The 142,778-nt window shown below is 44.8% G+C and overlaps 6 protein-coding genes and 1 pseudogene across 15 annotated transcripts in view; 3 read left to right on the top strand and 4 right to left on the bottom strand.

Annotated features, from left to right (window-relative positions):
- Positions 1-11,386, bottom strand: part of SIAE (sialic acid acetylesterase) — a 34,018-nt gene extending 22,632 nt beyond the window's left edge. The window contains exons 1-2 of one of the 3 annotated variants that reach the window (XM_027081949.1): positions 11,282-11,386; positions 7,541-7,702 (exon numbers count right to left, since the gene is read on the bottom strand). In XM_027081949.1, coding sequence (XP_026937750.1) covers positions 7,541-7,702; positions 11,282-11,348 — 229 coding nt within the window. In that variant the 5' untranslated portion in view covers positions 11,349-11,386. Of the gene's footprint in view, positions 1-4,879; positions 5,147-5,188; positions 5,279-7,540; positions 7,703-11,281 lie in introns of those variants that run through there. The other 2 variants (XM_027081950.1, XM_027081951.1) reach the window with 2 other exon arrangements.
- A 103-nt stretch (positions 11,387-11,489) lies between these two features.
- Positions 11,490-22,013, top strand: SPA17 (sperm autoantigenic protein 17). 2 transcript variants are annotated; one of them, XM_027081946.1, is made up of 5 exons: positions 11,490-11,618; positions 12,684-12,864; positions 16,457-16,527; positions 18,309-18,383; positions 21,701-22,013. In XM_027081946.1, exons 2-5 carry the CDS (start codon positions 12,711-12,713, stop codon positions 21,842-21,844), a joined length of 444 nt encoding a protein of 147 aa, XP_026937747.1. In that variant the 5' UTR covers positions 11,490-11,618; positions 12,684-12,710; the 3' UTR covers positions 21,845-22,013. The 2 variants fall into 2 exon arrangements, with proteins under 2 accessions (XP_026937747.1, XP_026937748.1); XM_027081947.1 differs by lacking the exon at positions 11,490-11,618 and adding an exon at positions 11,677-12,122.
- A 40,022-nt stretch (positions 22,014-62,035) lies between these two features.
- On the top strand, positions 62,036-69,197 carry NRGN (neurogranin). The gene is made up of 4 exons (XM_027081945.1): positions 62,036-62,185; positions 67,534-67,760; positions 67,984-68,001; positions 68,408-69,197. The coding sequence occupies exons 1-2, from the start codon at positions 62,171-62,173 to the stop codon at positions 67,753-67,755; spliced, it is 237 nt and encodes a 78-aa protein (XP_026937746.1). The 5' UTR covers positions 62,036-62,170; the 3' UTR covers positions 67,756-67,760; positions 67,984-68,001; positions 68,408-69,197.
- A 265-nt stretch (positions 69,198-69,462) lies between these two features.
- On the bottom strand, positions 69,463-74,938 carry VSIG2 (V-set and immunoglobulin domain containing 2). The gene is made up of 7 exons (XM_027081943.1): positions 74,216-74,938; positions 73,685-73,848; positions 72,893-73,100; positions 71,954-72,112; positions 70,863-70,982; positions 70,607-70,751; positions 69,463-69,652 (listed from the first exon to the last, which is right to left on the bottom strand). The coding sequence occupies exons 1-7, from the start codon at positions 74,622-74,624 to the stop codon at positions 69,520-69,522; spliced, it is 1,338 nt and encodes a 445-aa protein (XP_026937744.1). The 5' UTR covers positions 74,625-74,938; the 3' UTR covers positions 69,463-69,519.
- Positions 74,939-75,389: 451 nt separating this feature from the next.
- On the bottom strand, positions 75,390-83,638 carry ESAM (endothelial cell adhesion molecule). The gene is made up of 7 exons (XM_027081944.1): positions 83,426-83,638; positions 79,828-80,024; positions 78,565-78,766; positions 78,242-78,397; positions 76,868-76,990; positions 76,457-76,583; positions 75,390-76,236 (listed from the first exon to the last, which is right to left on the bottom strand). Exons 1-7 carry the CDS (start codon positions 83,493-83,495, stop codon positions 75,921-75,923), a joined length of 1,191 nt encoding a protein of 396 aa, XP_026937745.1. The 5' UTR covers positions 83,496-83,638; the 3' UTR covers positions 75,390-75,920.
- A 4,008-nt stretch (positions 83,639-87,646) lies between these two features.
- On the bottom strand, positions 87,647-117,346 carry MSANTD2 (Myb/SANT DNA binding domain containing 2). 7 transcript variants are annotated; one of them, XR_003427782.1, is made up of 5 exons: positions 115,492-117,346; positions 97,445-97,534; positions 93,446-93,701; positions 91,788-91,848; positions 87,647-89,176 (listed from the first exon to the last, which is right to left on the bottom strand). XR_003427782.1 is itself a non-coding variant. In XM_027081939.1 (5 exons), the coding sequence occupies exons 3-5, from the start codon at positions 93,519-93,521 to the stop codon at positions 88,324-88,326; spliced, it is 990 nt and encodes a 329-aa protein (XP_026937740.1). In that variant the 5' UTR covers positions 93,522-93,701; positions 97,445-97,534; positions 115,492-116,025; the 3' UTR covers positions 87,647-88,323. The 7 variants fall into 7 exon arrangements, 6 of the variants coding, with proteins under 6 accessions (XP_026937740.1, XP_026937741.1, XP_026937739.1 ...); XM_027081939.1 differs by having other exon boundaries at positions 115,492-116,025; XM_027081940.1 differs by lacking the exon at positions 115,492-117,346 and adding an exon at positions 101,435-103,338 and having other exon boundaries at positions 93,446-93,545.
- Positions 117,347-122,490: 5,144 nt separating this feature from the next.
- On the top strand, positions 122,491-123,705 carry LOC113606981 (40S ribosomal protein S6 pseudogene; annotated as a pseudogene).
- The last annotated feature ends 19,073 nt before the right edge of the window (positions 123,706-142,778 follow it).

Here is a 142,778-nt window from a genome sequence, read left to right as displayed (position 1 = left end):
ATTAATACCACCAGTGGTTCTGGGCTCTCCTATCAACAGTTAAACAGGTGACACATAAAGAAGTAGTAGGAGGCACATAAATTAATCTCTCTTTGAAGAAGATACTGAGACTTGCCCAATTAATTATTTTCACAGAGTTATCCACCAGACTTAAGGTTTTTGAATGCAGTTTGGGAGATGAAAAGCTATCCAAGACCCTATTTCAGAAATTCATAGCATATTCCTTAGGAACCACCCCCCTACCACCTTCCCACCTCTCACCCACGCACACCACCACCGCTGCCAACATCATACTCGGAAACTTAAGAAAAATATCTTCCAAGTGGCAAAATTATGCCTAGGAGAACCAAACAACAGGAACAAAGTTGAAGAAACGAGAGGGAGAAAATAGACAAAATAGAGAGATGATTGTTTTAAAATAAATATTCTTGGACTTCCCTGGTGGCACAGTGGTTAAGAATCTGCCTGCCAATGCAGGAAACACGGGTTTGAGCCATGGTATGGGAAGATACCACATGCCACGGAGCAACTAAACCTGTGCGCCACAACTACTGAGCCTGCGCTCTAGAGCCTGTGAGCCACAACTGCTGAGCCCATGAGCCACAACTACTGAAGCCCACGTGCCTAGAGGCCGTGCTCCACAACAAGAAGCCACCACAATGAGAAGCCCGCACACCACAACGAAGAGTAGCCTCCGCTTGCCACAACTAGAGAAAGCCCACGTGCAGCAACGAAGACCCAACGCAGCCAAAAATAAATAAATAAAATAAATAAATTTTTAAGAAAAGAAATTTATTAAAAAAATAAATATTCTTGGCATAATGCTGAAGAATATGGACTGATTTATAATTTGTGTCCATCGGATCAATGTAAATTCAAAGGGAAAAAATCGCAAGAGCTGGAAACGAGGCATCCTAAGGTTATTACACCAACCAGAAAAAATTAATTATAAAAAAACTAGCCAAGTGCCTACTTGTGCCAGACACTGTGCTAAGTTCCTCTTAATCAGTAAGAGCTAAGAAGAGAAGTCCAGCCTCACGGCAGGAGATTGGTAAAGGCTCAAACCATAAAGGATTGCTCAGAGTCCTGTGGGAAACATCCAAAACCCTCAGGCATCAGTGAAAGGGCACAGGTCGCTCCTCTCAGAAGCACAGCTGACTGAGCCTGCTACTCCGATCCCTGCGAGGTCAATTAAGCCCAGGACTAAATGTTCGCTATTGCTTTTAACACCACCCATAGTCACAGACATCAACATATTAAATGCAGAATTCACCTAAAGCAGAAAAATCACTGTTTTGGAAACAGTGGGCAGCTAGTACAGATTGTGTCGCACAGGTGTGATGTGCTCCGTATGGCTCTCTCGTCTGAGCAGGCAGACTCTCCAATCTGTCCCAACCACAGCCTTGCCAATGTCTTTCCAGACTTCTTGCACTGACGTTGTTTACTGGAGCTCTGTCCTCCTGCCACCAACATTACTCATTTGTGATGATGAGGTCAATCCCTAGAAAACCCAGGACAGGACTATTTTTGAGCCTTCTACTACTGTGCAAGCTATTCCTAGTCACTGCTGTTAATTAGGTATTTACATTTAGTCTCCATCCAGGCAATATGGCTGGTGTGGAAAAGCGCCTTCACCAGAGCTTCCGAAAAGCTTTGCTGCCCAGCAAGAAAAAGACAAAGAAGGAGGGAGGGATGTTGGGGCAAAACAGGGCAACACCATCCTACACCCGGAGGATGAGCTCCCTCTAGAGCCTAAAGCATCTGAAGAGAGCTAGGCATGGAGATCTGAGCCTTGTTCCCCAGGACTGCTCCCCCGCAGGAAACTGCTCCACTTCCACCAAGACTTCCTTCTGTTCTAGTCCTCGAGTTCCTTTAGTTTCTAGCTCTTTTCCTCTCCCACTTCATAAGAGAAAAACTCTGACACGAGAATGAGTGTTAAGTAAAGTTAACTGCCACGCAAGGCAGGGGAAACCAGCTCCACTACAGAGGGGTTATTAATGGTCAAAGTAACTCAGAAATAATTTGTTTAAAACAATGTGGATTTACTGCCATGTAAGTATCAATATATACAAAGGAGAGCGGCCCTTGTGAAGACTGTTTCTTAGACTCAAGGCAAGGGTGGGACGTTTCACAAGGAGAATTATTTAGGCCTTGGTCTGTCCGTTAAGGACCGGCTGGTGAAAGTGGAGCTGACCACAGGCCAGTGACGTCCAGTTATAGATTTCAGAAACTGTGTTGACCCACCAAGTCCATTAGGTTGAGTCCAAGCAATAAAATTGAGTGACGGGACTTCCCTGGTGGCACAGTGGTTAAGCATCCGCCTGCCCATGCAGGGGACACGGGTTTGAGCCCTGGTCCAGGAAGATCCCACATGCCGCGGAGCAACTAAGCCCGTGTGCCACAACTTCTGAGCCTGCGCTCTAGAGCCCGCAAGCCACAACTACTGAGCCTGCGTGCTACAACTACTGAAGCACGTGCGCCTACAGCCCATGCTCCACAACAAGAGAAGCCACCGTAATGAGAAGCCTGTGTACCGCAACAAAGAGTAGCCCCCGCTCACCACAACTAGAGAAAGCCTGCGAGCAGCAACAAAGACCCGATGCAGCCAAACATAGATAAATAAATAGATAAATATTTTTTAAAAACTGAGTGACAAACCACAGAGTTAAAGGTCACCATCCAGCTGGCTTCTGCTGAGCTGGATGGGCTTTTTGAGCAACACCTGCTCTGGTTCCTTCCTCTGGGCCCCAATCACTTGCTATCTTGTGACATCTCTTACCGATCCGGGCTCAGGTTTCTGTAAATGCTCATTTTTGTTGCATTCAAACCTCTGCTTCCTCCCGTTCTTTCTTCTTCTATCTAGAAAGATTCATGCCCTTCCTTCATTGTACAGCCACTGAGAGCGTTTACCAGGTGCCGGGCACTCCATCAAGTAAATGGCAGAGAGTAAACCCCAGTCCTCCTGGGTTATACTGACAAGAAAGCCACGCAGGCTGACTGGGGCTTTGTGTTTTCCTGCCCAATGGTTAGTGTATCTGGTGGCCTATTTCTCACTGTCCTTCTTCTCTTCCTCTTCCAGCCAAGAGCATAAGTTAAGAACTCTCTCCATGTTCTCTCCATCTCCCTGACCAACCCCACCTCAAAATGGAATAAACAATCAAAGACAAAAAATTAAAAGAATTTGTCTAGAGACATGATTAGTCATGAAGTACATCTTGCTATATTTTCTCTGCTATTCACATCAGATGTTAATTGTTTTTCAGGTTATTGTGCCAAATCTCAGAAACCAAGAAGAGAAAAAGGAAAATTATCCCACAACCTTTCCCTTCCCAAGAGAGAAAACCTAGAGCTGGAAGCGGCCCTGATCACCTCTTCCCCCACAGAAGCCTGGTACTTCACCAGCTGCAAACGGGTCCACTCGTTTGTGGAAGTGACCTGGAGATAAAGAAGGCCTTACTGCCCAAACCGCCCCTGCCTGACCTGTATTATTCTGTAAAAAGTTCATCTCCACCACCACCAAATATCAATGTAAAAAAAAAAAAGCTTAACTATTTTTCTATCAATAAAACTGTTGATGCAAGTTACTTAAACTATAGCTTGCTATGGCAGACACACCCTAAGGGGACCCCCAGTGAGTCACACTCTTGTATAGTCCCTCTGCTCAAGTGCAGGCAGAATATATGATTTGCTTCCAATCAACAGAAAATGGCAAACGGGATAAGATGCCATTCTCATGATTAAGTTACATTACATGGAAAAGATGAAGGGGTCTTGCAGATATAATTAAAATCCCTAATCAGTTGACTTTAAATTAATCCAAAGGGAGATTATCCTGGGCGGGCCTGACCTAAATAAGGTGAGCCTTTAAATAGGGTCTAGCGGTCAGAGATTTGAAGAAGCAGAAATGCTGCCATGAATTCTACAGGCACAAGGAAATGAATCTGCCAGCAACCTAAGGGTGCTTGGAAGCGAATCATTCCTTAGTCGAGCCTCTGGATGAGAATGTAGCCCAGCCAACACCTTGATTTCAGCCTTCTGAAACTCTGAGTAGAGAACCCAGATAAATGATGGTCAGGCTTCAGATCTACAGAAATTGTGAGATAGTAAAAGTGTGTTTGTTTTAAGCGCCTATGTTTGTGGTAACTTATTATATGGCGCAGAAAACTAGCACGCACGCTAACACTGCAACCAGGAGATTTTAAATTTTCTAAGAGGTTTAGGCCTTTTGTATTTTCTATTTACCTCAATCATGACAAATTCAGGCAGATACGCCTTCAGTTTATCACCTACATGTGCATCCCCATGTGTGTCAAAGTGAGAGGATATAGACTATTTGCCCCAATTTTACTCCTTGTGTCTGAGAGAATCATCATGCATCACTTGACAACCCGGCTTGAACAGGCCCAGAACCTGACCATATTCCAAGTCATCCCTCAGGTTTTAATTTTCCCAATGCTTAAGTGTCAGTCTGCTGGACAAAAACCTTTACGTTGTTAAATTCCACTTTGCTGTGGGCACCTAGGGGATTATAGGTAATAAGTTAAATATTAACAGAGATAGAGAGTCTGGCTGAAAATCCCAGAGTCATCATCAAAACTTAAATAGAAGTCAACCCTTCAATATGCCCTACAGTATCTCCTTTGAGAAACATTTTCTGCACTGCCCTGTGAAATTTCTTACATGTCTATCTCTTTTATTCCAAATAACATTTTATCCATTTTTCTTCATGGGCAAGACAGAGCACGCTGTCCACTGAAGTAGGTTTGTGGATCTGTATAAACCACAGTACCTTTCTTCTCTCCCAAGCCAGTGTGGAGAGCCTAACAAATAGATCTACCCACCACCCCACCAATAACAATCTCTTTTCCTGTAAAATTACCTCAAGAGTCCACGAATCACTTGGCTCCCTTAAGTTGCTGCTGGATATTTTAACTCCAAACGAAGCATCACTTTGCAGTGAAGCAACTGAAGCATTACTTGAACCTAAATTGCTAAATGTGAAAGGACAGCATGAGACAGTGAGTTCCTGGAGGGTGGGCACATTCTTCTTTGTATTTTCTAGGGTTGCTAGCTCAGTGTTTTATACATAATAAGCCTTCGGTTGATGTTTATAGAATTGAACTCAAAATAAGTGAGCAGGTTCACTATCACCGTAAAGGAGAAGAGGGGCTCATCCCCTAATTATTACCTTTTATTCCTTCTCGTCACCACCTACCCTCTTGTCTCGTCTCTGGACACTCCAAATATTGGCCCTGCAACAGCCATGAAAGGGAAAAAACTAAAAATAATGCATAAGAATATTTTTTAAAACTGAAATGCTATGTATTATGTGTTTTCTCTATTTCTACGACACTGTACAGTCTCTGTCTCCTAAATATTTACTGGTAATGCTATTTTTTAGCACTAAGGAAAAGAAATCCTATTTATTGTTTTTAAACAATTACATCAATTCTTTAGATCTCTAAATCGATGTCTTTTTACTGAGAGCACCACTATCTGTACTCCGTACTGCTCATTTCTGAGATGGACACAACACAAAAAGAAAGCACTGCTAGTCTCCTGAATTCTTCATTTTCGGTGTATCCTACAAGTCACCAATAGCATTTAAATCTAACAGAGAACAACTTCTCAATCAGCTTAAGCTTCCCCTTCAGGTCTCTGAATTTCACCCAATAAGCTTCTTACCTTAAAAAGACTTAAAACCCAAGAACTAGAAGCACTTACCTTGCATCTATGCCTGGTACTTAGTATTTCTTAATGTTTGCTGAATGGAAATGAATTATTAAAAGTCTGCACCAGCATCTGGATCGCTCTGGATTGGATATCAGTCCCGTATATTGACAAAACGAATCAGGTAATCCTTGTTTTCAGGGGCCAATAAAATTTCCACAAGCTTCGCTGTCACATATATATTCAAGTCCCTATCAAACCACCAGCCTCCACCTTAACTCCACCCCCCCAGAGAAGCCTCCTCACCTGACTCTCACCTCAACATCCCATAGCTCCCTAGTTACCTCTAACTAAGATACAACCAGGTCTCCACTTGACCCAGCCCTGAACACACCTTCCTGCATCCAGTAACTCTGAGCTCCTCCCCACGTTATCTTATACATCTTTCTCTCTCTCTCTCTCTCTCTCTCTCTCTTTTTTTTTTTTACATCTTTATCTCTTCTAGACACAGACTCCTTTTAGGACGTCTCTGCTCCTGAAGCCTGCTAACTGCTAATTCTCACCTATTTGAGAATTAGCCACTATTTGGGGTCAAGCCTTCAATGTCTATTGCCTAAATATCATAACAGCCTGCTAACAGGTCCCACCACCTCTAGTCTCATGCATCTCCAGTCCTTCTTCCACAGTGGTGCCAGAGTAATCTTTCTAAAACACAGATTGGACTGTGTTATTTTGCTGCTTAAAATCCATCTATCCAAAGTACGGTGCACGCTCCATAGCAACGACAAACTAGCCTCCCTACATTTCCAACCTTATCTCCTGCCATCCACCACCGGTCACACACCCCAGTGGTCCAGAAAAACCAACCTGCCTGTCATTCCTCCAGTGACCCAGGCTCACTCACGCCTCCATGCCTTTGCCCAGGCTATTCCCTCTACCTGGCTTGCCCTGCTCACCTTTCAAAATAAGCCTTAGGCTAAGTTAATTTTCCCTATTAAGCACTCCCATAGGACTCTATACTTCCCAATTGTGGCACTTACTACACTTAACTGTAATTGCTTCTTATTTTTCTGTCTCTCCTCAAATCCATAAGCTTCATTAGGGGAGAGACCACATCTGTTTTGCTCATCACTGCATAACCAGTGCCTGGCATGGTATCTGGCACTTAGTAGGCACTCAGTAAATATTTGAGTGACTGACTAAATATAATAATAATAATAGTAACAAAAATAACAACAGCTAACACTTCTTCAGTACTTATTGTGTGCCAGGCACTGTTCTAAGTACGTTAGATATGTTAATTCATTTAACCCTCACAATAATCCTAAATATTATTATTATCACTGCTATACAAATAAAGAAATTATGACACAGAGATGTTAAATTACATGTTCAAGGTTATATAGCCATTAAGCGACAGAGTCAGGGTCTGAATGGGGATGGTGAATTCCAGAGCCTACGTTCTTAACCCCTCCTCAATACTACCTCTCTTTTATATATGATTCAGTTCAAATGTCACCTTCAGTGGAAACCTTCCCTTACCATCCAATCTGAGTTAGATGTTTCTCTTCTGTATCCCATGATACCCCATATCCACCTCCAGCAGAGCACCTATCACACTGCACTACATGGCTTGGTGTCTATTCCCATTATTCCATGAGCTCCTTGAGGACAGGGACTTTGACTTGGTCTTATTTTTCTTTGTATCCTCAGTGCACATGGTAAATACTCAAAGAACTTTTATGGATGGACCGATGGATGGATCGACAGATGGATGGATAACCTGAGCTGGACTATTAGGATTCATTTTCAGATCATCCAGCAGGTGGCAGAAGAAGACAAAAGCTGAGCGGAGGATGGCCTGTCTTACCTTTCACAGTGGTCACTTTCTTCATGATGGTTTCCTGATCTTGGCACAGAGTCACTGTCACTGTGGCTCGGGATACTCCATAGCCCCAAATCACTGCCCCTGCAGGCTCCTTCTGCAGCACCATGTAATTATCGATGTAGGAAGCAAAGCGAAAACCAACATCTAAAAAATTTAGCAAACACTTAGGAGAGCATCGTTGGAGAGATTCATCACCAGATTGAATCTGGTTAAATGGCAAGGAACATACAGTCTTAATACATAAGAATTTGAAGATAACCAGTCCTTTTAATTTTCTAAAGTGAGAGCTTATTCCTCCTAATTAGCTAAGCAACATAACAAGAACAGTTTCCAGCAATATGCATCACAGTACAAGATGACCAATAAGGAAAACTCAAAAAGCCTGGGGCAACCCATTTACCACAAGCCTCCTCCCCTTCAAAGCTCTTCATCTTCCTTTGCTCTCAGGCTTGGCCCAAACACTTGACTCTCTCCCCCCAAAATCACCAAAATGCTCTTTTTATGCACCTCACAGACGGTATTTATGAGAAAAATAAACCACTTCCTTTCCCTACTTCCCATTACCACTCCCACTCCTCATAGCTGGGAATAAAGAAGGCTGCCTCTCTTCAACACAGCCTTTTCTAAACTTCTCCTCTCTCTTTATCTCCCCCTTTCCATCCTCTCAGTGTCAATTTCCCTCAATAATTCTCCTTATAGTGTTTTTTGACAACCCACTGAAAATTCTAAATAAACATTTATGAATATCTGCAACAAGTCTGCTTCCTTCTAAGGTAAATTCAGATAAATTAAGATGCAAAAAATAAGGTCAGTGAGAGACAGAAGGTCAAAGTGTCTGAACAAAAGGTCTTTTGTTGCAATTCGCCCATTTCACAAGCTAAATTATACAAAAAGAGAATGAGCACTTTAAACTGTGGATTCTATTCTAGACAGTCACTAACAAGACTGAATAAGAATTCACTTTAACGATATCATTCCTATTTTTAACATCCAGCCTATATCGAAGTATTTTATTAATAACAAGCATCTATCCAAATTATCTCAGTGGGTTCCTCATCAAAACTTCATAAGGGGGAAAAGAAACTTTTTTAAGTTACATCCCAATTTGTCTGAACAAAACAGACAAAACTCCCTAGAAGAAAATAATTAACAAAATTAAGATTTTTTTAAAGGGTTTTAAACAAAAATGATTGGCAGGAAAGAGAATCAGAACTAACAAAGTTGACATTTTCCCCCCTGGAAGCTACAATGATGACAGCCCCTTAGGCTATACTTAACAGGGCAGCACAGCTAATGGGGTCTCCTACACAGACTTGGTGGCCTATTTTTCCTGCACTTCGAATAACAACCCAGTCCCTAGACATCCTCAGCTCTCTCTTAGGAGTTTGTTCCATCATAAAACCTACATGACAATCAAAGATCATCCGGAAGACCCACTGGGCTGGAGATGCACAGCTACCAGGAGCAAAACGCTCTAAGAAGAGACTACAACAGCCCAGAATTGCATAAGCACGTTGGAGGGAAGGGAAGAGGCGCATGTGTGGGAAGGCCTTGTCTTGGGTAAGTGTTTTATATGGAACAAAACCTGAAAACCAAAGGCCTAAGAGCTGAGCAGAAAGAGGATGGGGTGGGGAAGGGATTGAAGAAAACTGGCTGCCGCAGGCATGAACCCAGGCGAATAAGGGGCTCTGGAGGTGTGCAGCCACCTTCTCAAATGTTGGGGAAAATACTTTTCCCAGTCAGTCTGTTTTCGACAACACACATTCACCGAACCTCTTTGTGCATGGCTCTATTCTGAGTTAAAGAATTTTAGAGGTGGAAAGAATTTTTTACACCCTGGGGTATAATCACGTTATTTACTGATCAACAGACTGAGACCCAAGTAGATTAGGTAATTTTTTAAAATAGCTTGTGCATTAATTCATTCAACAAACACTTAAAGATGCCTACTGTGTGCCAGGCACGATTTTAAGCATTGAGGATGTAACAGTGAAAGAAAGAAAAAAAAAGCAGGCAAAAATCCTTGCCAGCAGGGAGCTTACATTCTACTGGGAAGAGTAACTGTGTAACAAAGAGTAACTTCTTTGGCCTCAAATCACATAGGTAGTTTAAGACAGGACAAGAAATCAAGCCACCTGATTCCAAAGTCACTGCAATTTCCACTCTGCCACAGTTAGATACTGGTGGTAAATCACAGACAAGTCATATTCCCTGTTCTTATAAAGCTCACATTCCAAGCTGATAAGAATAGACAGTGGAATATTACCAAGGAATTGAGCAATGGACAAAACAGGAGAACAAGAAAGGAGGTGGGACTGGTAATTGTTTTTGTCAAATAAAAGACACAACATTTGATTTTTTTTTTTTTAGGTCTTCAATGTTTCCTTTGGGTGTTGGAGTAGAAAAACAGGAATTAGTGTTCTGGGAAGTTAAAAGTAGACTGACAAAATTAGGACAGTGGTTACCTCTGGTGAGGAACTGGTGGATGCACTAGGGAGGAATATCCATGGAGTCTCAATAAAACTGGGAACGTTCTAGTTCTTAAGCTGGGTGAAGCGCCTCGGGGTGTTCATTTTATCATTGCTACATACATGTTTGCACATTTCAACTATTACGTGATAAACATGAGCACAGGGGGAATGATTTGAAGGAAAGAAGTCAGGATATGCAACCAAATAAGGGAAGAAAATTTAGAGCATTAACAAATTAGAAAATAAAGTCATTGTTAATGAAGGTGATGTAACAATATGACCCAAAGGCAAAGGTAAAATAGTGATGTTAAAGTTAACAGCCTTTAACAGAAAAATTAATAGAATAAGGGCCCTATTCTCCTCTTTCCCTTCTCCCCACCTCATATACTGGACTCAAAGGTCACTGAGTGGGGATGAGTCAGGAAATGATATAAACTGCTGCTAGTTTTCACTTTTGTTAAACCCTGAAAAACCACTTAAGGGCTGCGGTTTGTCTGCATCTGGGTACTTTGCAGGTTCTTAGGTAGTGCAGTCATTTTTCTGCACTCTGTTCTCCCACCTCAACTTTCATTTCTTTTCTGTGACCCAGCATCCAGTCTGGGGTATTCAAATGACACGATATGACCTGGACAATGGTCAAAGTGAGTCATCCTCCTCCCCAATGCCATGCATATTATCCCACCAGCAGTGTCTGCGAGCTGCAGCAGGAATCAAAGCTGAGTCTTACATACTCTGAGCTAGTGAGGGGGTTGTATGCCTTAGCCCTAATCACCACTTAAACTAGGAAAATTTAATTCCCCCAAGCAACCCAGCCTGAAGCAAACCCTCCCCAGGGGCACCACTGAGGGGGCTGCACTTAAATGTTTTGGATGACTCAGTCACCAGTTTCCAAATATTATCTAACTAGCTTCGCCCCCTCCCCTTCGAGTTCCCCTGCAATTATTCAGACACTGAGGGCCTCGGTCTGGGCACATTTGGGCCTCCCCTCCTTAGATAACCCAACTCTCCCGCTGCCCCACATGCTGCAACATAGGGGCGGTGGAAGGGAGTGGAGGAAGCGGGCAGGCCGGGGCTCCTGCCCAGCGGACACCCGCAACAGAGGCCCGGGTGGTGGAACCCGGCTCCTACCCGGAGTTCCTTCCCGGAGCTAGAGAGAAGGGCGCGGGGGGCGGTCCTGCGGAGGACGCGGTTATCTCGGAGCCCGCGCAGGCTGACGGACGGGCAGGGGTCGGGCCGAGCCCGGCCGCCTCACCTGCACTTGCGTCGGCCCGCAGGAGTAACGGCAGCACGAGCCCAAACACAAATCCCGGCGCGACCATGTTTGTGAGAAGCCCTCACCACAGCGAAGGTCTCAGGGCGGGGACGCCATCGGGGGCGGGGCCGTGGGGCGGGGCCTGATCAGGGCGGAAAAGGCCTGACTCCGCCCTTCCCAGGCCGTTCAGTCCGCGAAGCTGTCCGCGGCTTCCGGGAGGGCCCGTGCCTCTCCTCGGCCGCCGTAGTTGAATGGAAAAAACAAAACAAAACACGGTTTCCCGGCAACGAGAAAACACAACCTGAACCATCAGCTCCAGCTCTGAGAGACCTGAGAGGTGAGGCGGTTTACCCCGTTTCCTTTCCGAAATCGAGACCTCGCCTTTTCCCTTCGCCTCTCGTATTCTCTCAGGATCCCCGCCGCATTCTGGGAAGCCTAGGGCAGACTGGGAGCCAAGCAGCGAGTCCGAAATCCCAGATCCTCGCCGTGCCGCCCCCGACTAGACCAGTGTTCCCCCTCCGACCGCCCTCCACTCCCCACGTTAGTTCAGAGTCTTTTCCTTTTCACAACCCTAGAATGACTCAATGCCTCATTTCCTGTTCCCTCAAAATAAGAAGGAAAAACTCTATAGATTCGGCCTCATTAAACCGACTAGTCCCCCACCTAGACCCCTACCACGGCTTCCGGCCTTATTCGGCATTGATACTCTCACAAACAGGCCAGGTCCCTGAGTGTTGTTTGCAGACTCAGTAGCCCATCCCGCTGCTTAGCAGCTATCCTTATCTGACCCTTGTATTCCAAGACAGGAAGAGAAGACCGGGTCGAGACAAAACCAGAAAATGTAAGCATCCCCAAACTTTGCAGGCTGGAACTGCAAAATCATGACTTTGCCCCAGCCGCTCTGTCCCCACTGCCCCTTCCAGAGTATATAGATGCTTCAACGAGGCATTGTAGGTCATGCTTCAGAAGTGGAAGCTAAGGGAACGACTAAGTGTGAAACTTAATTCACTCGACAAATTAATTTCTATAACAAGGACTAGGTTTTTTTTCCTCTGTTTTTTTAATTTTAGACCTTAAACAGGGTCTTTTCGGCAATTTAAGATGAATTTTTAACAATCATTCTCTCTAAATTCCTGTGGGATAGGAAAAATTACCATTTTAAAGACAAAGAGGGAGGAAATTATTTTTAAAAAATAATTTCGCCTATTAAATATTTTTAATATTCTAATAATGGAAAAATTCAAAACTCTTTGGAAGAAATGGATGGACTTGGGCTGTGTTGGGGAAAAAAAGGACTGAAGTCCAGAAATTTGGAGTCTCAGAAGTAATTTGTTGTCATAGTTGTGATTATATAAGTAAAATCAGACAAATTTAAAGACAGTACTCTTTAATGAATCTCTAGGTACAATAGGCAGTTCCTCCCAAGGAGATGTCGATTCCATTCTCCAACACCCACTACCGAATTCCACAAGGATTTGGGAATCTTCTTGAAGGGCTCACACGCGAGATTCTGAGGGAGCAACCGGACAATATACCAGCTTTTGCAGCAGCATATTTTGAGAATCTTCTAGAGAAAAGAGAGAGTAAGCTTTTTTAAAATCGGCATTTTTTAAAAAATAAGAGACGAAGCATTTGATTATGGTGAGACCTGCTTAAGACCATTCCTATTCCACAGAAAGCCTTTATGGGGCAGGTATCTTCAACTAACAGTTCTTGCTATTTGAAACAGCATGTGCCTTTTTGACAGGCTCTCTTAAATCACATTATTTCACATTATTGAAGATTACTGTTTATCACTCAGACCCTCTTCTTTGTATTTCTCATGGACACGTGGGGTGGAAGAGGAGCTCAGGAGAGCACCCACTCTAGCTGTCTGTTTTCCAACATGCTGTTCCTATGCCTCCCAGGCAGTTGACTGTCTATTCTTCTTGGGAGGAGAGTTTATGGTTTTCTTTACATTTTGACTCTTTTTACTTGAAAGTATTATTAAGTGTTGTAAAAAAATAATTCTGTACTCCTTAGATTCAATAAGTTGGTATTCACAGGGGTATATGAAACTGTTCCTCAATAAAGGCACAGAGAAAAACTGCTTTGAAAAGTGAACTTCCAGCTTGGGAAGGTAATTTATATTCTTTTTCTATATTTCCAAGGTTCCATCCTGTCCAGAGACTAAGATTCCTGCCAACTGTGACTCTTTGGTTGAGAGCTAAAGCAGAGTTTCTTCACTTCCATAAATAAAATTTCCAAATTCCCAGCTTTGACGGTTCATGACAATCAAGACCTGACCCACTGGTCAAAATGAGAATTATTACAGCTATAAGTTTCTATTAAAAACCCTGACTAGAACAACCATTTTGTTTAAGCTGTCATCATTACTTTTGATTACAGTATTCCAACAGAGTAGTAAAGATGACTAGAAATAGTCACAAGCAAATAAACATTCCATTTTTAATCATTTTACAATTTATTGTTACTTGAGGAAAGAACCCGAATATTCATCATAGAGGATTTTTTGAATAAACTTGAGTACATCTACACTACTGATTAATGTATAGCTGTAAACAAACAAACAAAAATGGAACGAGGAAGAGCTCTATGATGTTATGCAGTGACCCTCAGGATATATTAAGTGATAAAAGTAAGGTGGAAAAAAATGTATTTAGTATGCTACCAATTATCTAACAAAGAGGTGTTGATATGAATACATAACCATTCATTTATATTTTTTAAATGGAAGAATAAATCTTTAAAAAATTAACATTTACCTCTAAAAAAAAAAAAGCAAAAAAACATTTACCTCTAGCAGGAGAAGGAACAGAGAGCAGAGGGAACAGGACAGAAGCTAGACTTGTCTGAATACATCTTAAATTCAAAATCATATATGTTTCACATAGTTATAAAATAGAATTAAATTTTTTAATTGTTAAGCAATTTCTAAATTTAGAAGCAAAGTGAAACAAATGAACCTAACTAGTATTAAATGGGTAACATAACCACACAAAAAAGAATTATTTCAAGAGACTTTATAACACAGTACTTTGTGCATTCCTGGTGGATACAGCCTAAAAATAAAATGAAGTTTTTAAAAAAAATCTTAAATTGTTTTCAGTTATCACTGAAAATAATAATATTTAATAATATTATAGTGCAGTTATTCTGTAATTTTTATATATTGTAGAACATAGCAAATAAGTAACTGTCCTACTGTTATTAGGAATAGGATTTTTAGTGTAAGAAAAATGACATACAAATATAAAAATGAAAGAAGTTGATAAAATCCCATAATTCTAAATTTGAATTGAAAAATATCATCAGACTTCATGATATATTTTCTCTTTGAAAAGTGAAAGTATTATTTTCTAGCTCTCTATATTTTTTAAAGGCCTCAAAACAATGACCAACCCAGTCCCAGTGAGCACCTAGTCCCTAGACTTTGGCCTCCAACTACCATCTTCCAGGAACCAGAGCTTCTTGGAGAACTAACCAATCCCATAAACTGGGCAGGAAATATGCAAGATGAGCCTCAACACCTTGCCATTCCAGAAAATAAGAAAACTATCAAAGATTATGAGTTGTTTCCAAAGGACTCAGGAACATCTGAGCACCTGAATAAGCCCCTACTGGCCAATTTTGGACAATTAGAGCATCAATAAGATTAATAAATGCAGTGGATTGAAATTCGTTCAATTTGTTAAATATTGATTAATTCATAATTATTTACTAAAAAAGAAAATCAAGAAAACTCGTTGAGAGAATCCTAAGGAACCAACTGATTAATCTGAAAACTGGTAAATAAAGGAAAAGAATCAAACCTTTAACCTACCTTTTATGTAAGAACTGTATTTCAGGGTAACCAAACAGGGAAAGTATTTTTTATTGAGTACTCCAGAAATAAAGAAGTAATGATCAAATTAGAATATTGCCATTTTGCAACCCTAAAGAAATGATCTAAGCAGTCATCATCAATGGGCCCATAAAAATTGTATAAAGAGAAACAACCAGATATTATATATCTCCTGGCAGAATTATACCGCGCTACTTATGAAGTATTCTTGAAAAAAAAAATTCAAACCTGAATCAGATAAGACCTATAGATCTAACTAGCAATCTACAGGAAATTCAAAGGCAGAGGAACTTGGTAAAAAATCATAACGGGAATGAAATCAGATATCTAAACTGTGGAAAACTCCAAAGGAAAAATGACTCAATTTCCTCAACAAATAAATTGCAAGGAAAAAAATGTGGGGTGGGAGGTAGGGAGGTTTCAATTATAAGAGATTTAAAAGACATAACAAAAGGCTCTGTGTGCCCATTGTTTGGGTCCTGATTTGAACAAATCAGCAGTAAAAAAATAAATAAACAAAAATATATTAGACAATGGGAGAAATTTGGATAGTTGATGATATTAAGGAATTATTGTTAGTAGTTTTAAGTGTGATAATGGTATTGTGGCTTTACATCTTAGAGATGCATACTGAAGCAAGTATTTGTAGATAAGATAGTAGGATGCCTGGGATTGGCTTGAAAATAATCAGAAGAAAGGGCAGGAAAGTGAGTGAAGTTACAAATAAAATAAGATCAATCATGAGATTATAATTGCTGAATCTGAGTAATGTGCTCATGGAAATTTGTTATTATCCTCTCTACTTTCTAAATCTGAAATTCTTCATAATGAAAAGTTAAAGAAAAATTCTGTTTAAATACTTCTATGTCAACTGACTACATAATATGCCTAATTTTTAAAAAACTTCTCCCATCTTTCACTTTTCCAAACTTCCTTACTATTTAACATTTATTTTTGTTACATTTCCCCCCATGTTTGCTAATACATAATGTTTCCATAATTATATAACGATAAATTTCTATACTTATATTTAAGTATTAGCATTTGTTCTCTGTCTCTCCCATTTTACTGTAAACTCTGAAAGCAGCAATTAGATTTTTTAACTGCCTTTCTAAATATCCTCAAGCGTTCATCTAATGTTTAATTCATCATCATATATTTAATAATCACTGGTTATATCTACAGCAGTAGGCTGTGTACAGCGTCAATAAAATTTTCAACTGGCAGTAAAGGACCTATAATTTGAAAAAGAAAACATTTTATGTTACTAGTCTACATTTACTTTAATGAACTCAAAGTAAGTCTGAAATTATTATATTTTTGTTATTTAGAAACCAACTTTGATCCAGCAGAATGGGCGACTAAGGTAGATGACCGCTTCTATAACAACCATGCATTCAAGGTATGGTCCCGTGAAGCTATTGGATTTGGTTAATTCTTCTTCCTGTCTCCAATACAGAGATTATTGGGATCTCCCAAAATCATGAATATTGTGAGAGGCATCACAAATATCTTATGAAACCTTTTTGATTGTGCTGTTCTTTCTGGCAAGAAATTCTTTTCTAAGGTTTCTGCATCGTGTACAGTACTTAGGTTAAATTTAAAGATGATCAACAGGAAGCACGTACTTGAAAGTGAAAGAATAATTACTTTCATTTGTTGTTCCAATGTTATTGAGTATCACAGTGCTTATCAATAGCAGATACCCAATAAATATTGGTTGAATTAATGAATGATATTTCATAAAATAAAACGCTGTTTGTCCAATTATTTCATTATCATTGACGTCTTACAAAAGACTGATTAGAATTAAAGATGGTAATGGTATAGAGTCTTCTCTATTAAGCCAATCTGTTCAGAGAGTCTATCTTCTCTTTAGCAGCATTCTCAGAACCAGTCTTTCTCAACCAAGACGCCTCAAAATAATTAAGCCCTAAGCCAAAGGCATCCATTGCACGTAAGGAATCAATGTCTCTTCTTTGTATCTAGAATGATTCTATTTATGTACCATCCTTTGGGAAATTGAGAAAAATAATCACTTCAAGATTCTGTGTTCTATGATCCCAATGAGGAACACCGGTTGAGAAAGGCTGTGTATGATCCAGCGTCATTGCCTCCAACTGGCAACTTGGTGGAAATTCAATCTCTGGCTCTACCCCAGCTAGAGGTTAAATTTTAACAAGATCCACACAGTAACTTGTAGGTACATTAAAATCTGAGAAGCAGTACTCTAGGCAAGTATGATAATAATTAGCTGCGAAGCAGCAGCAGATATTAGAATTAAAAGGAGTTAACAAAGGTCAAATGTTGATGGTGTTGCACAGTAGATTTGGGGGATTTCCTGAGGAAATCCCCCTGTCACTTATTCCATGAATTCAAAAGTGAAGTTCCATCCATCTGTGCCTGCCAGATATGAGGGTGTTCTGTTTATTTCCATTTAAGTAGATTCTCTGTGTTCATGTTTTATTGAAATCAAAGGAATGATGTTGAAAAATGTTAAATCTTATTCACATAGCAATTTTAGAGTGGTTTTTCTTCTTTTGAATTCTAAAGGCTTTATTTGATTAGCTTATATGTGCTTAAATTTATGTTTTATGAATTAAAGAAGCTCTTCCCATAAGGTTTTGAATTAACCATGCTTCTATTCTGGAGTAATATTTCAGTAACCATGTCAAAATAAATGGAGCTGGTTTCCATTTTTTTCTATTTAAATCCTTCCCTACAGCAAAACTTACTTCTTTGACTCAGTTTTTAATCTACAAACATCATTAAAAAGTCAACTTGACCTCATACTATGGAATACAATAGCATTTATTTCATTCCTGTTTGAGAAACTATTGGCACCTCTTTTTTATTCCTTGTTCAGGATTCATTACAGCATCATATCAACTTTTAGTTTAAGACAATGGTTTGTTTTTAATATAAAACAATATTATACACATTCCAAAAACAAAAGATCAAACTTTTTTTAACCAATTCCTTGGTCTTTAATATTTGTTTATGCATATTCCCTTGAGAGTTTTCTTTTATCCCTTTTCCCAACCTACTTTCCTTGTTAAAAAATATGTGTTTAATTCCCACCACTTATCAATAACTTAAAGTAATATTTAATTACCTTTAAGCAGTTTGATCCAAGACTTTACTGTTTTGGAAATATTGTCTATTTGGCCCTCTCCCCTCTAGGAGCAAGAACCACTGGAGAAATGTGAGCCTGAAAAGGAAAAGTCTCAGACATCTATGGAAGAGGTGACAGCCTTAGTAAGTTATATTTTCCATGTACTATTGGATTCCTACAAAGAATGACATCCCTCAATTTAAAATTATCCTCCAAATATGAATCCAGTCTGTTATCCATATTGCTAAAATCATGATTTTGCTTTTTAGATAACTAGCACCAGTGATATACTAACTGGTGGATCAATTTTAGCCGTGCCTCTTATAAAGGAAAACTCATTGTTCCCCTTAAAAATAAAATCTTATTTTCCAAGATTATGGAAGAAGATTATGGATGGGAAAATCTCCCTAAGGGGAAGAACAGACAAAAATCACAGCCTCAGTCTTTTTTTTAAAATTTTTTATTGAGGCATAGTTGCTTTACAATGTTGTGTTAGTTTCTGCTGTACAGCGAAGTGAATCAGCTATGCGTATACATATATCCCCTCTTTTTTGGATTTCCATCCCATTTAGGTCACCACAGAGCACTGAGTAGAGTTCCCTGTGCTATACAGCAGGTTCTCATTAGTTATCTAGTTTATACACAGTGGTACATATATGTCAATCCCAATCTCTGAATTCATCCCACCCCTTCCCCCCACTGGTGTCCATACATTTGTTCTCCACGTCTGTGTCTCTATTTCTGCTTTGCAAATAGGTTCATCTGTACCATTTTTCTTGATTCCACACATATGTGTTAATATACAGTATTGGTTTTTCTCTTTCTGTCTTACTTCACTCTGTATGACAGTCTCTAGGTACGTCCACGTCTCTACAAATGACCCAATTTTGTTCCTTTTTATGACTGAGCAATATTCCATTGTATATATGTACCACATCTTCTTTATCCATTCATCTGTTGATGGACATTTAGGTTGCTTCCATGACCTGGCTATTGTAAATAGCGCTGCAGTGAACATTGGGGGTGCATGTGTCTTTTTGAATTATGGTTTTCTCAGGGTATACAGCCTCAGTCTTCATCCTTCAGATTCACCTTCCACTTCAGGAACTTTTCACTAACTGATGCTGTCATCACCACACAGTGGTAAAGGTTCAGACATAACAAAAGGAAGCTCATGGGGAATTGCATACAGCCAAATAAAATGGCTTTACACAATGAGTCCTACTCATCTTCCATGCATTTCGCTCTACAAAAATGACTTCCTGCCTGACAGCCTACATTCAAGCAACAATGGGTTAGGCTCGGTCCACTCTCAAAGATGCCTGTATTCAGTGGTGTGCTAAAGCCAGCTCTTAAGAGACAGTCATGCACATATGTACACAACCCCGTGTTCAATAATATCACTTTGATAGCTTGAAATCAGCCACAGTGGGAGTATTAAGATCATGATAAATACTACAAATCAGGACCAATTTTTTTTTCTGGAGAGCTAGTTGTTAAACGTTTACCAGCATGTCACTGCCTATATGCTTCATAGTCCAGATTCAAGAGGACCAAGCCTAGTGAGAAAGAAGAACTCACAGTCTACAGTGTTGAAGGCCAAACTTCTGAGTTTCTTTTCATGTATTAATGTCCCAGTTAGTTACCCAATAATTGACACCCAAAATGGGCAATCCCCCTCCAGGAATACCTTACTTCCTACCCAGTGGGTCATAAGTTTACCTTATAACCTTTGTAAGTCATCTCAGAATTATATCAGTGCAACTCAGTCAGCCTGACATTAGCATAAGATGCAGTGGGAGGTCAGGAAAGAAGGAAGGTAGTGTCATTTCCTTACATCTTTAATAGGTGCCCTTACACAGGTTTTTATGACTTTGAATTGAGAGCCCATTGATTTCCAACTTCAGCATAATTCATTTGCCCACATTAGGGCATCATCTCAGAGGATTTTATACCAATCTGTTTGCATATTAAAGTTTAAGAGCTAGGGGCTTCCCTGGTGGCACAGTGGTTGAGAGTCCACCTGCCGATGCAGGGGACGCGGGTTCATGCCCCGGTCCGGGCAGATCCCACATGCCGCGGAGTGGCTGGGCCCGTGAGCCATGGCCACTGAGCCTGCACGTCCGGAGCCTATGCTCTGCAACGGGAGAGGCCACAACAGTGAGAGGCCCGCGTACCGCAAAAAATAAATAAGTAAATAAAAATAAAGTTTAAGAGATAGATTTGCCTCTTTGCCATGGGGGGAGGGGGTGATTGAACAACCCAAAGGTCCATTAGTAGGAGAATGAGTAAATAAATCAAAGTATATCAGTACAATGGACTACAATGGTATCATAAAAAAAAAATAGGAATGGGCAGGATTATATACTGAATAACATAAAAAAAGGGAAAAAGGGAACCAAGATACATTGTTACATGGGAAAAGTAGCTGCGGAACATTGTGATTAGCATGATCTCATTTTTTTAATAAAAAGGCAAATATATACCCATATGAATACATTTGTATATAGAGAAATTTTAGAAGGATATATATACTCAATCCATAATGATGGGTTACCTTTTAGGTATAGGATTTGGGAAGATGGAGAAAATTTCACTACCAGTGGTATTTAAGTTTTTAAATGTATATGTATCACTTTTTTAATTTAAAAAATATATTAAAAGCTATATATCTATTGACCTGTACACTTAAGATCTGTGCATTTCACTCTCTGTAAATTATACCTAATTTTTTTTTAAAAAGGAAGCTGTGTACAAAAATTCAACCAACCATGTTAAAACTGATTTTATTGGACTAAATGGATTCCTCTTTGGCATTTCACTTTAAATGTATGATTTTATTTGGCTAATCATTGAGAAATTAAAAATAATCCATTTTGTGTAATCATGATTATTTTGAAACAGCACATTTACTATTCTTCTTGGCTTTTTTTTTTTTTTTTTTTTTTTTGCGGTACGCAGGCCTCTCACTGTTGTGGCCTCTCCCGTTGCGGAGCACAGGCTCCGGACGCTCAGGCTCAGCGGCCATGGCTCATGGGCCCAGCCGCTCCGCGGTATGTGGGATCTGCCCGGACCGGGGCACGAACCCGTGTACCCTGCATCGGCAGGCGGACTCTCAACCACTGCGCCACCAGGGAAGCCCCTTCTTGGCATTTTTACCCTGCTTCAAGGATTCTCACTTATTTTCCCCCAAAAAATGTTGAATAGGAGCTGTTTTGCGGGGAAGAAGTTGGCAATGATCTTTTATTGCAGAGACATATCAAAGAGTGACAAAACAAGATGTCTGATATTTTGGCATTCACCATTTGGTACATATACAACGTGATGATATATAAAATTCCTTCAGGAAGCAACCCATCTCAATTGTTACATCCCTAAGTTGATTAAGTTTATACACTTATTTTTATAGCATCAAAATATGAGATGCTTAAGAAGTCTCTTACTTTTTCTCCTCTCTGAGAATGAATCTTCTGAAAAAGACAAGGACATGGAGGAAAATGCTGCTATCAAAATCCAAGCAGCCTTCCGGGGACACTTAGCCAGAGAGAAGGTAAAGAAAATGAAATCGAGTGATCTTCAAGGAAAAACAGAGGAAAACGAGTGAGGAGGCTGGCTTTACACCCCAGAAAACACGAAAAAATCCAAATCCATCAACCTTGTTGTGACTGTCTTATTTTTCTTAATAAGTGAGATTTGAGGTAGTGAAATAACATTTGTTGCTGTTGTGAAAATCTGTCGCGAGCATGTGTTTAATAAACATGCCATTGAACCCATGCCTCTTGAAGACTTCTCTGAGATCATGAGTCTTATTTATACTTCTCCCAGGTCTATGTCTAGAGACCCTTGGATTTAGAGTTACAAAGCTGGAGTATCTGAGTTTTCAGAGATCTCAGAGGCTGTGTGATTCAACCATTATCTAATGAATAACTCCTCTCTATCACATCCCTGAAAAATAGTCCTTTGGCTCCTCTTTCACTCCCAGTAGTAGAGAATTCCACTGCTTTTCAAAGATAGTCCATTTAATTTTTGAATAACTCAAATTATTAGAAGATAAGTTGAGTCAAAAATCTGTCTCCCTGTAAGTTTCACCCATTGGTTTTCATTTGTCATGTATGCAATCTTTTATTGAAAAAAAATGTATTGCACACAATTCATGTGCTGGGATTTAGTAGTAAATATCTGCTCTTACACTCATGCAGCTGTTGACAGTTTTTTTTTTTTTTTATTGTCTTGCTCTCCAGAACCACACAGAATAAGACTAATGCATAACATTTGCAAAAAACAAAAGTTATCATAACATCATAAATGCTCTCTTCTTTAGCTAAAACTTCCCAAGTTTCTTTAATGTGTAAATGATAATACCTATTTCACAAACTCAGGAGCCTATGCCTTTTTTTTTTTTTTTTCAATGAACCATTCAAGCTACTGGTGCCTTATTTTTAGAAAGTTCAGTTTTCCCTTTTTGAGGCTTCCCCACCCTAGAATATCCAAGAAACTGCAGGGTTCATGTCTTAGACCAAAAGATGCAGTTCCCTTCCCAAAACAAAATGGAGAGAAAGTGGAGTCTTAACATTTAATTAATGTTGTTGCCGTCTACGAGCAGCAGACTGAGGTAATGTCCTGGCTGGTTAATATTCCTGTCTGCACCACAATGGATGTCCCAGGCTTTGGTTCTAGGGTGAGACCTCTCTTAGTTCATAGTCACACAGCCATTATTCCCCAAAGCTCAATAACATGCTTGGGCGGCTCAGACTTGAAGAGCTTCTAAAACCAGCCGTATGTTATGCACCTCAACTGCATACACTGAGATCCTTGTCTTAAGCTCAGACATTATCTTTTTGCAAAGCAGAAAGGTACCCCATTTGAGTTACCCGATTGCCCTTTCCTATCAGAGCCTTTATTAGGCTCTACAACAGAAGTTCACCCAAGTGATCTTCTCCACCCAAATACAGACGACTTATGCCAATGATTTCCAGGTTGTGACATTCATCCTCTGATCTCCACTCACCTCCAGGCAGCCATCCCTCTTCCAAGGTCTTACTGCCAGTAGAGAGCTATGTGCTAGCTAAACACAAGTCTCTAATACCCAATGGACCCCTTCCACCCATCCTTAACCCCCTTCTCCCAGGCTTAGAGAGAAAAAATTTAACTGTCTTCCAGGATTCCAGCTCTTCATTCCCTCATTCCATTCAAAGCACCTATTCCAATCCAACCACTTTCCACCCCAAACAAATTCATCCTGCTTGGGAGATTATCAAGGGGACTCCAAATTAGGCAAAGACTTGACTTGCCTGTCCTGGAGAGAAGACCAGAAGAGAAAAAGTTTTTTCCCAGTGAATATATAGCAGGGCAAAAAAAGGTACCAGTTAACTTTTTCAATAATTCTAATATACATGTGAAGTGATTAAAACTGTGCCTTCCATATAGTCAGTATACAAACACACACACACACACAAAAATCTAGGGATGGTGATATTTTTGGTGGAGGAGGAAAAGAAAGAGGAGAAGGTAGAAGAGGAATGGGTGTGGTGTGTTAGGACCATACATATGAATTAATACTTTATTTGCATGTGTCTGATTTTCCTCTTATCTCTCTGGCTGCTTCTTCTCAATCTCCTTTGCTGCTAATCCTTCAACTCCTCAACCACCAAATACTAAAATGCCCCGAGGCTCAGTCCTTGGACCCGTTTTCAGGTGATCATACATACCTGTGAATCTCATCCAGTCTCGGCTTTAAAAGCCACCTGCATACCAATCACTCCCAGATGTGCACCTGCATATATTGGACCTTTCTCCACTCCAGCTCCAAACTTGTATAATCAACTGCCTACCGCATATCCCTATTTGGATGTTTATATGCAACTCAAACAACATGTCCAGTAGCATGTTTGTGCTCCTGATAATACCCCTCAAATCTTCAGTTCTCTCAGTTTTTCCCATCTCTGAAAAATGGCCATTCCAGTCTTCTGCTTGCTCAAGCCAAAAACCTAGAATTCATCCCCAACTCATCTCCTTCTCTCACACCCCGTTTACAATCTATCAGCAAAACCTGTGGACTCAGTCGCTAAAATATACCCAGAATCTGACCACTTCTGTTGTTACCACCCTGGTCCTTGTTCCCATCAGCTCTCTCATGAATTACTGCAGTTACCTCTATATTGGTCATTGCCACACTAATGCTGCACAACCCATTCCAAATTCAGTGATCTAAAACAATTATTTTTTCTCATGGACCTGTAGATCCATGTAGACTTTAGCTGAGCTGCGCTGGACTTCAAGCTTGAGAGTAGATTCAGGTCTGCTCTAAGCTAAGGGTTTGTGGGTTCGCTGGGGAAGGTTTGCTTCAAGCTGTGAGCCCAAGAGTCAATTGCAGTCCCTTTGCTTCATGTGTCCTATTCAGAGCCCACGCTGAAAATGCTACCCGGGGCATGCTCTTTTCATGGTGGTCACAGAAGCACGAGCGGGAAAAGCCAACATAGGAGAATATTTCAAGCTTTTGCTCCTAACACTTCCACTAACATCCCATTGACCAAACAAAATCATGTGACCGAGCCCAAAGTCAAGAGGTGAGGAAATACACTGCTTACCATGCAACCGTGGCAAAGGCCTCGTGTATGCATAGTACTACTATGAAGAGGTAGTGAAGAGTTGTGAGGAACCACTAACTCAATCTACCACAGTCTGCACTCTTGGTTATAAATATTCACGTCCTTTTGACATGCACAATACATTCATTCCTATCCCACGGCCCCTAAAAGACCCATCAAATCCTTGAAGTCCAGGATCCACATCAGGTCCTGATATGGCTCTTCTTGATGTAGAGACCTGTGAATTAAAAGAGCAAGTGTGTTGGGAATTCTCTGGCAGTCCAGTGGTTTCACTGCCGAGGGCGTGGGTTCGATCTCTGGTCAGGAAATGAAGATCCTACAAGCTGTGTGGCGTGGCCAGAAAAAGAAAAAAAAGCAAGTGTCTTCTCGTACGCCCAACATACCACAACTAATGGACAGGGATAACATAACCACTAAAAAGTACTCTCATTTATAAAGGAGAATAATGGAAGCAAATAGCAGTCACTGGTCCAAACCAATTATAAAATCCCACTGAGCAAAGGTCCTCAGGTTCCTCTATTTGGGGAGGGGAGATAATGTTTCATGATTAAGCGCTGGTTCTGCTCCCTAAGAATGACTGTCCAGTCTAGTCTCCATAGCTCTTATTTCTACAATCTAGGCAATCATTCTTTTTCTGTCATCTTCCATACATCTTTCCTTGGAAAGGGCATTGGAAAATTACCCTTTTGGGTGGATGTGTCTCAACCTGATTCCTGTCTGTAGAAAACCGAGAGTACAAAGATGTTTACATCTTGCACACCCTCAGCCTCTTTTAGTTGTTGGCAATGCTTTGCCAATAAACTTTTCCAAGAAACTTTGTGGGTTTTCTGTGTGTTTGACTCTAGTCAGCTCCATGTGTCAAAAGCTGCACTCACAATTTCTTTATAGATATGCTTCCCTCTCTCTCTAGATTTAATTCTATTGAGGAGTGAAGAATTGGAACCAATATTTCAATAAACTACAGCCTCGTAGCTGTCATAACTGATCTCCCCGCCTCCATTCTTTTCCCCTTTCAACACAGAGGCCAGAATGTCCTGTTATAATTTATGTCATATCATGTGACTGCTCTTCCTAAAACCCCCAGTGGTTTCTCATCTCACTCCGAGTCAAAGCTAAAGTCTTGATAACGGTCTACAGAGTTCTATGCAGATCTTGCCTCCCATTACCTCTCTAACCACTTTTCCTTACCTTTTTAATCTTTCTCCTTGTTTCTGAACACCATTCCATCCAACCTGTTTACTGCCTGTTTCCTGCTGCTGGAACGTATGCTCTTGGAGGATAGGGATTTGCTACTTTGTTCACAGCCTTTTTAACATGCAGCCAGAAAGGGTGAGTTATTTCTGGTGGCTTAAACAGAAGTGGGAGAAGTCCTAACAAATATCCCTCTGTCAAACTATCTCTGATTCGGTTATACATCCATCCCTGAATGGATCATTGAGGTCTGGGGAAAAGAATATGCTAATTGGAGTACACCGATCACCATCAGATCCCGCCCCTGGGGTAAGGGGTCACCTGGGTGAAAGTCAAGGCAATTTGAAGTTCCTTGAGGGAAACAGAGTAATGTCAGGAGGAAGGGGTAATGGATGCCGGGCAGCAAACAACAAATACCATCACAGTACTTTAATCCACATGGCTTCTCACTACACTGTGCCATTTATTAAATTTTTTGTCAAAACCAAAGGCTAGGGAAGCACTGAGAAAAAAGGAAATAGTTAAAGCAGTGAAGGAGGGGTTAACAAACACAGGCATGTGGAGATTTAAGTCGCCTGCCATAGAAATTGCAATGCGAACGGTGTTCCTTGGAGCTGTGCAATGCAAACAGGGGAATCTCCCAAAAGAAAGAGCTTTGGAGTCTAGGAGAATCTGAAAATCGTGTGAGAGAGAAAACACGGAAACCGTTTTCAAAATACATGCAAAATGTTGCTCTGTGAGCAGCCATGTGTGAGAGTTCGTGAACGTGAATTTTTCATAAAACGTTCGTATGAACACTGTACCTAGAGGATAGCAACCTTCTATCAAGATCATCAATCAGTCCTCTTTAATAAGTATAAGTCCAGTATAATCTGGAGGGACGTGCTCTCTGTTGCACTGTGTACGGAGCTCGATCCGTGTCTCTGTGAGTGAGAGGTGAGGCCCAGATAAGAATCTGATTGTTGCTGTCATTCCGCCTCTAAACATATATCATTCACTTCTTTTTTAAATCAGAGTAGATTTACTTTAACAAAATATGTTTACCTTTTCATACATTTATTCTAGTCCAGAACACTTTATTTTAATTAAAAAAAAATTATTATTATTATTTTTTTTTTTGGCCCTGCCATGCGGCAGGTCGGATCTTAGTTCCCTGACCAGGGATCGAACCCATGACCCCTGCGGTGGAAGCACGGAATCTTAACCACTGGACCATCAAGGAAGTCCCCATAACACTTTATTTTAAAATAATCTTCATCTTAAAGTACTGCATTTAAAAAAATATTTTAGAACATGGGTCAATGTCAAAATTTTCTAATTAAGCAAACATTTATTTCAATGTTTAATAATTTTCCATACTTAATAATATCATTCACTTTTGTTGTTGTTCTAAAGCAAACGAAACACTGACTTCCCTAATTTCTCAATAAAATTAACCCAGTAGTTCCTCTCTGTACCTCAAAACAACTTGAGTTTGAGTTTCCTAACATTTGAAAACATTTCAGCAGGTACCATATTTTCTTCAACTGCGGGTTTTTTCCTATGAAATTCTTCCCATGATCTTATTTCATGGGAAGGAGGGGAGATTATACAGGAGCCAGGTACTAATTTCCCACATGCAGCTCTCTCGGCCTGAGGATATTTCTAAAGTGCAGGTTGCAAACATAGGACTAGCACTTCGGCTCTTCATTTTTAGTCCTCTTTTCCCTCTCCCATCTATCTCTAAGGAGCGTATAATGACGACCCATTTTGTATCAATTTATGATGTTAATAAACCCATTTCCAATCTGAAGTGCTTTAGACACATAGAGCTACTGGGATCGACAGTTATTTATGCCTGTGAGGCTCTCAGAAGAGACTGAACATGCAAGATACAATATTTCACAATGTGGAACTATTTTCGTGAATGGAATGTAACCAGTCTCTGTTGTGTAGAGCAAAAACGCAAACCCCTGCCAGGTGATGATGTCACTGTGACTAAAATCTCAAGAGCCACCACACTCATTACCAAACACCGTGGCAGAGGATGGTCAACACTCCAAGACCAAGAAATCACCAGAGGAACTATATAAACACACTACCCCAAGGGGGTCAGATATAATGGAGAAGGTGTGAACATTGGCCATCATTCTCTCCCTGAAGACACCTGTCTCAGAGGCTTCTGACCAAGAACCAAGGCATTTTATTCCAGTGAAATTATATTACTACGAAGGAGGGCTCAGTTTGATAAACCAGGCATTAAACCGATTTTGGAAGCTATCAGAAAAACCTGTTTTTGAAACAGTAGAAAGCATGCTTGGCTGGAGACCTAACATGCGATTGGTAGAGAAACATGATCACTACAGTGCAATCCTGACGATGAGTTTAGAGTCACTTGCTTTCAGATTGCTTGGCTAACGTGAGCCTATGGTGTGCTGGCCAGACCTGCCTCCACCCCACCCCACTTCTTCAGGACTGAAGGCCACTTCCTTTCTAAGAATTGCCTTCAGCGTTTGGGAGCCGCCTCAGCCTGGATTGCACCCTCACTGGAGACAGCTTGCATCTAATGACTAGCCACTGCAGTGGTACAAGGACTGGGCCCTTTGCCTCAAACTGAAGCAACCCTGAAGGGCCAGCCCAGCCCATAGGACTGGCTGAGGCTGTGTTGCAACTTTATCACATTTCAACTTGGTTCCCTATCCAGTCCTGCTTCCCTACCATCCCTACAGGCGTTGGTCCTGAATATACTCTCCTATCAATCACTTCTACTCAAACTCGCTAAACTGTTGGTCCAAAAAACCATTCCCAGGGGACCCAACCTATGAGAGGTAAGGTGAAAATCTCTGACATATCTGCACATTTAAAAAGTCTTTTTTTTCTATTTAAAAAAAATTTTTTAACACTAATTGTTTTTAATGGTTTTTTTTTCTTTTTGATGTGGACCATTTATAAAGTCTTTGCTGAATTTGCTACAATATTGCTTCTGTTCTATGTTTTGGTTTTTTGGCCGCGAGGCTTGTGGGATCTTAGGTCTCCCACCAGGGATCGAACCTGTGCCCCCTGCATTGGAAGGCAAAGTCTTAACCACTGGACTGCCAGGGAAGTCCCTAAAAAGTCTTTTCTTCATCTAATGTCATCTGCATAAAAATTCAATGATGGGCATACCTGCTGATCAGGGACTAATCTATAACAGAAGAATATACATTTCTATTTATTCTCTAAATGAATTCTAATTACCAAAATTCCAAATAGTAATACTATGTACTGAATTGCATCCCCTCCAAAATTCATATGTTGAGGCCCTAACCCCCACTGTGATTTATTTGGGGCCTTTGGGAGATAATTATGTTTAGATGAGGTAATGGTGGGGGGTTCCTTATGATGAAATTAAGTGCTCTTGTGGAAAAAAACACCAGATCTCTCTCTCTCTGTCTCTGTCTCTCTCTCTCTGTCTCTCTCCCTCCCTCTCTCCTTCCCTCTCTATAATAATGGAAGAGCTAATGGTGAGAGCTTAGCTTTGATTGACTATCGAATGTTAAAATGGGAAAGAGTAGCAAGGGTCACTTAGCTATCACTTTGGACTTCATATCAGATTTTTCTGGGGTGGCCATTTCTTGACTATCCAGTATCACTTCCACAGTCCCCCTTTCTACTAGTACCTAGATTTTCCCTTTAATTTCTGCCCTTCATCAACACAGACCAAAAGTTGAGCCAGCTCTAGAAATAAATCCAGATCGGCTTAAGCCAATTAGCGCCTTCATCCCTCAGCCGGCTCTCATTATTCCAAGACCAGACATGCGATTTAAGCTTATCTAATTAGGATAGAAGCTCTCAACCAGGGGTGATTTCACCCCCAGGAGACATCTGACAATGCCTGGAGCCATTTGCTTGTCACACTCAGGGTGGGGAGCAGGAATGCTATTCGTATCTAATGGGTAGAGCCCAGGGATGCATCTTACCATCCTCAATGCTCAGGACAGACCCCACCTCCAAAATTAGGCATAAAAATGTCATGTGGCTGCGAGGGAGAACAAGCTTTAGAATAAAGCTGACCCGGTAGGAAGTAGGGCAGAAAGAAAGACATCGTATCTGTTCCTTTAGTGATCATGTCAAGGACCTGCTGAATCAAAGCTGAAGTCCGAGGACTTTCCACTTGTATGAGCCAATTAATCCCCTTTATTTTTAATAGTTTTCAGCTGCAACTGATATGCTTCTAAACTTGTGAGTCCTGTGTAAAAGAATGAGAAGGAGAAATGTAGATATGAAACAAAAAAGGAAAAGAAAGGAAAGGACCCAAGATAGTGACTAAAGAGGGCAGCAGCTACAGCCTGATCTGCAGAGAAAGACAACAAGCTACTGTCCACCAATCAGGTGTTTCTGACCTACCAGTTGGGAGTTACTGGAATTAACAACGTAGAGGATGAAAGAAGTACACAAATCATGAGTCTTTCTTTCCTCAAGGGACCATAGATATTCATCAAGGAGATAAAACATACATCCACAAAAAGAATACAGGAAAGATGGAGAATGAATTTTTAAAACATAACACAAAAAGCACAAACCATAAAGGAAACATCTGATAAACATGATCACATTAAAATTTAAAACTTTCAAATATCAAAAAACACATAAGCAAAGTGAAGAACATAGCACAGAACGAGAGGAGATATTTGTAGTTCAAAATGCATAAAATTAACAAAGATTAGTATCCTGAATATAACTCCTACTTGGTATAAAAACTATGCATGAGAATATGGTAAACACTGAATTCATGATAGTGATTACTGTGGGGGGAATGGAGGGGAGTAGGATTGGAGAAGGGAACCAAAAGGATCTCAGGTGTATACAGTTGTCCCTCGGGATCCTTGGGGCTTGGTTACAGGACTCCCCCATGGATACAGAGTGCCCATTGTGGATGTTTCTCTGTTTTTTTTTAATCTGAAGCAAATAAGGTGATGAATAAAAACAAATAAGACAATTTAATGAAGCTGGGTGATGGAAACATGAATTTTTTAATATTATCCTTTATTCTTATTTGTATGTTTCAAATATGTTTTACCAAAAATGTTTTATGAATTCCTGCAGACCATTAAGAGGAATAAATTAGACAAATAGACAAAAAATAAGAGCAGAAGAGGAAACCCAAGTCGAAGAAGCAAACAGCAAAAACATGTTCGGCCTCCCCAGTAAGGAAAATGTAAATTAAACAATAATGAGATACAATTTCTCATTCATAAATTGGCAAAATTTAAGTCTGACAATACTAAGTGGATGATGTGGAACAGCCGGAACTCACTTATACTGCTCTTGGGAGTGAATGTAAATTGCCACAGTACCTGATAGACTTGTTGACAATAAGCATACCTGTCAGTGTTTAAGAAGGTCAGTATATAATACCTCTCTCTCCCCACCCCAAATTCTGAACCAACTGAGGGAAAGTAAGGAGGAAAACTGGGATCAAAAGATAGTGTTTATTATTTTTTTTGCGTACACGGGCCTCTCACTGTTGTGCCCTCTCCCTTTGCGGAGCACAGGTTCCGGACTGCAGGCTCAGCGGCCATAGCTCACTCGCTCCGCGGCATGTGGGATCTTCCCGGACAGGGGCACGAACCCGTGTCCCCTGCATCAGCAGGCGGACTCTCAACCACTGCGCCACCAGGGAAGCCCAGATAGTGTTTATTTTTTGATGATGGTTATTCTGACTGGTGTGAGGTGAAACCTCATTGTAGTTTTGATTTGCATTTCTCTAATAATTAGTGATGTTGAGCATCTTTTCATGTGTTTGTTGGCCATCTGTATGTCTTCTTTGGAGAAATGTCTATTTAGATCTTCCGCCCAGTTTTTGATTGGGTTGTTTGTTTTTTTGGTATTGAGCTGCGTGAGCTGTTTGTATATTTTGGAGATTAATCCTTTTTCCGTTGCTTCATCTGCAAATATATTCTCCCGTTCTGTGGGTTGTCTTTTCGTCTTGTTTATACAGAGTGAGGTAAGTCAGAAAGAGAAAAACGAATATCGTACATTAATGCACATATGTGGAATCTCAAAAAAAAATGGTATAGACGATCTTATTTACAAAGCAGAAATAGAGACGCAGACATAGAGAACAAATGTATGGATATCAAGGGGGAAAGAGGTGGTGGTGGGTTGTATTGGGAGATTGGGATTGACATACATACACTATTGATACTATGTATAAAATAGATAACTAATGAGAACCTACTGTATAGCACAGGGAACTCTACTCAATGCTCTGTGGTGACCTAACTGGGAAGGCAATCCGAAAGAAGAGGGGATATATGTATACATATAGCTGATTCACTTTGCAGTACAGTTGAAACTAACACAACCTTGTAAAGCAATTATATGCCAATAAAAATTTAAAAAAAAGATAGTGTTTAGAAACAGAATATTTGGATGGGACTATGACTGAATTTGATCAGTAATTAATTCAGCTCAGGAATAGATAGACCATCTCCCACATATGGATACAGTTGCTATTTGGACTTCGTGTCTCCTCATTTAGTGAGAGAGTGAGAATGCTTTTGTGAGAAGGTGGAAGCACAGAGTGGATTTCGTTGTTTTAGGCACGCTCAGGTAGGCTTAGTGGGATGCATACATACCCAAGTACCTGAAAGAATAGATCATACTCGTTACCAAGCTAAGGTCCCTCAGCTTCAAGCCAGCCTTCCGGTTGGCTTCGTGATGCTGGGATTGGGCGCCACACACCACACCTCTCCTTTGCGAGCTGGACCTCCTTTAGGCATTGACAATAGGCCATTAGGGAGACACTCCCAGGCTGGAGGAGGAGGATGGCACGTGCGCATTTCTCTCCACTTCCCGTTGGCTTCCTCTGCCTGTCGGTGTCACATTGCGTCTTCCTCACCCCAGAGCAGTGTCCAGTCCAGAAGCAGCTGAGTCCAGCTTTCCAGCAGCCACACCCGGCCTCAGCCACCGTTGGAGACCCCAGCCCCAGCCAAGCGATGCTGCTCCTCCGAGGTCTGAGTTACAGCTGTGTGAGGCCCTTTCACTATGTTTCCAAGTTCTAATAACTCCAATTTCTTCTCTTTGTTCCTCCAGGCCTAGGGGGGGTAGCTGCTTCCTGCAATTTCTATCTCCATAACAGCTGAGATTCCCCTGTTAGCTTTTTCAGTCACTGTGTTAACAATTTTTACACCTGATTAACAATTCTTTATGTTATACTCTGTCTATTAAGATAACTATAGAGGGTTTTGTTGTCTGATTACATGGTGTCTAATTCAGATGGGAATCAAAATATCAGATTTTTTTTTCACTTAGAAGGGTGGAGTGCAGACTGCTGGATGAAGAGGGAAGACTGAACACATGCATCTAATTCTGTATCCTCCAGAAACCCCATGAAAACAACAGCAAATGGATTTTTTTTTAACATGCAAACATGAAATGAGGCAAAATCAACAAGTTTTGGAAGCTGGAAACTAGATTCAGCTGAACCGAGAAAGCCAAATCCCAAGCCCATGCGAGGAAGGCTGAGAATCAACAGAATTTGCACCGCAGCATTGGCAGGAATAGGCAGTACCAGTTAGTGAAAAGGGGGAGGTGACATAAAAGAAAATGGGGTAAAAGCTGCTTGAACAGCAGTTAGATCCTTAGATTCCTTTTCCCAGTCCATGCCACTGGGAACCTGCGCCCCACACCCTAGCAGAAATCTGGAGGTTTACATTCCGGAGAGAATAGAATAGCCCCTAGACTGAGAGATACAGGCCCACTTGAGGACAGCACCACCATGCCCAAAGAAGAATGTGGCGTGAGCACGTGCCACGGAATCGTGAGTCCAGAGACATCCAGCCCTCTTTCCCATTCATCCCCCAGGGCACAGGTAGAAGGATCCTAACCTTCCAGATGACAGACTGGAAGGCCCTTCTCTGAAAAATCTGACCTAAACATCTGACATTAGGGGTGCTCAACAAACAGCCCATCAACTCACTTTGAAACTCAAAGTCAACAAGAATACCCACATGAGAGTGAGCATGATCCAATCAGTTCTCTGGTTCTTTACTCGTGAATGAAATCGCTCTTGATAGGCCAAGGATTTTGAGACATGAACATTTGGGCAAAGCCTCTAACATAGAAAACAGAGATTTTTTTTTTTTTTTTTAGTTTAAAACAACAGAAATTTCTTCTCTCACAGCTCTGGAGGCTAGAAGTCCAAAATCAAGGTGTTGGCAGGGTTGGTTCCTTCTGGAGGCTCTGAGGGAGAATCTGTTCCATACGGCTCTCCTTCTGGTGGTTGCTGGCAATCCCTGGAATCCTTTGGCTTGTAGACACATTACTCCATCATCACATGGCCTTTTCCCTGTGTCTGTGTCCAAACCTCCCTCTTCTTATAAGGACACCAGTCATTAGATAAGGGTCCACCCTCATCCAGTATGACCTCATCTTTACTTGATTACATCTGCTAAGACCCTATTTCCAAATAAGGTCACATTCACAGAGAGGTTGCTGGGAGAATAAACACCCAGACTTTGTTCTATCTCTCATCTCTAGCCAAATGGTAGAACCCAAGTGGAAGGCAGAAGGCAAGGAAGCCTATGATGGAGACCATACACATCATCCTCTGGGAGCACTGAGCCAGGTGAGGAATGAAGTTGTAAGGGCAAAAGGAAGCTATCTAAAACACTGGATATTTATTTAGTGTCATGAATGTTTGCATGAAAATGAGATTTTTATCAGCTTTTTAAAAAAATAAATTTATTTATTTTATTTATTTACTTTTGGCTGCTTTGTTTCTTTGTTGCTGTGTGCGGCTTTCTCTAGTTGCGGTGATCGGGGGCCACTCTTCGTTGTGGTGCACGGGCTTCTCATTGCAGTGGCTTCTCTTGTTGCAGAGCAGGGACTCTAAGCACACGGGCTTCAGTAGTTGTGGCATGCAGGCTCAGTAGCTGTGGCTCGCGGGCTCTAGAGCGCAGGTTCAGCAGCTGTGGCTCACGAGCTTAGTTGCTCGAAGCATGAGGGATCTTCTTGGACCAGGGCTCAAACCCATGTCCCCTGCATTAGCAGGTGGATTCTTTTTTTTTTTTTTTTTTTTTTTTTTTTTTTTTTGGCAGGTGGTTTTTTAACCACTGCGCCACCAGGGAAGCCCAACAGAGATTTTTAAAGAGTGAATTAAATTAGCTTCATGAGACAGACTATACAGAGAGAAGAAATCTTTTTTAAAAATTTCATTGATATCCTCAGAGAGGAGAGATATTACATTCAATTTTTTAAAAGGATAAACACTCAGGAAATGAAAAGAAGAGCTCTGAGAAATGTCAAAATTGGTAACAGAATTTTAAAACTCAATGGAGTTTGGCAGTTCCTCAAAAAGTTAAACATAGAATTGCCATATGACCCAGCGATTCCACTTCTAGGTGTACACCCAAGAGAATCGAAAACATATGTTCATACAAAATTGGTACATGAATGTTCATAGCAGCATTATTCATAATAGCCAAAATGTGGAAATAACCCAAATGTTCATCAACTGATGAATGGGTAAAAAGGATGTGGTGTATCTATACAGTTGACCTTTGAACAACAGAGGACTGAATTGCAGGGGTTCACTTACACCTGGATTCTTTTTCAATAAATACACAGTCAGCCCTTCATATTTGTGGGGTTTGCATCTTCAGATATGGAGGGTCGACTGTATTCGACACCATTTTATATAAGGGACTTGAACATTTGTGGATTTTGGTGTACACGGGGACTTCTGGAACCAATCCCCCACAGATGGCGAGGGACAAGTGTACAACAGAATATTATTCTGCCGTAAAAAGGAATGAAATATTGTTAAATGCTAGAACATGGTGAACCTTTAAAACACTATGCCAGGACTTCCCTGCTGGTGCAGTGGTTAAGACTCCACCTGCCAATGCAGGGGACACGGGTTCGATCCTTGGTCCGGGAAGATCCCACATGCCGCGGAACAACTAAGCCTGTGAGCCACAACTGCCACAACTACTGAAGGCCGTGCTCCTAGAGCCCGTGCTCCGCAACAAGAGAAGCCATGGCAATGAGAAGCCCGCACACTGCAACAAAGAGTAGCCCCTGCTCGCCACAACTAGAGAAAGCCCACATGCAACAACGAAGACCCAACACAGCCAAAAATAAATAAATAAATAAATTAAAAAAACACAACACTATGCCAAGTGAAAGAAGCCAGACACAAAAGTCCACATATTGTATGATTCCATTTTTATGAAATGTCCAGAATACGTGAATCCATAGAGACAGAAAATAGATTAGTGTTTTCTCGGGATGGGAGTGGAGGGAATTGGGATTAAATGCTAATAGGTACAGAGCTTCTTATGGGGATGTTAGAAATGTTTTGGAATTTAATAGTGATGATGGTTGCACAACATAGTGAATAGACAAAACCACTGAAGTGTATGCTTTAAAGTTGTATGTTATATGAGGCATATCTCAATTGTAAAATGTTATTAAAATAAACCTCAATAGAATTGAAGCGAAAAGTTGAGGATATCTCCCAGAAAGGAGAGTAAAAAGAAAAAGATGGAAAATAGGAGAGAGAAAATTAGAAATGTAGAGAGAGCAAGAAAACAGAATAGGGCAAATTATCAATGAAATAATTCTAGAAACACTTCCAGAACTGACGGACATAGGTTTCCAGATTGAAAGGACCCTATGGGTGTCTAGAACAATGACTGAAGGTAACTCCACTGCATGGCACATGGAGACAATTTGCAAGTATTTGGGACAACAAGAAGATTCTGCTCATTTCGAGAGAGAGAGAAGCAACAGGTCACATTTATAGGATAAGAGATCAGAAGAATTTCAAACCTCTCAATAGCTACACTACATTGGAAATTTCTTCAAACTTCTAGAGGAAATCATTTCAAACCTAGAATCCTATACTCCACCCACCAAACTATCATACGAGTATGAGGGTAAACAAAGCCATTTTCAGGCATACAAAGTATGTTGGATATTTTCCATTGTCCCTTCCAGGCCTTCATCCTGCTTTATGCACTAAGAAAAAATTTTTAATGGCCTGCACCAGTGGGCTCCCTTACCTTCTAGTTTTGGTAATAAGAGATACCAGCAGGAGGTCAGAAGACAGGAGGAAAGTGAAGGGATAAAATTTACTCCCCTTGCTTGGCTTCTATGGGTTGTCTACATCCCTCTATCAAGGGCCACAGCTCTCGTCAAACATTTTCTCCTTCAGCTACTCTCGTTAGGTTCTAGTAACTTCTTCCTCCCCTTGATCCTTTAAGCCTACCATCAGCACCTCTGGGCTTCTGCCCCATCTCTTACTGTTTTTATTTATTCTCATGTATCCGCTAGCGATTGCTACACCAGTGCTGCATTTCCACCACTCCAAAGTCCAATGTCTGAAAGCAACCATTTGTTCTGATAGATCTGCAGGTCAGCTAGAACTTGGGTGACGTAGGCTGGGCTCAGTTGGGCATCTTTACTTCATGCTTTGGTAACTAGAGCAGCTATGCTTCTCACTGGAGGTCTATGGGGTAGAAGGAGAAACTCTGTTCCACATGCCTCTCACCCTCTTTGGACAAGTAGGTATGTTTCTCTCATGGTCGTGGCAGAGCCTCAAAAGAGCAAACAGACACATGTGATTACTCTTAAGGCCTAAGCTTGGAACTGGTGTGGTCTCACTTCTACCCACATGCCATTGGCCAAAAAGTCATATGACTAAGCCCAAAGAAGTGAGACAAGGAAGTTCACTCCACGCATAACAAGAACATGTAAGGATATGGATAAAGGCAGGGTTGAAGAACTGAAGTCAGTTATTCAATCTACCAGCACTATCTTCAGTTTTATAAATAGCCCTTTTATTAAATCCACCTCAATTGCATTATTTGAGTGTGCTATGTGTTGGCTTCCAGGCTCTAGACTAAAGTAAGAATAGCTATCAGAAAGGTCCCAAGAAAACAGTCCCCTAAAATGGGATTCTAATATTCTATTGCTTTCATATTTAAGAAGCACACAGCTAACCTCCTGCCCAAGAGAAAATGGGATACTAGTAATGCATGGCATTCAGTGGCACCGCAGTGACAATTTATCATTAGTGGTTGCAAGGAATGAAGTGCAGGTGGTGGGCAATAGAAACAAAGTGACTGTGGTACTTAGTCACCATGGTGACAATAGTTATTATAAAGACCGTAGAGTCAGCTGGCTGCTTCTGATGGCTCCAAAGAGAGTTAACAGGGAAAAGGACCTATTGAGAGCCTTGAATATCCAACTCAGAGCCAGGTGGAAAATTGGGAATTGTCCTAAAGACTCCTCCTCCTGTAGTCTCTGGACCATATGGATGAGGATATAAGCCTAGAAAATGATTTTAATGTTGCAGAGTTGCAAACCCAATTAAATATTCAAACCCTTCCGTTTAAGTCTCTTACAGTAAGCTGAGGGTACTGATGGGAAAGAAGTGAGACCCTAAGATATGGGATGGAGACATTTGTGCAGACACAGATGAGACTGAGACCTTGAATGCCCAAATCCTCCTCAACCTCTGGGAGCATCCTGCTACCCCATTTCCCAAAGGTTGAATTAAAACATTTCAAGGACCACGCCAAGAAAATTTGATTTTCTCCAGTATCCGCATCCATTATGCTCACTGCTTCCAGCTCCTCAAGGAGGGTTAAACGGCAGCATAGTTCTGATTGTAAAGTACAAGACCTGGGCCTGGAGGAAATAGACTGTTTGCCAAAACAATTGCAGGACTTCATTAACTCACACCAACAGGAGTCTGGGGAACATGTATTTAACTAGATTCTAAGGTTGTTCGATAAAGGAGAACATAACCCAAGGCTTGATTAGCTAAAATCTTCTGAAATGGGTGCGCAGCTGGGAACTGGGATTTCATGTCATGGTTTGAGCACTCGGGAAGAGGCATTAAGGGTCAACTAGGCTGGCCAATCTCGACAGTAGGCTATAGCTAGTAAGATTGAAATGTCAGGACTTCCCTGGCATTCTGTAGATATAGAGGAATCTGTCTGAATGCTAAAGAACATGAAGATGCTAAAAAGGATCTATCATATGCAGCCTGCTCAACCTCCCAGCAGCCATATTCCCTCAAGAGTTCCCAGAGGATATGCTCCATTCTTCAGGGCATTAAGAAATGAGTTGAACTGACCCTAATCCTAAAACCTGAAATCCCACCTTGGTTCACTAGTCAGAGTGTGCTTATGAAAGTCAGGTAACGGACGAAGCTTCCATCCAAACTCAGTGGGACCATGGATCTATTTCATGGTTCCCAGTCTCAGAAAAACATATTTGGAACAGATACAGTTAGTAACAGGAAAAATCTTTGTATTGATTCCCTGACCCACAGAGTGAGGTCTATTATGGACAGAAAGGAGGGCCAAGTAGAAGGCCCTAGAACTGCCCTACCCCAGCCCAGTCCCCCCTGCTGAGCTAGTAACCCAAAAGCAAGCTAGAAACCATCCCAGAAGAATCACAGTTAGTGTCACCATTAAAGACTTGAAAGAGGCAGAGGTGTGATTCCAAACACATCCCCATTTAACTTCCTTTTCTGGCTCTTTCAAAAAACAGATGGTCTTGGAGAATGGCTGTAGATTATCACACACTTAATCAGTGATGCCATTTGCAGCTGATTCTGGATGTGATAACTTTGCTGGAGCAAAACAACAGAGCCCTTGGAAGCTGGTATGTGGATATTAGCCTAACAAATTCTCCCCCACTCCCCATTCCTATCACCAAAGATAATCAGAAGCAATTTGACTTCAGGTGGCAGGGACAACAGTATCCTTCACTGTTAAATCTCCTGCTCTTTGTCATAACATGGTCTGGAGAGACCTTGATTGTCTTGATACCCTAAGAACATCATACTAGTCCATTACATTGGTATCATGATAGAAAGCTCAAGGACTTGCCACATCAGTGACATTCTTAAGGATCTAGTGGTCTAGTTCAGGTCAGGATATACTCTCTAAAGTAAAAGACTGTTGGTTCCATCTATCAACAAAAAAGAGGCACAAGGCTTGGCAAGACTCTTTGGATTTTAGAGGCAACATATACCACGTATGGGTTTGTTGCTCCTACCCGTGCATCAGGAAACTCATAATAAGGCGGTCAGGTCAACGGTGAGTGGGTCAGGTAGTGCATTCTCCATAAGAATTATTTCACACAGGAAAATAACAGGGCAAGGAAAGCTTCTTGGAAGAAGAGGTATGGGATCATATGTTGGAAAGGAAAGATGAGTCCCTTCCAGTCAGGGAAAGCCGCTAAAAGACTCATGCGTTTCCATTCAGCTTTGTTTCAAAAACCCCAGGCTCAGGAAGAAGTATCAGTCTTATTAGAGAGATCACATGAAGCTCAGAGCTTCAGGTCCTATGGTGACACAGTCGGGATTAGGGACCATGGGCTTGCTTCTACCCAGGTCCTTCAACTCCAAACCCCAATGTAATAGTCTTTGCCACCAATGCCATAGCTGACTAAAATGATATTGGGAGGTGATCCAAGATGGGGTAAAAGAATGTGGCACTCCTGGGCAAATCTGCACGGTGTTGTGCTATGGCCACCCTTATCTGCTATATCCAAGGATGATTTTTTTTTAATTGTTTTCATTCTATAACAAACACAGTCCCTTGAAGGACAGGCTCCTTCTTAGGGGCATGGCTGTCCTTGAGGTGGTGTCCCTCTGGGACTCTTGCCTAAGGGTCCCCAAATCCACACTCAGAGGCCAGAGGGAGGGGGAGAGTGGGAAAGGGTACCTTTCCTAGTTTTGCCTTCCCTTTGACTTAGGCGAGGTTGGAAATTAGTGGCACCCTGCACCCATCTCCCCGACAGCTGGGCAAAGGCAGGAGCCAGAGGAGACCAGCGAACGGTCAGTGTGTCATGGGTCTCATTTGTGAGACCAGCAGAAAGGAATCCTGAGCTACAGGCTGGAGTACCTCCCACGCCACCGCGCCTGCCCTGGCCCCCATCTCTCCAGGAGAGAAATTGTATCAGAAGCCAACGTCTGCCAGTCAGGGTCCAGCGGGGACTGAGGAGGCGGGGCCGAGAGCGTAGTGAGGATTTGGCAAAGTTAGCAACCTTGGGAAGGGGGGATGGAGGGAGTGTCATGAAGGCCCAGGCGAGCTGAGCACGATTCTTGCTCTTCCTCCCGAGGAAAAGAAACAGGCTTTCAGCTACCTGCCTGCAGAGAGTCATCTCTCCCCGTTCCCTGACGGCGCTCCCAGCATCTCGCAGTGGGGCCGCCGCCCTGCAGGAGCAAAAGAGCCGGGCGTGGGGACGACCGGGGCGCAAGTGGCTGCAGCGTGTCAGCAGTCGGGCCGCGGGGGGCGGGTAGCGGCGCCCTCGGTGCGGGGAGCTGTTCTGGGGCTGAGAGGCTGCAGGGGGAATTTCAGGCGGCAAAATGATTTGTCTCTCCTCCACCACACTGTTTCAGCGGCGGTGTTTTTATTGTCGTGGTTCAGCCCTCGGCAGCGCCTCGCCTCCCTCCACGGTGCCCAGGGCTCTCCCGCCATCCCCTTCCACAGCCCACCCAGGACCCGGGCCTGCTGCTCGGTCTCCCCTCCGCATCCCCAGCCCGGGAAGTGTGCGGCTAGGGAGGGGACAGGCGCGATGCTAAGGTACTAGCTGTATAAATGAGAATGGCAAACACACGTCCTTTCCATCTGGCAGCACAAAAGAAGAGACTGTTGGGATGCAATTACCCACTAAGGAGAGAGTAAAATATTTGTCAGGTTTAGCAATGAAATTAATATCCCCAGTTACCAGAACCTCGCTAATGAGATGAATGCAGATTGCCTTTCCTGGTTGCAAGAGGAAGAACCGGTCGCATAAAATCCAGAAGGTCCTCTTATCTCAGGAATCTCTGCCACCGACACAGGCATTTTCCTTGTTTGAGGATTCAGGGTAGCAGAGCTGATGTTCCGATCTTTGGTGACGCACACCCTGACATTACAAACTGAGGTTGTGTGTGTAGGACTGTCCATCTGGAGCTGGGCTCCCGGGACTCCAGGGGGCTCTGGACAATCCCCAACCCGCATGACAAGATGGCCAAGGACCCCACGAACCCCCAGCTGCCCAGTCACTGTTCCCAGGTCACCTCTGCAGCCTTCCAGGTCTCCTGCAGCAAGTAGTTGTAGCCCACTCTGGGCCAGACATTTCTGCAATTTCCAACTTTTTTTTTTTTTTCCTCCATGAAATTTGTATATAGCAGAAGCTGGGTTTGCTTTCGGCATAGCATATGCTTCGTATTTATTGGAATAAGTTTTCTAGTTCCTTAGCATTCTGTTCACTGATATTCCGTATGTTAAAAATATCTCTGCTTTTTCCCCTGATACTCAGTAGTAGGCAGCCACAGTTTTCGTCTATAGCTTTTCTGGGTAGAAACCAGAACCTGCTCTTAACAGCCTGGGGGAGTATTCTGTACCTTTGGAGAGGATGACCTGATTTCCTACTCATGAAGAGAAAGACGATTTTCTTACTTTCTACCAGTTTCATGGATAATGATATCAGGCGGCCTGGTTCTAGGGAGCAAAGACCCTTACTTTAGAAAGAAAAAAGCTGAGGCTAAAGACTTGTCTCTCACTTAGGGATTCTGTCCTCTTGCAGGTCTATAATGTGTTCAGTAGAAGAAGCAAAAAAGAAGAGAATCTGAACACTCCTATGAGTCTGCGATTCAAGGCGATTGCAGATAAGCTCAGCGGGTCCACACTTCCCAGGAGGAGTGGGTGATAATCCCCTCAGGGCCTCACATGCTGAGCCCACAGCTATAACAGCCTCTGTGATTTCCCAGAGGTCCAATGGGAGGGTCTTTGTTCCTGCGGATCCTCTAAGAGACACAGGGAGCTACTATCTCAGCAATGGGAAATTGATTTTTATGACAACTCCAGCAACAAGAGGATAATGAATAAGCTGGCACTATCCACATTTGAAAAACAGAAGTTGGAGTTAAAATGGTAGAATCAATATCCAAACTTTGTGTGTGTGTGTGTGTGAGAGAGAGACAGAGAAAGAGAGAGAGAGAGAGAGAGAGAAACAGTCAGAGAGAGAAAAGAGAGAGGAAAAAAACAAAGAGAGAGAGACACAGAGGGACTGAGACAGTGATGTGGGGTGTGAGAGATGTTTACAACTAAGAGGGAAGAGCAAACCCCTCCTTGGAGGAGACCTCAGCTGCATATGCCCCTCATGTGCTGGAAGAGTAGGATGGAGGATGGAGTTGCCAAGGCCAAGGCTGACGATCCACTTTACTGACCCCAACTGCCCATCAGAGATCTCCTGGGAAGACCCGCCCCCTCATAAACCATTTATATGAATCACTGCAGTTTGCTGTCTTGTCTGAGCCAGGAAATTGTCCGGAGCTGGGCTACAGGTCATGGCTTGGTAAACCCACTAGCAGATCATGTCCCCCTGCCTGGACCCCGACCTGTCTTCTCTGGGCCTGGCCTCAAAGAGATTCTGTAAGCAGACCAAATCTATGAACTCCTTATGCTTCAAATATTCTTTTGTAAGCTGTCTATCTTGAATTTAAAATGCCTTTTCTCACATAAACAACACATTGGTTCATTCAGTCAACAATTGTTTATTGAGTACCAGGTGCCGGGGAAATAGTGGTGAAAAACCGACATAGATGTTATGTTCCCAGATCTATCGGTAAAAACCCATTTCATCAATAATAAAGGCAAGTTAATTTGTGTGTGTGGGAGAATTCCGTTCTGAGCTCCATCTCGGGCCACCTGGAAAATAACATTCCCTGCGTTGGCAATAGCAGTCGAAACTCCCACCTGGTCCCTGAGCAACTGCAACCACAAGTAAGAGGTGCAGAAACCACTATCTGTTGAGTGCCTACTGTTATGTCTGGCTGTGTTAGTGCTTCACATACCTCTATGAGATATGACCCTATGAGACAGACACAGTTGCTCTCATTTGACAGATAAAGAATCCAATTCTCAGAAGCTAAGTAAGTTGCTTAAAGTCATACAGTTAGTGACTAAGCTAGAATTTGAGCTCAGGATGCGGACACCAAAGCCCATATTCTTTCTTCTGTTCATCAACTGACTGCCTCAGTTTGGGCTTTGGCCCAGAAGAGTGGGGCAGCTTGGAAAGGTGAGGACTGAGCTTTTGAAAGGGGTGCCCCAGGGTCACGGAGAAGTGAAGTATGCAGATGCATAGGTCATTCCTAGATGATGGTTCTGAATCCAAGTTCTGAGTACACCAGCCATTTCCCCCACATGGCTTGTTGCTCTTGTCCACCCTGTTACCTATCCTGGAACCCTCATGATTGACCATGTACTCAAGTAGCCAAGACTCGGCTAGAACAAAGAACACTTTTCTTGCACTGCGTTTTCTGGGGGAGAGGCTACAGGAGACTTGCAGGAGGAAGCCAGGGCGTGAGTAATAAAGGAGTTGCTATGTAAAAGGAAGCTACACTGTCTAGGACACATGGGCCTCTCCAGGAGCCCGGGAGCCTGGAGTCCAGCGTTCTGTTCCAAGTTCTACCACTCTTGGATCTGACCCCTTGAGCAAGTCACCCCCAACTTCTCCAGTTTCCTCCCATGTCACCTTGAGGCGGTGCTCTTCCTCCCCTTTCCCATTGTGAGACCCCCACGGAATGCCTGTGCATGGTGGCCACCAGGCGCTGGGTGGCACCCAGCCGATGCCTCCCTCATCTTCAGGGGCTCACTTTTCCGTGGCACTCCATGGGGGTTGTGATGCTCATTTTTCTCTCAAATATCTCTAGAGTTATTTGATGTGCCTAAGAGGACTGGATTTCTTATCCAAGGGCCCAGCAAGGTTATCATGGCTTCTAATTGTCTAGCTGTGTGCAGAGGAGGACCAACAGCAGCTTCAACTTAAAGTAGAATGAGTCTCGGCCTGGTTACCTGTTTTCTAGTTCTACCTCTGCCACTAATTAGATCCATGTCCCAGGAAAGTCATTTACCTCTCTGGACCTCAGTCTCTGCATTTGTAACAGGAGGGGATTAAACCAGGTATCTCTAAGAGTCTTTGCAGTTTCCTGATTTTGGTCCCCTTACCTACACATCTGAGGCATCTTCTACTTCCTTTTATTTCATAACCTTAGGAATGGCAAGGCTTGTGGGTTGATTCAAATGGACACATGGAAACATGCCCACAGATCAAGACCTTTCCCAATCACGCACCTAGTTAGACCCCCTAAAGCCAGGTTCTGAGATGCCATTTCAGCCACTGCCGTCAGGCAATATCTTAAATAAACCACGGCTCCTGCTGTCTCCCTACCCTCGCACCATCTCCCCAGTACACGATCCTTTACCTCAGTCCAGTTCATGGAGGGTTTCTTTGCACAGCAGGTGGCTGCCCACCAGACAGCCCCTCTCTGCAGTTAGAGGGGCGAGGCTCTAAGAGGAGATTTGTTCCTCACCCCAGCCACACGCCTCTCAGCCTCGGGACAGTTTTCTCTGCTCCACACGCCCTGCGTGGGCTGGCTCCTGTTGCTAGGAGAACCTGACCATTTGCATTTCCTGCTGTTTTTATTTTAGATTAGCAGCCGCACTGCTGCAGAAACACAAGGTATTTTAAGAAAGACAGAAAAAGGAAGGGCGAGGGAAGGACCTAGCATGGGATCTCCTTCCCAAAGGCCTGCAAAACACTCAGACCAAGGTGACACCCATCCCAGCCCCCAGCCCCACCCTGGCCCCTCGCCTCCTCTCCCTGAACAGCACCATCTCCCAGTCCCAACACCTTCACAAGCACTTTCAAGCTATACAAGAACAAAACACAGTTTCCTTCCAGAAAAAAATTCGAGCCTTGTACTCAACCTAACATACAGAGAGCATAGTTTCCCCATGTTAGAACAAACAAACAAATAGAAACACTTCTAGATTCTCAAAGGAATTCTCCAACCCTGCCAAGACACCCGATCTCCAAAGATTATGTTTTCTCCTCTTTCTTGCCCCTTCTCTCCCAGCCACTGCCCTAAAGATGGGGGCTTGATTTTTCCTTAAGGCTTCACACAAATCAGTGTTACCTTCCCAGATCCCTCTCCCTTCTACTAATCTCTCCCTCCCTGTTCTAAAAATACCTGCATAGTATCACCATTACCTTTGCTTTTGATCGGTAATCTGTTCTTCCGTCTCCCCCACTAGACTATGGACTCCTAGAAGCCAGTGTCCATGCAATTTTTATTTTTTAATCCCCTTATTACCTCTGGAATATTTTGCTCACCACAGAGGCCCATTAACACCTTTTAAAACTGGTTCATCCCCATCAAACATACATTGAGCCCGACCAAGAGTTGTCTACCTTAGCTGATCATGAAACGGGTTCGTGCCCCGGTCCGGTTCGTGCCCCGGTCCGGGAAGATCCCACATGCCGCGGAGCGGCTGGGCCCGTGAGCCATGGCCGCTGGGCCTGCGCGTCCGGAGCCTGTGCTCCGCAACGGGAGAGGCCACAACAGTGAGAGGCCCGCGTACAGCAAAAAAGAAAAAGAAAAAAAAAAAAAAAGATCGCTCAAAATTGCTACCAGTTTCCTGAGGCAGCTGTGGTGGTGAAGTAGAGCCAGAGACACCAGGAACGGTGTCGTGGAGCTGACTTTTGAAGAGGGATTGAAAGTCCACCATGGGATGACCACACTGATCAGATGGAAGAGCCCGTGCAAAGGCACAAAGACCTGAGAGAAATGGAATCGAATCTACCACCCAGGTCCTTCACAAGTGGAATCTTACTCTGGTCCAGTTCACCTCTCTGACACCCACACCCCAAACCTGCCCCCATTTGTGTCTTTCTTAAGAAGTAAAAATGTCTTCTCTCTCCTTGGTCACCTATTCCAGGCTGTGCTGCCAGGAAGAAGATGACGAAGACAGACCCAACAAAGCCGCTCCTCGACACACATCACAAAGTCCCCTCATTCCTCAGTGGAACAAGCACCCATTTATTTAGCCTCCTTTCAAATAACGACCCTTGTCAGAGGCTAAACCTGCCAACCTCACTTGGGAGGACCAGCCTCTGAAGACCTAGTGTGAACTCAGGAGTGGCTGATGGGTTCCCAAGACGAAGTAGGCACTTTGATGCTCGGCCTTTGCCTTCAGTCAGCTTTGCCTGGGCAGTGGGCATGGAAATCGCAGAGAGGTGTAACGTGTCCTCCCTCGAATCTGAGATTCTTGGCCTTTGGGTGAGACAGAGACTGCAGCAGAAATTCTTGATTATCTGTCATTCTCTCTTTTTTCTTATTAATAGAAATGCATTTTATGTGGAGTGGCAACACGCTCATCCGAGAGACCGTATTTCCCTCGAGCCTGTCTTGAGGGTGCGTGTGGACAGGAAGATGGAAGTGGATTTCTGGGGACATTAATAGGGGGACAGAAAACTGGAGTGGAGCTTTTTTTGCCCTCCCCTCCCCATCGCACTGTTCTGCTTCCTTCCTAGAAGACAGATGTTCAGCTAAGGCTCTAGCAGCCATCTTGAACCATGAGGTGGGTACCACAAGCTGAGGATGACCCTGTGGTACACCACACCAGCTCTGAGGGAAATTCATGACTCTCCCCCAAAAGCTGTCTATGTGCACATACATCGTTTTGCAAACAACTTCCAGTTTCCTGAGCCCTGAAATCAATGCATGGACCCCAGGTTGAGAACCCTGCCTTAGAGATGTGGGGAGAGCCAGCTCTACCCCAGCTTCTTAAATCACCATGTTAAAGTGGGGAGAGTCTAGGATTGTCTTGTGACCACATCCTCTGTAACCTGATGGCCCTCTTCTCCCCGCTCCCTCACCTCATTCCTCTTAAAAGTTCTGAAGCTGGGCTGCCCATCTCTCCTCTCCTCACCTCCTCTCCTTCCCTCTCCCCAGCTATTCTCCCTGGGCTGCCAATCCCACTCCAAAGTCACTTTATACCAGGAAGGAAATTAGCATTTGTGTTGGGACGGAAAGTGACACTGCTCAGCTCTCACTGTCATTCTGCTCTTAATTAATATTTAACCTCAGAGAGATTGTGCAGCAGACGGAAGTGGCTGATGGGAGAACAAAGTTGGAGCTGGCTCTCCTTTTCAACACTGCCTCTCCCACTTCCAGCTTCTCTCCCTGTACCTTCAGGCCCTGAAGGACGCAGAGGGCCCAACGGGAAGTGAGGAGGGGTGGCAGAGGAAGCCCCTGAGAGCCCTCGGTTGTACTTTTTGGTTTTGCTCGCTCAACTCTCTTGTCTAGAGAACACTTTTGCAATGAGATGAGAGCAGCTAGAGCTCAGAACCCAATCCCCAGGGCCCAGAGCTAGACCCAGGCCTGGCCTGCCCAGAAGGATAAAGAGACCGGAGGGGGAAAGAAAAGCAATGCAAATGTGCCCCTCCACAGATTATATTTAATGCACTATTTTTAGTTGCCTTCAATCCCTCGGGGCTGTCAGGGCGCATGCAGCCCCACTCCCCCGGGAGAGGAAATGACAGGCATTATTACCCAGCCCAGAACACTGGTGCAGTGCGTGATGGGTGGGGGAGGTGCTGCCTTGCCGGCTCCAAAACTGGGGAACTTACTTTCCAACGGGAAATTGAGGACACCGAGAAAGATCAGGCCACGGACAGAAGGTCCGCAGGACCCCCTCCTCCGTTCCCCGCCAGCCTGCCAGACCGTCCCCAAATCCAGTCCACTGGGCGGGGACCAGGAGTGTGGGAGTCTCCTCCGTCCCCCAAGTGTCTGTAAAGTAGGTTATACAACATCGCTCCTGCCAAATTCTTCCCTCTCTCTAATCTTAGCCCTGCCTTCGGTCTAAGCCCATTTCCCCTTGCTCCGCATGCAGAGGCAAAGGAGGACAGCTGGTCACCACCCCCCAGCAAGAGAGCCCTTCTTTGTCTTGAAGAAGATGATTCAGTTTCCTCTCGGCCTTCTCTTCTCCAACCTGAGTCATTCTGGTTCTTTTAACCTTTCCACACATGTCATGTTTTTTAGCTCATCTCCTTGTCACTCTTCTAACTCTGTTCTGAATATATCCCCAAGTTCCTCCTTGGAACCTCAGCAGATGCTGGGCCTTCGCCAGGGAGCACCTGAGCACCCATCTGAATGGCAGAACTTATCCTGCACCACCTTGGAGAGGTTTTCTAATTGTCTTAGTTGTCCTGCTTCTGCAGGACCAAACTCTCCTTACAGATCACATCCTCTCCCTGTGCATCCTCCCTCACCCTCCTCTACACAAGCTAACTGCAAGGCTTTTAAGTAGTGGTACATGCATTTTCATTGTGTTTAGGTTTAAATGAGATGCAGATATAAAATTTTTCAGCAAAGTAGTTATCATTTACTTTGTAAATTATACAATGGCATCTAAGTGGTAGCTTTTATTATTGTGGTGCCCGCCAGACCTCTGGAGAATGTTTGTTTTCTTAACCATAGCATTGCAAACCATAGCATTATCCTGTATTATATTCATTCATTTGATAAATATTTATTGAGTTCCTATATGTCAGGCACTATGCTAGATGCTGAGATGTCACAATGAAAGACCAGATCCTGGCTCCACAGGCATACACAGCCTAGTGAGGAAGATAAGATGTAAACAATTACTAGGCAGGGTTGTAACTGCTAATAAAGTGCTAGCAGAATATTGAGAAGGGGGAGGCTGACCACAGCTCTTCACTCTGTGATTCTGCCTTGGTAGGGGTTGGTTGGATGCGTTTATGGCTGCCAGCATCCCGTCCTAGGCTTGGACCGGTCTGTGTCGTCCTGGAGTGTTTGTCAGTAATGTGGACAAATACCCATGAAGGGCTGAGCAGAACACTTTCCAAAATGTGGTATATGGGGCTTCCCTGGTGGCGCAGTGGTTGAGAGTCCGCCTGCCGATGCAGGGGACATGGGTTCGTGCCCCGGTCCGGGAAGATCCCACATGCCGCGGAGCGGCTGGGCCCGTGAGCCATGGCCGCTGAGCCTGCGCGTCCGGAGCCTGTGCTCCGCAATGGGAGAGACCACAACAGTGAGAGGCCCGCATAACGCAAAAAAAAAAAAAAATGTGGTATATGGGTACATACAGAGAGATGGTCTCTCTCTCTTTTTTTTTTTTTTCAGTTTGGGCCTAGCTGCAGCCTTCTCACCAACGCGAGGGTAAATCTAATACAGAGAGACTCTGAGGGAAGCACTGCTGAAAATAGCAAGGGAGACAGAGACCTGGCAACACGATTCTAAGCCCCTGGGTCCAGCCATGCCAACCCAGTTAAGTGGCCCAAGAAATTCTTGGTTTTGTTTCAACTAGGAATTCCAGAAGGAAGCAGAAGCCTGACAAGAGCCCTCAACACCAAGACCCTTTTCCTAGAGTGGAGCAGAAGGTGGCTACCTAACGTGCACATTTAGTGTCATTTGTCTCTACTGAGATACAGGGATTGAGGAGAAATTCGTCTAGGCAGCAGAAGTGGCAAGGTAACGGAGGAGCTTTGGGGTTAAACAGACTTGAGTGGAATCCCAACTCTGCTGCCTACCCAGCTGTGTGACTTTGTTCAAGTTATCTAACCTCTCTTTTTCCCCACATGTCCCTTGCTGGTAAAACATGGATAATATTTGCGTCATTGGAGTACTGTGAGCATTATAGGACATAGTGTACTGAGAACGCACATGCATCACTCAGTCAGCCCCGTCCGGAACAACCCCCTTTCTTTCGGGGAACTGCTCTTCCCACACTCTAACCGAATGGTTCTGGAGGGCACTGCCAATCATACAATCCAGCTGGCGACACGGTTGTGCCACAGGCTGGGTTACTTATAATACTTTAATCTTTCTAGCCACAGGGATTGGTGCAGGGATGGGCAGGCGACCCAAGTCAGGTTTATCAGAGACCACTCCTGGGAATTTAAAAAATATTATTAATGAAGCTGCTATTGAAGAAAGACATTTCCTCTTTTTTCCCAAGGCTATAATGGTTTAAGTTCAGTGATACCTACAGCCACAATTCTAGTATTATGGGGATGGCAGCATTAAGCAGAAGGAAGCAGAGGCGAGAGATTAAAAAGGCAAGAAGAGAGTTTTGGTTAAGATTTTGTATTCCTGGGGCTTCCCTGGTGGGGCAGTGGTTGAGAGTCCGCCTGCCGATGCAGGGGACGCAGGTTCGTGCCCCGGTCCGGGAAGATCCCACATGCCGCGGAGCGGCTGGGCCCGTGAGCCATGGCCGCTGGGCCTGCGCGTCCGGAGCCTGTGCTCCGCAACGGGAGAGGCCACAACAGTGAGAGGCCCGCGTACAGCAAAAAAAAAAAAAAAAGATTTTGTATTCCTGGATCTGGTTGTGAAGCTCCTCCTCTGCCCCTGCAGTGCATTGATGCTTATGTTGATGTAAGTCAGGTTTCTATCCCTTACAACCAAGAGACTCTTGATCAATACAATGTGTGATGCCCCTAATGTAAGGCAGATGGCACATAATAAATGCTCACAGTAAACATTTGGCATATTTGAAAGTGCTCCCAGGAAAACGGTTTGAGATCTTTCAGACTTATGAAATTTTTACTTTAGTTTAAGGTAAATTCAGAAGTCCTTGTATATACACATGTGTTTACAACAATACTAATGTCTACTAACAAGTGCCGTCCCAGTGTCCCAGAGATTTCTGCTTATAGGTACAAGCCATTCCCATGTAGTGCTTAAAAGTAATGCCTATTTTAAAGGAGACGAGTGTACTTTACCCAAAGAACTGGTAAGGAATACTTGTCCTAAGGACATCTGATTAACCCTTCAGAATATCAGCACAGATCGACATAGATACACTAATATGTATAAAATAGATAACTAGTAAGAACCTGCTGTATAAAAAAATAAATTAAATTAAATACAATTCAAAACAAAAAAATATCAGCCCAACTAGACTGACAACTGCATGTGGACGTCCTGTCCTCAGGAGTGGTGGGGGAGAGGAGACGTGCCCTGAAGGAGCTCTTAAAGGCTCTACAAACAAGAGATTCGGGATGAATATCTGCTCTGCTTGAATCTGTCTCCTTCCAGTGTTAACCTTGCAGGGTTTTATTTTTAGTAAAAGAGGTGGGAAGTTTCTTCACTGGGTAGTCTGATATGGTTGATCCCAATTTGAAAAAGTTTGTATGTTAATGACTTCTCTCTACCAGGTCTGTCGGGGGGATAAAGACCAGCCTGTCACTGCCAGTTATAAGGAAGTACGGGTCTCCCACCTGTCACTTTTTTAAAAACAATAAGGATCAGCCATCTGACTAGAGAAAAAAATGCCCAGATCCACCCAGTCCTCATCTATCTCTGGGCTCTCTTCTCTGTCTTAAAGGAATTTTCCTTCCTCGCCAGTAAGTCTAAGTATAGCAAGCCCACACACCAGACATGGGACAAGGGTGAGGGGTTGATGTGATAGAAATGCTGAGAGAGGGACTTCCCTGGTGGCGCAGTGGTTAATCTGCCTGGCAATGCAGGGGGCACGTGTTCGATCCCTGGTCCGGGAAGATCCCACATGCTGTGGAGCAACTAAGCCCGTGCACCACAACTACTGAGCCTGTGCTCTAGAGCCCGCAAGCCACAACTACTGAGCCTGTGTGCCACAACTACTGAAGCCCACACACCTAGAGTCCACGCTCCACAACAAGAGAAGCCACCGCAATGAGAAGCCTGTGCACCGCAACGAAGAGTAGGCCCCGCTCGCCGCGACTAGAGAAAACCCCCACGCAGCAACAAAGACCCAATGCAGCCCAAAATAAAAAATAAATAAATAAATTTATTTTTAAAAAAAATAGAGGAAAGAAAGAAATGCTGAGAGAGACCAGGGGACCAAGGCTCTGAGTGTGACTACAGGAACTATAAATGGTCACCCAGAATCCTACAATGGTTCCTCAACTAAGCAGAGCCAATCTAGGACAACCAGTTATGAGGCCAAGCTGCACGAGATCGCATAAACTCATGTCAGAAATGCTAGCTGTTCAAACTTAGAATTTTCAGGGTCTGTCATCAAAGAATCCCTGGAAATAACTTGCACATGCTGCCCCCGTCCTGTCACAATGCTGGGTACATTGATCTGAGGCACTCCAACATCTCTTGTATTATTATGGCATATGAGGGATTCCTTCGTGTAAATCTTACAGAAAGCCTGAATGATGCTGGCTTAAATATATAGGAGGTTGTTTCTTCATGATTTTAGCATTTGAGTTGTTGCCTCTGGTCAAAAGACAGCTGATGCAGCTCTAAACTTCAGGTTTGTATTCAAGGCAGAGAGAAGAGGGACTGGTGGCGCCAGCTGCCTTTGCCTCCTCCTATCTGGAGAGCAAGAGCTTCCCAGAAGATTTCTCAGCAGAAATCTGCTTCTGTCTTATTGGTCATATCTGGGCCGTGTGATCAGCCCTAGCTGCCATAAAAGCTGAGAAAGTGGAAACACGCTTAGACTGATGATGACACATTCTCAGGCCCGGACCCATGACAGGCTCCAACAAAACTGCAGTTCTGTTAGGAAGCAAGTGGGGGGAATGCATGGATGTTGGCTAGGTAACCAACAGTGTCTGCCATGATGGTTTTATTAAGATCTACACATCCTCACACGGTATCCCAAACACGGAACTTTCCCGTTGTTATGATCTGACATATGTTTAGCAAATTATAACATAGCTCAGCTCCACCATCCTGTTCCCAGTAGAACAGAAAGTGCTCTCTCTTCTTTAAGAGCCAAGCTTTAAATTATTAGAGGAATGCAAATCAAAACTGCAGTGAGGTATCACCTCACACCAGTCAGAATGGCCATCATTAAAATGTCCACAAACAATAAATGCTGGAGAGGGTGTGGAGAAAACGGAATCTTTGTACACTGTTGGTGAGAATGTAAATTGGTGCAGCCACGATGGAAAACAGTATGGAGTTTCCTCAAAAAACTGAAAATAGAGCTACCATATGATCTAGCAATCCAACTCCTGGGAATATATCTGGACAAAACTATAATTCAAAAAAATACATGCACCCCTACGTTCATAGCAGCACTATTCACAATAGCCAAGACATGGAAACAACCTAAATGTCCATCGACAGATGACTGGATAAAGAAGATGTGGTACATATATACAATGGAATACTACTCAGCCATAAAAAGAATGAAATAATGCCATTTGCAGCAACATGGATGGACCTAGAGATTATCATACTAAGTGAAGTAAGTCAGAAAGAGAAAGACAAATACCATATGATATCACTTATATGTGGAATTTAAAATTGACACAAATGGACTTATCTATAAAACAGAAGCAGACTCACAAACATAGAGAACAGACTTGTGGTTGCCAAGGGGGAGGGCGGGGGGGGGAGGGATGGATTGGGAGTTTGGGATTAGCAGATGCAAACTAGTATATAGAGGATGGATAAACAACAAGGTCCTACTGTATAGCACAGGGAACTATATTCAATATCCTGTAATAAATCATAATGGAAAAGAATATGAAAAAGAATGTGTGTATACATATATATGTGTGTGTGTGTCTATATATGTGTGTATATATATATCTGAATCACTTTACTGTACATCAGAAACTAACAACATTGTAAATCAACTGTACTTCAATAAAATAAATTTTAAAAAAATGAACCAAGCTTTATACTCTTTCACTTCTGAGGAACATTTGCTATAGGATTGTGCCTACTGTACACAGACTCGGTCTCCCAGGTATGTGTGAACACTGAACACCCGTGGAAAGATTAAATACCTTAAAGCTTCAGGGTCAAAGGGACAGAGTGGCTTTACCTAACATACTTTCTGTCTAAGCAGCAGGAACGTTTCCACTAACAACACAATCCAAAAACAGCTCATGTTCCAGCACTCCCCACCCTCACCCCACTCCAACACACGATCCCACGGCAGGCAAAGCAAAAATAACAAAAGTATATCAACCCAAATAACCATCAGTTCTTACCTCGTTAAATGCAAACACTCCACCCAAGCTGCAGAATAACAAAAGCTTATAGATAATAATCCTTTACTTTCCAGTGCTTCAGTATGAACAAAAAGGAAAAAAAAAAAGTCAAACCGAACAAACATCACTTCCCAAGGTTAGAGCCAGGGTTAATCTGAGTAGAACTTCTCTCATTTTTACACTTTACATAGGACTGAATGACCAAATTCCTGTGTCATGATCCAATCCGAGGGGTGTGTGACATGACTTTCATGGTGGGTGGTGCCCTTGAGGAAGCTTTCTCTTGCAGAAGGCCTGCCACCCAGGCTCTACAACGGCTGAGTTCTAACATCTGTTCACCTGTGTCTTGGCCATATTGGATGACAGTCTGCGAGGACAATTCTGTCAATGTCTCCTTCCTTTTGAAGTCTAGGTAAGAGACCTTTCCATACCAATGGAAATCAAATACTTGAATATTTATGAATAAAATGATAATGGGGGAATCATAAGGAATATAGATAAAATAAGTTTGGTGATGAGCTGAGAATTATCGTACAGCTGGATACAGTGGCGTTCCTTATATACTACTCTATTTGCTTTTGCATGTGTTTAAATTTTTCTACAGTAAAACAAAAATTTTTTTAAAAGTATAAATACAAGGCAATAGTCGCTAGACGCCAAATGAATGACCGCCATGGCGCATGGACCCAGATCAAAACCACCACTCCATCCAAGCTCTCAGAATAGAGAGTGTCAGCGTGGAGAAGCGTGAACCTGGGTTCCTGGCCATATACACACACTCCAAGAGGTGCTCAGCCTGGATGATTCTGAGTCTCTATCTCCTATATAAGAGTTTCTCCCTTCTTCCCTAAGGTAGACAATGGCAGGGGAGAATGGCCTGCCCCTCACATGACACACATTACTGGAAGAATCACGAATTTCTTTTATTTGACTGTCCAGCTGAACCACAAAAGGAGAAAAGGTCTTTAAACAGACTAAGGAATAAGGAAAAATCATACCTCATGTAAGCCTTTTTTATGAAAAAAAAAACAACAATTAAAATAGGCATTTTTCTGGACCAAAATTGAAGTGGTTCTCAGGTTTGTGTGAGAGTTTAAAATATTAGCAAAATGGTTGTATCCTTGTTATAAAAATGATTGTGGGACCTCCCTGGTGGCGCAGTGGTTAATAATCTGCCTGACAGTGCAGGGGACATGGGTTCGAGCCCTGGTCCAGGAAGATCTCACGTGCCGCGGAGCAATGAAGCCTGAGTACCACAACTACTGAGCCTGCGCTCTAGAGCCTGTGAGCCACAACTACTGAAGCCTGTGAGCCTGGAGCCACAAAAGACAAGCAAGAAAAGCCACCACAGTAAGACCACACACCACAGGGAAGAGTAGCCCCCGCTCGCCACAACTAGAGAAGAGAGAGCCTGCGCGCAGCAATGAAGACCCAATGCAGCCAAAAATAAATGAATAAATTTATATTAAAAAAAGATTGTGTTGGTCCAATGTCTGCAGGTGGGATGTGAGGCCCAGCAGGTACACACGTTGCCTGGCCATCACTAGCTTTTTTAACATTTATTTATTTTATTTTGGCTGCTTTGGGTCTTCGTTGCTGCACACGGGCTATCTCTAATTGCGGCTACTCTCCGTTGCAGTGTGTGCGCTTCTCATAGCGGTGGCTTCTCTTGTTGTGGAGCACAAGCTCTAGGTGCGCAGGCTTCAGTAGTTGTGGCATGTGGGCTCAGCAGTTGTGGCTCGCGGGCTCTAGAGCGCAGCCTCAGTAGTTGTGGTGCACGGGCTTCATTGCTCTGCAGAATGTGAGATCTTCCCGGATCAGGGCTCGAACCCATGTGCCCTGCATTAGCAGGCGGATTCTTAACCACTGCACCACCAGGGAAGTCCCCACCACTAGCTTTTTTTTTTTTTTTGCGGTATGCGGGCCTCTCACTGTTGTGGCCTCTCCCGTTGGGGAGCACAGGCTCCGGACGTGCAGGCTCAGTGACCATGGCTCACGGGCCCAGCCGCTCCGCGGCATGTGGGATCCTCCCGGACCGGGGCACGAACCCGCGTCCCCTGCATCGGCAGGCAGACTCCCAACCACTGCGCCACCAGGGAAGCCCCCCACCACTAGCTTTTATTCGTAAGGAAGCGTGGGGAAGCAAACTGAGGAAAGGGAAGTGGAGGGGTAGAGAACAGGTACATGTTTGGGGTGATATGGGAACAAAGAGCAAACCACATCCAGGACTTTGAACTACACTGAGACCCAGAGGAGACGGCACGGAGGTGGAGGAAGCAGGCACCTGGCACATGGGCAGGAGCAAGAGGCAAGTGTGTGTTAGAGTTCCGAGGAGCAGTGCGGCTGCCGAGCAGGCATGAGCACACAGCTGGTGTGACTTAGAGGGCCGGAACTGCTCCGGTATATCTAGTCAGGGCACTGAGCTTTAGACAAAAATCCCTGCGTGAGAGGCAGGAGACGGGGTTTGCTGTTCTCAGGGCCTTTCCGGACTGGAACAGTGTAAGCTAACAGTGATACTAAATGCAGTGCATGGCTCACCACTTTTGCCCCTGCCTGTTCCCAGGCCCCTTTACTTCTTTGAGTCCTATTCTTCCTCCAAACCATCCTCATCCAGGAAGCTTTCCTGGATCGTCCAAATTCTCAATTATTTCTCCCCCATCTCAATTCTCATAATACTTACCATCCACATCATTCATTTGGCATCTATCATGTATTACTTTAGGAAATATAAATATATCACATACATGTACATGTAGATATGTATATATTTATATACTTCCATATCTATATATACATAAGATACATGTGCACATAGATATATACACACATACATACATATATACTTTTTTTTTTTTTTTTGTGGTACTCAGGCCTCTCACTGTTGTGGCCTCTCCCGTTGCGGAGCACAGGCTCCGGACGCGCAGGCTCAGCCCCCTTGGCTCATGGGCCCAGCCGCTCCGCGGCATGTGGGATAGTCCTGGACTGGGACACGAACCTGTGTCCCCTGCATCAGCAGGCGGACTCTCAACTACTGCGCCACCAGGGAAGCCCCATACATATATACTTTTATCTGCAAGAGACAAGAGACTGTGAGTGATTTGCTAACCACTGTAACCCATTCCTTCGAGCCCAATGCACGTGCTGGGAGCCAAAGAGGTGAACACACACAGAATTCAAAGCTAGAACTCCTGCGTTTTAGCCCTAGTACCGCAGTTCACTAGAGGTCTAATTCCAACAAGGCACAAGTCACTTAATTAACCTCTCTAGGCCTCACTTCCTCCTCAGAAAATGCGGCTAAAAATACTAACACCTCCTCACACAGTTCTCAAAAGCAACAAATTAAATCATGGATGTGGAAGCACGTTGTAAATCACTCTTCGGATTTAGGATAACATTATTATGCTGTTCTGAGTTTTAATCCGGACTCTTCCATCTCATGACGGTGTAACCTTGGGTAAATTCTTCAGCCCCTAAAATCCTTCACTTCCTCACCTGTAAAACAGGAAAGATAATGCCCAACTTGCAGAGTTGTTGTAAGAATTAAATGAAATCACATATATAACGTGGCTAGTACGACACACAACACCCAGCACTCACTCAGAAGCCTTGGTTCCTTCCCTCGTCTCACCAAGTGTGTCCTGTTAAGCCTTCTGTATCGTGTCCCTGACAGTACCTTGCACACAGCAGAAGTCCGAGGAATATTTACTCTTCTCGATAAAGCTGCCAGTGAGAACGATGTCGATGATAACAGATAACGACTATCGACTATCGGTGAAGATGACTTAAGGGTCGTCCAGCGTCCAGCAAGCCTGACTTTTAAATTGGAACGCACCCCTAGAGCCGCGTGCTTTCTCCCCCTCTCCTTTATGACCTGTGGGGTGAGGGTGGGAGGAGGCCTCCCGTCAAGCAGAGGCCCCTTTAAAGCTGTACCCGGGCTCCCCCTCTGCCAGCCAAGTTGCTAAAAATACTACTACAGCAAAAGCTGGAATATTTGCCGAGAAAACTGAATTTCCTGCCACCCTCACCCCCTCCGCTCAAATGAGTAAAATCCTGACCTAAGAAGCCCCCAAATCAGCTCCACCAAAGGCACAGCCTCCTACTTCCCACCCTCGTCTTATCATGGAGTCCCTCTGTGGGCTTGAGCCAGGATGTTATGTTCAGAAAGTGCCCACTCCCGGGAGGGGAAGCCGCAAGAATTGGCAAATAGCTTGCCATGTGGTTTGGCTTTTCTCTCTGCTCACAAGGACCAACTCTCTCCAAATCCCCCTCCATCTGTCCCAAGAAGGATCTGTATCGGACCCCAGAAGCTTCCCACTAATCCATCTTTTATCCTCTCTTTTTTTGAACCATCTCCTCCTCTGCCAGCCTTGCCTTCTATTCTGTGCCCTCCTCCTCCACGCTCCATGCTGGGTCCAGACCCTGCACCCACACGTCCCAGCTCCCTCTCTAACCGGGCCCTTCCGGAGTTCTTCTCCTGTCCAGGCCTGCAGTCCTTCTCCTTCAATAGCTGGGGGGGGGGGGGGGGGGGGAAGGGGGGGCAAAGATAGAGGAGAGTTTTTGAAATCTCGAGATTTCAAGAGTCAAGGAGGATAACTGTAGGGCCCAAGCCCAGCAGATTACTAGGTAACACTCCAAAGGCTGACCTTGGCCCCAGGTGAGACGCAGGGTGAGGCAGCCTGCTCCTTAAACCAGCCAGACCCGGCATTCCACACTGCTCCTGTCCCCTTTCCTTCTCATTGGTTCGAGAATCAGAGGCTCAGAGTTCCACCCAGCCGGACTTGCTGACAAACTCTGGCCACTTAGTCCAGATGAGGAACCCCTTACCAGGGGAAGTGCATGCCCTTGATGTGTGCTGGTGAAGGGGTCCACTTTCGTGCGTGTCTTTGGATGTGAGTGTGTGGCAAGGTGCCCACAGTATGTGTCTCTGTGGATGTGTGGACCTTGTGTGTGTCTGCGTGTAGGTGTCATTAAATGGGGCCATCCTCTCGAGATTTGAGTCTGTGGGTGTCTGTCTTCCTATCCCAGTCTCTGCCTTCCTGTCTGTCTCCCTTTTCCTCACCTCGGGGCCTGCCCATCCCCCAGGACAAGCACTGCGGCCAGTTCTGCGTAGGCGCCTCAAGTGGGCTGTCGCTGAGATGGTTGTTTTGCCCATGGAACTGATAAGCGCGTGTACCTGTTCTCCCTTGGGCTCACTGGTGTTCAGAGACACCCTCACCCCACACAAAGGTGTCTTTTAGGAAGACGAAAGGGCTGTGCTGCCTGTGAGGGGGTTTGTTGGGGGGGGGCACATTTTAAAGATAGCCCCTCTTCAGCTCTGACCAGCAGGAAGAAGGGCCTAGAGGCAGCGCAGTCTGCAGAGGAATGTTGCCTAGCAACTTGGGAGACTTTACTGCAAACTCACTAAATCCTGAATTCCTCAGCTCTAATTTGGGAAGAGAGAAGCACGGAGTCCAAGCCTGATATCCAGTCTGCCCCCAGTGTCCTCCTTCCCTCTCTCCTCTGGAATCTGGAGTTGAAATCCAACGGGAGCTGGCACAAACCAATGCCCTAGATGTGCGCATCATTTAGGCAAGGGCTCCAGTTCCCAGGACATCCTGTCATTTGGTGGAGGGGGGGGGATGGAGGATGTGCCAGAGACAGATTGGGGAACAGATTTTCAGTTACAAGGGTGGGTGGGTCCCAAACATGCTGGGAGAGACACCCCTACACCCCAAGCTCTGGAATCCCAGCCAGCATCCAGCTCAGCTTGGGGCCCCAAGCTGGCTAACTCTGTCCCCAGCCAGAGTGGCCACTGGAATTTCCCTTCCGCTCATCTTCCCTTTGGCAAGCAAAGCCCGTGGCCCAAATATTCAGGTAAGAAGGAAGCGTGTGACAGCCATGCTAGGACTGGCCAGGGGCTGTTGGTTCACAGCAGTGCTGTTGCAGGATCCCCTGTCCCGACCAGAGCCACAGGGCATTTTCCCCCTCCTCCCTCTGCTTCAGTCAACAGGCCCGAAGGGCAGCCTTCCTTTCTTCCTTCCCTCCTCTGCGACCTCAGCTGAGAAAGACTTTCTAGTTTTCTCAGAGGTGGCCCACTCTCTTCACTAACATGCCACACTGTCAGCTCTCGTACCCTGACTGGTCTGGGGAGGCTGGCGACCACGAAAGTGGCAGGCTGCTCCTCCACGAGCCTCCTCCCCTATCTCCCCTTCCCAGGCCTCTGACAAAGCCCACATCCTTCCTCCATCGTGGACCTAAAGAACTGATGACTTCTGATATTTCCCTACACTGGGTTGAGAGTATTGTTTTCCTCCCAGGAGCAAGGGTGAGAGTGGTCAGCTTTTGTCTTATTCAGAAACAGTAGATTAAGAGGTGAGGGAGAGTGTGGTTCAGTGAGTGGGAAGGAAGAGTGCCCACATCCATATATAAATACATACAAGGGGTGTTGTGCATGTATGATTTTGTCTGTTTAGTGCAGGGCATTTAGATGGATGGATGGATAGATACGTAATGCAGACAGTTCAGGTAGTGTGATTGCCTGTGGATATGTGTGCGTGTGTGTGCACATAACGGGGAATCTGCATGTATCTGCTCAGTGTGTGTACCAGGTCTGTGTAGTTATTTCTGCAGGCTGTGTCTGTAGTGTCTGAATGTTGAAGAAATGCACGTTTTAGTGAGCCTGGGGAGTATCATATATGGGCATGTGGGGCACAGGCGTGAGCTTTTGTGTTTATGTGTGCCCACCTTCTCCATTCCACAGCAGAGTGATGACGATACCTTTAAACCGCACGTCTTAGGGGGCATTTCTTTGAGGACTGAGGGGGAGGGAAGGTGGAGGGAGCCATATTTGGGACTCTAGCTAGGTTGTGGAAGTGTGGGGAGGTGGGTGAGGGGTGCATGCTTTTCTCTATGTGGGTGGGAGGGATGCTGTGCACAGATGCGAGCGTATTCGTGCCCGGGATGTCGGGGTCCTCCTTCTGCCTGCGCCAGCATACATCTGCCTGGCAGTCTGCCGCCTCGGCAGCAGGGGCGGTGAGTTTGGGAGGATGGGGTGTGTAGGAGGAATGGATGGAAGTGTGTAGGCAGAGGGGTTGGGTCAGGAGAGGGAGCGAGCCGGAGGGAGCCGGGAGGGGGCGTGGTCCCCCTCCAATCTCCCCGCCCACCCTGCCGAAGGCTTCTCCTGATTGGCTTCTCGACCGCAGGGCTCAGGTTACTTTCTCCCGCAGGGCCGAGCGCGGGAGAGAGGACCCGAGAGCTGAGCGGCTGGTTTGGCCCCGGTCGGCTGCCTCCCCACTGCCCGAGTCCCCACCCGGCACCGCACCGACACCCTGCGCCAGCCTCCGTCCCAGACAAGGGCCCCCAACACCAGCATGGACTGCTGCACCGTAAGTTAGAGGGTCTGGGGGACGGGCACTCAGCTTGGCCTGGGGGAAGGGGCACCCGAGAAGCCCCTGGAGGGCGAGTGAGGGATGGAAGTGGGTGCAGAAGACCTAGCAGCAGTAAGGGTGCCTGCTGAGACGTGGGTGGTGGGTGGTGGAAGGCGCCCGCCTGACTTGAAAGCCCTAGGAAGAATGTCCCCCAACTCGTGGGGGCGTCTGGGCGCGCATCCGCCAGGCAGTCTAGGTTGGTCTGGGAGCTCGGCAAGGCTCTGCAACAGGGAAGCTGCAGGTTAGACAAGAAGAGGAACTTCCCCCAGAGTGACGCTGGAAACCGTCTCCTAGCGAAGCTACCGCGACTCCTTTCCCCTGGCTTTCGTCCCCCACCCCATTCCCCATCCCACTGCCACCGCCGTCGGTGGGCTGACAGGTTGACTCTCGTGACCCTCGCGCCCTGTACAGCGCCGGTGAGATAGTCAATTATTATTGGTTAGCTTAGTAGCGATGATGGGTTGCAAAGAGCCTAGTCCGTGTGGTTCTGGGGAGGGACTGGCCAGACCTCCAATGCCTTCTAGCCCTGGAGGGGGCTGGGTGAAGTGACCGCGAGAGAGCCCTGCTGGCGAGGGAAGGAAGTGTCTGCAATTTGTCAGCGCCCACACGGAGACCTAATGCCAGAGCGGGTTGCTGTTAAAGTACTCTGGTATGAAAGCGCCTGGTACAGGACCAGGCTGCTGGCACAGTCGAGGAGTGCAGTGATCATGCATGTATACAATTTATTTTTTCATTTATTTGATATTTTATTTTTTTTTAGCCCCTACATATGGAGAAAGTCCTACTCCAAAGTCTTGTATTCTCAGCCGTTTGGTCAACCCAGCTAATGATACAAGAGGTTATCACTTTGCCTGCTTAGAAAAGGGAAAAAAGTGAGGTTTGGAAGGAAAGAATAGACCAGTTTAGAAGAGGTGAGACTTCCCTATGTCTGGGTGCCAAGAGGCAGAAAGAACTTAGGGACAAGTGGTTGTGGTTGTTGTTATGATGTTTAACTCTTATTAATACAAATAATAGTTGTCAATTTGTGAATGCTTACCATGTACCTAACATTTTATGTTTAATCATCACAACAACCCTGTGAAGTAGATATTTTCCCCATATTACAGATGTGCAAACTGATGTTTAGAAAGATTAAATGATTTGCCCAAGGAGGCACTGCTTCTAAGTGTGGAGGTGGGACACTAGCCTTGTCTGATTCCAATAGCTGTAATTTAACCTCTCCTATAAACTTTTACTATATTTCCTCATTATAAAGGTAATATGGTCATAACAAAAAAATTTAAAAACTAAAGAAAAGTATAAAAAAGAAACACATCAATCATCTACAATCCCACCCCCTGGAGAAAGCTCTAATAACATATTTTCTTCCAGGCTTTCTCCTCTGTTTGTTATTCCCCAGGAAGCAGTTTTTGGTGGTGAAAGGAGGAATGGGCTCTTAATGGAGGTTCCTGGGCTCCTCACCCCCAGCAGTATTTTACAAAACAGAGAAAATAAATGGATGGTGGGATCTGGATACACATGTAAGGGAGAGGAAATACTGCCAAGATGGTAAGAATGATGGGGAAGGGAAGGTAGGAAGAATGGTCAGTGGAAGGAGGTGAGAGAGCAAAGACTCCAAGAAGCCAGGGAAGGAATGTAAATTGTCTCCCCTGGTACCTGCAGGACTAATTAGAGTAGGATGTCGTGTCCCTGCCTGTAGGCTCTGGTCTGCCCTGGACCATGCTCCTGGGTGCCCACAAGGCCATACTGAGGGATTGGTAGACGTGGTTGGAATAAGTGTCCCCTAAAAAAAGGAGAAGCTGCCCATCCAAACAGCACAGAAGAGGCAAATGCACAATTATCCCAGTGGCCCAGCACCCTGGGTCACCTCCTCCAGCACATTCTCTACACAGGAGCCTTCCCCTTTCAGGCCCTGTCCTGGGTCTGCAGGGCTAAAGAACTGAGCAAGAGACAACACCATTGTCAGGCTGTGGCGGGGGCGGGGAGGGGTGGCGTGGTGGCCAAGAAGAGGTAACGGGGCAGAGCATAGGGGCAGGGCTGGCACTGAGCATCTTCTTACCCAACCCCATTCTGTGGAGGGCTGGGCTCAGCGCTGGGAAGCAGCTGGGACATGCATAGAGAGCAGAGCACATCTGGGGGGTGGGGACCGGTCCCTCTTCACCTTCCATTCTGGGGCTGTCCTTGCTGACCATCCAGCCTGGTGTCCTGCTTTATTTTCTTCTTTCTCCTTTGTAAGGAGGCGCAAACAGAAATGAGAAGAAGAAAACAGATCCGCTTTTTTTTTATAAGAGCAAGAGCTGTTGATTCAGATGTATCAGTTGCCATTTACATAGTCTGACTTTATATCTGACTTTCCTGAAGTCACTTAATATAAAAAGGCAAAGAAACATTTTTTTGGACCCATTTTTTGCTTGGTCTAGTTGACTTGGTCCAGCTGAACTCATAGAAATAATTACCTGCCCTGAGGTAGTGGTTAACAGCACAGGTTTCTGAATCCCATCACTATTTGTCAGCTCTGTGACCTTGGGTAAGTTACAAAATGTCTCTGAGGATGTGTCTTTACCTGTAAAATGGGAATTAAATGAGGTAATGTGTGCAAAGCGCTTAACACAGGGCCCAGCATATAACAAGCAGTAGGCAGGGATCGTTCTTAAAGCTTTTAGGATTTGGGAGCTGAAGGAGACTCTATTCATCTAGGCCAAGTTCTAGTTGTGGCTGAAGATATTAAGACCCTCAGAGGTGAAGTGATGGGACCATTTGGGACCAGAAACCATGGCTCGTGTTTTGCCCACCTTTGTCCCCCTCCCCCTCCTCCTCCTACAAACCCCCCAGTTCATGCAGAGCTCTCAGGCATACACCATCAGATCTTGGCTTTGGAAGGCACCAACCCAGGCACCATGACCCTTCCCGGATTCCTTTTACTGTCCCTCTATTTCTGTCCCTCCAGCTCTGCCCTGAGAATTCAGCTGGAGGGAGAGGGGGCTGATTCCGGGGAGGAGCAGCGTGCTGAGGGTGGCTCTGTCTGTTGCTCTGGATCCAGCTGGGGTGGGTGGTGACCGCAGGTGGGCCTTAGCATGTTTGGGGGAAGGTACCCCTTCCTCCGCTCAACCTCTACAGCTGCTGGCCCAGGAGAGGGGCTCAGGAATGTTTTCTTGATCATCGTCCTCTTTTGAGAAGAAGCATCCCTATTCCCTGAGACATCCCAAGAAAGGCTTGAGCTCTGAGAATCAAGGATCCAAAAAGGGTTGTTTCTGTTTCTAAGTGGGGGATAAGATGTCGAGGGGCGAGCACTAGACCCAGAAAAGACAAAAAGAGTGTGTCAGACCCCGCCACAACCACACCGGCCCTTGATAACTCCTCTTAACCGAAGCTGAATCAATTGTGGACATCTTGAGCACAAACGGAGGAACTCTGAAGCCCAGGAAATGAAGACAGCCTTGGGAACCATATGAGAGGAAGCCATTTGTAAACCTGGGCTTAGGGCATCTGGGGTGTAAATCTGTGCCTCCTAGGACAGGACCGGGCTGGGGCAGTGATCACTGAGGCCCCACGCACACCCATCCCAATTCTGTGAACCGGATGGGCGATAGAGCGAGGGGAAAGGAATAGAACTGAATTACTACTACTGCGTGAGACCTCTGCGGAGAAGCAAAGTACAGGGAAAGCAGTGGAAGTCCCCAGGCGAAAAAAAGAAAGCAAATTCCTAGAAGCCAGAGGGTCAGTTCAAAGAAGAAATGCCCTTCTAACTCCACAGTACCCTTCTGCTTCCTACCCCACGTCATCACTGTGAGTAACGCTAAGCGAGAGGCAGGCTGGGGGCGGGGGCGCTGAGGCCCTCTCCGTTCCAGAGCCTCGACTCTGAAATCAGTCCCATCAATTCCCTAACCCTTTCTATTCGCAGCTAGGGCAGGCTGCTGGGGAAACAGAAACCTGGAGCCTGTGGGTGGGTCTCATTATTTTTAGGTTGATCCCTATGAAATTGTTTTTATATGACCACTTTAGCCTACAAAAACAGCTCTTTCACATCAACTCACTATCATTTAAAGGAATCATAATAGCTACCATTAATCGACCAACTAGATCATGCCAGAAGCTTTCTGCATATCACATTGTTTATTCTTCCCCACAGCCCAGAGGTAGATATTATTATCTGATTGCAGATGAAGGAAATGAGTTAGGAAAAGCTTAGAAAAATTGCCCAAGACCACTCAGTTAGCAAGTGGTGGAGCTTGGTTCCTTTTCTTGAATGCCTTTGCTTACCTGCAGCGTAGGGGTTAAAAATATACTCTGGACTCTGACATACAAAGGATTGACTCTTTGGTCCACTGATAAATACCTGTATGACCTCAGGTATGGTTTCCACACTCTAATCAGTTTTATCAGGGGTAAACTGGGATAACAATAAAAGGTACGTCATAGAGTTGTTGCCAAGACTAAATAAAATAACATCTGTAAAACTCCGTGATGCTGTGCCGGGAACCAGGGCAGGGCTTAAATGGTAGCTATTGTCATAATTCTTTTCTTTCTCTTGCGCACATCATGGAAAGGGCTTCTTGCTCCTGCTCTTTTCCTTTTGTCCTTTTTTGGAGTGAAGCCTTTTCTCTGTAGCTTCTTCCAGACCATCTCCTCTCTTCTGTTTGAGTACATCCTGAGGAGCAGTGCAAAATGGAGAGGCGATGGGAAAACAGTCTCTGGCCTCTAGCCCTGGGTGGAGGGAGGCTGCGTCGCTGAGGGGTAAGCCCCATCCTCACCCTAACTCCAGCTTTGAGCTCTGGTGTGATTCTACTTAGGGAAGGGACTGGCCTGCTGATTCTTCTGAACCCTCTCCCAGGGAATCCTGGACTCAGAAGGGACCCTTCTGAGCTGGAGGCACCCTGTGAGGACGGGGGAAAGGCAGCCACATCCAGGAGTCCCAGCTGTGGTTTACTGTGCTCCTCCAAACCCACCCTCCGGTCAGCTGGGCAGCTCCCCTAACTCGGCTGCTGGCAAGGGGCCTTCGCTCACTCAGGGCTACCCGGCTGTCTTGTATCCCATCTACCGTGCACTTCTCTTTCCTGAATTGGGAACACAACTGTGTCCACCTGACCCTGAACCTTCCTTTTTGCCTGCCGCTGCCCAGAAGACACACACACACACACACACACACACACACACACACACACACACACAGGCCCTGCCTTAGCCCTTCTCTGCACTTTCCACTCCCGCGTCGCCCTCGTCTCAATCCCCCAACACTCTCCTCCTACCCCACCCTCGGGGGGCCTCGGCCCGGTCACCCCACAAGGACGCCCCCCCCCACCCCCCAGGAGAGCGCCTGCTCCAAGCCGGACGACGACATTCTAGACATCCCGCTGGACGATCCGGGTGCCAACGCGGCCGCTGCCAAAATCCAGGCGAGTTTCCGGGGCCACATGGCGCGGAAGAAGATAAAGAGCGGAGAGCGCGGCCGGAAGGGCCCGGGCCCCGGGGGTCCTGGCGGAGCTGGGGGCGCCCGGGGAGGCGCGGGCGGCGGCCCCAGCGGAGACTAGGCCAGGTGAGGCGGGCCACAGGCTCTCCTTCCCGACCCCGGACCCCCTCCTCCGAAGGAGCAAGGAAGACTAAGGGCGGCTGGAGGGTGGAGAGGGGTGTGGAAGGATGGGGACCTAGAAATCTGAGACGTGCGGGGGGTGGGAGGAGGCTGAGGACGACGCCGCGGGTTGGAGCGCTCACCTGTTTCTCTCTCTCCACCCGGCCTGCTGCCCCGCCCCGGACCAAAGAACTGAGCATTTTCGAAGGTAATGAATACGACTCCGAAGCAGCGGGGTGGGACCCCTGAGTGGGAGGAAAGGACCAAATCCCCAGCCCTTCCCTCCGCCCGCCCTCACCTCCTCCCAGCCAGGGAAAATGCACCTGCGCCTGCAGGCTTTCTGACACTTGGAGACGCCTGAGACTGCGACGGGGACGCACCTGGACCGACACAGATACCCAGTCACCCGCGTTTGACCAGCCCGGCCGGGGGCCATAAACACCCAGCGTCTCACACGTACCGGCCGCGGGCTCATTTCAGCTCAGTGACTCCGGGTGGGCAGTTCCGGGTGACCGGGGCACCCTGGTGCTCCCCGCCCTGGTTCCTGGTTCAGGAAGGAGAGGGGAGAGGAAGTACTGGGAGAGGGCAGGTGCTCAGACCTTCTCTCTCCTCAGTTCCCGAAGAGAGATGGATGCCACGTCCCCTTCGCAGTGACGAGACTTCCCTGCCGTGTTTGTGATCCTCTCCTTCCCACCAACCTGCCAGCTTCAGGAGCCCTCTCTGCGTCCTCAGAGACTCCCTCACCGAGGCAGACTCCGTCGAGGACTCACCAAGGCCGTGCCCTTTTAGTTAGTTCTCCAGTCTAGTATGGTCCCCATTTGCCCTCCCTTCGACCCTAACCCCAATCTCCGCGCTCCCAAATCTTCCTTCTTTAGCTTCTCGCCCACCTCTCCCCGCACCCAGCATGCTGCTCTGCCTCCGCAGCCTCGGTGCGCTTCCCTTCGCGCTCTGCGGAGGGCGCCCTAACCGTTGCCCAAAAACACTCCAAAAAAAAGTCCTTTCGATCTCTGCGCAGCTAAAGGGGGCGCCGTGCCTCTCTGCGCTGTTCACGTCCCAGCTTAGTCCCAGAACTTTGGATAGGGGAGGAGGGTTTTTATGGTGTCGGATACCCCTTGCTGTGATCGGAAGTCCCCATTTCACACCCCAACCCCACACCTGCCTGTAATCTGCCCTCCCCTCTCCCCAGCGCACCCCGAGAGTCGCCTCTCCAGCTCTCTGCTTGTTTCTGCAAAGGCCGAGTGTGGGGGAGGCTCGGTAGGAGGAGTCTTCCGCGGCCCCGCCCCTGCTCCTGCTGGCCCCGCCCCCACGGGCTCCTGGGGCTGTGGCCGGGAGGGTTTTTATCTCCGTGTGTGCATGTGACCGTGCTGGGTTGGAATGTGAACAATAAAGAGGAATGTCCAAGTGTTCAGAGGGTGCCGGGGGGGAGGGAGTTTGGGTGCACAAGGCCACCGTTCGAAATTTTGAACAATCTCCTTTGACCGAACCAAAAAGTGGAGGTGGAGAGGGGGAAGGGAGGAGAGGAACCTAGGTTAGAACGTACCTTCGGAACCAACCAGACTTCCTGCCTACAGCATCCCTTCTGGGACTTCAAGCCCGCTCCTTCCCTTACCGGTAACACCCTCTGGGCCGCCTAGAGGAATTTGCTATACCGGCAGAAAGAAGGAGACAATATGGTACCCAAAGGCTTTACTTCTTGATATTCCCCCCTCAGGGATCGGGAGAGAAATCAGACAAGCATAGGGAGCTTAGACTTGGTGGTCGTCACAGTGCTGGCAGACGAGGGCCTCTCCAGGAGCCCACTGTTAGAATCGGCCCTCACAGAAGTTTGCTCAGAAATCCCAGGTGCGGTGGCATCCTCCCTGATAAACATAGGCAATTCTTAGTGAAGGCTGGAAGCCTCCCTCAGAGCACCATCATCCTCTAACCCAGGGACTTCTAATTTTCACTCTGCATAGGAATCATGGTGGAACTTTGGTGAAATGAAGATTTCAGGCCCCATCACCCCAACACACACACACACACACACACACACACACACACACACACACACACAGATTCTGCTTCAGGAGGAATAGGAAGTGGCTTGAATCTGCATGTTTAACAAGCTCCCGGTGACTTCTGTTCGAGTAATCTGAGGACCACACTTGGAGAAATATTGCTCTGATCCCTATTCTGGACCCCATGCCTGACAGCTGACGTTGATGACAGGCGGCTTTTGCCCCTCCTTTCCTTACTAACCCCCACACAAGGACTAAACTCAGCTGAGTGCTCAGGACAGACAACTGGCCTCCACATCCTGTCGATGTGTATAAAAGGCCTTAAATAGTGAAAAGTAAAAATTCTTCTAAGTGTGAGGAGGTGAGGGCAGCTCATGAAGCAAGCCCTCCACCCCGCGCACTTCGCTCACACGCTCAACTGCACGGGCTGTACCGCCGCTCCTACCACAGAAGCCCAGGGCTGAGCAGCACCCCGTGCCCTGACCGCCCCCCCACAGAGGTGTCAGAGTTTGAGGGCTGAAATCACCAACTCTTCTTTGTTTTGTTTTGTTTTTTGCGATACGCGGGCCTCTCACTGCTGTGGCCTCTCCCGTTGCGGAGCACAGGCTCCGGACACGCAGGCTCAGCGGCCATGGCTCACGGGCCCAGCCGCTCCGCGACATGTGGGATCTTCCCGGACCGGGGCACGAACCCGCGTCCCCTGCATCGGCGGGTGGACTCTCAACCACTGCGCCACCAGGGAAGCCCTGAAGTCACCAACTCTTAACCCAAGCCCTTTCTTCCCACTCGGCACCGGCCCTCAGCCCTCCTGCTCACCGTAGGTCACTACCCCCGTATGTCTCCTTGGGCTTCTTCCTCCTGTCTTTCTGGAACCGTATCAGGCAGAACACAGCAACTGACAGGAAGAGCACGCCCAGCAGCACCCCGATCACAGCCCCGGCCACTCGGCCTTTGGAAGGCTCTAGGAGACACAGGATCCTCAGAGCTGCAGACCTTCCTTGGTGCCTCAGATAGCTTCATGCAGACCCCCAACCCAGGCCTGCCAGCCCAGCCTTTGCCCAGCATCCCCTACCAGTCACAGAGAGGGTCAGCTCACAGGATGCGCTGCCCATCTGGTTGGTGGCCACACAGCGGTAGGTGCCCGAGGAAGCCAGGGAGAGATTGGTGAGAATGAGCCGGCCGGACACCTCATCTAGAGGGTAAAGAGGAAGTGTTCCATCATTCATTCAACTCACAGTGAGCTATACTATGACAAAAGCATATTTCATTTCATCTTACAATAATCCTGTCAGGAAGGGACTAACCTCATTCTATTAGTGGGGAAACTGGCTCAGAGAAGGAAAGTAATTGTCCAAGGCGACCCAGAGAGGAAGTGTCAAAACCACTGCAACTTCTGTGCTCTTCCCACACTACACAGCTGCCTTTTCAGGGAAGGGGGAGACAGCACACACATGAAGGGTTCAGAAACCACAGTGGAATCGGGGTGGGGTGTCTACTGGCTGATGTCAGGTTCTTGGTTGGGGGAAAAGGGCTTGATTGCTGGAAACTGTGCCCTCTGGGTGGCTCTCAGCTGACCCAAATGCTCTTCTAAGCTGCTTCTTACCTTCCCTTTAGAAGGAAGAGCACACATTGGGAGGTGATCTGGGGGGCTCTCTGGATTGATAAAGGGACTTGCTGGGGCTGGGAGGAGAGCCAGGGCACTGGAGCCAGCATGAGGAGGCTGGGAAGCCAAGGCTCTTAGACAGTCACATGGTTCCTTGAAGAAACTGGCTAAATGATTCAAGCCAGTCCATGCTACTCTTCCTCGGCTTCCTCTCTAGGAAGTTTGGAAATGATTCATGACCCTCAAGAAATCTAAAAGGAATCCCGACCCCCAAAATAGGCAAGTGGGAATCATAGAATGCCCCTGCCTTCCACTCTCTTCCAGGATATCAGAAGTACATTTAGCTTGAGTAATGCTCCGGGGACCACGCAGCCACGGACTGTACAGGAAGACAGGAGGGAACAATAACAGAAGCCAGGGAAGAAGCAGGGGAAAGGTATAGCAGTGTGTCTCATACCTGCAAGCTTGGAACTCGTACTGTGGGCGTATGGAGTTTAGAGGTCAGATTTGCCCAGGTTCTGAGTCCCTTCTTCCTTGAAGAAGGTGGTGTGGGCCCTTACCTTGTACCATGCTGCCGGGAGGTGGTGTAGGAGAAGATCCAAGGCGGATCCAGTTGTACACTGGCCTGGGGGCTCCCTCGGAAGAGCTGCATCTCAATGCAGTAGAGCCCCCCACGGAGGTTTGACCACTCTGACTGCACGAGGGGCTATTGGGAGGCACTGCAAAAATCACAGGAAGTACCTTAGCCATCTTGTAAGCTCACCCCCATGAAGTGCTAGGTTTCCTGCTTCAATACCTCCTACCACGTAGCGGTCCACCTCTATTCACGTACCACTGCATCCCAGGGAAATGATTTCCACTATTGGAAATTCTGATTGTTAAGAAAATTCTTCTTCATGTTGAACCAAAATCTGTGTTAGTAATATCCCAGTTGGTCTCAATACCTGCCCTCTGGGCCCACAAAGAGAAATGAAAAAAACTCTCCTCCCCAGGACAGCCCTTCAGATATTTGAATGCTGCTGTCATACACCACCTCCTAAGTCTTCTCTCTTCCATCTAAACATCTCCAGCCCCTTTAATAGTTTCTTCTGTTTGCTCATCTCCAAGCAGGCTCTAGTTTGGGGTGAGATGGGTGATCTGAACACAAAGTTAGTGCTTAGTGACAGGGGCCCTTTTTCCTTTGATGGGCACTCCCCCTCTCTGCTACTGACCTAGAGAGGGACAGAAACCTAGCTACAAATGGGAGGTTCCCCCAAAGATGGAGCTGTTGGGGGCATGACTCAGATCCCTATCTGTGGGAGCGACTGAGGGAGGAGGCGTTCTTTGTGGAGGGTGGAGCAGGGGTAGGATTGGAGGACTTTGGGAAGGAGGCATTTTCCTTCGGGGTCCCCAGTGCAGTTGTGCCCTTGGGCTGGAAATCAGGATAGGGGAGGATTGAGCAGGGCCAGTGCAATCTTTCGGGTTATGTGGGTGGCTGGTGGGTCCCCAGCCTGCCTCACCCAGCACAGTGAGGTTGATTAACCCCAACCCATTGCTGTAGAAATCGGGCGGGTTGTTAACGTGACAGAGGTAGGTTCCAGTGTCCGAGGGGTGGACATCAGTCAGTTTCAGGGTGGCCACTCCTCCTGTGGGGGGGTTCTGAAGCAGGCTGGCCCTCTCTGCCTTAGAACCAGTTGGATACAGCTGGCCGTTGGTGAAGTACAGGATCTGGGGAGAAGCAGAAGACACATATGTGCTTTTTGCCACCTGGCGTCAACTCTGTAGTCTTTCTTCAACGCGGGTATTAGAAGCCCCTCCCTATGGCCGCCAGGGAAGCTGATACTCTGCAGCCAGAACCAGGGAGGTCTATCTGTCGCCAAATACCATCCCTTCCCAGGTGCTGAATGAACTAGAGTCATTGCTTTCCGCTAAGCATGCTCTCAATCTGGGGGGAGGGGAAGCAAATATTCCCGGAGGGGGCAGCATTTTTATCCTGCTTTTAATCACAACCGTTTAGCCTTGGTGGGTTTATGAACTGACACTGGAGCGGCACTAACGTACAGGGGTTGCATGGAGGAACTCGGGGAGGCGGCTGGATACACAGGGCTGTATGTGTGATATAGCCTCACGGAGACTGCGTTCCTAAGAAGATCTAGAAAGATCTTTTTCATCCAAGCATACTGATCCACAAATGCGCCCTCTCCGACCCCCTCGCCCTCATCGCTGGGTGGGTCCCCTGTTCCTGCCTCTCTTGGCCAAGCCCGCCAAAGGCAGGAGGGCCCCCCCATTCCGCGCGGGTGCCCTCAGCTCACGGGTTGGGACGAGGAGACGGGCCTCCCAGGCTGCACGAAGCTCCACTCCAGGGCGAAGTTGTCTCCCACCGACGTGCTGTAGCTGCACGTCAGCTCGGCGGTCTTGCCCACCGGCGCGCTCAGGGGCTCGGTGGGCACCTTCACCTCCACGGCCAGCCCGGGGGCTGCAGTGGCCGAAAGGCCGGCGGGAGAAGCGCTCAGGTGACGCGGCCGGGGTGCCCTTCTTCCCCTGGGGCTCAACTCCCTCCGCTCCATCCCTCCCTTCCTGAAGCCTGAGGTTTCCAGGAGGGAGGAGCCCACACACCACCGGTGGAAGGACCTGAAAGGGCCAAGACTGGGCCCGGTCTGCGGGTGTGCTTGTCGGGGAAAGGAAAACAAAAGTCGGGTGGTGGTTACACCCTCCCGAGAGGCCCAACTTGTCTGCTGGCCCAGCGGCCTCCTCTGTCCTCCACCCTCCCAGCGGCCTTCGACGTCTTCTCCCGGGCTCTGGCCCCGCCCCCTCCCACCGCCGTTCGCTGGCCCCCTCCTTACCACTCAAGCAGACCCAGCCCAGCAGGGCTCCGCAGAGGAAGGGCCCCTGGAGCCAGGCCATGGCCGCGTCCTGCCGGCTCTTGGTCCGTCTGGGTGTCTGGCTCTGGGAGAAGGTAGCGAGTGCCCACACGGCAGCCTCCTGGTGCCGGGCCCCAGCGAGACCGGCTATCTCAGAGCAAACAAGGGGAGAGGCCTGGCCCTCAGGTAAGGAAGTGCTCCTCCCTCCTCCAGGCCCCAGTACAGGAATCATTCTAGCCCTACTTCCTTCTTTTGTCCCCCTCCCCCCAATTTCTGAAGCAGTCAGGCCCTGGGGAAAGGGCTGGGCCTGGGGTGGGCACTTCAGGACAGGAGAGAGATCAGAACTGGTGCTCTGCAGGGAAAGAGTGACGCAGGAGGAAGAGGGAGGCATTCTGATAACCTGGGAGCTGGCAAATGACGTCACCACTTTGGGGTCTCACACTGTGAGCTCGAGCCCCAGGCCAGGGCCCTACCACCCTCTTCAGAGTCTTGCTCCTTCTGAGCCCCTCAGCCCCTCTTCCAGTTACTCCTCTGAGATCCCTTCTTTGGCACCTTTGTCACCACTTGCTGAGGCAGGAGTCTCCGTGGAAACTACAAGCCCTCCCCCCTCCCAGAGCCGCCCCATTTCACGGGCAGAGAAACTGAGGTCTGGAGGAGCCCCTACCCTTGGTAGGAAAAGGTGTGGCAGGACTGGGGTGGACACACCGCCACCACATCCTGTGCCTGGCTCCCCCCCAGTATGAGGGGGGTCACTGCTGGACGGGCAAAAAGACAGGTAAGGATTCAGTGGTCTGGGAGAGGAGCAGAAGCCAGGTTCTTCTCCTCTGCTCTTGAGGAGGAAACAGGAGATAAGCGCACGCACACCTGAGCTGTGAGTGCTGAAGCTCCCGCAGAGAGTCACCAATTTTATCCCCTTGCTGCTCAGAGTGAGTGAGGGTCTCCCAGCCCCAAGCTCTTTGTGCCTCTCCACCACTGCCTGACAGCAAATGACCCTTTTAAAGACTCTAGAAGAGCTATCCCGAGCCAGCAAGCCAAGCTGGAGGCTGTGCGGAGAAGCCCTTCTGGGTCCACCGCCTGGGCAGGGTCCTTTTTGCATCATCCTGAGACTCAGCTTCTCCTGGGAATTCCAAGCTTGAAAAGGTGATTTGACTCTCACTTTCCACACAAACACAATGTATCTTTATTGAAGTTTGCAAAATCAAAACAGAACCATGCATTTCAAGTTAGTATAAAAAATATCTTCCTTATCCCCTGCCCCAACAAAACCCAACCAAACCAGCAGGACAGGTTATATTAACGCTGGGAGCTGGAGGGGGAGTGAAGGATGAGGTTAGGTGGGACGGGGTACAGACCAAGGGGGCCTGGAGGACTGGTTGACTGGCGGTCCCTACCAGGCCCTGGGGGATGAGGGTGAGAGGCAGAGGTAGCAATCTCAGCAGCATCCCACTGCAGTCTTACAGAGAGCCCAGGGCGGGGGCCTTCCTAATCCTAGGTCCACGTCCTCTTCTTCTGCCTCCTCGAAGTTTGGGTCTTAACTGAGACTCAGTTTGCCCATAGTAAAGAAAGGTGGGGGCAGAGGACCAGAGGTCTGGAAGGCGGCCACCCTCCCAAGGCTCAGGCCTCTGTGCTAGGGGTGACCCCTGTAGGAAGGAGAAGCCGGACGCCCAGCCAGCGAGTGGCTGGGCCATCACACCAGAGACCCAGCCTGACTCCGGGCGGGAACCATCACAGGGACAGCGCCCATGCGGCTCAGAGCAGAGGAAGAGACCCCCCCAGCGCTGGGGGATATTGGCTGAGGGCGGGCCCCATCTGTTCTGGGCAGCCTTGGTGAGGGCAGGACCTGACTGGAGAGGCTGGGTGTGGGGCTCAATGCACCAGGCCTGGGAGGGCCTTGGGGGGGCCGAAGGGCTCGTGCCGAGGTAACAGAGGAGAGGGTCCCATTCTTGGAGATTGTGTCTGAGCCCTTGGGCCAGGGCAGGGTCCTGGGAGCGATGGCGTCCTCCCTAGTCATCAAAGAAGCGATAAGAGGTCAGAAGCCGGAAGGGGGAAGGGGGAGAGTTCCCACGTGCTTTGTCTTACTCTCGCCTCCCCTCTTCTTCAACTCTCCTTAAAATCTGCCCACAGGAAGGATGGTTCAGCCACCGCCCAACCTCATCCGTTAGATGAGAGCTGCCCGAATTCCCAAGGAGAGCCCTCATCTTGGCACAGACCAGGGACACTTACTTGATATCGTTGGCCGGCTCCTCTAGGGCCTTGCCCCGGCGTTGGTACAACAAGACCAGCCCAACCAGGAGCCCCAGTCCAACCACGGTGCCTACGACAGCTCCGGCAACCACCGTAGCCTCAGGCCCTGGAAAAACCTTGCCGTCAGAGGGGGACTCTCAGCTTATTCCCTGGCCCTTTCCAACCCCACTGCCCCACTGCCCTACCACCACCATACACATTTTCTCTCTTTGTTAAGAAGAAGGTGACTGTCAAGAAGAAAGTGGTCACTGACCAAGCACCTGCATGAACAGTTGACCAAGACAAGCTCCTTGTCCTGTTATAATGAAAGGCCTCCTCCCCTCTCTTGCAAACCCACCCCACCCCCCCATTGACCAATCTTCTCCCTAACCACACTTACCCCTCACTGACCTGTGCTCACTTTCAGGGTCACATTGCACTGGGCACTGCCCACCTCATTGTGGGCCTTGCAGATATACACTCCAGACATGGAAGTAGAAAGGTTTTTGAGGTTTAAAGACCCATGGATGGCATCTGTGGACACAATTTAGCCGTCAGTCCAGGGATCCTCTTTCCCATAAAAAACATCCTGCGCCTCCTCTGGAATGTCCTCTTTGACTCCCTGGGACAGACTCCCTGGCTATCCGTTCCCTGAGGGAAGGGAGAGGTGTGACAGCCAGTGTGCTGGGTTCTGCTCCCAGTTGCCTAACTGCTGGCTCAATACCCCTCTCCATTTCCACCACTCAGTGTCCCCAAGTGATATCTGAAAGGAGGCTAAAGAGGAAATGATGCCCAGAAAAACCAAAATCCAATTTTTACTTTTATTTCTGAATGGCGGAGAGTGAGAGAGAAAGGACATTGAGTGAGGAATTAGAAAACCTAGGATCCAGAATTGACCAGTCTTCTCCTTGGGAAGACTGGTCAATTGACTTTAAGAAAGTGACCTGCTATCTCTGGGTCCCAATTTCTTCATCTGTAAAATGGGGGTAATACGACCTACTTGATTGTGTTGAAAGGAATATATGAAGTAATCTAATGATTTTAACAGTTAAAGTTTATTGGCTGCTTACTCTGCCCCAGAGACTTAAGTTCTTTACATGTACTAACTTAGAAAAGTTTCACAACAAACCTATGAGATAAGCTCTATGTAAAAATAATTTTAAAACTTTTATTATAAAAATGGTCAAATGAAAAGTAGAAAGAGGGACGAAATAAAAATCCATATACCCACAACCTAGATTCAACAGTTGCTAACATTTTGCTATACTTCTTTCATTTCTCTTTCTTCTGAGACATTTTAAAGTAAATACTTCAGCATGAAACTCCAAAAATAAGGAAGGACAGTATCCTACATAACCACAAGACCATTACCACACCTGATAAATTAAGACTAATTCTCCAAGAGCATCTAGTACTCCATTTTAAAATTGTTCCATCGATTATCTCAAATTGAAAAAAAAAAGTTCCAATTGCCCCCAAATGTTTTTTATAGCTGGTGTGTTCAAATCAGGGCTATTGATACCCCATTTTACAGATGAGGAAACAGAGTCACAAAGTCACACACCTAGTGAATGCAGATCTTCTAGCCCCAGCGCCTCTTGAGTAACCTAAGTCTGCAGCACGTGCCGACACCTGGCAGGGCCTCTTTCTCCAGCCCCTCCCCCGCCCCCCCCCCACCCCCGCCAGTGCTTTTCAGCATTGACTCCCCTGGCACCCCGGCCCCTCTGGTACGTCATCTTTCCTCTACCCCAGCCGCACCCTCAGTGTCTCCGGAAGTTCCCTCACCTAAAACAGGTGCAAAGAAGACCTGGGAGGATGGGGGCGACCGCACCCACTGGTATTGGGCAGCGGGCTTACTCCTTGGGGACTGGCAGCTCAAGGTCACGTTGGTCCCCACGTGGGGCACGCCCCGGAGGCGGCAGGATGGAGGAGCTGGAGGAACTGGGGGAGGGGAGACAGGTTAAAAACTCACATCCGGGGGCCAGCGGCTCCCCTCCCCCGCTCCCACACACGGACCCCCGTCACTCTGTTTGCCCCTCCCCCAACCTTCACACTCAGTCGCTTGGGGGAGAGACCTGCCCGACCTCCCACGGGTGCCTCTCACTTACCCAGCACATTGAGTTCTAAAGTCTTGCTGCTGTGACCTCGAACAGTGCCTTGACTGTCTTGCAAGTTCACAGAACAGAGGTAGGGTCCGGAGTCTTTCTCCTGGAGGTCCTGCAGCCGCAGTGACACATTCCGGGAGGGCATGGGGTAGACCAGGGATGCTCCAGGTTTGCTTGATGTGACCCCACTGATGTGCGCCAACACCTGGTGGGCGGGCGTCACACCTCCCCATTATTACTTGTCTGCTCTGTGCCCAGGGCTCAGCTAGTCCCCCTCCCCCAAACTGGGGGTCTTCAAATGCCCCTCACCTGCACCACGCCCTCTAACCTCTACCAGTTCTCCATTCACCCCTGTCTCTCTAGCTACCGTCTCACCAACCCGGGTGCTCTGCACCAGAACAGGTCCTGTTCCCCTGGGCGCTGTCTCTTCATCTCCCACTTGGGGTGTTTAGAAAGTGGTAAAATGGTTGAGGGATAATGTAAATAGGGGGTAATGTATGAAAGAAACTTAGACTGCAGGGGTAGAGCCAAGAGAAAAAATATCCTTTTAATTTTTCTTGAAGATCCCCACCCCCCCCCCAGTGTATAAGCCCATGCCCTACCCCTGCAATCTAAGTTTCTTTCATACATACCCCCTACTTATCAAATGACCTCCTGAACACACTTTCTAGGACCTTGCAAGGAGTCCGGCAAATAACCAGCTCTGAAAATGACGTTTCCTTGGCTTCTGGGTAAATTTGCCTCTGAGTCGTCGTCTGATGTCAGGAAGGAAGATAGGTGAGAGATTGTAGGAGGACATGTACCCTTGGCTCTCAAGGAGGTTATATGGGAGCCGCGGGACAGATAATCATTTGGAAAGAGAAGCGGCCTGTGACAATGTCCAAAGCACAGATAATGTGAAAGCAGGAAGATGCTCAACTTTTAAAAGTTGTGTGATACATGCTCTAACCCTTCCTGTTTCCTATACCCTCAATCCTCACTTTCCCCCTTGCCCGGCAAAGTAAATTGCTTCTCCACTTGTCAGTGTTTGGTGTGCTCGAGTTCTAGGGAAACCTGGGAAAAGGAGAATTCTTTGGGGAAGCCTCCAATATCAAAACAAAAATTGAACCGGTGAGGTGGACCTTGCTTTTCCCTGACACTCCTTCGAGTCAGCCATCCCCTGGCCACCCCTCCCACCGTTGCCCGCTCTTCCCTGCTCCCCACCCCGCCCCCGGCCCCGCCCCACCTCCGGCGTAGCGAGCCTCCGGCCGAGACGATTTCCCTCACCTGGCTCATATTCATATTCTTCCCTTCCAGTAAGAACCATATCACGGTGGGCACCTCCCAAGGCTTGGGCTTGGTCGAAGCTTGGTCCCCTTGCAGGGTGTACCACGCCGGGAGCACCACTTCCTCTCCCTCTACCGCCCGCAACTTGGTGAGGCCGGCGGGCACGTGCAGCTCCACTTGGGCCCGCGAGGAGGGCGCTGGGGATGAGAGCGAGGAGGGTGAGCGCGGAGCCCAAGCACCCAGCTCAGCGCGGCGGCAGGAGAGGACGAACCTCGCGGGGTCCCGCCACCGTAGACCTCGAAGACTGCCCAGGGCCCGCTGGCCTGGGATCCCATTGTCAATTTCATCAGCGCTTCTTCTCCCCAACCTCAGCCCGCTGGCTTGCAGCAGGGATAGGGACCTGTGTCTACGCCCAGAGGCACAGATTTCCGCGCACCAAGAGGAGGAGGGGAGATTACCAGCGAGAAGGGAAAGACATCCAAGAGGAAGGGAAGAGTTAATACTTTTTATCTACACTCTACTAGGCCACTTGCTCCCCCAATTTTCCTGGGCGGAAAGGCGCCGGTCGGGATCAAGAGTGTTCCCATCTCCTGCGTTCTCAAACAGATGTGCGGAGGGGAGGTGGGACGGTTAATCGGTTACCGATTAACTCCGCGGCTCCTCCTGAACTACTCCGAGCCAGGGAATCTGGAGTGGCCCAGCGCCTAACCCGGCCCAGTGACTGCCCGTGCTCCCCGGCCTCCCGCTAGGTTCCCACACGTGGGCTTCCCCAGGAAAGTTCCCAAGGGCCCTTTTGGGGCCCAGGGGATCTGGGCGGGTCGCAGGGAATCCTGGCAGAGCTAGAGGAGAATGAAGGTCCCCTGACAATCAAGTACAAAGCAATCAAGTACAGAGCTTGCCTCTGCCTGCGACTGACCTTCAGGAGGTGGCCTGGGGTGTTGGTTTCAAGGAGGGGGCTGTCGAATCAAAGCTTGCATCATGGCGCCCAGGAACACTCACTTATTGCCCTTTGGAGAGGCAACGGAGCAGCCAGTCGAAAGCCCTTTGGGGGAATAAGCTTGGGCTTGTCCGTGGCCAGGCCTGAGGATGTTGGCTGCCCTAGTTCCTAAGCCCTGCTCTCACTGAGGCCCTGAGTCCTCGGCCTCAACACTCTGCCCTGGAGTCTGAGATGCCACCTCCACGTGGTGATCAGGGGGCCACCGCTCGAACAGCGGCCGCGCCCGGGTCCGGCTCTCCACCCTGCTAGAGGCCGGCTGAAGGCCTCTAAGGGCCCAGGAGTGGATCCGGCCAGGATGCACACCGCCCCCATGGCTTCCTGGCTGCGTGTCTTTACAGAACCCCCAGCCCGATTCCTTGGCCTTCTTAGCCCCCCCCTCCCCATTTCCTGGCAGGTCCCTGTGGGCCAAGCAGGAAACTTGTGCCCGGTGATAAGCCAGAAGACAATGAGAAGGGCGCCGCTGGACCGGAGGCTCTCAGGCAAAAACAACCTCTGCCTCAAGGAGCCTGACACCCGCTCAGGACCAGCCCGCCGGCTGGGACGCGGAGAGGCCTACGGGTGGTGCAGGCTCTGGCCCAGCCTTTCTGCCGCTCACCCCCAGCGGCCAGACACAGTTCCCGCCAGAAAGCAGCCATGGTCCCGGGAGAGGGATGAGCCGCCTCCTCCCTGGGCCCCCCGCGACCTCCCTCAGGTCCTGCATTTACGAGGTCACTTTGCCAAAGGTAGAGGGGTGGTAAATCAATAGTAATGCGGACACATTGGGGTCTGGGCAAAGGCCAGCTAGGAGCTGGAGAGGGCCCCAGGCTTCGCTGCCCTGGTCCGGGGCGTCCGCTGGAGCAGAAGCCCCTCAACTCTTCGGCCCTTTCTGCTCCCAGGAGCCACAGGGAGAGGCAAAGGGGGTGGCTGGGTCTGAGTGAAGGAGACGGGAGCCGCCCAGGAAAGGGACCCTTCTGGCCCACGCCAGACCAGAGCGTGGGGCAGGCTAGAGCGCAGGAGAAGGAAAATGGGCCTGCTCCCCAGGGCTACTATTTTTAGTCTCCCTCTTTCTCTGAGAAACTCCCCCCGCGGGCTTCTCACGCCCCAGGGGCAGCATCGCTGAGCCACCGAGGAGCAAGGGAGCAGAAGGGCCTCGGCGGAGAACCCTGTCGGGCAGAGCCCAATAGAGCCTGTGCCACCCAAAGTGCTGACCATCCCGAGGGCCATTTAACCCTCAGTGGCCCCCCGGGGGTGGCCAGGTAGGGATGCTGAAGCCTGGGTCTTCAGTATGAAATCTGAGGCTCAGAGTTAGGATAGAAAGAGGACGGGTTGCCGGAGAGCTGCCTGAGACACCCTAGCTGCTAACTTGAATTCTTCTCCCTTTCTTCAGAGATCCCCAGCAGGAAGGGGGATGGGGAAGTTGGGGGTAGAATGCAGAAGGGAAAGAGGTGTTGATGTTGAAGCTGGGACAGAGGGCCTGAGAAGTCAAGGGATCCTGGAGCAGCCCCACCAAGGGGCTGGTGGTCTGGTCTTGAGCCCCACTTTGTCTGGGGACCCTAATACTTCATGCCCCAACACCCTTGCAGCACAGACCGGGCTAAAGGAGACACGGGTAAAAGTTAGGTGGGCCCCGTCACTGTGGTTGAATTTCACTCTACATCTTTCCAAGTCTTACTTGCCCTGGCGACTTCCAACCTGAGAGAAATGAGGAGTTAAAGCTGACCTGGACAAACCCACCCTTCACCCTCATTCGGGATCCTTGAAGAAAGATGGCAAGAAAGCCTGGGAGGCAGCATGTGAAACAGCTTATAATGAGCTTAGTTCCTGTGGGTCCTTTGCTCCCAGATATTGCACTGGGCCACCCCAGCTCCTGGGCGCTCCTGGAGCCCTTCAAACACTCCTCAAGCACTTGCTCCAAGGAGGGGCCCTTCCTCTCTGACTCAAAGGCCCTCTTCTCTATTTCCTTTGTCCTTTTGGCTCTAGGAGCCAATGGGGGTGGTGGACCTCTTGGGGGGGGTCACAATTCTGCTCCTCTAGGCATTCAAAGCCCTCCTCCATTTCCTGTGTCCCAAATGACCTCACGGTCGTGCTTTGGGGGCACCTCCCTTGATTCCCAGGCCAGGAAGCAGGAGGAGGGGGCAAGTGGGAGGATCTGGGCTGGGGAATTGAGGTGAAGTGCGTGTGTCAAGCCCGGGAACCAGGGAATTCCCCAGGGGCTCTTGCACATCAGTTTGTGGTGGGGTGGGGGTCGGGAGGGGGGCTGGAGTTAAGTCCTTAAGCTCTTTAGCCAGTGTCTCATCCAGCAGCTCAGCTCATCCGGCTCTGCTGGGTGGAGGTGGGGAGTGGGGGTGAGGAATGGTTCCAACAACTCACCCCAGGCAGTGCCCTAACCCTCTCCCCGACCACAAACACACCGCACCCAAAGTGGGAGCTGTTCCCCAACGCAGCGGGGACACGAGTGATGCCCTGCGTGGGGGGAAGTATAAGGGCGGGGAGGGAAAGAGTCAGAGACGGGAGTCCTGTCCCACCCAGTTCCTCATCAGTGCCCAAAAGCACCTCCCTCAGGGTCGGATTCACCCCATCTCTCCCATCTCATGTCCCCTCCAGGTCCAGGGTTTCACTCACCGAGAGCAGTCAGCCCCAGGAACAAAACCCGCAGCAAGCTGGTCGCAGGGGACCCGGGCAGGGAAACCATGGCCTTCCCTGGCCCCGACGGAGTCAGGGTCGCCGGCTCCGGGACACACCAAGCGACAGGTGCTGGGGCCGCACGACAGCCGGAGCGGAGGCGGGAGCCGGGCCACTGACACCAAGGGCGGCTCTGGCCAGAGTCTGCGTGCGTGTGCCGATGGTGGGGTGGGGACCGACGGGGACTGGGGGCGGGGCATTCGAGGGGGCGGAGAGGTCGCCGTCCTCGCGGGCGGGGCTCGAGGGTGACCCGCCGCAGCGGGACGCTCCTCGCGCTCCGACGGCCGGCTCCCGCGGCCTCCACCGAGTCAGGACGCACGGTGGGGTCGGGTGAGTCGTGGCGCCCTCACAGCCGGCCGGGGGCAAGGGCAGAAGACAAGAGCGCTAACTCTCAGACTACGCCATAGCCTTCCCCCTCCGCTAAGTGGGGTAGGAAGGAGGGCCAGGAAGGAAGGGAGGTTTGGGGATTATCCGACGTCTAGGGGCCACCCGTACCCGACACCCTAAGCGGCCGGGGCTCCCGCCCGACCAACCGGCTCCGAGCTTGGGGGTAACGCGTTCTCAGCCTAAGCGGGGAGGAGGGGAGCCGCGTTTTCCCGGGGCCACTGGGGCTCCGCAGTGTGGGGCTTGAGGCGGCAGGAAAGGTCCAGAGTGCCGGCCGCGCGGGCCCGGTTCTGCTGCCCGAAACTACCAATTTCCCAGGGGCGGGTTGGGCCGCGGGAGCGGGCAGGGAGAGAGGCTCAGGAAGGGAGGCGGCCACGCCCACCCCTGCACGTGCCGCGTGGCCCCGAGGCTGCGGTGGAGGATGCGCAGGCGGCGGGCCCGAGGACCGTGTTCACCTGTGACCGGAGAAGACGGGGCCTCTCAGCAGGTTCTCGGAGACTCCCTAAAACCAAGGCCCGAGGGTCACCCGGAGCTTGCGCCGCAAACCCGAGCAGGGAGGTGACTGGCGCAAGGAAACCCCAGGAGCTGAGCAGGAAACTGAGGAAACAAGATCCCGGTTCCCCGCTTAACTCATAAAGGCTTTTGCCTTATGCAAACTGGGGAGGAGGGGGCAGCTGCGGGAAGGTAGACTGGACCAAGTCCCTCCATTTATTTATCCCCATGTCTTCGCTGCCTCCCATCCCTCCTCAGGCCCGCTCTGATCCTTTAATTCCCGGGACTAGATCATGTTCGGGGTGAAATTTAATTTAACCGTCCCTCCCCGCGCCAGCCGGTCACGGGCACCTCTGCGCCCTCTGGCGGCCGCAGCTCTCTTACAGAAGGGCACGCACCCGTTCTGGCTTCTCGGTCGGACAGCCAAAATAAAGATGCTTCAAACATCCCGGCACGGCTCAACCACAGAGCAAAGGTCACCGAGGACAGAAAGCATAACAACGAATCCCTGGCGCTGCCTGCTCTAGGTGACAGTTGACTGGGTAGAAAAGCAGCCAGGCCTCCTGGATTCCATTTACTCCACACGGCCCTGCTCTGTTTTAACACTGAATGTGGTCTTTGAGCCTGCGCTGCCCAAGGTCTTTTTCTACACAGCGCCCCGTAGACCCTCTCAGCTGCTTCTTCCTAGTGTGACCTGCCTGGCTGCTCTTTAAATACCTGGCATGCAGTGGCTTTGAGAAATGGCTATGCAAACACTAGACTGCTCATGCAACCCCTGGAATCTAGTATTTGGCGGCTCAGTGACAGCAAAGGCAACAGGAATAGGTAACTGCTAGTCTCATATCCTTACGCAGGGACCTACAAACTTGGAATTGTCAAGTAGATTGTGTGTGTGTGTGTGTGTGTGTGTGTGTGTGTGTGTGTGTATATATATACATATATACATATATATATGGGGGGGAGGGTGCTGTTGGTTTGGTTTGTCTAGTCTATCACACACTTTTTTTTTTTTTTTACTTTGGTCTTCACTGCAAAGCACCTCTTGTAAACATCCCTCCTTTATTTCCAGCTCAGGCCTAGGTTACCAAATAAGTAATTCCTTCCAAAAACAGCAGTACAGTGCTCTTGGTTGTATCCCAGGAGAACCAAAGCATCTGATTACAGAGGCTGTGCTCATCCCTATCAAGTGCTATGTAAGGCAGGGAGGGCCTCAACATTCACTCTCAGTAGCTAACGTTCCAGAATTTGCACCCCAGATAATTTACAACATCAAAAGTAAAGATACAAATAAAGATTTGTAGGCAGTGCCAGTCCCTTCAGGACTCTTCCACTGCTCTCACCCAATCAAAGAATTTTCTATACTATCTCCTACTCCAGCCACTTCTTTTCTGCTGACCCTGAGGCAGTCAAGTGGTAGAAGTTAGCAGAGCAGTTCTATTACTTTCTGGAAGTTTTTGTTGAGATGCAGTTTAGGGTGAACATTGCTCTCTACCCTTGTGTAAAATGGGAAGGTTAGTGCGGAAGATCTGTGAGTGACCTGAATAAACAGGTTGTGTGCAAGAGCTAAGTTCATAGTTTCATATGTTAAGAGACTTGCAGCTCACTAGTGTTTCTCCCAGTCATACCTCATCTTTTATCTCTACAGTATTTTTTAATGCTGATTCTTACATTTGAATGTAGTGTCTCCATCCTCCTGGAATCAGTTATAAGGCTTCATTAAGGTCTAAATAGTCTTTTTGTTTTTAGAAATGCTCATATAGTTATCTGACACCCTGCTGTCCTCTTTTCTAGATTGTCCTGGCCAAAGAGAATGGATATTCAGTATCAGGAAGGTACTTTCTTTCCAAGTCGCCATTTTCCAGTGCCCAGCTTTGTCCTCTTGCCCCTACCCCCCTCACCCATCCCAAGCCACATGGTGAAAACACATATTGGATCAGGCTTTGCCATACACTCTGTGCTGCTCACAGTGGTCTAGCAATGCCCTATTCTCAGTAACGTTAGGTAGATCTCAGACATCCTCACTAAATGTTCCCAAATGTTCTGCCCCTGCTAAGTAACTAACAGCAGTGAAAAGCGGGATAGGGGGAAGAAATGAATGAAGCATAATGTTAGTTTTAGGGCTGATCAGTGGCAAAGTTTGGGGGATGCCATGTACTACTCCTGGTGATAATGCTTTTTCCTGCAGCACTTGGCACTAATAATATGAGATTATTGCTACAAAATGGTCAATGAAGCCTCGGTCTTTAGGACTATAATTCCAAGTTCCAAAGAAGAGCAAACTCATGAGAGTTTCCTAAAGCCCATACCTACAGCCTGTGCCCAGGGAGAAGAGGCGCTGCACTCAAATATTCCAGGACATTTATTTATGCTCTCCATGAACTAGCACCCACCTTCAGCAGCTCACATCAGGAAACACCCAACTCCATAAACCTAGACTCAAAGGACATTAATAAAAGTCATCCCATTGGTTATAAGCTCTCTAGTCACTAGAAAAATAAATAAGCATCAACCAACCAAGAGGTGTCAGAATGAGAAAAACCAATGATTTAAGACAACTCAGGTTGCAGGAAAGAACATTTTTAAATCAATATGCAATTTTATCTTCAATAGTACAGAAAAACGGGGAGAATTATAGCTCTTACCTGGATTTGCAGTCCATTTAAAGTAGAGTACCCGAGAGATGCTGGGGGAATCATTAAAGATAAATAACCAATCTAACAAGTCCCTGTCATGAGACCAAAGTGACCCTTGACTACTCCACTAGTAAGGTAGTTCTTAGCCAAGAGTACTAACCTCCAACTGGAGTGCTAGTTGACCCACAGAAATCACTGAAAGATCTAAATGTGACAGTTACCCTCCTAATGGACTGATACCTTACAGTTTCCTAGCCTATGGATCACTTAAAATTTTTGTTTGGATGTTTCTATTAGATCTTCCCTCCTTTTTTTACAGGAAGTATGACGACATCAATTCTCCACCTGTGCTCCTGAGAGAGCTGCCCCTGATTACTGAGTATAAAGATGAGGAATGAGAGTCTCTTACAAATTCATGTACGTAGGGCCAAAAGGAATATCCTTTTGTAGCTTTTTAAAAAGTAGCACAAAATGAAATGTCCAATGACCTTTGTTACTCTGACAAGAGATAATGACATTGGTCAGTGGGGTATAGAGAGTGAAAGGAAGTGAAGCTGCCCTACTCTGTTGTGTTCATCCCTAGCAGTAAAGTCAGAGCACAGTCCCACTGCCAGTGCGACCACACTCTGCTACAAAAAGCTCCACTAGTACGCCAAGAGGCCAGGAATTACTTTAATGATTTTTTTAAAAAAAGTTTAAATGGCAGCACAACCATAAAGTTGGTACATCACAGAAACAAAGGTCTTTGCAGGCAACACTGATTGGGAATAGCAAAACACTTGATTGGTGAAAAAAATGAAACTCTAAATTATATACAATAGTAGCTAAGGGTAATATTGAAAAACAGTCTTATTTACTGTGACTCAAGATTTAACTTGCCATTATCTATTGCTTATTTATTCAAGGTTGTAAATAATACTTATATAGAGACATAGAGATGTGTAAAAATGAAACATCGTGAAAAAAATACAATTTTTCAATTTCATATGAAACTCAAAGTATAAGTTTTGTCCAATATGGAATGTACCTACATTTGTTTACATCAGGGCTCTAAAATCCATTTAAAAATTGATTTTTGTTTTTAAAAAAGAAACAACTGACCCACCATGCAAGTCCGCTGTATAGCTTGCTGGCTCAAAATGAGCATTTTCAGGTGAGGTCTGTTTTTTCTGCCCAAAGTCTACTATGATTTCTTAGTTGTACTGGCCCGATCGTGGAAAGAGTTTCCATGAAGTCTGATGGCAGCATCCGGATGAGGGACAGTCTGGGTAACAGGATGTGAGTAGAGAAGAGAGAGGTAAGAGCCCAAATCCTTATGAAGGATGACATTCAGTTGTTAAATTTTAAGGGGTAGCCAATGGCTTTTTCCAGGCACTCAACTAAAGAGCCAGCGGAAAGAAAATCCCTCTCTACTTCTACAAATTTGATATAGATGGATTTGGGGGAAACTCCAGGATCCACAATACAGTTCTGAGACAAGAACCCATTAATACCGACCCAATCTTTGCTGAAGGTTTTGGTATTTGCTTGGAAATGTAAAAATAAGCATTGCTGCAGAGTCCTGACCTCAGCGATCCCGAGGTAGCAATAGATAATTCGGGTAGGTTCTATTTCCACCTGTAGTGAGGCTTGTGCTGAAAGGGTTTCCAAGTCAACCCGGCCCTCCTTTCCTGGGTCCAGGGAATGTCGCTCCACATGGGGCGAGGGGGGCCTCTCAATACACTCTTCGTAGCCAATGGCATAAAGGCCTGGGCTTTTGGGAATGCCTCCCGGCAATAAATACTGAACAACGTTCCCACCGGTTGGTTTGGAGTGGGCAATGGGTATCCAGTCAACTTCCATGTGCAGCTCCAGGCACCGTGCTTCACTAATAGTGATCTCCAAAAACTTGTAGTAAACGTTTTTCCAGTTCATTTTCTGCACTCGGGTCATGATGATCCGTCCCTCAGGCTTCTCAGAATTGAAGTACTCCCGGAGTCGCTTGCCAAGGGGCACCTGGGAGCTGATCTCAGCATAATGGTAACGGATATCCTCTTTCCAACGGGTGTTATAACCAATTCCAAAAATGGCCAGTTTATTAGAGAGATGAAGCCTTGAAAAGTCTGTCCAGCTCTGAAACAGTTCCCATTTCAACTGTACTGATTCCAAAATCTGTATGATATTCTGCATGATGTCTCTTTTCCTGGAAAGAGAAATGAAAGTCAGATTCTTCAGGTGTCTAGATGAGCACTGTCCAGTAGAAGTTTCTGCAATGGTGGATATGTCCTGTGTCTGTGCTGTCCAATATGTTAGCCATTGCACTTAAGATGTGGCTAGTGTGAGTGAGGTATTAAGTTTTTAATTAATTTTAAATTACACTTAAATAGCCATAGGTGACTAGTGGCTACCATATTGGACTGCGCAAGTCTAGATAATCATAGTATTAAAATCTGAGACATGCTCACCCTTAGGAAGTTCCTAGGAACTAGTGAAAAACTGCTTTCCGTTACTTCTAAAGTCTGGCTGTATTCCACTTAGTAACTATTGATACATAAGACCCTAGGATTTCAGAAACCAAGGATCATGTACTTTTTAAAGTGGCTAGTATAGTACATATGATGACCTTCAGACCTAACTACCAAAAGCAGGTGAAGGATGCTGTATTCAGAAAAGTAACCAGTAGGTATCACTTAAAAGAATGAACACATTAATTTCTAACTTGGAAATTCTGAAAGTTCAATAAGTTTGGCCCATACATGCTGGCCATAGGAAAATACACAACTGATTATGACTATTGATATGACTATTGATCTGATACAAAAACATGAAAAAAGGACATTTTCTTCTATTTGTCTGAAATACATTACTATTCTCAAATTTAAAAGAACTGTCAGTTTAGCACAGAATTAAGATCTGAGAATTCAGATGAAAAAGTTCCATTATTAAGCTTCAGTTTTAAGAGAAAAAAAATTCCAGATAATGAATTGAGATTTTTCTAAAATATATTTTATAAAGGGAAGCAAAAGTATAGAAATTATTTCAATTTTGATTTGGACAGTTAACAGAAGAAGACAAAGTACAGGATAATTCTTGTTTCACGTGCTGCTTAATTCATGTAATTCCAACGGATACTTCATGATGATTCGTACATTTATGTGAGGATATTTCTCAGGTAGGGTACAACTTTGATGTTGGAAGACTGAGGTTTGTTAAGTATCAACTTAGCAACAAACAATTACACTCGACATCAATCACAGGTTTAAGCTACAAAAATACTCAACTACCACACTCACATACAATCAAACACAGGCAAGAAAAGAGGGTGTAATGGTGGTTTGCTAACAGCTTCTTGGAAGGCGACAGATCCTGGAAACTTTATTCTTAAATGCTCCTACCTTCTGGAAGAGCTTTTGGAACAAACTGGGGAACCTTCCACATAGTCATTCTCTCTTACCTTCCTTGATTTTCTTTTCAAGATGGCAAAGAGCTAATGTTTTGTTATCAGTTGCTTCTTGAACCAAAGACTGCCCTGGACTTATCCTCCACACTTTAGTTTGTCTTGAAAGCTACTCAAGTATCTAAGTGGCCATCAGGATGAAATCACTGCATTTCTGGAGATTGCTTCTCTTCTCAGAGTACACAAAGGCACTCGATCACTTTTCTAATATTTAGATTGTGGTGCTTGTGAGGCTAAGACATAGGACCATGTTTCTGCATGGGTCAATGCTTTCAAGAAAAATTATCTTTCATAGCTACCATTCTTCCTGTCCTCTTTTAAAATATTTTACTGATCTCAAGGAGGACTCGGCTAAGGAGGTGGGATGGAGAGCAGAGCTTTTTGTCTGTTTTGCTCACTGCTGTACTCCTATGCCTGACATACAGTAGGTATTTGATAAATAAGTGGTGACTCTTCTTTGTGGGTGAAGGATGGTGTATCTGACCACAGGCTATATCAGCTAGTTCAGGCTAATCCCACCTAAACCTAGAGTGAAAAGATCCCGTGCCCAAATGAAGTTATTTTATTCAGCACTGTCATAGCCCTAAATCATCAGTAAGGAACAGTTCTGAGGAAACTGTTGCATTGGGAAATGAATTGCCTCTTAGAACCCTCTCACCCTGTGAGCTGAAACCTGGAGTAGAGGCAGCCACACGGGACATTTCTGCAGAGCCTGTCAGTTTCCTGCCCCACTGATCTGATCTCGGCCTGAAGCTCCCTGGGCTCAAGCCTCAGATGAGCTATTCACAGCTATGGAGCACAATGAGAACTACATCCAGTTATTGAAACAGTTCCTGAGAACTGTCTGTTGTATTTCTGAAGTTCCAACCGTGGGAAAAGTTCAGGGGGTCTGAGACTGGTGACACCAATTCTGTGAAGCTTGAGTTCATCCCTAGTTACGTCAATTGGGCCTCCCCTGTAGTTCCTAAGCACTTGCTTTTTGAGTCCCAAAATGGAATATTATAAGGAGTTTAAGTGTCCCTCTGGCCCTCCTATCATTTCACTTAACCCCAGACAAACTCTGGGCCCTGTGACTTATCTCTGTATCATATTTAAACATCCAAATACCACATGCACACACAGGAAAATACCATAAACACGCTTATTTTCATATATTTATTTCTTCTTGTTGTATACAACATTCTCAACATTTTGGATTAACCACTGGAAAACTTAGGCTAAAAAGATGAGGAAGAACAACTAGACATGCTCTCTCAGTGGCATGGCTGTAACTCTCATAGCATGCTTCATTACAGCAAGACTTCTGTCATTAAACTTAGGTAAATACACTTTGTAGAAAGGTGGAACATCTACTTACTGTGCTTCTTCAGAAGACTCTTGTTTTATTTTTAATGTTCTCTTTGTGACAGGTATTTCATCTGAAAAACAGAGGTTTTGAAAAAAGTTATATTTTCCTAAGTGGTGGCATACATTTATGTAGCTGAGCAGCTATATGTCTACTGTTTGTTCCATGCTTTCCAATGCGAGAACTTAATTCTAGTGTCAAACACTGTCCAATGCCAGATTTATAAATATAACTCTTACATAATGAGATGCATACATTTATATGCAAGATCAGAAACCAGCTCTACAAGTATAAAATTCTTCAAGGTCACCAGTGGATTTCTAGCTAGGAGCTTAAAGCTTAATTTCATGGCAAACATGATTTTTAAAGGAATGAGAATGAAAATAATTCTGTTCTATTTAGACTTTCTATGTAGGTTTTAGAGAGCAATTATTCCCCTAATATCAGGATCAATATATACTATGCATGTCATTTTTTTCCCCAAAGGTTTAGGTGACTTAACTCTCTCCAGCAAAACCAGAGTTAGAGGATGCCAAAGTAATTTAGATCTTAGTACCGTTTTGAAATTGAGGTAGTGATCACTTAGCATCTGCCCTTCTTATTCTTCTAGTCATCAATTCTCTCTCTTACATTGTGTTAGTCTTACAGTTTTATAACCTCTTCGCTCCCTCTCTCTTCTGATATTTGAGAGATTCCTTTAGATACAGCATTCACAAGAAATATTAACATTTAATCCTTTTTCTTTCGAATTAGGCATTTCTCCGTCATCAGGAGTTCTGTAACATAGTGCCCATTGGCTTTTGTCTTAAGCTAGGGAGGCACATTTATAGTACCAACCCTACTTATCCTTCCTTGGGGGCTACCTGAGTATTTCACTGGAGAGCGAGAACATTTACTTATAAGTAAGCACTCATTACACGACTTGCTATGAATGTACAAAGGTTGCAGCAGAAACTTGATTAGTACTTGCAAATTATGAAAACTAAAATTGGAGCATTTACGGAAAAGAAAAAAGAAAAACAACTACATATACCCTCTTAATTAGTCCACACAAGTTTAGATTTGATGGCCAGGAGTTTTGTTTTCCATTTTTAATGTGAAGACTGGGAATAAATCATTCCAGCTACTGTTGGGATGGGATCCTTTACAGAGTTTGAAGGAGTATGATCCCTGATGATGTTCAAATATCAGCTCCTTTCAAACCAAGGCTTCCCTCATTGATTGTTCAGACTGAAGCCTGGAAAGGGACCTTTTGCAAATCACAGTCAGGAAAAATAAAAGTATTGGGGATAAAGGAAGGAAAAGACAGTTATATCTATACCAGTCGAGCCAAGAGTCAACACTCTTAGCAGTCATCTTAGAACTAAGAGGTGCAGGATATTTTTAATTGCATAGCCTGTCACTGAGCTTCCTTGTGCAGCTCAGACTTAGGAATTCTTCTGTCTTTAGGAATTTTGTGGAACCCAAGTCACTAAACTCTAGGCTGGTAGTTTAAGGATGCCCAAATTGCCCCAAATAGACTGGCTATATGCGTTGTGCTGTCAGTGGGAATGGTATAAGAAGATATTACAGATATGAAGTACCTGTGCACATATAAAGATATGCATATGCACGTGCACGCGCATGCGCGTGCACACACACAGAAGTAACATAGATACTGGCTCTCTTACCCAATTCCTGATCTGTTGGATAGCCGTGGAGATCCTGACTGTGGTTTCCCCAGTCCTCCTGTGAATACTCCTCCATAGTGCTGCCATCTGACTCCAGCTCCTGGTACAAGCCACTACTGTTAATAAGTACAGGCTGGCAGGGCTGAGCATCCCATCCTCCCTGACCAAACACCTGTTCCAACTGTTCAAATGTGTAACTGCTCTTTCTTTTCCCAACACCATGTTCTTTCACCCGACTGTAACACCTGCGAAGGGTCTAAGACACAAAGTCTTTTGTTATTCCTTTAAAGCTGTACTTCCTCTTCCAGGTACGGACCACAGATATTAATTACTATTAGACAGACACAGACAGACAAACACAGACACATTGTTACAGGAATGCTAGATTTTAAATTCATGATTATATTAGAAAAAAATACTAATTTAGCATTTACTCAAACATGTTATAATTCAAACAATTACTTTGCAATTAATTATCCATTAAACAACAAGAAACATTACAACATTATTGCATGTGTCCCATACACGTATTTGTACACCCCCACCCCCATTTTAAAAGAGTAAGAAAAAAAAAAAAAGGAAAACAAGAAATACCAGCCAGCCAATAGGATGCACACCTGCCACAGAAAAGAAAGAGCTGCTATTTGTGCCCAGAATTTGGAAAAAGTGAGGGGAGGGAGGACAGAAAGAAGAATTTCCCAAAGCAAAGAATATAACCTTCCTTACCCTTGATAAGAAGGAACACAGGGTAAAAACAATTGCCTAAACAAATCAGCTGGTAAAACTTGTTACTTACATAGTCCATAATCTTTACTAACTCACTCTGTCTTTGGGGAAGTTGCTAAAATTTAAAAGAGATCAAATCAACAATGCTACAGATTCCCAGTCTCAGACATCAATCATCAAGAAATACACTAATACCTACATCTAAAAATTAGCCAGTGATAACACTAGTCTATTCTACCAACTCAAGCCGCCAGCCAAACACACCAACAAACGAAGCCCATGATTTCCTTTTGCGGGGGAAGTGAGGTGGAAGGGTGTTATTTCACTTCTTTTTTGTGGCACACAGCAAATATCATTATGCAAATCCACAGATGAAACCTGGATAGTTTTATTATCTTGCACAACGCTTCAACTTGCTTCGTGGTCTAACGCATATTTCTGAGGATTTCCTTCGTTTCATGGTACATCTTATGCTATCTTACACGACATTTCAAAAGATAAATCAAGGACTTAGTCCCAGTCCTTGTGCCTTAGTTCCAAATTTAGTTTAGTTACATTCGTCCTCTGTCCCATCGCTGTCTCCTTGTGTTCCTTCTCCTCTCCTCTCCACTCTACTAGGTTTTACTCTGAGGATTTTCGTGACAGACAAGACCCTTTTTCTCTGGTGGCTCCAAATACTTTCGAACTCAGCTGTGCCAAACAAGTTCACCTCAGGCTTACTTTACACCCATGAGCCGGACTATAAACTTCTCCTGAATGTGAGATGACTCTCCATAAGCCAACACGTCCTCTATTCTCGCCAAACAAAAACAACTCTGAATAATCTGTATCGGGCCTCCTCGGAAGTTCAGTACCTTTAAATCGCAGTTGATAAGCTACAGGAAGACACTCTGTCAAATACTTTGCAGATCTGTCCCTCGAGGCCAGAAATCCAGACAGGCAAAAGGAATAATAAACCTAAGACACGGATGATGATCTCCCTCTGACAAAAGCAGAGGAGTGACTAGAGTCACCCCGTCCTAAAACCAGCCAGCCTATCCCCTGCCTCATTCTCCCTTTCTGGAGATTTCTTCTGGTGCCTCAAATGATGCCTTAAAGAAGTTAGGTTTCTGCCACACTTTAATTAGTGTTCCTCCTCTCTCTTTGTAAAGGAGAGTCACAAGTACCTAACACACAACTTTCTGGAACAAATCAGAAATGAACCTGGGAAACGTGTGATGAGCAACCCTGCCAATGGAAGGAGACAAATGCCTGCAGCAGATCTCATCTGACTTCCTACACACTCCCCTTCCCGGTGCCCTCTGCCCTCCCCCCGGGACTGGAATTTGAATTGCAAACATCTCCTATTTATTTTTATCTCACAATGTCTACTTTCTGCCCTCCAAGAACACCCCAGCCACTCTTCTCAGCTCCTGCAAGGACCGTAAATGGAGAGTCCCAGCCATGTCCCTGTCACCCTTCCAAGGCCATAAATGGAGATGGAAACCATGCCACTGCTCACTACTTACTGGCCGCCTAGAGAAAGGCATTCAGCACACAAAAGAGCCCAGCTGGATCTGTCATGGAGGGTTATTTCAGAAGTCAGGGAATAAAACTAACATTCCTTTGAAGGAAGGGGCCACACTTAGGACGTGACCTAGGCGTAAGCAAAGCCACCAATCTTTGACACTATATATGGTGGGAAACCACAGAAAAGATTTACTTTCTCTGAAACCACCGAATCGAGCTTAAAATTTCACTTGGCTTGTGTAATTATGAATAAGGAAACTAGAAATATCTAAGCGTTCTAGATATGGAAGAATAGTCAGATGATATATTTTATATTTCATCAAAAAAGCCTAACAGATCTTGCCCCCTCTTACTCTGTAGTGTACTTTTGAAATACACTTTAATAGTGCAATATGCTGATATGTAAAATATCTATTAGGGGTCTGAATGCGAAATGTTTGGTAACTCCTAAATCCATATGATAGGCATCTGATGTGTTGAAAGATTTCCAAATTGACTTTAACTCTCTCAAGACATAAATATGCAAAAGACGTATCTTCTGGATTCAGTAAAGACCACAGATCCAAGGAGAGGCTGTTTAAATAGCACATATCAACTAAGAAAAAAAAGCAAGAACTTAAACATCAGCTTGACTGCTACTATAAGAAACACTGGTATTTAGATAAACGAGAGGGACTTTGGAAATGGATAAAAAGGACATATGGAGACCTTCCAATCCTTATCATCCATAATAAATCAGAAAAGGTTACACTTTCCACACTCTACATGATTAACCAAAGCATATAACTAAGTGATTGTGTGTCTCTGTCAACAGTCCTAAATAAACCAACTTAACACCTACTGTAAATCTTAGATTAAGATAATGCTCTGGAATCTAGGAAAAACGGAGTCTTGCCTCCCATTTTGGACAGCTGTACCAAACCCAACAAGAACCTCAATTCAGCTTCCTTGGAGAACCATTTCCTGTTCAACACAAAAACCTTGTTTCTCTTCCTTCTTCCTTTACCTCACTCATCTTAGAAATTTATAGTTACTTAGCTCTAGCATTTTTTTAAAAATTAAGATCTCAGAAGGGAAAGAATTTGCTTGAAATTATTAAAGACTATTCTAGTCACAGTGAAGAAGAACACTTTCCTTATTGTTAGGAATGTCCATGGTAAATCAGTGTTACTGTCTCCTCCCTGGGACAAGAGCTATGAGATAATACTATATCCTGAGTGAAGTTATAAGGATAGAGGGCAGGAGAAGTCAAAAAAATCTGAACAGAAGAACTAAAGTATAGGAAACAACCTGACCACGTGGTCAGATCAGAGAAGTCCAAAGGTATTTGATGTAGAAGAAATGCCAAGTGAATGCTTGGTAAATCCACCGTGCCAAGTGTTCAATGACTAGGAAAGGAAAAGTACCACAGGAAAGACGTGAAGGACGTCCCATTACCAAAGCAGGGAGAAAAATCAGATGGCTGACAACTGACAATTTATAGACAGAGGGAAAGTTTTGCCAAAGTTTAAGATTACAGTGAAAGAAAATGAGAGAATAAAGATGACATTCATTGTGGATGAACGTAAGGGGAGTCTGGAGGTAGGGGATGGGGCAGGGAAACAAAGGCAGGAGTTTTAGATTGGCAGGATTGGGGGTTTAACGGCAGCAATGCAGAGAAAGACCCAGGGTTACAGTACATGTAACATTAAATACAGTGCACAATGCAACTATCTTGCCAAAGTAAGTAAATCCAGTATTGGGTTGTATAAGCAGAGGAATCACATGTAAGCTATGAAGGTGGCTCTTCCTCTCTATTCAGCACCGGTGAGGCCACAGCTGGAGCACAGCATTCAGTTCTGGGCATCGAACCAGCTACAAGAGAGGGAAATTGTAGAGTTCAGAAAAGGGCAAATAAAATAATGAAAGGCTTGGAAAATAAGATCTTTAAGTAGGGCCAGTGGTTTCATCAAAGCCCTTCCTGATATTATATAAGCTACTTTGGGGATACAAATAAGGTTTCTTTTGTTTCAGTGTCCTCCAATCCCTCCTTTGACTTTCAAGAAGTGGGGAGAATAGAATTCCTCCCTGGTATGGCAAAGTAGGAAGCAAGCTAAATAAATCATATGAGCACAGGCCAACCAATTCTGCTACTGGCTCAATCATTTTCTCAAAATGTGCCCCATTTCATACAATCATAAAATCATCACCATGACAAAACCACTGTTCTAACAGACCTGTCTATCGATGGAACAGGGTATGTAACAGGGAGGAACAGAAATAAGGCATAACTGCCATATAAACGTGTTGTTTAGAAAACACCGGCATGATCAGTCTAAGATGTCAGATGAAAACAGTCATACTGCAGGGAGGACAGCTTAGTTATAACAGCAGGAAACAGTGTTATAAGAAAAAACAAGCAGTGAAACAGATTTTCAAATGTAGTTGTCAAACTGGCCATACGAGAAATGACTTACATATTATAGTTTATCTTAACCCTCTGCCAACTAAGTATGATTAAATTTAAAATTCTTTAACCCAAATGATTAAATAAAGAATATACTTATTTGCAAACAAAATCTTAAAAATCACATACTATATTCCACAAGAGATAGGGGAAATTACACTGGGAGCAAATCTCCAGTGACTGTTTCTAAGTGTTAAGAACAGTACCTCAGCCTAAGCAGATGTGTACTGCAAAGCAAAAGAAGCCTTTGTGAAATAGATCTATCCTCTTCCTTTAAACTAAAGCTACTGCTTTACTGTGTTGCAATTAGTTGCTCTTAGTTAACTGAGGCAACAGAACAATACTGAGTTTATTTCAATATCTGTAAGAAAGACTCAAGATTTCTTAAGTTTTATTTTCTGTGAGCACAAATGCAGGGGGAAAAAAAACCCTGAAATGGCAGACAACTGTAAAAACATTTCTGCACAGTAAGAGGGATATTAAGGACATAGTATAAATTGCTATATATATTTTTGACACAGAGCTGTAACTAATGATGAGGAAGTCACTTAAGGTAAAATCCATCTGGGGCCAGTAGCAGCTTTACTACCTGCTTTCTTAGGTTTTCTGTACATTAAAATTTGGCAAACTGACTTGCCAATCACCTAATCCTTTAAAACCAACCAACCAAAAACCCCAAGAGGAAAACCAAAACCAAAAACACAGCACTTGTTTCACACTCCCCGGTTCTTAGTGCTACAGAAGTTTTGGCAAGTGAGAAACCTTTTTATTCTTAAGATTTCCTTTTCCTTTTCCACTCCAGAGCAGAGGTTCTTAACTTTTTTGAGTCCTGGATTCCCTCCCCAGAAGAACACACATACAAAACTGTTCCACACAATGTCATGGGGAACATGGACTCTCTGAAGAGCTCATACAAGAACCTTCGGTTAAGAAACTCAGCTCTACGCCATGTGGTTGTTTCTTCCGTAAAAAAAATATAATAGGTATTAGTCAGAAACCCTAAAATGAGGTAGACTTAGTGTGTGTCATAGGTTTTACAAGAGAGTCTGGAGACTGGGGCCAGTTCAAGAATAACTTCTCCAGTTTCCTCAGTATCCTGCTCATTTAGATAAAGCAGCATTAATATTTCCTTTAAGAGGTAAATTAGCAAAATTGCCATTTCTTGAAAGAAACAATTTCTATCAGTAAAAGCATACAAGGATATCAACTTACTCTTCACAAAAATATAGCGCTTTTTTTCTACCTGCTGGGGAAGAAATGTTTTTTCTGAAGTGGCAATTAAACAATAATAAATGATTCATAACATGTTGATCATCTGTTCCAGTTGTAGCACATAGTACTTGATCATTCACTATCTGATTAACTTATCAATAGAGATGCTAGATAAATTACCTAAGGTAACAACTTAGGGAAATGCACACACCTAGAAACAAGTATAGGAAAGTAAGTCTTGACGACCTTCCTTAGTGGATAATGGCTAAGCCTTAACATTTCCCCATTTTAACACTGCCTGAAGACTAAAGGGACTCAAAGGAATAGGCAATGTCTACACTAATTCAATCCTTAACTCAATGGGATCAAAATCTGATCCATTATTCCACTGAAACTGTCATGGTCAGCAATGCCTTCTTAATTACTAAGAACAACGGTCCTCAAACTTTGTCCTTAACTCATCTGACTTTCCTGCAGCACTTAATACTATTAATTACCTATCTGTGTCACCATCCTTGCGAAGTGCCTCTTTTCTAAAACTTTCTGTAATACACTGATTGACAGAGAGCGGGTGGAGCTGCCCAACGCTCTGATAGCAAACCAGGTTCCAACCTCCAAAACATTAGAGAAGTTTTGAATGGAAAAGAACTTTAGAGATCATCTAGGTCTAATTAACAAATGCGGAGTGGAGGCCCCAAGACAAGTATTCCTTCAAAAGGGATTTGCATAGAAAAATTACCAAATGCCACTCACAAAATGTTACTGTATCCTAAGAAAGCTATTCCACTAGATTGTAAATTCCATGAGGTAGGGGTTATGTCTACCTAGTTTGCTGTTTCCCGGAGCCCAGAATAGTGCCTATCACATAAGGATTGTTCAATATATATTTATTAAATGAATTGAGGTAATTTTAAAGTAGTAAATCACTACCAAGAAGATCAAACATTTCTTAGCAAAGAAAATCAGGAAACTCATTGGTTAACCACAACGATGGATTATATTTATAAAAATCAATAAATTCAAGGTAGGTAGGACTCCTAAAACCTTTTGAAAAAAGTAGGAGCCCTAAAGGGTATAAAACAGTTACAGTTATAATTAGCAAAGCAAATTAATTTCTTTGTAACAAAGGAGGACTAACAACAGAGGGCAAGGCTATTTTTAAATATCTACCATGTTACACTTTCTTTGGGGGGGCGGGCGGGATTACCTGCCAAATGGAGCTCTGTAACCCTGTCCAAATTTTATTATTTCTTATGCCTTACAAATTAAATAAAATATTCAAGAATATAATATTCTTTGACAGTAGTTCTGTCAAAGACAGAAAAGGAAAAAGGATTCAATTGCTTCCTGGATTTTAACAGGGTCAGACAGAAGAATGACCACCAGAAACCAAGAGCTCCTGCCTCTCTGGAGCCTTAGTCTTTGTGGGGAACTGTCCAGGATTGAATTCTATCAGCTGCATTTCATCCCCAATCTGCCTATCAACGACTCACTTTTGTGTCTATAACTGGTCAGTATGTCTTCATGAGGAAGAAATACTTGCATAGAACAAATCATTCAGGAAGTTTTGTTCTCATTGAGTATCAACTCCTAAGCTTTCTAGCTTCCTCCATGCTAGGAGCTGAGGGTCGTAATCCATTCAGATTATGAAGAAAAAAGCCCTCAAGGAGGACAATACTAATTGTCAGAACCAAATACCTTTCGTTGCTCAAGGAACTATACTCATATGGCCATAGAGCTTTTAACTCTACTCTGTATGTAAATCATACAGATACTCATACAAAATCTCATATTGGCAGCAATACTAGATAATCTATACCTAGTATGTATGGTCATGTTTAAGGGCTTCTTTGGGATACAAGAACCCTTCTAGACATCTTCAAGGGCTTCTCCATTTAGAACAAGACAGGTAAAAATATTACGGTTTACTGAACTACTTAACTATTTCAGACAAAAGCAGCAGGTAGTTAGTCATCAAACATAGTCAGATAACACTATGTATCTAGAACTTCCCACCTAAAAGGGAAAAGAAATCAGTTGTTTGGTAAAGCACTGACTTGAATTAGAGGTTATTTTCATCTGACCTCCTATATTACCTCTGACGTTGCTACATTAGCATCTCTGTTGAATCTTTTCTCAGTACTTCCCATCCCACGGCACCACCTAGAAGTAGTATTTGGATGATATTAAAATGGTAACTTTTATTAGTATGTGAGAACTAGAAAACACACTCAAGAGAATTACCTAAAATATATCTAGGATAGCAGTGACAGCCATTCATCTTTAAAGTCCTGCCATACAAACGCCGTGCATCACGCAATGACTGCTCTGTAATCAGCCGTGTCTAAAGGTTAGGCATTACACGTGCACACATACACACACATTCCAAAAATCCTCACGGACCTTTATCATTACAATATTGTATGGCTTCCCAAACACAAAGGTACTTTCTTATACTCATGAGACCAATGTTTATGCAGAGCAGGCTCACCCCTGAAACAGGTCACTCGATTCCTTTCGTATGGTGACCATGTGATTCTCTGTTTTGTAGTTATTTTGTTACTAAAAACTACCATCTATGATGCAAAGATAACTTACAATACAGATTTTTTCCCATTAGTAAGTTTTATGTATTTGGTTGTAAAAAAAAGTTAATTTGGACATCTAAGATAAAATCATCTAAAAAGTAAGCTTATTAGAAATCCTCCATCAAGATATCTGGGTACAAGCATTAAGTCAAGATTCAGTCGACTGTTAAAACCTGGTAAATATTAACTTACTTTAAAAGGGTTTAAAAAAAATTTTTTTTGCATTTACATGGTATAAACTATAGGTCATAAATGCATGAAAAGAATACATCTTCACATCCTGACATATAAACTTTCTATGAAAAATCTGAAAATAAGCCTGTTTTAAGTTTAGGCGCCTGTCCTTGGGCAACCTGAACTTATTTAGGAAGTTGTCAGAAAGAAATTCAGGTAATCATAACACTTTTTATAGCTCATTTGGTAGCATTTTTATATTTTACTCTTACCTTTATGAGGACTGCTAAAAGCAATCACCGTATGAAAAAATGTCTGTACCTTCTACAAAAATCAAAACATTTCCACAGGTGGCTCAATGTCCCATGCAATGAAAGTAAACCATAACTACCATTTTCTCAGTGCCTACCATGTGCTGAGATTTGGGGTAAGCAGTTTACACTTATTATTTCTAATTTTTACAATAAGGCTAAAAGAGAGGGTCCCAGGAAACAGACACTGAGGAGACCGTGCAGGAGGCTTAGAGCGGAGGGCTCTTCAGAACAGCACTTGTGAGCAAACGAGGAGCAGGATGGGGTAGAGAGACGAGTTGAAGTAACTCACGGTTGCAGCAGAGGCCTCGGTTAATCCTAAAGTGAAGTATGGAACCTGGATGACCCTTCAGAGTTGCCCTGGATTGAGGCAAGGAGGCTGTACCTTTGTATTTCAGCACTGACCAATCACTGGGTCCTGGATGCCACTGGAGAGGGAGCCTAACCTTGGGCAACGGGAAATTCCTGGGAGAAATCCAACCAGAAGCCATCACCAATCAGTGCTCCAGGCAGCTGGTGGAGATGCACCAGTGTCTCATTCCTGGAGGAGGGGTCCGGGCAGTATATTACATATCACAGAAGATATGTGATGCATCGCTATGTAAAAGAAAAGAGAACTAAGAGAAAGGTAAGAGCTTATCCAAGGTCACTATCACAGTGTCCTTAATGCAAATTCATCTTAGCTTTCAAAACTAGGACCTGGTATGCTTCTCTCCTGCAGACATTGAAAAGTACAGAAAGTCACTGTATTTACTTTTTGCCATGGTTGCCGGGAAGTTCATAGCTCGTTTTACTATTTAGCTGAAGTAACCATATTTACCTGCTATACTCCCTGTACTCTGATTTCTCATTTTCTGATTCTGTTTTTAGCTTTCTTCATATGCATATTCTTTGTATATCTATATTATACAAGACAGTGTCTCATCCTCATCATCTCTAAGAAGAGTATATCTTCTTTGTATATCTATATTATACAAGACAGTGTCTCATCCTCATCATCTCTAAGAAGAGTATCCAAATCATTTACACATCAGGTGAACAATGGCAGGCATAAAATAATGGACACTCCGTGGCCTCCTTTGGTAAGCCACATCCTTACCCACTTTTACTGTCAAAAAGTAATTCTACTTTGTAAATGTTTCTCCTTCTATAATGTCAAACTTCCTTCCTTTAAGAGCAGTTGGTAGTCCAATAAATACCATCACGTACATAAAGGCTTGAATGCATGACTGAATGAGCCTTCTACAATAAAAGTCTTATGTTTCAACATTTGTTTTAAATTCTTCCTTGGGACTTCCAAATCAATGTTTCTCACTGTGTTTACAAACTTAGGACACCATGAATTATCTGCAAGAATTTTTTAAATCTGTGTTTTCATTTCTATGACAAGAAGCACGTATGAGCACAATGATGTCCATCTGGGTGTTGCTATGTGATTTTGGTATTTTTGGCATTTATGACTTTATGATTTCATTGTTGCCAAAATATTAGTTCAACTGTCAAATTTTAATAAAGGTGGGCTGATAATTCACAAGGTGACAGTATAATCAAGTGGTTAAGAGCATGGAGTCACACTCCTTAGTCTGGCTTCACCACCTGCTAGCTTTGTGACATGAGACAAATTAATCTCTCTCTGCCTCAATTTCTCCATCTGTAAAGTGGAGCTAAAAACAGTACCTCCATCATAGATTTGTTGTGTTAAATGAAAAAATTCAAGCAGAGCATTTAAAACAGTGTTTGCTTAATAGCCTGTACTCAGTAAATGTTAACTATTTGTTATTATTACAAAAATGATAGTCCGACCATTTGGAGACCAAGGTGCCTTATGTAAAGGTCAGTTCAAGTAGAGGAAAAGTAGCAGCAAAGTTTTATCACTAAGCACATGGTAAGAATAACAAACTCAAAAGAACCTTACTGTAGCAGTCAGTATCAGAACCTTGTTTGGAAAAGCAAGTAAGTTTCAGCTGAACTACACCATCCAATATTAAAAGAATGCTCACTTGATTTTTCTGTTTTTTAGCTTTATTAGTACTTAAAAAATATTGTATAAAGTTGGTTTTGTTTAATAACATGTGAAATCTATAAGTAAAAGTTTAGATTTAGGTTTGTTACATGTTAAGTAACATTGTTGTACAAACATGTTTTTGCCACACATTAGTCAAGTTTCATAAACACCTGGCTTTGTCATCACAGCTTCAACTTCATATTTATTCATTTATAGTTAAAAGCCAATCATTTAACCATTTTCAAAGGTTTATAGTCTTAGCAAGAATATGGTGACTAACACACTGATACATAAACAAGGGAGAAAAAAGGAATCCTAACTACCCATCCAGAGTGAGGATTTGGTCTCACTCACTGGGCAACCTGTTTGCAAGAAGCAGGTGGCAGGCATGAATCAAATAAGAAGTATGAATGACCTTTATATTTTCTTGGAGTTCAATAAAACAAAAAGCATGTAGACCTCTCATTTTTGGTGCATGGAAATTTTACTGGAATTAAAATCAGATTCACCGCTTCTTAAAAAATAACACTTCACAGATACGTAGTTATGCTACAGTGGAGAGGGTAAAATTCTTCCCTTGCTTTTTTCTCTTAATTTTGTAATGTGGTTTACGTAATTTATATTAAAAATATTTTATATTGTTGTAAAATTGGCACAACTCTAATTTCTCAAGTCCAACTATTAACCATGTTTGCTAGTTTGCACAAAAGAGAAGGAACGTTACCTATTTCTGCTGAAAACTGCACCTTCAGGACCAGCACAGACGTGCTTATTATCCATTATCCAACAATATGGCACTTTGTTGCTTGGAGGGGTAAAAGTGACAACTGAACGTATCACAATAAGAAGGTGTAATATGAAATCATGTAAATCATTCTGAATAAAGCCAAGGCAAATGAATTTCTATTTCTTATGCATAATGAAAGGTAGAGAGCTCAAACTTTCTAAGGTCAATGAGGCTGATATAAAGGAATATCATATTTGAGCGGTTTTCTAATTGTGTTGTTTTGAATTAGCATATTTAAAATATACTGTTTTCTACCAGAATATAAGCTCTTTGAAGACAGGTGGGTTTTTTTTTCAGTTTTATTCATTGAAGTATTCCCAGTACCTGGCACCCAGAAGTGGCTCAATAGATTTTCGCTAAATGAATGAATAAATGAAAACTCCTCAAGACTGTATGTGGCAGTTGAGAGGTCAAATATAAGGTCAAGGTACTTTTTGACCTATCACACTCTTCTTTCTAAATCATAAACCAGCTCTATCCATTTAGAGAAAAGTATTTGTAAATTTTAAATAATAATGATAAAAGCAGGTTTTGGTAGGTATGAACTTTATTCTGGTTTTATTAATATCAAGTACAAACATAATTGACTTTTTGGATAAATGAAGTAATCTGAAGGTAGATAGTAGAGAAACAACATTGTGAGTTTCAAAAATTCAGGCTATTACAACAAAGTCATCTTACACAGGCTGAGAAAATGCAACTAGAAAACATATCTAGGTAAATAACTTCCATTCTACTGTATCACTTTATATTGAATGAAGTATTATTTGGTAGCTCAAAAAATGTAATTTATGAATACAGCCAAGAACACATATATAAAAATAAGATGATGGCTGTTATTCCTAAGATGTCTGAGAATAAACACAGGTCTGTATTTTACTAAGAAATAACACCACATCCCACCCACTAAGTGACAAGGTAACACTCACTTGATTGGTGCCAAGAAAAAAAAGTATTTCCATTGGCTCTCAAGGACTCTCTCAACTACGAATAGGTAAGAATTATACAGATTTAAATACATGCCTTATTCCAATATGAAGACATTTTTCAATTATTCAGAACAATAGGGGGGAGACGCCACTTAGATTACAAACCCCAGATAATTTGTAACATATGCAGCACACGAGGTACAGAGTCATTAAGCATTCATTTTGAACACTGAAGGGAGTTTTTGCAATGGTAAACAGCAGGCAGAAGAACACATTGCATAATCCCCACAACAGAAATAAGATTAAAGACTACCTAATAATCAATGGGCAATCCTAACAACTGTCTAAAATCTAGAGCTTTTTATGGTACTGGTCTTTGTTTTTGAAACTCAAGAAGTTTTTTCTCCCATTTTTTTTTAACATTTTGTAAACATTACACAGATACAACCATCCAAAGGGTAGGGGACAGGGGACTGCTATTCCACCTCATCCTAGTGATATGAGCAGACTTCAGAGTGCCTGCATGACAATTAACATTTGAAATTTTAGATCTGAATCAAGAGAGTCTGTATATAGCCTGGATGTAACACAGACAGGACTGCCCTAAAACAGTGCTTTAGTTGGATCTCATTGGGTTCTAGAACCAACTCTAGGGAATTCCCTTGAGGTCCAGTGGTTAGGACTCTGTGCTTCCACTGCAGGGGGCACAGGTTTGATCCCTGGTCGGGGAACTAAGATCCCACGTGCCATGTGGCAAGGCTAAAAAAAAAAAAGAACCAATTCTTAAAACTTCGGCTATGAGGTACTGTGATGATCTCTGAGGACTACAACTAAGAATCCTCTGGGTGAGTTGGTAGAGAAGTACATAGTGAGTTGTATGCCAGGTTAAGATCTAATAAATCCGATAAATTAGAATTTTCAGATTCTCCGAAACAGCTCCACTAGTTTTGGTATATCTGAAATCTGTTCTCTTCTCTTCATTTTCACTGCCACTGCTTTATTTCACCTCCTGTCTAGCTCACTGCAAGGAGCCTCTAAATGGTCTCTGTGCTTCCAGTCTCACCCTTTCCAATTCATTTTCCGCCTTACAGCCAGTTCTGGAACCTAAGATGAACCATGCCACTCCCCAGCTGAAAATTCTTTGATAATTTAGGATAAAGTCCAAACTCCTTAGCCCATCATCTGACCTCGTGTTTATGTCTCTTGTCTCATTTCTTACTGCTTCCTACCTCCTTTCACCCTTTCCCTCAAACCCTAGGCTCCAGCTGTCTAGAACTACACAGTATAAAATATTTCACCAGAATATCTGGGACATGACCTGTTCCAAATTAATGATGTTTCTGGAGTTTTGATACCTTAAGTCTAAAGTAGCACAATGATCTCTCAACTTGATCTCACCTCATTCTCTTCCATTCCTCTCTTATCTAACTGCAGGTTCTGGCCCATCAGTACGTTGGGCAATTTTAATGAGTTGTGGGCACCTTTCTAAACACCCCAAGTGGGAGATGAAGAGACAGCGCCCAGGGGAACAGGACCTGTTCTGGTGCAGAGCACCCGGGTTGGTGAGACGGTAGCTAGAGAGACAGGGGTGAATGGAGAGCTGGTAGAGGTTAGAGGGGGTGGTGCAGGTGAGGGGCATTTGAAGACCCCCAGTTTGGGGGAGGGGGACTAGCTGAGCCCTGGGCACAGAGCAGACAAGTAATAATGGGGGGTGTGACGCCCGCCCACCAGGTGTTGGCGCACATCAGTGGGGTCACATCAAGCAAACCTGGAGCATCCCTGGTCTACCCCATGCCCTCCCGGAATGTGTCACTGCGGCTGCAGGACCTCCAGGAGAAAGACTCCGGACCCTACCTCTGTTCTGTGAACTTGCAAGACAGTCAAGGTACTGTTCGAGGTCACAGCAGCAAGACTTTAGAACTCAATGTGCTGGGTAAGTGAGAGGCACCCGTGGGAGGTCGGGCAGGTCTCTCCCCCAAGCGACTGAGTGTGAAGGTTGGGGGAGGGGCAAACAGAGTGACGGGGGTCCGTGTGTGGGAGCGGGGGAGGGGAGCTGCTGGCCCCCAGATGTGAGTTTTTAACCTGTCTCCCCTTCCCCAGTTCCTCCAGCTCCTCCATCCTGCCGCCTCCGGGGCGTGCCCCACGTGGGGACCAACGTGACCCTGAGCTGCCAGTCCCCAAGGAGTAAGCCCGCTGCCCAATACCAGTGGGTGCGGTCGCCCCCATCCTCCCAGGTCTTCTTTGCACCTGTTTTAGGTGAGGGAACTTCCGAAGACACTGAGAGTGCGGCTGGGGTAGAGGAAAGATGACGTACCAGAGGGGCCGGGGTGCCAGGGGAGGCAATGCTGAAAAGCACTGGCGGTGTGGTGGGGAGCTGGAGAAAGAGGCCCTGCCAGGTGCCGGCACATGCTGCACTGCAGACTTACGTTACTCAAGAGGCGCTGGGGCTAGAAGATCTGCATTCAAAGAGGATGGAACATACCAGAGAGTACTGCACAGTTAAGTATAGTGTCATTATGTGGGTTAAATAAGTTAATATTTGTAAAGCACTAAGAACAGTGGATGACACATAGTAAATGCTATATAAGCATTATTATTTTGTGAAGTTTGTTTCAGTTATACATATACATGTATATATTTATGCACATATACGTATGTTACGTGAGTACTAGGCCACAGGGTAAAATATATTTCTTCTTGTTGTATGTTCAAAATGATGCATTGCTTTGTTTTTTCTTTCTAGTATATAAATTAAGGAATGAGCTAGATAATGGGTATTTGCATAACTGCAATTCAAACTATAAAAGTTATTTATCAAAACATATAAATTTCTAGAATTGGTATGTCCGCGGTTATCCCAAAACTATCGGCTCCACCCTTTGACAAGGTCCTTGATGACACCACCAAACAGTCACTCATGGTGTCTACAGCATACCTTCATGCGCTACGGCAAACTGTTCTTCAACGGAAAGGCATGACTTTTTAAATAGCTGATCACTTAAAATGTTTGGAACTGCATTATTTGGATGCTTCCAACTTTGGATTCTTGGACAAAATAGATTTCACTGTATCTGCAGTTTGCACCACTCTAGGCCATGCTGCCTCTGGGCTTTTACCCCAACTAGTGATCCATCTCTATTCTCTTCTGCCCAGTGTAGTCCCCCCTCACCCTCGCGATCCACTTCCTGAAAGCCTAAATTGACATGCCCTCCCTGTGTGTGCCTGCAGCACCATGAGCCTAACGTCCACACAACACCTGGGCCGTGGTCACAGTACTGGCGCTTTAGCAGCCTGACTCCTGCCCTGGAAGGCGGACGCCTTGGCAGTAAATGGTACACTGCTGTATTTCCAGGGCCTCCCACAGGAGGCACTCTAGTATCTGCTGGTGAGTAATAAAAAGAAATGAAGTCCTTATTTCAGACCTTAGTATTTAAAGAAACCCTGTGATGAATCTGTCAGAATAGTCTGATGACAGGGAATGGGTAAGATTTCCAAATCCTCCCCCAGGTGCTTGGACTTCAGCCAACCGTTAAGCTCCACACCTCTCTCCTGTTTCCTATGGACAGTGGAATTCGAGGGCCCAGGCCCTCTACATCTACCAAGAAGGATATCGAAAAGACGCTCAAAGTTCTAAAGCAGTGGTCTTTAATTGTGGTACCTATATGCCTTTTTTAATGACTGATCAAGGCACCTTAAACCTTAGGGATTCCTGTCATTCTCAGTCTTGCATGTATTTTTTAGGCATGAAGCTTGGCTGCTGAATTTAGAATAGCCAAAGGAATATAGGTTAGTGATATTGTTTATTTTTAAATGTAAGTGGAATACTGTCTGATCATCAACATTTTCAAGGTATATTTCATAAAACCTATAGATAAGAATTGGAGTGAATCTTTCAGATTCAGGGTACATTATTCAATAAATTTTACAGCCAATTCTCATCTTACTCATCTTATACTAGATTTAATATGTCCTATATCCTGTTAATTTCCCATAAACTTTCAAACATATGATGAAAAAATTTTAATGTCAGCTTTAAAATGTTCAAGAGTGCACGGATTTCAAAACTCTTTGGGGACTACATAAGCAAAAAAGTTTGATCATCATTATTCCAAAGCTGTTCTGGCGAATGTAATTGCCACTAGCTAGCCACATATGGCTATTTAAATTTAAATTAATTGAGATTAAAAATTTGGTTTCACAGTCACATTTCAAGTGTTCAATCACCACCTGTGGCCAGTGGCTACTGCACAGTGGCTGCTGGAGAGTGTAGATACGGAACACTCAAATCACCACAGAAGGTTCTATTGGACAGCACTGTCCTAGAGAACCAAGAATATGACATGGTTTGCTCCAGCCAACTCAGGTTATAATACTTTATTCCTTACAGGAAAAGTTCCTCTTCCTGTGATGGTGGACTATATCTCTTGACTTCTACGAGGTTCCTCCTACTCAGGGGTAAAGAGACAGGGAGGGCAAGAAGAAACTTTGAGCTCCTTTTGGAGGTTTGAGTGTATAGCCAAGAGAATCCTTTCATAAAATAAAGACTTCTTTAATATTCTGAATAATAACTTTTTACCTACATTGTTCAATATGGTAGCCACTAGCAGCCACATGTAGTTATTTATAATTTAAAAATTAATTAACTAAAATGAAATATAATTAAAAATTCAGTTCCTCAAGCACACTAGCCACATTCCAAAAGCTCAACAGCCACATGTGGCTGGTGGCTATCACACCAAACTGCAGCAGATACAGAAAATTTCCACCATTACAGAAAGTTTTATTGAACTACACTGTTTTGTACTATGGATTTTCTAATTTTTTTTCCTTTTATATATCCTCTTAATGAAGGATCCAGAATATTTCACTCCACTCTTCAGTAGACTTCCCAAAACTCCAGGAAATAAACTCAGATGCCTGCCTGTTCATGCACAGTTTTAACATGTGCTTACTAGATCCCTTACCTCCAAAACTGAAAGCCTAAATATAAATGTATGGCTAGGAGTCTAGGGTGGTCTATTCTTTTAGGATACATATCAAGCCTTTGTCAGATTCAGAAGCAGACAAAAACACTGGAACGCACAAGCTTTCGGGTGGCAATGACTTTAGAACAACAGAAATGGAAGGAGACAAATCTCACTAAATCTTACCAACTCTCTGAGTGGTATACCGTATTTCTGGAAAATCTTTCAACGATAATGCAGAAGGAAAGTCTTGTCTGCAAACACCAGAGAAGAGTCCTCAGAGATACACAGTCTTAAAATGCTTAAACAGGGACAATGGTATCTTTGGGCTCCAAGTTATCTTTGCCCTATTGGTTCTCACAGACAAATAATGACAAGTCTTGATAGCTAAAATGAAGACCACATATACTATACTGTGATTTGTCTGCTAAAGTACAATATTTGTTCCAAAGATTATGATTAATTATGATGAACAGATCTAAGCAAAGTCCCTAAAAGATTAATCATCTTGTTTACTAGGCAGAAGACTCCCTACCACTTTTAAATTTACCTGATGGGCAACCAGCATTGATCCAGCAAAAACAAGTTTTTCAGGTCATACAATCACCTTGCATTTCAACTTGAGGGAGAGCTAAAAGTACACATCTGTTTCAAAGACATAAAGCCAAACCTCAAGAGGCAAATTTTTGGAGAACACCCAAAAATATGGGGCTTGAGAATGGGCTTTGCAGTGCATCAGATTAGCTGACTGAAGTGTGAATACAGCATCTGGCTCAGAAGTGAATGCTTCCATGAATTCCAAGTCTAGATAGGTCTTTCAACTACTACAGTATGGACTGTGCTGAGATCTCTCCCTCCTTTGCAGTTATCACACTTATTGTCTGCTTCTGTCATTCGACACTCAATCAAGTACTGCACTGCATACTATCCCCTGTGTTGTCTTGTACAGCTTTTTAACTTTGGTTGTGTGTTTACAGACTTCAACTGCACTGTAAGCTCTCGGACTGTACATTACAGTTCTTCGTCCTAACATCTAGCAGACAGTAAACACTCAAGTATTTGGCGAATGGAGATATGAAGACAAGGTCTACAGAAAAGAACAGAAAACCACCTATTTGTTAATCTGACTCCAAAATTAGGCTGAAATTGCTAGCAGACTAAATTTCTTCTGGCAAACGAACAAAAGGCAACAAAACTTTAGAACCAAACAATAACATGTGTAGCAAGGCAGTCTCAAACACATCCATTTTATCCAAATGGCCGAACAAATACCAATAACAGGACATGTCAGACTTCAAAATGAAAGTCTTTGCAGCAATAAAAAAAAGTTTATATCTGACTTTAAGTTAAAATTCTGTGTGCTTAGAAATATACATATTTTCTTGGAGAGTATTTAAAAATAGTACTTTGGTAGCAAAATCCAAGAGTCATTAATTCAATTTCAATATTTAAAACTTTAATACTTTCACTGTATAGATAAGAGGACTGAGGCACAGTCCAGAGACTGGAAGTGACGTGCTTTAAGGTTACTCAGGAAGGTGGTCTGCGAAGAGGCTGCGACAGGACTCAGCTTGCTGTTGCCTTCACATGATGAGGTGAAGGCTGCTACATCAATATATTGAAACTATGATTAAGGGAAAGTTTCAGGGAAAAACTGAAGTTACTATGTATCATGCTTCCTTTCAAATTTAGAAGAAATTATTTACTGGGTCTTCATAATTGAATTTTGATAGATATTTAAATACATTTGACCAGAAATGTAATTGACACACATGGTGTTCCTTCCCTGGGAGCCTCTGACATGAGTTCACACTTAAGTGAGCTACATTAGCCTAAACAAGATGTGTTTCCAGGTCCATATCTTACTGCACTACTTTGTTTCTATTTTTCAAATTCTCAAGCAAAAGGATTACTTAATTTCTTTTTGCAGTTCTCATTAACACGATAAAGTGAAGGAGATTTCTGAATTACTTGTTCTAAATTGGCATTTCTGAAACTAGGATCGAAAGATTTGTTTCAGGGGTTTGGGATTCTCTGAGAATTTTCTAAGGTTGTGTTTTTATTTTCATAAATGTAATCTGGAGTACTTGGACATCCACCTCATAACTGTGTAAAGCTACTACGTGTCCTTCTATGCTTAAGATTACATTCATATTAAGCCTCCTAGAGGGACAGAGCTTAGTTTTTAATGCAGTTTTTTCAAATTGGGTTTCAAAGTCTATGTTTTGGGGTTAAAGTTTGAGTAACACTGCTTTAGATTTCTATACTTTCCAAAATTCTCCTTCTAGACTTAGTTTATTTGGTGAACTTAACAAATATGTATCCAGTGCCTACTATGTGCTAGGCACTGGAAATACTGTTGTGAATAAGAGAGACCAGAACTTGTCCTTACGGAGCTTATAATTCCAGCAGGAAAGACCTACATTGTTAATGAAGAAGTCTGGTTCCTTGGCTGAAATCAGACTTAAGGAGTAGAGCACTTAAAAAAGAAAACAAAAAACAGTTATCTACCCTCCTTGCCAACTGCTGCTGTGGATCAGAGAACCCATCACCGTCATCTATATAGTCTCAAAATAGTCAAAAGAGCTTGAGGTCAATTTGATCTTATCTGTTTGGAGACAGATAAGACAATCCTCTTTTAAAAATTCTTCAGAGACACTTTATCTCCTTTCCTTGCTTTAGGTTATGTTTCTCATAACCGGACAAAGATGCAACCCAACTAAAGATCTCCTGGTTATTTGAGAAACAATTTTATAACCAGTGAGATTTATAAGTAGTGAGTTTTGGATAAGACACTGTTTCCTTTTGATTGGGAAATTTCTATGGACAAAAATCAATAAAGCTAGAAAAATGACAAATACCTAAAGTGCACTTCTAAACTCAAGAAAAGTTCATGGATAGATGCTAAACAGTACAATGCAAAAACTCTCCCCCAAATTTAACCTTGAACAGAACAACAAGTGAGATTCAGAGAACAGTGGCTACTATTAGCTACTACTTTAATCCTACCTATTAACTATCACTTTAATAACATCCTTGTTCAAAAAAGGCGGGGGGGGGGGGACGGAACCCAGAGGTACATGTTATCAGGTAAACCAATTTAATTTTGTAATTGAGAAATGGGTGTCAAATTCCCTGAACAACAGTTAATAGGTTTGAAATATCTTGGTCTCTGGACCAAATTTTCTAAGCAACAATGTCCTCAGATGAACACTACTTGAGCCAAGATCTCTGGAACTTTGGAGCAATGTCCTTTTCTAGTGTGAGCATGATAGTTCTTACTGGGTTTCTACCCCCCAAGGAGTTCCCCAAAAAGTGTCATCCCTGCCAGAAGCACACAGATACTATAACTCTGAACAAGAAGGAGTTCCGTGAAAACTGGGAGCAAGAATCCTACCAGAATCTTTTAGCAGACACTGTGAAGAGGGAACCAGCTTACCTAAAAAACAACTCCGTATCTGCCAAGACTACAAATCTGAACTCCTAGATTAAAAGTCAGTAGCAAGAGCAAAACGATAACCCGGCTGGAGGTGAAATTTCTAGCCTAAATTAAGCCTCTGTATTTAAACATTCAGGTACACAAGGATGGCCAAATGCACAGTGAGAACTTTACTTGTCACCGCAGCCGGCACAACAGCTAAAGCAGGGGAAAACGGGCTTTCAAGGAGTTTAGTCAGAAACATAGCAGGGCCTCAAACCAACCTAACTCTGCAGGCATCACACTCCAAATTCCAGACCAACTACCAGCCAGGCTAACTGTGTGCTCCTAACTCCACGAAAGCAATACACTATCTGGCTACAACCGAGCCTTTCCAATTCTCCAAAGCATCTCAAGACTTGGTCGCCCTTCGAGTTAGAAGCAAGCTCAAGTCGGAAACAAGACGACTGACACAAAGGCCATCGTCCGAAGGCGCCTTTCGTACGGCTCTGCCCCTGCCACTCACTTGAAAATTCCTAAACTGGGGGCTCAGCGGCCCCGCTCTTCTACCCTTGCTCCATCCCGCCCCGGCCGGTAAGCCTCTGCCTAGGAGCCCCCGGCCTAGAACAAAGCGAGGGGCCCCGGCGGTGGGGGCGAGAGGCGCGGGCAGCACGGGGACCGCCGCCCGCCGCACAATGAGAAACTACCAACTTCAGAGCGCAAGAACATCCTCAATTGGCAAGAAAGAGGGGCGGCGGCAGGCACGCCCAACTTCAAACTCAGGAAACCTACGGGCTGGCGGCCATCTGGAAAAAAGCCCCCTTCCCAGGGAGAGAAGAAAAAGGCGGAGGAGATGCGAATCGCCCACCGGGCCCCGGAGGGGAGCCCTGCGCTCAGACCGGCCCCCGCCCCCGAGGCCCGCTTCCCCGCCTTCTCTCTGCCTCTGGTTCGCTGCCCCAGGCCGGGCGGCCGGTTACCTTGATGCGCTCCCGGCACTGGGACGGGGTCCGCTCGTAGCCCAGCTCTGCCAGGGCCCGGGACACGCGCTCGTACATGGCTGGCCCGGGGGCCTTGCTGCCGAACACCGTGCCGGCTCCCTCCAGCTGCTGGTACCGCGCCTCCACCAGCCGCTCGTTGCCCCACACTGCGATGAGCGCGTTCGTCTCGGCCGGCGTCCACGACATGCCTCGGCAGGCGGCGGCGGCGGCTGCCGCAGCCCCGCCACCGCCGCCACCAGGGGAGAAGGAGACCGAGGACGAGGCGGCGCTGCGGCCCCCCAGCCCCAGCCCGAGACCCCCGGACGCCGCTGCCCCCGAGCCCGCCGCACTGCCCGGCCCGAGCGGGGAGGCACCCCGAGGCGTGGAAGGGTCGGAGAGCGATGGATTTCCGTCGCTTAGGCCACCAGGAGAAGCCGGGGAGAGCACCTCCATCTTCGGGATTTTTAGCGGCGAGTTGGCGGGCAGCTCCGAGCCACAGGGCGCAGCCATCTTCCAAGCGGCCGCCGCTGCACCGCCCGGAAGTGACGCGCCCGCGCATCCGGCCTCCGCGGACTCCGGGGCTGCCCTCGGGCCTGGCTCTCCAGCGGGCGGACGGGTGCGGGCTCTGGCGGCCCCACGGAGGCCGCTTGCCGCCCCAGGCCTCTCACCGCGAGCCCGGCCGCGCCGCCCGCTCCTCTCCCGGGGCGAGGGGCGGCGGTGAGGCGCGCCGAAGCCCCGAGCCGAAGAGTAGGGTGGGGGCATGAGGGCGCTGGTGTGAGGAACCGATTGAAGCCTTCCCACTTCCTCTCCAATCTCAGCCCCTGGGAGGAGGGGTGAGGCCCGCGAGGGGGCCCAGAGTTAAGGAGGACTTGACCATTTCGCTCGCTCGCTCGCCTCTCCCTCCGCTCTGCCGCTCCCCACTCGGAACTGGCCTCGGGGTGCAGAGGCTGACGTCCAGGGCGGAGGCTGGGGAGCCCTGCGCAGGGCACAGCTAGGAAGGCGCCGAGGCTGCAGGGGGAGGGTTTCTGGGGAAGACTTTAAAAAGCATTTGGGGACCAGGGTTAGAGTTCCTGCGGCGTAGCTTTTCAAGAAATCCAAGCGCATTATTTGAAGAGCAACTCTGATTCCAGTTCTGATCTATTTTCTAGTTAATCTGGGTGGGTGTGACGATTTGTAGAATAGTTAGATGTCTTTATTGCGCTTGCACGGTTTGTCTACAACTTAAATAGGTAGGAACTCCCGAGCTCAGCAGAACAGTTACTTTACAGTACCATTATCCATCCGCCCTAATTTGGAAGTTGCATGTTTTTGCCACAGTGTTTCATGCTCTCAAGTGTAAGGAGGCTAAAAAGAAAACTGTCAATTATGACAGCTGTTGTGACCTCCGGTAATTAGTGGTAAGCGCGCCTGGACCTCCATAACATGCTGCAGTTTAATGAACATTAACACCCCAAGTCCAATACATCACTGTAAGGTATTTCAATATTCTTCAAAGCCAAAAATCTAATTGTTTATCTTGGAGCTTTAACTTGAAGGCCCCAGCTGATTTTTTTGTTCAAATATGAATAAGCTATGCAATGTTTTTTTAAATAGCAAATATATTTTAGGTTTTTTTTTTTTTAAATAGAGCTAAGGTCAGCTACATTTTAAACTCAGAATCACTCCAGAGAATGACATGGTTGTCATTGGAAAGCCAAAGGAATAAGCAATAGGGTTGAAGTAGAGGAGATGATTGTCTCCGTATGTCATATTAAAATGTCACTGTAGTTTATGTTAGCAATATGAAGAAACAAAGAAATTCCAACATTTATGCTATCTCTTCCTCTTTTTCTAAGAAAAATATATAGTATATGTATAACTGATTCACTTTGCTGTACACCTAAAACTAACACAACAGTGTAAAGCATCTATACTCCAATAAAAATTTAAAAAATAAATATTTCACATCCTTCCAAAAATAAATAACTAAATAAAAGATAAAGTCTAGCACCTCAGTTAAGTGTATGAAATCTAGAGTCAGAATACCTGGCTTCAAATTCCAATTCTGCAACCTCAGCCAACTTATGTGCCTAACCTCTCAGGGCCTTGGTTTCTTCATCTGTAAAATGAGGATGACCTCACAGTATTGTCATGAGAATAAATGTGTTAATACAGATAAAACCCTTAGAATGGTGCCTGGTTCACATAAACATGTATGAGCATTAGCTCATCTCACTTTGTGAGTGTCACACACTCACAAAGTGAGTGTCATCTCACTTTGCCTGTACTCTCATTAATAGAATCTTACCTTTGTCGCTTTCTCTCCACTTCTGGTTCAGTGTTCTCATTTCCAATTCTCTTAAGGGCTCTAGTGGAAGCTCAAACACCTATCAAAGCAAAATTCACTATCATTCAGCCCAACAGTAAGTTTTTTAATGTCATAAGGTGTATGAACGGGAGTGACATGCCTAGAATCATAATGAAATCAGAAACTGCAAGGAGTTTTAAAATCATTGCTTCTCCCGCTCTCATTTTACCACAAGCCTGAAAAAAAAATCCTCCCTCCTTCTACTGTTAATTCTGGATGATTCTCAAATCAACTCTGACTCATTCAGGAAGCCTTCCTAGATGAAGTGGGTTGACTGAGAAGTCTCCCTTCCCACAAACTTCTGTTTCTAGACATTATTTCTATATACCCCACCTTTATTCCCACACCCATCAGTCTATCCAATGAGAAAATCTTGTATCAAAAATAAAATTTCTGGGCTTCCCTGGTGGCGCAGTGGTTGAGAGTCCGCCTGCCGATGCAGGGGACATGGGTTCGTGCCCCGGTCTGGGAGGATCCCACATGCCGCGGAGCGGCTGGGTCTGTGAGCCATGGCCACTGAGCCTGCGCGTCTGGAACCTGTGCTCCGCAACGGGAGAGGCCACAACAGTGAGAGGCCCAGGTACCACAAAAAAAATAAATAAATAAAAATAAAAAAAAAATAAAATTTCTGGGCTTCCCTGGTGGCGCAGTGGTTGAGAATCCGCCTGCCAGTGCAGGGGACAAGGGTTCGAACCCTGGTCCGGGAAGATCCCACATGCTGCCGAGCAACTAAGCCCGCGAGCCACAACTACTGAGCCTGCGTGCCACAACTACTGAAGCCCACGCGCCTAGAGCCCGTGCTCCGCGACAAGAGAAGCCACTGCAATGAGAAGCCCGCGCACCACAACGAAGAGTAGCCCCCGCTCGCCGCAACTAGAGAAAGCCCGTGCGCAGCAACGAAAACCCAACGCAGCCAAAAATAAATCTATTAAAAAATATTTTAAAAATAAAATAATAAAATTTCCGTTAACACCCTGAAGTTCAAACGAAGCCAATAATGTAAAAGCTATTAATATGTGTTCCATAGTACAGAGGCACTGCTATATAGTCCACCAGGACCATGTGATCATCGTGTTGGCTTCCTGTGGCCGCTCCTGGGTTCCAGAAGTTGTGCGATATACTTGTTCAAGACTTCATGGTTTAATCAGGACTTATGGAATGAGTCCTGATTGAAGTAATATGCTACACCTTTTATTGTGGATCTAAATGGTAGTCATAAGTAGATAAAATCTTATTTGAGAGATAATATATGAAACGTCTCAAAAATATAATAATGGGCCAAAGAGTGCACAACAATACAAATCTTCCACCTGTAAATATACGCTACTCCCTTTAACCGTATCACCCCTTATCCGTTTCCTCCACAATCTGAGTCAAGTGTTTGTTTTCCCAGCTTTTCTATGAAGCCTTCCCTAATCTGTTGGACAGAAGTCCTCCATCTAATACCCATTCACACGACTTAGCACTTCACATTAATGTTCTCTGTTTCAGAAGCTTAGTTAATTCTGTTGCATACTCTCTTGCTGTGTTTTATGACTGTCAGTGTGTTTGTTGCTTTATCTTTTTGCCCTTCAAATTCCATATCAAGTCCCGTTACCTGTACCTCTAAACTATTTCCTAAATCTGACTACTTCTCAACCCTGGTCCAAGCCTCCATCATGTCTTTACTGGACAACTGGACTTCCCACTTGCATACTTGCCTGCTTACACAGTAGCCAGAATGAACTTGGTATTTTAAAACTTTTTTCTTGTGCAATATAACGTGCATATAGGGGAGTACATAAAACGTACGTGTACAACTACTATATGAATTATGAAACAAATACTATATAATCACCACCCAAGACAGGAAATAGAATATAGCCAGCACGTTAGAAGACCTACCTTACAATCCCTTCCCAATGTTAACCCCTATCTCCCTCGTAAAGTCACTATCCTGACTTGCCTTTCTTTATAGTTTTATCACTTGATTATACATCGCTAAAAGTTTTCCCTGGTTTTGAATTTTTTGGAAATGAAATCACATGTATTCTGTGTCTGGCTTCTTTCATTCAATATTATGTTTTTAACTAAGATTCATCTATTCTCTATGAGGCTGCAGTTTATTCATTTTTGTTGCTGTAAAATAATCTGTTTTATGAACATATCACATTTTATTTATCCATCCTACTGTTGAATCTTTGGGTTGTCTCTAAATTAGGATGTTATGAATAACGCTGCTACAAACATTCTTGTACATGTCTCCCAGTGCATATGTGCAAGTACTTCTGTGGAGTATATGCCTCCCCCTCCCTTCTTTCCTTCCTCCTTTCCATGTGGATACACAATTACTCCAACTCCATTTACTGAAAAGACCATCCTTTCCTTCCTTTTTTTGCAATGCCAAAAAAAGGCATTTATGTCTCTTTGACATAAATCAAGTGTCCATATGTGCATGGGTCTATTTCTGGGCTCTTCTGTTACATTGGTCCATGTATCCATTTTTCTATTTGTGTTCCTTGTGGCAATATCACACTGCCTTAATAGTGGGTCACACTGGCTTTATGATAAGTCTATATCAAGTACAGAAAGTCCCTCCTCCTCTTTCTTTCTTCCTCCTCCTTCTTCAAGAGTGGCTTGCTATTCTTAATCCTTCACATTTCCATATACATTTTAGAATTAACTTGTCAAATTCTACAGAAAAAGCTGTGGGTATTTTGATTGCTATTGCATTGAAACTATGGACCAATTTGAGAAAAACTGACATCTTTATAGTAATTGGTCTTACAATCCTGGAAAATAGTATATCCATTTATTTAGTCTTTAGTTTCTCTCAAAAAATGTTTGTAGTTTTCTGCATAAAGGTCTTACACATTTTTTTGTTGGATTTATTCCTAGGTAGTTGGTATTTTTAAAACAGTCTTGTAAATGGTATTATGTTTTCATATTTTATTTTCTAATTGTTTTTGCTGGTATATAATAATGCGATCGATGCTTGAATGCTGATTTTGCATCTAAATAATCCTGACAGATTGGTCTTTTAAAATTGTAAATCATTGCGTATCATTCCCTCGTTAAAAACCCACCAATGGCTTCCCACTGTAAAAATATAATCCAAACTCTTTGTCATGAGTGTGGTGATTTAAGAACATATCCACACATTATGTGATGCTCTTCCAATAAGAAGAATTTATGTTCCTTCCCCTTGGACCTGGGTGAATCTTTGTGACTACCTCGATGAACCAAATGTGGTGGGAGTGACATTGTGTGACTTCAAAGCTAGGTTTGGAAATACCCTGAAGCTTCTTCCAGTTTCTGTTGATATACTTGCTCTCAAAACCTTTAGCCACCATGTACAAAATTGGGCTACCCTAAGTCCATGTGGAGATACCAGAGAGAGAGAGAGAGAGAGAGAGGGTGCCCAGGAGCCAGGAATGTTCCATCCTCCAGTTATTCGTCTAAACAGCCCAGGCTCTCGACAGGGGGATGAAGAAGCTTTGAGATGACCCCAGCCCGAGCCACCACCTGACTGCAACCACACAAGACCCTTAGCAAGGGCCGCCTAGCTCACCCCAGGCACCCCCAGCTTCATGAGCATGGTTCACGATTGTTGTTGTTCTGTGCTATGCAGCAGTTGGTAACTGGAGCACTGACCTACAAGACCCGTTTACTCTAAGCTCAGCCTACCTACCACACCAACTTCATCTCCCATCTCAGATACATTCCAACTGCACTGGCCTTGTATCTGTCCTATCAAGTAAGTCAAACTTATTTCTGTTTGGGGGCCCTTGGACTTGTCATATATCCTTATCCTGGAGCACTCTTATGTTAGCTCTTCAAGTGACAGCCTCTTTCTCATAAGTCATCTCCTCAAATGTCACCTCCCCAGAGACGCCTTTACTGCATCTCTATCACATTACCATCTTATTTTATTGACACACATTTTCTGAAATCATTTATTTATGCAAATTAAGTTTTTTCATATGTTTATTGTCTGCCACCCCCCTCTAGAATGTAGGCTGTTTGAAGCCAAGGATTTTGTCCATTTTGTTCCCTCTACTAGATCCAGCACTTAGAATAGTCCAGGCATGCTTTCATCATCAACCAAGATGCAGCAGTAGGGACTAGATATACCCTCCTCCCTTGAATAACTAGAAAACCAGACAAAATATATGAAACAGTGGTATTCAAGACAAAGGACATCAGAAAACAAAGAAGAATGAACCTAAGAGATAGGAAACAAGGTGATTGTGGTGATGGTTTCCCAGGTACATGCATACGTTAGAGATTATCAAATTGTACACTTAACTATGTACAGTTCATTGTATGTTAATTATATCTCAGTAAAGTTGTTATAAAAAAACATAGTTCCAGGCAAATAGTAGACACTCAATAAACATTTGTTGACTGTTGATTTTCTTGGACTGTGATTTCTTAGTGGTTAGCGATTGACTCTTCTATACATATTTAGGTAATACCCAGCAAAGTACTATGTGAATACCAAATATTCAAATGATGTTTTATGAATACTATCATGGCACATTTATTACATATCCATTATATTAATGTTATTTAAACGGGACTAAAGTTATTTTTCTTGACAAAGTGTTTAACTTCATTAACAATCGAAGAAATACAAATTAAAAGAATGAAATATTGTTTTTAACCTTTCAATTTGCACACAGCTTTAAATGATAGCATAAGCATGAGTTATTTTTGTATTCAGAAGAAAAAAGAAGCTATTTCCATTTCTAAAGCATTTTATAATACCTACTTAAGAGACTGGGGAAATAGATGCTTTCTCTGTACTGCTAATCAGAATATAAACTGGGAGAAATTTTCTGTAGAACAATTTTAATAAATAACAAAATCTTCAAAAAACATAAGAACTCCTTGATCTAGCTATTCCACTTCTAGAAATGTATACTGAGAAAATAAGATTGCACACAAAGATTCAGTTACAAGATGGTTCACCTCTACACCGTGTGCAATACCAACAATTAGAATGGATCTATAAACCCAGCAGTAAGATACCGGTTAAATGAACACTGCTATATTCATTCCATGAAATATTATTCTGACAAGAAAAATGATGTAGTAAATGAATTAACTTAGAGAGATGTTTACACTATTTTTTGTTAATCAAGAATAATAGACTGCTCTTTTTGTGGCACCTTGGAGGCAGTCGGCTGCTTCAGGATGAAGCTGAACATCTCTTTCCCGGCCACTGACTGCCGGAAGCTCATTGAAGTGGATGATGAACGAAAACTTCATACCTTTTATGAGAAGCATATGGCCACGGAAGTTGCTGCTGACGCTCTGGGTGAAGAATGGAAGGGTTATGTGGTCCGAATCAGTGGGGGGAACGACAAACAAGCTTCCCTCATGAAGCAGTGTGTCTTGACCAATGGCCGAGTCTGCCTGCCACTGAATAAGGGGCATTCCTGTTACAGACCGAGGAGGACTGGAGAAAGAAAGCACAAATCTGTACGGGGTTGCATTGTGGATGCCAATCTGAGTGTTCTCAATTTGGTCAGCGTAAAAAAAGGGGAGAAGGATATTCTTGGACTCACTGATACTACTGTGCCTCGTCGCCTGGGGCCCAAAAGAACTTGGAGAATCTGCAAACTTTTCAATCTCTCTAAAGAGCATGATGTCCATCCGTACGTTTTGAGAAAGCCCCTAAACAAAGAAGGTAAGAAACCTAGGACTAAAGCACCTAAAATTCAGCGTCTTGTTACTCCACGTGTTCTGCAACATAAACACAGGTGTATTGCTCTGAAGAAACAGCATACTGAGAAGAATAAGGAAGAGGCTACAGAATATGCTAAACTTTTGGCCTAAAGAATGAAGGAGCCCAAAGAAAAACGCCAGGAACAGATTGTCGTGAGACAGAGGCTGTCCGCCCTGAGAGCTTCTACTTCTAAGTCTGAGTCCAGTCAAAAACGAGATGCTCTGGGCTTCCCTGGTGGCGCAGTGGTTGAGAGTCCGCCTGCCGATGCAGGGGACACGGGTTCATGCCCCGGTCCGAGAAGATCCCACATGCTGCGGAGCGGCTGGGCCCGTGAGCCATGGCCGCTGAGCCTGCGCGTCTGGAGCCTGTGCTCCGCAACGGGAGAGGCCACAACAGTGAGAGGCCCGCGTACCGAAAAAACAAACAAACAAAAAAAGACAAATGATCTGAATGGACACTTCACTACAGAAGATATATGGATGGAAATACGTATATTAAAATATGCTTAATGTCATATGTTATTGAGGAATTGCAAATTGAAACAACAATGACATACCACCACACAACTATTAAAATGGCTAAAATCTAAAACACTGACAAGGTCATGCTGACAAGGCTGTGGGGCAACAGGAACTCTGACTCATTGCTGGTGGGAATGCAAAATGGTTCAACCACTTACAAAGCTAAACATAGTCTTACCACACAATCCAGCAATAGTGCTTATGTCCACACAAAAACCTGCAAATGAATGTTTATAATAGCTTTATTCATAATTGTCAAAAACAGGAAGCACCCAGAAAGTCCTTCGACAGGTTAATGGAAAAACAAACTGTGGTACATCCATGCAATGGAATACTATTCAACGAATAAAGGCCATGAAAAGGCATGGAGGAATGCATATTGCTAAGTGAGAGAAGCCAATCAGAAAGGCTACATACTGTGTGATTCCAACTATATGATATTTTGGAAAAGGAAAAACTATGGAAGCAGTAAAAAAAAAAAATCAGTGGCAGCCAGAGGTTGGGCGGGAAGGGAAGGAGGAAGAATACATAGAGCAGGGGGGATTTTTAGGGCAGTGAAACGATTCTGTATGATACTGACATACACACATGCATACATGACATTATACATTTGTCAATACCCATACAACTCTACAGCACAAAGAACCAATTCTAATGTAAACTACGGAGTTTAGTGAAATAATATATCAGTAGTATTAGTTCCAAGTCATCATTATCTCTTGCCTAGATTATTTAGAGAACTGCTTAAGTGGTCTTCCTGCTTCCATCCAGTTACCTCTCTGACCTCATCTCCTATTGCTGCTCCCAGCTCCGGTCACACCAGCCTTATTCCTGTTTCTTGAATATACAAAGCATGTGGATGAACTTCTATTTTTGTTTGAATGTTTTTTTGAATTTTATTGTATTCATTTTTTTATACAGCAGGTTCTTATTAGTTATCTATTTTATACATATTAGTGTGTATATGTCAATCCCAATCTCCCAGTTCATCCCCCCGCCTTTCCCCCCTTGGTGTCCATATGTTTGTTCTCTACATCTATGTCACTGTTTCTGCCTTGCAAACCAGTTCATCTGTACCATTTTTCTAGATTCCACATATATGCATTAATATACGATATTTGTTTTTCTCTTTCTGACTTACTTCACTCTGTATGACAGTCTCTAGATCCATCCATATCTCTAAAAATTACCCAATTTTGTTCCTCTTTATGGCTGAGTAATAGTCCATTGTATATATGTACCACATCTTCTTTATCCATTTGTCTGTCGATGGGCATTTAGGTTGCTTCCATGACCTGGCTATTTTAAACAGTGCTGCAATGAACATTGGGGTGCATGTGTCTTTTTGAATTATGGTTTTCTCTGGGTATAAGCCTAGTAGTGGGATTGCTGGGTCATATGGTAATTCTATTTTTAGTTATTTAAGGAACCTCCATACTGTTCTCCATAGTGGCTGTATCAATTTACATTCCCACCAACAGTGCTAGAGGGTTCCCTTTTCTCCACACCCTCTCCAGCATTTGCTGTTTGTAGATTTTCTGATGATGCCCATTCTAACTGGTGTGAGGTGATACCTCATTGTAGTTTTGATTTGCATTTCTCTAATAATTAGTGATGTTGAGCATCTTTTCATGTGCTTCTTAGCCATCTGTATGTCTTCTTTGGAGAAATGTCTATTTAGGTCTTCTGTCCATTTTTGGATTGGGTTGTTTGTTTTTTTAATATTGAGCTGCATGAGCTGTTTATATATTTTGGAGATCAATCCTTTGTCCATTGATTCATTTGCAAATATTTTTTCCCATTCTGAGGGTTGTCTTTTCATCTTGTTTCTAGTTTCCTTTGCTTTGCAAAAGGTTTTAAGTTTCATTAGGTCCCATTTGTTTATTTTTGTTTTTATTTCCATTACTCTAGGAGGTGGATCAAAAAAGATCTTGCTGTGATTTATGTCAAAGAGTGTTCTTCCTATGTTTTCCACTCAGAGTTTTACAGTGTCCAGTCTTATATTTAGGCCCCTAATCCATTTTGAGTTTATTTTTGTGTATGGTGTTAGGGAGTGTTCTAATTTCGTTCTTTTACATGTAGCTGTCCAGTTTTCCCAGCACAACTTATTGAAGAGACTGTCTTTTATCCATTGTATATCCTTGCCTCCTTTGTTGTAGATTAGTTGAGCATAGGTGTGTAGTTTTATCTCTGGGCTATCTATCCTGTTCCATTGATCTATATTTCTGTTTTTGTGCCAGTACCATATTGTCTTGATTACTGTAGCTTTGTAATATAGTCTGAAGTCAGGGGGTCTGATTCCTCCAGCTCCATTTTTTTCCCTCAAGACTGCTTTGGCTATTCGGGGTCTTTTGTGTCTCCATACAATTTTTAAGATTTTTTGTTCTAGTTCTGTAAAAAATGCCATTGGTAATTTGATAGTGATTGCATTGAATCTGTAGATTGCTTTGAGTAGTACACTCATTTTCACAATATTGATTCTTCCCATCCAAGAACATGGTATATCTCTCCATCTGTTGGTATATCTCTCCATCTGTTGCTTTCATCTTTAATTTCTTTCATAGTGTCTTATAGTTTTCTGTATACAGGTCTTTTGTCTCCTTAGGTAGGTTTATTCCTAGGTATTTTATTCTTTTTGTTGCAATGGTAAATGGGAGTGCTTCCTTAATTTCTCTTTCAGATTTTTCATCATTAGTGTATAGGAATGCAAGAGATTTCTGTGCATTAATTTTGTAACCTGCAACTTTACCAAATTTATTGATTAGCTCTACTAATTTTCTGGTGACATCTTTAGGATTCTCTATGTATAGTATCATGTCATTCTCCATGTATAGTAAAACAGTGACAGTTTTACTTCTTCTTTTCCAATTTGTATTCCTTTTATTTCTTTTTCTTCTCTGATTGCCGTGGCTAGGACTTCCAAAAGTATGTTGAATAATAGTGGCGAGAGTGGACATCCTTGTCTTGTTCCTGAACTTAAAGGAAATGCTTTCAGTTTTTCACCATTGAGAATGATGTTTGCGGTGGGTTTGTCATATATGGCCATTATTATGTAGAGGTAGTTTCCCTCTATGACCACTTTCTGGAGAGTTTTTATTGTAAATGGGTGTTGAATTTTGTCAAAAGCTTTTTCTGCATCTATTGAGATGATCATATGTTTTTGTTTTTGTTTTTTTGCGGTACGCGGGCCTCTCACTGCCACGGCCTCTCCCGATGCGGAGCACAGGCTCCGGACGCGCAGGCCCAGTGGCCATGGCTCATGGGCCCAGCCGCTCTGCGGCACGCGGGATCCCCCCGGACCGGGGCACGAACCCACGTCCCCCGCATCGGCAGGCAGACTCCCAACCACTGCACCACCAGGGAAGCCCTGTATTTTTTTTTAAATAAATTTATTTATTTATTTTTGGCTGCATTGGGTCTTCGCTGCTGCTCGCAGGCTTTTCTCTAGTTGCTGCAAGTGGGGGGCTACTCTTCGTTTGTGGTACACAGGCTTCTCATTGCGGTGGCTTCTCTTGTTGCGGAGCATGGGCTCTAGGCACACAGGCTTCAGTAGTTGTAGCACACGGGCTCAGTAGTTGTGGCTCGAGGGCTCTAGAGCACAGGCTCAATAGTTGTGGGGCACAGGCTTAGTTGCTCTGAGGCACGTGGGATCTTCCCGGATCAGGGTTCAAACCCTTGTCTCCTGCATTGGCAGGCACATTCTTAACCACTGCACCACCAGGGAAGCCCGATCATATGGTTTTTATTCTTCAATTTGTTAATATAGTGTATCATATTAATTGAATTGCATAAATTGAAGAATCCTTGCATCCCTGGGATAAATCCCACTTGATCATGGTGTATCATCCTTTTAATGCGTTGTTGGATTCTGTTTGCTAGTATTTTGTTGAGGATTTTTGCATCTATATTCATCAGTGATATTGGTCTGTAATTTTCTTTTTTTGCAGTATCTTTGTCTGGTATTGGTATCAGGGTGATGGTGGCCTCATAGATTTAGTTTGGGAGTGTTCCTTCCTCTGCAATTTTTTGGAAGAGTTTGAGAAAGATGGGTGTTATCTTTTCTCTAAATGTTTGATAGAATTCACCTGTGAAGTCATCTGGTCCTGGACTTTTGTTTGTTGGAAGATTTTAAATTACAGTTTCAATTTCATTACTTGTGATTGGTCTGTTCATATTTTCTGTTTCTTCCTGGTTCAGTCTTGGAAGTTTATACCAATTTGTCTATTTCTTTCAGGTTGTCCTTTTTTTTTTTTTTTTTTTTCCTTTTTTTGCGGTATGCGGGCCTCTCGCTGTTGTGGCCTCTCCCGTTGTGGAGCACAGGCTCCGGACGCGCAGGCTCAGCGGCCGTAGCTCACAGGCCTAGCCGCTCCGCGGTATGTGGGATCTTCCCGGACCGGGGCATGAACCCGTGTCCCCTGCATTGGCAGGTGGACTCTCAACCACTGCGCCACCAGGGAAGCCCATGTTGTCCATTTTGTTGGCATACAGTTGCTTGTAGTAGTCTCTTAGGATGCTTTGTATTTCTGTGGTGTCCATTGTAACTTCTCCTTTTTCATTTCTAATTTTATTGATTTCAGTCCTCGTCCTCTTTTTCTTGATGAGTCTGGCTAAAGTTTTATCAATTTTGTTTATTCTCAAAGAACCAGCTTTTAATTTTATTGATCTTTGCTATTGTTTTCTTTGTATCTATTTCATTTATTTCTGCTCTGATCTTTATGATTTCTTTCCTTCTACTAACTTTGGGTTTTGTTTGTTCTCTTTTCTCTAGCTCCTTTAGGTTTAAGGTTAGATTGTTTATTTGAGATTTTTCTTGTTTCTTGAGGTAGGCTTGTACTGCTATAAACTTCCCTCTTAGAACTGCTTTTGCTGCATCCCATAGGTTTGGATCGTCGTGTTTTCATTATAATTTGTCTGTAGGTATTTTTTGATTTCCTCTTCGATTTCTTCAGTGATCTGTTGGTTATTTAGTAATGTATTGTTTAGCCTCCATGTGTTTGTGTTTTTTACATTTTTTCCCCAGTAATTGATTTCTAATCTCATAGCATTGTGGTCAGAAAAGATGCTAGATATGATTTCAATTTTCTTAAATTTACTGAGGCTTGATTTGTGACACAAGAAGTGATCTATCCTGGAGAATGTTCCGTGTGCACTTGAGAAGAAAGTGTAATCTGCTGTTTTTGGATGGAATGTCCTATAAATATCAATTAAATCTATCTGGTCTATTGTGTCATTTAAAACTTCTGTTTCCTTATTTTTTTCATTTTGGATGATCTGTCCATTGGTGTAAGTGAGGTGTTAAAGTCCCCCACTATTATTATGTTACTGTCGATTACCTCTTTTATAGCTGTTAGCAGTTGCCCTATGTATTGAGGTGTTCCTATGTTGGGTACATATATATTTATAATTGTTATATCTTCTTCTTGGATTGATCCCTTGATCATTATGTAGTGTCCTTCCTTGTCTATTGTAACATTCTTTATGTTAAAGCCTATTTTATCTGATATGAGTATTGCTACTCCAACTTTCTCTTGATTTCCATTTGCATGGAATATCTTTTTCCATCCCCTCACTTTCAGTCTGTATGTGTCGCTAGGTCTGAAGTTGGTCTCTTGTAGACAGCATATATATATAGGTCTTGTTTTTGTATCCATTCAGCGAGCCTGTGTCTTTTGGTTGGAGAATTTAATCCATTCATGTTAAAAGTAATTATCAATATGTATGTTCCTATTACCATTTTCTTAATTTTATGGGTTTATTTTGTAGGCCCTTTTCTTCTCTTGTGTTTCCCACTTAGAGAAGTTCCTTTAGCATTTGTTGTAGAGCTGGTTTGGTGGTGCTGAATTCTCTTAGCTTTTGCTTGTCTGTAAAGCTTTTGATTTCTACATCACATCGGAATGAAATCCTTGCCAGGTAGAGTAATCTTGGTTGTAGGTTCTTCCCTTTCATCACTTTAAATATATCATGCCACTCCCTTCTGGCTTGTAGAGTTTCTGCTGAGAAATCAGCTGTTAACCTTATGGGAGTTCCCTTGTATGTTATTTGTCATTTTTCCCTTGTTGCTTACAATAATTTTTCTTTGTCTTTAATTTTTGTCGATTTGATTACTATGTCTCTTGGCGTGTTTCTCCTTGGGTTTATCCTGCCTGGGTCTCTCTGTACTTCCTGGACTTGGGTGGCTATTTCCTTTCCCATGTTAGGGAAGTTTTCGACTATAATCTCTTCAAATATTTTCTCAGGTCCTTTCTCTCTCTCTCTCTCCTCTGTCTGGGACCCCTATAAATGCAAATGTTGCTGCATTTAATGTTGTCCCAGAGGTCTCTTAGGCTGCCTTCATTTCTTTTCATTCTTTTTTCTTTATTCTGTTCCGTGGCAGTGAATTCCACCATTCTGTCTTCCAGGTCACTTATCGTTCTTCTGCCTCAGTTATTCTGCTATTGATTCCTTCTAGTGTATTTTTCATTTCAGTTATTGTATTGTTCATGTCTATTTGTTTGTTCTTTAATTCTAGTAGGTCTTTGTTAAACATTTCTTGCATCTTCTCGATCTTTGCCTCCATTCGTTTTCTGAGGTCCTGGATCATCTTCACTATCATTATTCTGAATTATTTTTCTGGAAGGTTGCCTATCTCCGCTTCATTTAGTTGTTTTTCTGGGGTTTTATCTTGTTCCTTCATCTGGTACAAAGTCTCTGCCTTTTCATTTTGTCTGTCTTTCTGTGAATGTGGTTTCCCTTCCACAGGCTGCAGAATTGTAGTTCTTCTTGCTTCTGCTGTCTGCCCTCTGGTGGATGAGGCTATCTAAGAGGCTTGTGCAAGCTTCCTGATGGGAGGGACTGGTGTGGATGAGCTTCTTATGTTGGCAATATTCTGCATATTACCACACATTGAAGCCATGAGAGAAACTCATTCTTGAGGACACAAACGTTTGCATTTGGAACCCTCTCAGTTCTGCATTCTGCCATATGTATCTCTTCCTTTGACTGGTTCTAATTTGTATCCTTTTATTGTAACAAAACTACTTCCTGAGTCCGTTGAGTCATTGTAGCAAAGGATGAAACCTGAAGGTGGTCATGGAAGCTTCCTAATTTGTAGCCAGCTGGTCTGAAGTAAGGGTGGCCCTAGGGATCCCTGAACTTGCAGTTGGTGCCTAGTCTCAGGCACACTTGGCAGTCTGGAGGTCTGTGCTCTTAACCTCGGTTGGCTCTAACAGTAGCATTAGAAGAATTTAGGCAACAATATCTAGTATCTCAGGTTGCGAGAAATAGTGGTGTCCCGCAGGCAATGATGGTTTAGAACTACTGAGTTTCCACAGCCTGCATTAGATCCTGGATGGTACCCAGTGGCTCTAGGTGAACATCATAACACCACATATTTGTACAACTTACCTTGGCAAATTTCAAATCTGAGTTTCTAAACAGGTAATATCATCTTCCTTTTAGAAGCAAAGAAACTGAAGTGAAGGGGAGACACTTGCCCAAGGTCACTAGACTCAAACACAGGTGTTCTACTTCAACACAGAACTCTTTATAGTAGCACCCACAAACTACAGAAGTCAATTATAACACGTAAGCAGGGGTATCTTTCTGATCAGTTCTGCCTAAGCCCTTGTTAGGAAATTAAAGGCAACTGGGTTCTTCCAGACTTAGGACTCAGGATCCTCTTCCACATATGTGACTTTCTTCTTTGGGGGCAGTGAAAATTGGGGGAAAATCTCTAGAAACCCAGGTCTTCGCCAGTTAGAGAACCACATATTCCCTTAGAGCTCATAATGGTCTCATACTATTGGCCTTTCCCAGGGGAGGAGAGAATTCATTACCCTCAGAAAGACCAAAATTAGGTAGGTAAGGAAACTTTCAGTTCAGAGACTTGAGAGAGCCTGTCCCAGAATTGTATCACACTACTAACATATGAAAGTTCTTGAGTGCATTGAAAGATGGTAAGCCAAGCCTACAAAGCAAATGGAAAATGGCAAACATACGAATAGTCAGTTTCAAGAAAAAAAATACAATTGGCTCTTAAGCAAATAAAATATTCCCAGTCTCACTCATAATATGCAAAATACAAATTAAAACGACAAGAAGATGTCATATTTACCTGTCAGATTGGCAGAGAAAAAAATTTGGATAACACATGGTGCTGTGAGATCTGGGGAAACCTCATCTGGCACCCTCTTATGTTGCTGGGGAGATTCAAAATTGGTATAACCTCTGTGAAGAGGGCTTGGCAACATTTTACAAATGCATATTTGCATTTGACTCAGCAAGTTCACTTTTAGGAATTTATTCTAAAAATGTATCCACTGGTTAGTGTAAAGATGTCTGCTGTATATTGAAAAACACTGTCACAATATTTTACAATGCTTTCCATTAAGAGATGAATCTGTTTTCCCCACTCTTTGAATCTGGAATTGCCCTGGGGCTTGCTTGCAATAAAATGTAGCAGAAGGGTTCCAGAGCCTAACCTCTCATGCTCTTGGAATTCTGCCCTTGGACCAGTTGGTGGTTAGAAGCTGGAAAAACACCAAAGACGCTGTTAGCAAAGCCTGGAGGAATGGTGAACAAACAGTTGCTGGAGGCTGAGAAAGCAGTAAGAAAATAGTTATTAGAGGCTGGAGAAAGGACAACACGTGTTATGTATGATGGAATAATTGCCAAAATGTTGCCTGTGGAAACTTGAAAGATAAGAAGTGTACGTAATAAACTTTAAAATATACGATAAAGAGATCTCCAGACAGAATGTTGAAAGTGCCCTTTGGTTTCTTCTGACGGAGCATAATAACGCACAGGAAGAGAAGGGTGAGTGAAAGAAGGCACCATGCAATTTACAAGCAGAATCTGGAGGGGATGCAGAAGCACAAGGATTTGCTGGTTTGGCTGATATAACTGTCTCTTATCCCCTGTTTTCCCAGCTCATTAATATTTCTCAGCATTGAAAGAGTCCAAGGCCAAAAATCAAATCAAGGGTGTGGCTGTGAGAACCTTTGTAAGACTCCTGAATGATTTAAGGTAAATGCCTAAAGGACTCTCAGCAAGGGCTTCTGAGAATCTTCAGGATGCTTTCCCGCAGTAGCTCCAAATTATTGCCCCCAGAGACCTTGACTGTCTTGGTATACGTGACACGAAACAGCACAAAGTTCCCCTATTTTGGGCTTCCCTGGTGGCGCAGTGGTTGAGAGTCCGCCTGCCGATGCAGGGACGCGGGTTCGTGCCCCGGTCCGGGAAGATCCCACATGCCGCGGAACGGCTGGGTCCGTGAGCCATGGCCGCTGAGCCTGCGCGTCCGGAGCCTGTGCTCCAAAACGGAAGAGGCCACAACAGTGAGAGGTCTACGTATCGCAAAAAAAAAAAAAAAAAGTTCCCCTATTTTGATAGCATTGAGTTAATTGGATCACTTGAATACCAGCAGGGAGGATATACACCCTAAAATGATTGGGGGGCTGCCTGGTAGCTATTAGGGTCCGGTTGTCTGGGGCATGCCCAAGAGGTCCACTCCAAGCTTGAGGACAAGTTCCTGTACCTTGCTCCACCTACCACATGGAGGTGTAGATCTGGTAGGCTTCTTGGGATTTTGGAGACAGCATATACCACGTTAGGGAATACCACCCCAATCTATATATTAGTGACTTTAAAGGTCACACATTATGAGGGGGGCCAGAGCAAGGGCAAACTCTGTAGCAGGTTCTGGGTACCGTTTAAGTGGCCTTGCTGCCTGGCCCTATGACCAGTAGATTCCTTGGTGCTAGTGGTGTTAGTTGTACATGTATATGCCATGTAGAGTTTTTGCAAGCTCCACTGGGAAAACTGTAGTGTAGACCTCCAGGGTTCTGCTGCATGGCTGTGCCTGTAACAGTTAATGTTCCCAGAAGCAGATCTTAACCGATGATGGAGAGTTGGTAAATAAATATCCCAACATCCTTGCTCTTCCCTGTGGGGTAGCTCTGAGGTGTGTCCTACACCATCTCCCAGGGCTCCCTGACGGGATTAAACCCCAGTTGCCCACGCTCACCCTTTATTGCCCTCCTTCCTTTTTTTTAAACACCTCTATTTCCCTACTGGTGGTCCTCTTCCCCAGGTAAACTCCTTGCACTCTAATCCTCGTCTCAGCGTCTATCTCTGGAAGTTCCAAACTAACCTACCAATAATTAGAAAAATAATTAGAAAAAAAGAAAAGAGTCTTGCTCATCTATGACTCCTAGCCCCAAACAGAGCTTTTCCCCAAATCGAATGTTCCCATGATGCAGTACCCTGGCTTACTGACAGATCAGTGAGCTTTCTGCTGTACTGCAAGTGCATACATTCTCTCTCTCTCTCTCTCACTCTCTTTTTACATTTTATTATTATTTTTTAATTTGGCCACGCAGCTTGCAGGATCTTAGTTCCCTGACCAGGGACTGAGCCCAGGCCCTAGCAATGAAAGCGCCAAGTCCTAACCACTGGACCACCAGGGAATTCCCCGTACATACTCTCTAGATCACAGGTGAAGGTCGGCCAGAAGCCACCTGAAGCATCAGAGGTGAAGTATTTTTCTACTCTCACAGAGCTTTGGTGGATACCAAGAACTTCCATTCACTGATGCATTCTGGTAGACACTATACTAAGCATTTTACATGCATTATCTTATTGTCACGTTATAAGTGAGATGTTTAGCCTTAGCTCAGAGCAGTTAAGTTACTTTCCCAAAACCTGATCACTGGTAAATGATGAATCTAAACTTTGATGCTGGGACTGTATGACCTCAGCTTATGCTTTAAACCTATATTACTTTCCTTGTGTCAGTCACCACAGTTCTACCATTTGATGGAAAGTGTGTTCTTCTCTTAAGAGTAAGGCCCTCTGCCCAAGTCTACTCTTTCTCTCTCCTTCTGTCCTAAAGTAGGTAGGGGATTCAGTAGAGGGTCTTGGGTTGGACACTGGTTGCAGAGAAGATTTGGAACTGGAAACATGGGACAGGAGTAGCAATAGTGGGGCTTCCCACTACAACTGGGCACCATTAACAAGATGCCGCAACTCCCTCAAACTGCATCTCTCTACTAGATAACTTGGGCTTTGCAAGATATGGGGGTACGTTCTGTTTCAGTGCCTTAAGTAGGTAATGAAAATTCCTTGTTGAACAAATAATTGAAAGAAGACAGAACCAACTGTGTGTATGTAATATGCTAATAAAGGTTGTTACAGTTAGTAGTGGGGAAAAGCAATAAACAAACTTATGAAATCTCCTTATGTTTATAAAGTAATTTCAAAGACCAAATGTTGGTTTGAATGAGTCTCACTATTTGCATTGATCAACAGTATCTCAATAAAAGTGGGGTTTTTTGAACCTAGCTGCTTCGTATGAGAGTCAAGACAATATGACATTCCGTAAATGTGATAGATGTGAACATGATTTTATTTTTTGATGGTCGTTAATGGCCTATAACCAGGGCACAACCGCCCAGGTAAACATTTAACTTTGCAGCATTAGTAGATGATTCACTAACTTTTAAAATTATTTTCCCCTTATATCACTATCCCATTAGGTTTGTAGCTTTTAAGTCCATATACTCAGACACAGGTACGAATAAATACACATATATTATTTGTAGTATGTGACAGTTTACATAAGGGCTTCCTAGTACAAAGGGGGTTGTTAGTTTTGCATCTCAAATTAGTTCCTGCTAATCCAGCAACTAAAGCAAATTCCTTTGTGAAGAAAAGTTTCCTAGCATGGCCTGGCAATTGTTTTAATGGATTTTCAATGAGGGGTGACGTACCATGCAATGTGCCCTGCAGGCATGCCATAAATATGTTTTGACTGACTCTGTTAACAATCCACATAGGAAAAAAAACCCAAAACAACCAAATATGTACTGTTTCAATTATTTTTTTTCTCATAGTCTCTGTCTTTAGCACAGATATCTATAAACATTTTAGGCCACCAAGGGACCTGCTACAGTGGTAGGGAACTGCCCAGTGAAGCGCTCCGGGCTGTGAGTTTTACTTAGTCTAAGATGGTCAGTATTACCTGAGATTTGCACATCCCCAAGGGAGGAAGGAAGCTGCAAGCTGATGAGCTGAGGGTAATGGCTCACCTGTGTTAGAGACCCTTAACAATGGTATAGACAACTTCCTGTTTTCTATGTAAGGGATCTGCTCTGACCCTGGCACTGTGGTGGATACTACTCTATTCTCAATATCTGTTGCACATACAACTGAGATAGAAAAAGGTGCATAAAACCGAATCTTCACCTGCTTGTCTCCCAAAACATTCATTGAGCCTTCCTGTAAGACATTATATATATATACATATATTTTTTTTCACGCAAACACATATGTATGTATATTATTGCTGTGAGCCTGTAACTCTTGCCCAAGTTGTTGTATGATTTAGGTTTTGTAACATACTGAGGATCCTCTGAGGGAGGGGTAGATTAGAGACCATCCATGTGCCCATTAGACTGCAAACTGGAATTCAGTAAGAAGGCCCTGGAGTGGACTCTAGAGTTAAAATAAAGCGTTCATTTTTAGTTTGAGGAAGATTCAGTATAAGCAAGAGAACAAAGAACTGTCGGGTGGTAGGAAATAGAGGTTGACTGCCAGATGGGGGCTGGGAAAAAGAAGCCAAGCACTGGGGCTTAAAGCCGTTCAGGGCTGCCACGTGTGTATGCGGCGCCAGAAACCTCTGGTTTGAAGTTACATTTTTGGCATTTTTCTTAGTTAAGTAACCCATTTTCTTTCATCTACAAGAGGGTGAACCTCTTTTCCGGAAGGAAAAACTAGCATGTCTCAGCGAGCCCTTGAGGAAACTCAAGGGATCTACTCAAGTACCTTGAGTAGCAGCAGTTACAAAGGTATTTTCAAGTAACTGCTCTCCCTGCCTCAACTCCCAAGTCATTTAAGTAGAGAAACAGCCTTTTGTCCTCGCTCTGATTTGAAAAATGTAGTTTAGGCCAGGCTTCAAGTCCAGGGTTAATTCTCATTAATGGGGCAAGGTCTGCCACCTGGTGGTAGGAAATAAAATTCCACCTGCTTTTCTCATCTAATCTTTTGCTATATATATATATATATTTTTTTTTTTTTTTGTCACATTTTTACAAAACCCAGCCTCTGACTTGGGCTTGCCTGCCCCCAGCCAAAGTCTTGTAACTGGTGATAATGATGCTGACATGTCGAGGAGAATTTTTCAGCAAATATCTGGATCTTAAATCACCTGTAGAGTATTTTAGAGCCGCTGGGAGAAGCAAAGGTGAGGAAGAGGGGACTGGTAGGTGTTAGGGTTCTCCTAAAGAAGAAGGAAAGCATTCATTCATTCACGGAGTCACCATTGAGCACCCAAAACCATGCTAATCAGAATAAAATGCCTTTCCTTGAAAAAAAAACATGCTAATGAATTTGCAAACAGAAATGTGTAAGACAACATCCCTGCACCTTTAGTGACAAAGAGATGAATGGATGACCAAGATAGGTTGGGAAAATAAATTAGGGTAATTCTTGTTTCCATTAGGAGGCTGAGGAGAGCGCAGAATCGTTTGAGTCCATTAGGGGGAGTGCTAAGTCACCAGACAAGAAACACACACACTAGGCTAATTCTGGACTATGCCCACAATTGCTTGGGGATATAGCCTATCTATCCCTCACAGAGAGTGAAGATACCCCAGGACCCTGGGGAGCTTGAACTTCCAATAACCTTCTCCAGCACTGCACACACATCAGTTCTTTCCTCTTTCACCAGCCCTTATTTCTCCTTCCATCTAGGTCAGCTCTCTCAAATTGTGGCCTCAGCACCGCCATCACTTGGGAAACTTTTAGAAATGCAAATTCTCAGGCCCTACGACTTCCCAGACTAAATAAATCAGAAACCCTGGGAGTGTTTTTAACAAGCCCTCCAGGCAATTTTGATGCTTGCCAAAGTTTGAGAACCATTAGTCTACAAAACTATGTGGGTATGGACCAGGGAGACTGGTAGGAATGGAAGGGAAGGGAAGGGAAGAAGCAATGGTTCCTGCAGGCCAATCTGGTTAGCCCCATGGCGTGTTAGAAGCAGAGGAAGCAGAGAACAGCTGTAAATGGAGATGACACTGCACACAGTGGATTTTGCGAACTCAGCTTGGCACCAGTGTTGTAGACACTAACCCCCCAGTTCGCCCTAGGTTAGAATGGTGACCGTACCACGACCTTCAGACTTGGGACACGGACTCAGCCTTCAATTCGTGCCACTCCAGAGAAGTAGCTGCACAGTGTCGAGTCCAGGTAAGGTCAACCAGGGCTGTGTTAACTGCTACCGACACTCAGTTTCAACTCTCTCCACTCCCTTCCAGATCCATGACAGGCCCGCCTCACCTCCTTGGCAGCGTAGTGTATTGGAAAGCCCCCGTAGCACACCCTCCCACCTCCTCCCACTTGGGGTTGGGATACCTGGATTGAATGGTTTGATGGTTTGAGTTACCATCAAACCTCTGGCAGCACTCAGCACCTTGCTCCCTCTTCTGTTGGACGGAGAGAATACTACAGTGGGCTCTCTGGGTCCGTTGGTTCTGCAATCACAGATTCCACCGGTTGTGGATCGAAAATACTGAGGAAAAAAAAAATTCCAGAAAGCAGAACTTGAATTTGCTGAGGGAGAGCAACTATGTACTTACATAGTGTTTACACTGTATTAGGAGTTTTAAGTAATCTAGAGATGATTTAAAGTATATAAGAGGATGTGCATAAGTTATATGCAAATACTAGGATATTTTAGATAAGGGACTTGAGTATCCGATTTTTGGTATGGGGGGGTCCTGGAACCAATCCCCAGAGGATACCCAGGGAGGACTGTACTTACTAAAGGGAAATGCTATTTAAATGAACAGTATCGCAGCACCTATAGTACTTACAGCATGGCAGGCATTATTCCTTAGTATTTTTCTGCCACCCGTTCCCATCCTCCCCCCATCCCGTCTGCCTGTGTCTCCCTACCTTGCATTTTTAGCACAAAATGGGCATTTAAATGGTGTGGAATGAACAGCCGAACCATGCTTCTACTATCTGCTTTTTTTTTTCTCTAGCTGCTGCCCAGAAGTGTCAGGCCAGAGCCAGGGGCTCAGACTTTGCCAGTCTCTTCCAAAGAAACCACTCTTTTTAAGGGGAAAGCAATAAGCTTATTCCGGCGCCTCCCTGCCTTCCAGTCCTCCTCCCCACGCGTGGGTACTCAAAGAGCCGAAGCGGAGGTGGCAGTGGAGGGGACGGGCTCTGTACATCCAAAGCCCCGGGTCACCCCGCCCGGAGTCCGTCTAACTCCGCTGCAGACGGGAAGATGGGGCCTGGGCCGGGAACGGAGCCTTACCCCCACCTCCCCGGGCTCGGGGCCTGTCAGGCCGCATCTGCTCCAAATTTATAGCTCCTCCTCGGGCCGCCGCCGGCCTCTCCACCGCCTCTTTACCAAGTGCAGCCCCAGCTGAGACCCCTCCCGCGGGGAGGGAGAGGACACACCCGCGCCCGCCCCGGGCTGGGGGCGGGGAGCAGGTGTGAAGCGGGGGTCGCAGCCGCGCGCGCGGTCACTCTCCATCGCACCGCGGAGACCCGGTTTCGTTCCCTACGTGCACACAATGGGGCCGGGGCCTGGCCGAGGGCGGCTCATTACCCCGATGGGCCGGGGAGCGGGTGTTGAAGGATGGGGGAGAGGGGGAGGGCCGGCCGCCAGATCGCTTCGCGCAGACCCCGGGGCCGGAGCGCGCGAGGGCGGAGGGGCGAGGCCTGCACCGCAGACACAGGTCCAGTTGCGGCCGAGCTCCGAGCCTCGCCAAACCCCCAACGCCCGGGCCAATCTGGGCCCCCAAGGCCGGGCGGGAGGAGGAGCCAGGGAACAACAAGAGGCCCAAGGGGGCTGGGGAGGGACGGGCGGCGCCCGGGGAGCGCGCGCCCTGCTGGGCTGCTGATTGCCTATTGTCCGCGTCCCCTCCACGCCCCGAGCCCGGCCGCCGCCCCGCGCGCTCGCCTGGCGTTAACTCCTTCTCCCTGCTAGCCCCGTCCGTTCGAAAAGAGCAGCTAGCGCCGCCGGCGCGTGCCGGGGAAAGGGTCTTTCAATGAGGGAGCCTGGGGGGAGGAGAAGAAGGGGAGGCAGGAAGCAGAGGCTGCACAGAAAAGCACTAGCCGGCCTCCGACACCGTCCCTCACTCGTGCCTGGGGATCACGGGACTTTCACTCGCTCCCCTCCCGCGCCCCAAATGCTTCGTCTCCCTAGGTTGACGACTCTCTTCTCTAGCCCGAACTGTTCCGGGAGAGATGCCCCCTTTTTATTTTATTTTATTTTCCTGGGCAGTGGAAGCCTTTGTCTGGGCTTTGGAATGCTGAGATAAAAGCTGGGACGTCTGGACAGGTGTGTGTACCTTTGACGTTGAGGTAGAAGACTTGGATAGAGGAGGGAGGGAACTAAAGGAAGTGTGCTAGGTTGTGACGGCCCCTGACACCCAGCTCCCTGCTCCCTAATCCTGGGGTGTCTTCCGGCTTTGTTTCATGCTCCTCTTTGCCACACTCTTACGTTCCCTGGGAAATGGGCACCTCTGGGAAAGGACCTGAAAAGGGACAGCGAGGTCTAGAGAGAAAGCGCCCACCACTGAGGGTTTGGACTCACGGGGGGGTGGGGGGGTAGCGTTGAGTGGAAGCTGAAGCTCACCAGAATCTGGCAGCTCGTGGACCAAATCCAGGCGACAGACACATTTTGGCCCGTTAAGTATTTTTAAGCATTCTATTATGGATAATAGCATATTCTGGATAATAAACATATACAAAATTAGAGAGAGTAATAGAAGGAGCCCCATGGATCCGTCACTCAGCTTCAGCACGTGTCCATTCAAAAACAATCTTCCTTCATCTGTCCCCACCTCTCTCCCCTCGTGATTTTGAAGCAAATGTCAGAAATCATATTTCTTCTGGAAATATTTCAAAGTAGTCCTAAAAGTTAAGGTCTCATTAAATAACATAATAAGAGTAATAACATTGTCACGCCTAAAGTATATCTCCCAATACATAATCAATATTCAAACTTCCCCAGTTGTTTCAATGATTTTTCTTCCTTCTTGTTGTTCAGATTAGGATCCAGATGAATCTGTACAGTGCAGTGTCTCTGTTAACTGGATGTTCCCCTCTAATCTTTCTCTTTTTTTTTCTTTGCAAGTGACAAAACTGGGTCATTTGTTCTGTAGAATTTTCCACAGTCTGAATTTTGTTGAATGTATCCCCATGGTGTCATCTAACACGTTCTTCTGCCCCTATATTTCCTGTAAATTGGTTGTTAGATATAAAGGCTTGATCAATGAATGCTTGATATTTTTTTTGCAAGAGTACTTCATAGGCAATACTGTGTAATCGTATCAGGAGTAATGTCTGCTTGTCTGTTTTTTGTTGTTGTTATATCAGCATCCAGTTGCCAGTAAAGATCATTGCCTGGATCCATTATTTCATTAGGGATTGCCAAATTGTGGCATTCTAATTCTGTGATTCCATCTTCATTTATTAGCTGGAATCCTTTTCTAAAGAAAACCTGTCATCAACTATTTGTTTACACTTCGGTACATCCAAGTAGAAAAGGTAGGATAAAGGCTTGATTCTTTTCCTTTACCTATTATTTCTCAAAATAATGAACCAATTCCTTAGCATCCTCTAAAGGTAAGCAATGATTTTTTAAAAAGAAAAATCATTATGGGGGCTTCCCTGGTGGCGCAGTGGTTGAGAGTCCGCCTGCCGATGCAGGGGACACGGGTTCGTGCCCCGGTCCGGGAAGATCCCACATGCCGCGGAGCGGCTGGGCCCATGAGCCATGGCCGCTGAGCCTGCGCATCCGGAGCCTGTGCTCTGCAACGGGAGAGGCCACAACAGTGAGAGGCCCGCGTACCGCTAAAAAAAAAAAAAAAAAAATCATTATGAACTCATGGATTTAAATACATTAGATACGTTTCACACCAAGCATGTTTGGATTACATGGGTATTGTTAAATTAGGAGGCACCATATTAAAAATTCTGAGTTCTGGTTTCTCCTGCAGATGATCTGGCAATCCTGAGCCCTTTTCCAACATGGCTAGAGCAGTCTGTTGTTGAAGGGCACTGCCCTTGTTAGTGGACATATATTCTTCTCCTGGTCTGCTCAGATCTTTTCTGTTACCTCCCTGGACACTGCAGGTATGAGTTTGTAAACCAGATTCAATCTGTATTTCATCTTACAGATGAGAGAACTGGTGAAGTAATTTACCTACCTGGGACTAGAAGACAAGTCTCCTGGTCGCCTCCTCAGAGGAAAGAACCAGCTGGACTCTGCCTTACCTTTAATTTGAGCTGAGTCAGAGACCTTGAAACACCTCAAGACAACCTTCCTCCCAGTTCCCAAAACACACTTTGCAGAGGAAACTTGAGGCTATCCCAAATTCCTCTCTCTCTCTTTCTTGCCTTCTACACCCAATCAGTCACCTACTTGCTAATTAGCCTCCCTGCCTCCATTCCTGTCCCCTCCAATTCATCCTGCTCATCAAAAAGAGGTGTTCCAAACCATAAGTCTAATCACATCACTCTCTGGCTTAAAAATCTGTCAGTAACTTCTCATTGCCTTTAGGTTAGATCTAAGTCAGCCTCCTTTGCACGTCAGACAAGGCTCCCCATGACCTGCGTCTTACCACATGCTGTCCCCTTGTCATGAGCTTGTCCTCCAGCCAGACTGAATTACGCACAGGACTCTGCACACACAGTGCTGTCTATATTTTGT

The sequence above is a fragment of the Aethalodelphis obliquidens genome, unplaced genomic scaffold, assembly GCF_003676395.1.
Source record: "Aethalodelphis obliquidens isolate GAN/ISIS:26980383/991018 unplaced genomic scaffold, ASM367639v1 scaffold46, whole genome shotgun sequence".
Taxonomy (NCBI): domain Eukaryota; kingdom Metazoa; phylum Chordata; class Mammalia; order Artiodactyla; family Delphinidae; genus Aethalodelphis; species Aethalodelphis obliquidens.
The sequence above is the reverse complement of the archived record's forward strand: the minus strand, read 5'-3'. Positions and strand labels throughout refer to the sequence as shown.

Bases quoted from the DNA above. Each gene is read 5' to 3' on its own strand.
- SPA17 (XM_027081946.1), top strand. From the start codon at position 12,711: ATGTCGATTCCATTCTCCAACACCCACTACCGAATTCCACAAGGATTT. The intron at 12,865-16,456 runs GTAAGCTTTTTT...TTTGTTATTTAG, and splicing joins TCTTCTAGAGAAAAGAGAGA to AAACCAACTTTGATCCAGCA. The intron at 18,384-21,700 runs GTAAGTTATATT...CTCCTCTCTGAG, and splicing joins TGGAAGAGGTGACAGCCTTA to AATGAATCTTCTGAAAAAGA.
- VSIG2 (XM_027081943.1), bottom strand. From the start codon at position 74,624: ATGCCTCCCTCTTCCTCCTGCGTCACTCTTTCCCTGCAGAGCACCAGT. The intron at 70,983-71,953 runs GTAAGGGCCCAC...TTTACCCTCTAG, and splicing joins TCCCGGCAGCATGGTACAAG to ATGAGGTGTCCGGCCGGCTC. The intron at 70,752-70,862 runs GTAGGGGATGCT...TGTGTCTCCTAG, and splicing joins GCTGACCCTCTCTGTGACTG to AGCCTTCCAAAGGCCGAGTG.
- ESAM (XM_027081944.1), bottom strand. From the start codon at position 83,495: ATGGTTTCCCTGCCCGGGTCCCCTGCGACCAGCTTGCTGCGGGTTTTG. The intron at 80,025-83,425 runs GTGAGTGAAACC...TCTCATCCCCAG, and splicing joins CCTGGGGCTGACTGCTCTCG to CGCCCTCCTCGCGGGCCCAA. The intron at 76,237-76,456 runs GTAAGTGTCCCT...TTTGATGACTAG, and splicing joins GAGCCGGCCAACGATATCAA to GGAGGACGCCATCGCTCCCA.
- MSANTD2 (XM_027081937.1), bottom strand. From the start codon at position 116,253: ATGCCCCCACCCTACTCTTCGGCTCGGGGCTTCGGCGCGCCTCACCGC. The intron at 93,702-115,491 runs GTAACCGGCCGC...TTTGTGTCTTAG, and splicing joins AGTGCCGGGAGCGCATCAAG to ACCCTTCGCAGGTGTTACAG. The intron at 91,849-93,445 runs GTAAGAGAGCCA...TCTGTTTTTCAG, and splicing joins TCCAACAGATCAGGAATTGG to ATGAAATACCTGTCACAAAG.